This window comes from Halichoerus grypus, chromosome 2, assembly GCF_964656455.1.
Source record: "Halichoerus grypus chromosome 2, mHalGry1.hap1.1, whole genome shotgun sequence".
Lineage (NCBI taxonomy): Eukaryota > Metazoa > Chordata > Mammalia > Carnivora > Phocidae > Halichoerus > Halichoerus grypus.
The window spans coordinates 497,477-607,300 of NC_135713.1; the positions used below are offsets into that span (position 1 = coordinate 497,477).

General features: G+C 55.4%; 3 protein-coding genes across 9 annotated transcripts; 1 reads left to right on the forward strand and 2 right to left on the reverse strand.

The window, feature by feature from the left end:
- Positions 1–7,890: 7,890 nt before the first annotated feature.
- LOC118526916 (uncharacterized) lies at positions 7,891–51,614 on the reverse strand. The gene is made up of 14 exons (XM_078066531.1): positions 51,394–51,614; positions 49,477–51,284; positions 44,697–44,872; positions 44,207–44,308; positions 40,077–40,201; positions 37,588–37,743; positions 34,878–34,987; positions 33,205–33,239; positions 30,047–30,137; positions 26,299–26,333; positions 23,968–24,052; positions 20,507–20,541; positions 18,488–18,578; positions 7,891–8,703 (listed from the first exon to the last, which is right to left on the reverse strand). Exons 2-14 carry the CDS (start codon positions 49,825–49,827, stop codon positions 8,002–8,004), a joined length of 2,094 nt encoding a protein of 697 aa, XP_077922657.1. The 5' UTR covers positions 49,828–51,284; positions 51,394–51,614; the 3' UTR covers positions 7,891–8,001.
- A 5,318-nt stretch (positions 51,615–56,932) lies between these two features.
- On the reverse strand, positions 56,933–81,687 carry BRD9 (bromodomain containing 9). Of its 7 annotated transcripts, XM_078066529.1 has the most exons (18): positions 81,495–81,687; positions 80,602–80,816; positions 80,158–80,290; positions 78,648–78,708; positions 78,089–78,233; positions 76,238–76,348; positions 75,381–75,556; positions 74,117–74,249; positions 72,270–72,345; positions 71,186–71,281; positions 70,180–70,312; positions 67,768–67,879; positions 64,359–64,397; positions 61,005–61,104; positions 58,497–58,670; positions 58,148–58,224; positions 58,031–58,052; positions 56,933–57,655 (listed from the first exon to the last, which is right to left on the reverse strand). In XM_078066529.1, the coding sequence occupies exons 1-16, from the start codon at positions 81,544–81,546 to the stop codon at positions 58,151–58,153; spliced, it is 1,830 nt and encodes a 609-aa protein (XP_077922655.1). In that variant the 5' UTR covers positions 81,547–81,687; the 3' UTR covers positions 56,933–57,655; positions 58,031–58,052; positions 58,148–58,150. The 7 variants fall into 7 exon arrangements, with proteins under 7 accessions (XP_077922655.1, XP_035934356.1, XP_035934359.1 ...); XM_036078463.2 differs by lacking the exon at positions 58,031–58,052; XM_036078466.2 differs by lacking the exons at positions 58,031–58,052; positions 58,148–58,224 and having other exon boundaries at positions 75,381–75,493.
- Positions 81,688–81,757: 70 nt separating this feature from the next.
- Positions 81,758–100,192, forward strand: TRIP13 (thyroid hormone receptor interactor 13). The gene is made up of 13 exons (XM_036078468.2): positions 81,758–81,985; positions 83,951–84,116; positions 85,579–85,708; positions 86,472–86,527; positions 87,258–87,348; positions 88,792–88,864; positions 91,442–91,505; positions 92,331–92,417; positions 92,659–92,765; positions 94,725–94,878; positions 97,641–97,753; positions 98,804–98,873; positions 99,261–100,192. Exons 1-13 carry the CDS (start codon positions 81,894–81,896, stop codon positions 99,354–99,356), a joined length of 1,299 nt encoding a protein of 432 aa, XP_035934361.1. The 5' UTR covers positions 81,758–81,893; the 3' UTR covers positions 99,357–100,192.
- The last annotated feature ends 9,632 nt before the right edge of the window (positions 100,193–109,824 follow it).

Genomic DNA, 109,824 nt, shown 5'->3' on the forward strand with positions numbered 1-109,824 from the left:
GGGCTGCAGAGAAGGGGTGCCGGGGCTGCACCAGGAGAGGGTACTGGGGCTGCAGAGAGGGGGTGCCGGGGCTGCACCAGGAGAGGGTACTGGGGCTGCAGAGAGGGGGTGCCGGGGCTGCACCAGGAGAGGGTACTGGGGCTGCAGAGAAGGGGTGCCGGGGCTGCAGAGAGGGGGTGCCGGGGCTGGCTCTCCAGCAGACCACTAGCCCGTGTGGGGGTGGGGGGGAACTTTGGGAGCCGGGGACAGGCAGCCCTTGGTGGCTCAGCCCCAGCCCATCCCCACAAAGGTCCTGGGTCCCACATGCCTCCTCTCAGCCCCTCTGGTTTCAACTGCTCCAAACTGGTGGAAGATGGGCATCTGTCCAGAGGTCTGCTTGCCGAGACTCAGGGCTGTCTGTTCAGGTTGGAGCTGGCTGCGCCTCGGCTTCCCCCCCGGCCCTCAGCGCCACCTCCTCCTGGCTGTTAGTACTCACCGTGCAAGTGAAGTAGCGAAAACCACCACAGTCCCGTGATCATCATGTTAGCTAACGGTGCCCGCTCAGTCCCTTTTGCAAACTCGGCCCCTGCGCACACAGTGCAATTGGCCAAAGGAGGTGAGCATCAGGCTTCAGGAGCAAAAATGTTGAAGGATCATGTTCTTTGGGAGGGAGAGGCGAGGGGTGGGGTGATGGGCAGGGTGCCGGGGAACCCCCAGGACTGGCCGGGCAGAGCCACAGCCTATGGGGGCCCTGCCCCCACATTACAGGCTGGCCTGGCGCCCTGCTTCTGGACCAGTCAGTGGCCGGGGCTGGGCTTGGGGTCTGTCCCGTTCACAGACTATTACTGGCCGTCCACAGATGAAATTGCTTTGAGTTCATAGGTGTGCTGCTTGACTGAATCAGTGCGGTCCGCGCTTACAAAGTCACCTGAAGGAGCGGCAGAGGGTCTTAGCATCATAAGGATCGCACCCTGGTCCGGGGGTCACGGGGCCCCTCCCCCAGCTGTGGCAGCTGGGCTAGTGCGCCCTTCGTGGGGATGCTCCTGCGCCCCGGGTTCTGGCCCACCAATGACCTGGACGGCCTCCGACTGCCCTCCAGCTACTAAATGCAACTCACACTTGGCGGGAACGCACTCACGCATCCACAGGGACCGACACAGGTGTAGCGCGGAGGCCGGACTGGTCTGCATTTGTGGGACTCTGTGCTTGTCTCCAGGGGCTGCTGGAACCAAGGGCCACACACTGGCAGCCTAAAGCCTCTCCATCTGGGCCAGGGGTCCCAGTCACGGTGTGGGCAGAGCCGTACCTCCTGCCAAAGGTCTGCGGGCAAGACTGTCCTGCTTCCTGCGGCTTCTGGGGCTCCCGGCCTCCCATCTCTGCCCCCCCATCTCTGCCCCATCTCTGCCTCCCCATCTCTGACCCCCATCTCTGCCCCATCTCTGCCCCATCTGCCCCATCTCTGCCCCATCTCTGCCCCGTCTCTGCCTCCCCATCTCTGCCCCGTCTCTGCCCCATCTCTGCCCCATCTCTGCCCGATCTCTGCCCCATCTCTGCCCCATCTCTGCCTGATCTCTGCCCCATCTCTGCCCCATCTCTGCCCCATCTCTGCCCCATCTGCCCCATCTCTGCCCCATCTCTGCCCGATCTCTGCCCCATCTCTGCCCGATCTCTGCCCCATCTCTGCCCCGTCTCTGCCCCATCTGCCCCATCTCTGCCCCATCTCTGCCCGATCTCTGCCCCATCTCTGCCCCGTCTCTGCCCCATCTGCCCCATCTCTGCCCCATCTCTGCCCCATCTCTGCCTCCCCATCTCTGCCCCGTCTCTGCCCCATCTCTGCCCCATCTCTGCCCCCGTCTCTGCCCCCGTCTCTGCCTCCCCATCTCTGCCCCATCTCTGCCTCCCCATCTCTGCCCCATCTCTGCCCCCGTCTCTGCCCCATCTCTGCCCCGTCTCTGCCTCCCCATCTCTGCCCCATCTCTGCCCCCGTCTCTGCCCCATCTCTGCCCCATCTCTGCCCCATCTCTGCCTCCATCTTCATGTGGCCTCCTCCCTCGTGTCTCTTGTAAGGACACTTTTTGGACTAGGACCCACCCAGATAGTCCAGGATGGTCTCATGTCCAGGTCCCTAATTATAGCTGCAGAGGCCCTTCTTTTCTCCGAATGAAATCACATTCTAATTTCCAAGGGGACGTGATTTGCGGGGCGCCATCACCCCAGTGCAGAGGCTTTTCCTGGCCCTCCCAGGAGTGGTCCAGCAGCCACAGCGGTTTAGGAGACTGGCTGCCCCATCCTGGCTTCCTGGGCAGGTTTCATGTCGTGCAGTTGGGAGCATGAAGGACGGGACAGCTGCCCCACGTGGGCTGGCCAGGCTGGCATGGACCCTGCTGGGCCTGCCCGGCTGTCTCAGGCTCTGGATCCTGGGTCTCTGGCCTGAGGCCTCCCTGAAGGAGGCAGAGGGCCGCTGTGTGCAGGGAGAGGGTCTTGACCTGCACCTGACTCCACTGCACATCAAACTGTTCCTTATTTCCGAAACCCAAGCACACCCTCTCGGTTAAAATGCATCCTCGACCACACACTTTCCGAGTCCTGTCCCAGTGGTTTCCCTGTTGTGGGAAGTTTGTGCGTCATGTGCAGCACTCAGGTAGCAAAGGGGGAAACTCATGGACACAAAACCGCGGCTCCAAGGCCGTGCGGCCCCACCGTCCCGCAGGCCGCCTAGAGCTGTGGGGACTCACTCTCGGTGCCGGCTTCCCCCCGTCCCTGCTTGGAGGGCGTGCATTCTTGCCGTAGGGAGGCCTTACCTGGGCTTCTTGCTCATGCCCCTCAACAATGGGGAGATTGCCCTTCATCGAAATGAGATCCAAATGGAGCTGAAACGACCCGGCGTGGCCCATGTGGAGGAGGGGGGGACGGCCTCTCGGGCCGCCCTGTCCTTGCTGCCCAGTGGGCCCTGCTCGGGCGTGAGTGGTGCTTTCCATGGGTGGACAAGCCCTCTGGCTTTGGCTGGAGACCGGCGTCCCGATCGGGGCTGGCTGGCTATACATACAGGACCCAGTCACAATTAAAACGTAGGCCCCTGGTACAGAAATTAGTAAGGCTCTCCAGAGGGCAACAGTGGAGTGTTGAATAGGGCTCGGGGTCCTCTGGGGTCCTGCGCGCACACCCTGATGGCCGTCATGCTGTCAGGCGACTCTCGGGACTCGGAGAGGCTGAGTGCTTCACCCAAGGATGCACAGTGACGTAGGGGCAGGGCTGGTGCCCCAGCCATGTGGGAGGCTTACCTCAGAAACTTGCTTTTTTGGCTTATGAATTTATCCTCGAGATCATAAAACTGGGCATAAAGTCTTACTTATTCCCTAATTTTTTTCAAATAAGATGATTTTATTCAAATATGATTTTCAGGACCTGAGGTCTGTTACTGATTTTGCTTATAAGAAAACTCCGGAGGCACCAGCCCACCAAGCAGGGGTGAGGGCACGCCACGTCCCCTTGGGCTGGGGATCCTCGTGTCTGCATGTCCCTCCCACCTCTGGACCAACCTACGGCACTAACCCCAGCGACTGGGCCACAGGGGCGGTGACGGACGCTGGGGTCCCAGGCGGCCGCGAGCTGTCCTCTGTGCGTCCTCCCAAGGCCGCCTTCTCCTTTCTCTGGTCCTGCGCGGTGCTGAGGACGTGCTTGCAGTGCTGAGTGCTCCGGGCTCAAGGGCAGGGAGACCGCTGTAGGACAATCCTGCACACCCAAGTCACGACGAGGCATGGCTGCAAAGTGTGCACGCGAGGTGGGTGTGTGAACGAGGCGGCTTTCTGTCCGGCCCCTCTGGGAGGAGGTGGGGGTGCACGAGCACAGGAAGAAAACAGACCCTTCGCCACCACTGAGGTCAGAGCCTTTGAGGAGCTCCTTGCATGCGCGTGTGCAAACCTGTCAGAACACACTGGTGGCAGCAGGTGCTCACTTACACGGATTCCAGGACCGAGCGTTGCCGCAGCCTCCCAGGAAGCTGGCGTCGGGGGGCAGCTCCCATGTGGTAATAGGATCTGTCCCTTAGTACAGTCCCGATCTTTCCCAAGCTACTCGACGCGAGTGTTCTGTGCACACAGGCGCATGGCTCCCAGTCCACGTGACAGTGGTTACTGTGCCCTCGGCTCTGAACACAGCCCCCCCTTGAGAACTGTCATCGTCTTCCCGCCACTTGCGGGGTGGGGTCATTACGGTGCTTTTCCACCTGAGCCGCTGAAGGTCCAGGCGCCTCGGCTCCCATGATGGCGTTTTCTGACTTTGCAGATGAAAATGGGCCTTTGTGCAGTGGTGTCTAAGTGGTCAGATTGTCACAGATCAGATTTTTGTGTCAGGCTTAGATGTGCCCTCTCACACGGAGCAAGGTTTGCAGCAAAGCACAGGACCTTGAGGGGCAGGATCCCCACTAATCGCCCAGGTAGCGTCCGAGCGCCGCGCAGGGAGGGGACCCAGGCAGAGCCTGACAGTCACCCTGGGTGAGTGAACAAAGTTGAGAGACTGGGGGCCCAGGGGAGACAGAACTTACGAAACAGAGTCCAAAAGAAGACAGAACCCAGAGATCTGCAGAAGCCCCGCAAGTATGCAGCAGAGTCCGGGCAGCGTGTGCGGGCGAGGCGAGCAGTGAGCCTGGACGGGGGCCACGCCCCTGCCCCAGGAGCAGCACCGGATGCTCCCCTGGTCACACAGCGTGCCGGTGGCAGCCGAGGAGAAGGCTCAGCATCCGGGGGGCACTGGGTGAGGTCACAGGGGAGGCAGGTGGGCTCAGGGTGGGTCATTAGGCCCAGCCAAGGCACAAAGGTCAAACTTCTAAAATATTGCATCTCTGAATATATTTCAAGAATATTGGTAAGAATATAGAAATATCCAGCATCCCAAAAGCTAAATGTAATGATTCCTGGCATCCACTTAGAACTCTCAGGGTGCCAGGAAGCAGGAAAATAAGACGCATGTGACAAGCAATCAGTCATCTGGGACTGACCCAGGTCTGACTCGAGGGCTTCAGCACAGCATCATAACTGCATCCCACGGGCTCTGAAAGTTAGGTCGAGCCATGAGAGTCACAGTAGTACCCCAGACTGAATTTGCAGGGTTGTAAACCAGTGTGTGAGATGGAAAATACGCTGAATGGGTCAACAGCAGATTAGATATGGAACAGGGAGAGCAACAGGAACCGTCCAAAGCGAAACAGGGAACAGAGAATGATCCAGATCATCAGTGTCTTTGGGACAGCTTCAAGCAGCCTAATATATGTTTAATTGGAGCCCCCCAAAAGAGGACAAAATATTGGGGGCAGGGGTTCAGAAAAAGTGTTAGAAAAATAATGGCTAAAATATTTCCAAATTTGATGTAAACTCTAACCCACAGATGCAAGAGGCTCGATGAGCCCAAAGCACAAGGACCACGTGGAAAACAGCATGGGCAATGAGCGGGAAGTGACAGAAGCAGCTGGGGGATGGGCACAGCGTGGAGGGGCAGGGAACAGGGGGGCGCGCGGCAGGATCCCGCTGGGCTTCGGGAAGTGGTCTGTGTGCCCGAGGAGACCATGCACTTCCAGTGAGCCCAGGGCCCCACAGACGTCCCGTGAATCAGGCTCATTACTTGTGTCTGAATCTACGTTTTCACTGTTTAACCTGGTGGCTTCCCAGGAAGGATGGGCAGGTGAGGGTGCATTTCACACTTGCTCCCCGGGGCTTCTGTCCAAACGCTTCACACACACTTCCCTTCTTTCTCTTCCAAAGTCACATTACTGTAGGGCTGGTGGTGTAAGCCCAGCTTTTGTCACCTAAAAATGCGGGTTTTGCTCTTTTTCCTACGTATAGCATTGCTGGGTATGTGAGTCTAGGTTGACAACTGTCTATTTTGCCCCCTCTGTCCTTACCGCTGGGAAGTCTGCTGTCCGTCTGCTATTCCTGTCCATGGTCTTTCCTTCTGACTGTGTTTAAGGGCAGATTGTATTGGGTGCTCCGTCTTTTCCCTTCAGGATGTGCAGGTGCCGGTTTCTTTCCCTGAGCAGCTCATCGTAAATGAAGCTTCTGGTCCCTCTGCGTTCATGCCTTTTGTGAGCTCTGGGCAGTCATGGTACTAGAGCACGTTCCTTCTCATGTTCTTTGTCCCCCTGACTCCAGCTGGACACGTCTGAGGCCCGTCTGTCCTCCCTCCATCGCGGCCAGCTCGCCCTCCACAACACCCTTGCGGCTGCATCAGCATTCGGATAATTTCCTCAAATTACTTTCCGGTTTGGGAATTCTCTCTTCAGCTAGGTTTAATCTGGTGTTTAATTTATCCAAGTTTTTAACAAGTGTATTTTTTACTTCTAGAAATTCTATTCAGGCCTTTTACATATCTTCCTGGTCATTTAGAAAATCCTCTCCTTATTCTTGTCACTCTGTCTCACATTTAAATATTTTGTGCATCCTACTTAATATCCTGAATTCCTAATTCCTGAGGTTTCTGGGGGGTCTGAGTCCTCTCTTTACTGTTTGTTGACACTCACACATGATGGTCTGTGGTCTTTGGTTGTGAGTTTATCTTGACTGATCGTAAACTCTGAAAAGCCTAGCTTCCTAACTTGGGCTAGTTTAGCTCAGCTGATTTCTGCCAGACACTGGATTCGTCTTGGATCCTTGCCCCCAGCTCTGCCCTTTGCTTCTGGCTCAAGGCCTGGTTTCAAAGAAGCCCCAACCTTTGACCACTTACCTCTCAGTTCACTTTTTTTCTCAAAAGTTTCTTGGGGATTTTCTCACCTTGTATAAATCCAGGATGCAATGAAATTACATTTTTAGGAAAGCAGTAATTGTTTTGTGGTGAAAACTTCACCATAAAGCCAGAACCCTCTCCTTTGCATCATACCCCTGGGACTGACTCCACGGTCGGGACTCAGGTGGCCCCCAGGCTGTGTCCACAGCACTCAGCTCCCGGGCGTCCTCGTCAAAACCTTGCAGGTGGTTAGCTTCTGAACCTGCTCTCTGTTGGAGAGTCTTCTGGTTTATGAGTTTGGGTGGGAGGCAGAGACAACCTCCCCTGCAGAAGCTAGAGGATCATCTTCTCTGAAGGTTGAGGTTGGGTCGCGCAAGTGCTGGGTTCCACGGTCCCATGAGCTTGTGTGGACTTGGAGGCTCTCAGGACACAAGGTCAGGGCAACTGCCCTGTGGGGGCCACGACCGTTTCAAGTAATCAGGGGGAGCAGGTTTCCGGAGGCTTGGAGGCAGGGCAGGGGATAAAGAAGCAGGGAAGGGGGTTCCTTCAGGAGGGGCTGGCCCACCTGGAGGGGGTCTCCCGGGGGTCCTCCAAGGGCAAACATGGCCTATCAGGAGGGAAGGTGGAAATGATGACTGCAGGATGGGGTGGGAGGTCAGCAGGTGAGGGCGTGCGTGATGGGGGGGCGCAGGCGGGGGGCTTCCTGCGTGTCAGCTGACACAGCATGTGGCCGCCCGAGGTGAGACCGCACAGGTGGGCAGGCTGACTTATCACAGGGTGCCTGTCGGGGGAACCGAGGCACGGAAGGTAAAGGAGCCTGGGCCAGAGCACACCTCCTCCAGGAAGCCTGCCCGCGGCGGTGCGGCGTGGGGCCCACGGGTTCAGACTGGAGCCACAGCAAAGCGCTCAGAGAAACAGGTGGCCACCACTGGGCCCACGGAGGGTCACCGCCCACGGCAGGCCTAACTCAGGCTAGCGCCCCACAAGCCTGGGAGCTGGGGGTGGCGGGGGGTGGGCTGGGGCTTCTCCCACCTGCGGGCAGGCTTGGGAGCCGGTTCTGCAGGCCCAGACCCGGGCCTCATTCACACTGGCCTTGAGGGCCCAGCGCCAGATGGCTCAGGTTGGGGGGGTGGAGGGGCTCGGCCACGAATCCTCACCAGCCCCCCAAAAGACCACCTGAAGCCCAAAAATATAAAATTTACCAAGACTGATTTAAAGTTTATTGCCAATAAAATTAATTTCTATTATTTCCTGTAATACAACTTCCTAAGAAATTCTGAAGAATTTCCTTAAAAGCTGCTTAAGTCCCTAATAGTTACCATTGCTCATCGACACAAGTGAAAACAGCACCCCGGGCCCTGAGTCCTGGCACAATGTGTGGGCGTGTTCGGGAAACTCCGAGCCGTGACAACACGGCTTCCACGCTGAGCGAGATGCAGGTTTCAGGGAAGGCTTCCGCGTGGCCGGGATCCGAGGAGGCGCTCGGTTCCCTTCCTTGGCCCGACCTTCCGCAGCCAGAGCCCGGGCTGCCCTCCGCAGGAACAGGCCGCCGGGCACCCCTGGTCTGTGCAGGAGGAGGGACAGCCCGGGACCTTCGAGGACGCGCTGCCCTCTGAGCACAGCGGTGAGCCCCTCCAGGCCATCAGGCGTCGGGCTCACGGGCTTCCCCGGGGGGACACAGGCAGACCCCGGTCTCTCCCCGCGCCGCAGGCGGGCCCTCAGCCTGGCCGAACGGAGCGACGCTGGCCTGAGCCACCTCCGGTGTCGCCCCTGGAGGCTGGCCGTCCTGGAGACGGCACGGGCCCTGGACGGCCTGCTCCCCTCGTGGCTCGCTGCCGGAGGAGGCGGGCGCCCCAGCCGGGCTCTGCCGGCCCCCGGAGCGGGCGCCCTCCCCGGACTGTACATTCTGGTGGCTGCACGGCAGCCGGTAGGGGGGCATGAGGTTCTCCAGGTCCGACTCCCAAGACGGGATCCTGAAGGAGGGCGGCTCCGGCGTGGGCGCCTTGGCTCCTGCAGAGCAGAGGATAAGCCACCATGAACGCCGCGGCAGGCGAGCAGAGGGCCCGCCCGGCCCTAGGTGCAGGGGTGCAGGGTCGGCCCCTCGCCAGGAAGGCCAAGGCGGGGTTCCTGGAGCCGTGAGTCCTGACCTTTGGCCGGGAGGGCGGCTGGCCCTGCACAGGACACCCGCACACAGAGCCCTGCAGAGCGGGGCGGCGAGAACCCTCCTCCCCAGCGAGGCTCCCTCCCGCTCACCCCTGCCCCGCGGTGAGCGGCTGCCAGAGCTGAGAAAGGGATGCGAATGCCCACACAGGGTCTTTTCCATGAGCGATATCCCACCTGCAGGAGGGTGGGGAGCACACGGATGTACGTTCACAAGAATGATGAGATGAGGACCCCCAGGGCCAGGGGTTCCTGTGTGTCCCGGGACCCTCAGTTCCCACAGGTGCTGGGTGCTCCCCTGACACATGCCTGCATTCGTCCCATTGCTGCCTCGTGGGGGCGTCCCCGGGGCGGGGGGCCTCCCGTGCTGGGCATCTCAGCGGCCCAGCAATGCTTGGGACTCCCAGTGCCGCGGGCAGGCCTTTTTCCAGATCTGCGCCCAGAACGGGGCTGTGGGGGCTCCCACAGCTGCACTCTGCAGGGCACCATGCTGGGCCAGCCCACCCGCCGCGTGCACGTCCAGGCCCACCCTCGCCAGTCCCTGCTCCCGTGACGGAACATCTCGCCACCTCGTGTGGCTTTCAGTCGCATTTCCCTGATGACCGGGACAGTTGAGCACTTTTCCTGTTTGCTGGCTTCTGGGTCCCCTCTTCTGTGAAGTGCCCATTCATCGCTGGTCATTTGTTTTCTTACGGGGTCATAGTTCTTTATATATTCTGGATACTAGTCCTTTGTCAGTTTTGGACATAACTTACAAACACGTTTCCAGTTTTGGGTGTGACTCTTCCCTTTCTGATGGCACCCTCTCTGATGTATCCAGAAGTCCTTCATTTCGGTGTGGTCTAATTTACGTCTACCTTCCTATGTGGCTAGTGCCTTTAAGAAAATCCTACTGACCAAATCCTCAGATACCAGGAGGACATAAAGATATTACCCAGTAGTACCTTCCAGTTTTTACAGCTTCACACATACGTCTTTAGTCCACGTGAGATTAATTTGTGCGAATAGTATGAGGTAGGGCTCTAATTTCATTAGTGTTTTTCCCGCGTGGCACCGAACTTCCCAGCAGCATTTATCAAAACCTACGCACCCCCGCTCATCAGCCAGCTTCTGCCAGAAGCTTAGTGTTCATGTGCGCGTGGACGTGCTCGCGGCATCAGAAGCCTCCACGGCGGCTCCGCGGTGATCTCCGCACAGGTGCCATGCTGTCTTTAACCAGCAAGCTTTAGAGAAGCCGCATGGCTAGCCATCCTGAACTGCCCTTCTTCTTCGGGTTCTTGGCTATTCTTGACGCTTTGCAATCCCATACACATTTCAGAAGCAGTGTCTGCCGCTGGAGTCCGGCACTGGCCTACCTGGGAGCCTGGCGTCTCGGCACCACAGTGCCCACTCTGCAAGTGGGGTCTGTCTGCATTCCTTAGGGTTCCTCAAAGTGTTCCAAGTTTTATCCTTTTCTCTGCAAGTCTTGCATGTCTTTTGTTCGATTTATTCCTAGGGACCTCACTTTTATTTTTTTTTTTTTTAATTTTTTTTTTTTTTTTAAGATTTTATTTATTTGCGAGGGAGAGAATGAGAGACAGAGAGCATGAGAGGGAGGAGGGTCAGAGGGAGAAGCAGACTCCCTGCTGAGCAGGGAGCCCGATGTGGGACTCGATCCCGGGACTCCAGGATCATGACCTGAGCTGAAGGCAGTCGCTTAACCAACTGAGCCACCCAGGCGCCCGGGACCTCACTTTTAAAAACGCTCTTGAAAATGGCCCATTTTCATTCCCCAGGATTCCTTACTGATGTAGAAATGCCTGCTTCGCCTTCAGCCTAAGATGTACATCAGCCAAGAAGAGAGCCCTGGGCTGGGTGCCCCACCATCCTGAAGGCTTCCATTGGGATGAGTGAAGGTAATCAATATTCCCTGGAAGGGACTCTGTCTTGTATCACCAGATATTTAAAAATACGCATTTTCTTTGTCTCTCTCTGGTGGTTGCTGGTTGACTTACGACGTATCTAGAATCTTATTTGCCATTCCTGGACTCATCAGACTCCGAGAATCTGTAGGGTTCTCAGCCTCATCTCTGCAAACACCTCCCCCTCCTCTCCCCGGGACCCCAGCCCCACCTTGCTCACGGTCCTCCACATTCTGCAGCTGCCTTCGTGTGCCAGGTGACTCCCCAGCTCTGATTTCAAGCTCACAGGTTCCAGCTGACCGATGACATGCTGCTAAACCCATCAGTGGACTGTTGAGCCTCCGTGACGTTTTCTGCAGCCCTAAGTTTTATTTGGTTCTTTTTCAGATACGCTCATAAATTAAACAACAGTTTTCTGTTCTCTTCAGATGTTTTTCACTTTGCCTTTTGTTTCCCAAAACAATAAGCCCAGTTACTTTGCGTTTGGCCTGCGAGCCGGATGCCCTCGTGTGTCTGTCTCTGCCGTGGCCTTGGCTTTCCTGAGGGCGCAGCCGTGTGGGATGAGAATGGCTCAGTTCTTCCTCGCTCCTCCTGGCACCTGTGATGACCAGTCCAGAATCGCTCCAAGTTAATCCTCAGCCTGAGGAGTTTGGGGATAGTCTGTCCTTCCAAGCTGTTGGCAGAGATTTTCTCGGCCCTTTCACCATGAACACCCGAGGCAGGCGAGCAGAGCCCCTTGGTGCAGAGTGGGCCCTTCGCCAGGTTTGAGATGGGGCTGATTTTTCTTGCGTCCCGTGGGAGTGGAGAACGGGGTTCCTTCTGGTTTGCCACCACAATGCGGGTATAGCCATCTGGGGTCCCAGTTTTATGGGACAAGTTCTTGGCCTCCCATTCTGGCTGTGCTCTGAGCTTGGTCCTCTCTCTCCCTCCTGGAAAGCTGTGAAAATCGAGTTCACCAGGGGAAGCCATGCCCATGGGGTTTTCTTTGGGTTTGTCTTTGCCTCTGTCCCTGGCCTGAGGATCCCCAGCTTCTCAGCAATCCATGAGCACCCACGGCATGCACACACACACCCCCATGGTGTCAGCCCACCTGGGAGCCAAGCTGCCATGTGACTGGACCTGAGGCTCAGACCCCCCGTCACTTACAACAGTTGTTTTTAGTTTATGATCCTTAAAATCCAACTTGAGTCCTCTCTGGAATCACATAGAAATCAAACTCACCCTTCTCAGCCTCCTTTTCTAGAAATAGGAGCCGCTGATTCCTCACCAAGGGCGTGTTGAAAAGGTGAACGTACTCAGGCGCTGCGTGCTCTGACGGGAGGCATTACTGTGGTGAAAGTCTTCTTAGATGAGAGGACACCACGTCGGAAGCAGCCCGCAAGGATCCCGCGTGCGAACAACGCCATCACTGGGCAGACAGCGCACGGGCGGCCGAGCCCGAGCTCCCACAGAGCACGTCAGGCTCTGGTCGTTACTCAGACTCACTGTGGCCCTTGCTCTGCGCCCCCGTTAGTAGGTCGGCCACCACCGCTCTTCGGGGCCACGGCTCGGACTGGTGGCCACACAGGAGGATGCCAGCTCTGCAGATGCTCTGCCAGCTGACGCATCCGCCAGGTGTCCGGCCCCCCCTCGCGGACCTGCTGCCTGTGGCACACACAGCAGGGGCGGGCAAGCATGGGGACGCCAGGCGCCGTCTGCAGACGCTCTGCGTGAGCTCAAGCTTGTCCTCTGTGCCACTGAGAACACAGTGTCCCAGCCCTTGACCCTCCACTGGTGATTTCTCCCTCTTTTTTTTTTCCATAGAAAATATTTAACTCTAGAGCATCAAGCTTGAGTAGATCTCAACACCCAGACTGTGAGATACTGTACCGTCCCCTCTCGGAGGTTGCCTTGCTTCTTGCTGTTGATCCTTTGAAACCTGCAGAGAGAAGTAGCAGGGAATATGGATGCAAGAGTTGTTGCCCTGCCAAAGGGGGCACACAAACCCGGCTCTGCCCCCACGAGCTGGACGCAGGCAATCACCCACCGCCTGAGTTCAGAGCACTCACTTCTGTGTGGGGCTGCTGACAGGAGTGCACTGGGGGGGGGTCGGCTTCTCCCTCTGCATGCGCATCACGATGGAGACAAGTAGTGCTTTGCCTAATGAGTGGGAGCGTCTCACAGGGGCCGAGGGGCCCATTTGGACCCCCAGCATGAGGAAGGGGCAACAAGGACACAGCATAGGCCACCCCTGCTGGGCGCCTTCACCGCACACCTCTGCTTGCTGGTGGTAAGTCCTGGCTACCCAGGAGCCCCGAGTGTCTTCACTCCACCTCCTGAAAGCAGGAGGCTTATTCCTTGCCCTGGTGCTGCCAGGCCAGCCAACAGGTGACTTATTATCCCATCCACGTGGGCTGGCAGGTAGGAGGGGGGAGCACGGTGCTTGCCAAAGGGCCAGGGACGACGCTCATTCTAACTCAGGGCTGCGTGCAGCAGGGACCAGACACTGTGGCTGTGCACAATTTTCCCTTGAAGGTTTTGAAAGACCTCCAAGTACAAGTGCTTCTGGGAGACTTCTAAATCTGGAGTGTGCCTCCCCGAGCCAGCCCTTGAGAAGTACAGTCAAGATACAAACTGATGCATGAATGAGTAAAGATATAACTTTATAAGAAACAAAAGGCAAGTCCTTGTTGATGAGGGACGACCATCCCCTGAAGAAGAGGAAGCGAATGGCAACAGGCTACAGAAAGCCGAGGTTTGAGGAGCATGCTGTCGGGATGGGGAGGCCCCCAGGGGATCCATCAGAGAGGGCTCTGGGCTCTGGTGGGTACCTGGGGGCGCCGCAGCCAGACGGGCGACCGCTGCCGTCAAACTTCCCAGCCCAAGGGTGACAGCAGGGCGTCCACCAAAGGTGGCCGCAGAGTGGGCAGCAATCCCAGTAGAGCAGGGGATGGGGCTCAGGAAGCAAAGGAGATCAAGGTATTACTGAAAATACAGGGAGGCACACTACTGGTTTAGAATGAAAGCAAAAACAACACAGAGCTTGGCAGTGGAGTGGTGGAGGGCTGTGGGGTAGAGATTTGTGGGGAGGGTGGTGACAATTGTGCCGGTGTGTGCATCAGCATCCTTCACCTGAGAACAAAGTGCTGGAGCAGGAAGCATGAGAGATCAGTCCTCCTCGGAAGGAGCCACTATGCTGAGGAGAGCCACCGGGATCGACTGTTACAGATTCTGGAACTGGACCAGACACAGTGACAATGTGCAGCACCAGGGAAGGGATGCTACCTGTCCCTCCTGAGCGAGCCATGCGTGCAAGCCAGTGACCACCCACCCTCAGTCCTGTGGCTGCTGGAGAACAGCCCTCATTCCTGGAGCAGCTAACGCTTGGGCAGGCAGCGGGAACTCCGTACTCCAAAACGTGGGCGTTGTGCCTTTTGGTTGGGTCTGGTCATGCACTGAGGGGCCGGCACAGGTGCTCTCTTGTCCTGGCCACCATGGCAGCAGTAGCTCCTTCAGGGCCATCGATTGGAACATTTATTCCTCTTATTTGCAGCCAGACATTTAAGGAAATCACTGGCTGACCACACAGATAGTCAGAGAAACTTCACAACAGGAAATACATACTTTGCAAAAGCAGTTTGGAAGAGTCACAATCTGATAGTTCAAAAACCTACAATCCCTGAGCAGTGGGAGAATCTGATGTCCAGACTTACCACATTATAATACTCAGAATACCCAGTTCTCAACAAAAAATTATAAAACATACAAAGAAATAAGACAATGTGGCCCATTCAAAGGAGAAAAAGAATTTGACAGAATTTCCCAGAAGCCCAGACATTTAAGACATTAAATCAGTTGTCTTAAATATGCTCAATGAGCCAAGGTGAAGAACTAAAGGAAATCAGGAAAATACTGAATAAACATAAAGAATATCAATAAAGAGATAGGAATTACAAAAAGGAACCACACAGAAATTCTACCACTGAAAACTGTGAAATTAAACATTCACTAGTAGAGCTCACCACATTTGAGCAGGAGAAGGAAGGATCAGTGAGCTCGAAGACAACTGAAATTTTCCAGTCTGGGGACCAGGGAGAAAATGGAATGAAGGAACATGAACAGCACCTGGTGGACCTGAGGCCCAGAAGGAGAAGAGAGGGGCAGAGAGAAAAATAACTGAAGAAACACTGGCTACATGCTTCCCAAATGTGATGGAGGTATGGATCTACGCATCCAAGATGCTCAACTGACTCCAAGCAAGATAAACGCAGATGTCCACACCGAGCAGCCACAGCACTGCTAGATTTTTCAGAACCCCAGAAAGGATTCTGAAAGCAGCGAAAGAGAAGTGGTTAATCCTATAGAAGGAGCCTCGGTAAGATCAACAGCTGATTTCTCATCAGAAATCATGGAAGCCTGAGGGCACATTTAACGTCCTGTAAGGAAAATAAAATCTGCCAACCAAGAATTCTAAATCCAACAAAACCGTCTTTTGAGGATACAGGAGAAATTAAGACATTCTTAGGTAAACAAAAGCTGAGAGAATTCATGACCAACAGACCTTCCCTATAAGAAATACTAAACGGAGCTTTTGGGGCTAAAATGGAGGCTTTACACAGTAGAAGAAATAAAGAACTGGTAAAGATAACCGCACGGGTTAATATATAAGCCAGGGTTGTTATACTTGGGGTTTGTAGGTCCTCTTCTTCTCCATGCAATTTAAAAGACTTATTCATAAGACAATAATTATAAATCTTTCCTAATAGGCACACAATGTGTAAAGATGTAATCTGTGACATTAAGAGTATAAAAGAAGAGGGATGGAGATGTATAGGAGCAGAGTATTTGTAGGGTATTGAAATTAAGTTGGTATTATTCAACATAGACTCTTATAAGTTAAAGATGTTAATTATAATCCCCAAGGTAACCAGTAAGAAGATAACTAAAAAATATAAGAAGGAAAGAAGAAGGGAATAAAAACAGCACAGTATGCAAATTCAGCTAAATACAAAAAAAGCAGTAGTGAAAGTATTGTGGAATTAAAAACATATGAGGCATACAGAAAACAGATCAGTGGGGAAAAGAGGGGCCATTCGGTGTTTTGTGACTGCAGCTGGGACAACAGAAACCCCCAGGGGAGGGGTGACGCTGGATCGGTCCCTCACACCAAACCCGCCAGTGAACCACACAGAGCTCAACTCTCAAAATTCAATGTTGAAAACTTGTAGTAGAAAGTACAGATGACTCTCTTTTAGATGCTTGGGTTAAAGATGAATCGAGACCAAGAAGCATTATCGTAAAATATGTATAAGTGTGAGTATATTGAAAGGTACGGCTCAGGCTCATCAAACGTCAGGTTAAACGAAGCACGGAGTCAAGTTGCTCTGTGACAGCCTACCCGTAATTCACCCAACTAACGAGTGGTTTGCATCAAGAATATATAAAGAATTCAAATAAATCTGTAAGAAAAGCAGAAAGAGGGACGCCTGGGTGGCTCAGCTGGTTAAGCGACTGCCTTTGGCTCAGGTCATGATCCTGGAGTCCCGGGATCGAGTCCCGCATCGGGCTCCCTGCTCAGCGGGGGGTCTGCTTCTCCCTCTGACCCTCCCCCCTCTCATGTGCTCTCTCTCTCACTCATTCTCTCTCTCAAATAAATAAAATCTTAAAAAAAAAAAAAAAAGAAAAGCAGAAAGAGAGAAAGAGCATGACAGGAAAATGGACCAAGGACAAGAGCAAGCACTTCCCATAGGAGGAAACTTACATGGTTAGTGCACGTCCAGCATCGTCAGTCACGGGGGTAATTCTGGGAGGGACAGGAAGCCACCAGCCCACACCACTGGGTTTGTGGCCCCAGGTGTGGGGGAGGATATGGACCAACAGGGTTTCATATACACTTCTGTGGGAGTGCAGACTGCGCACCCCCTTTAGAAAGGAGTCTGGCCTTATCTTGCGGAGCTGCTGCTCGTTACAGAGACCTGCACAGGGGCGTCCACCCTGCGCGCCCACAGCAGAGGGGACGAGTGAGTGTGGGGCGGGAAGAAAGAGTCACAGAAGGAAGGCAAAGGGACTCAGCAGCACGAGACAGGGCACAGCCAACTTGACCATTACGTAGTAAGTGAAAAGGTGATTCCCCCAAATTCCAAACATCACATATACACTGTGTCCTTTCTGTGAAATAAAGAGTAACCAATGAATTGCATGTATGTATTTTTTAGGAATAGGTATGATCTGAAACTCGGAAGTAAAAGGAAAACACAAGAACAAAGAGAGTGACTAGGGCCGCATATGCAGATGTAGACCTCATCAGGACCCTGACTTTTCTTGGGTTGTTGGTGCTTCCTCTGACACCAAAAATAAAATAAATATGGAGTAAATTTAGAAAGCAGGGTTTGCATAGATCAATGATGAGTCTGTGTCCCAGACAAGGATTATGATTAATGTGCACCAAGGCCTAAAACAAGGTGTTGGGGCGGGGGGCTAGCATTTACTGAGCACCAGTCTGAGCCTGATGCTGGGCAGAAGTGCTCACAACCCCTCACTGAGTCCTCGCACATCCTGCTCTGGGAAGTGACAGCCCTACGCCCTAACCTCCTCTGAAACACCACCCCTGGGAGTCTACCGCAGCGAGTGTCCTTGTGGAGACCCAGGGACTCAGTGGGGTTTAAGAAACTTCCTCTGGGGTGTGGGACCAGTAACATCTCCACACCAGAATGGACCCAAAGTCCAAGTGCCCCTTATGGGGCCCATTCTTTTCTAACCACTTGGCTGAGAGCTACAGGCGTTGGGGTCACCCACAGAGAGGTGGGCCTGGCGGGAAGCCGGGTGCACAGGGAATCAGGATCAGATGCGGGTTCTGGACAGAGCCTACAGTGGGGAGGAGGCCCCAGGCTGGTCTGGGGTGTGGGCTCAGTGACCGTGCATGGCCATCTGAGGGCCGGGGTCTGAGTCTCCTTAGTTGGGAGGGAGGGGGCTCTCCAAGCTCAAAGCCAAGGGCTCAAGAGCATTGTCCTGAGCCTTGGGCCCCACTGGCTGGGGGTGGTGGGCAGTCCCATGGGTCACTCTGGAAGGGAGCACCTGGGGAGCCGTGTTCCCAGCAGCCCTGCCCTGCCAGGGTCTGTACTCACCTGCTGGCAGGGCCAGCACCACACGGCGCCTCCCTGACCTGCTGCTGCCCCACGCAGGCCGCCCACACCCAGTCCTGGGGCCGCCAGCCCTTCTTAGCAGGCTTCCTCGCTCCGGCCCACATGTGGCTCCCACACATGCTCACACGCTCTGGTGACCATCAGTTACACACACCCCATCTTCACTCCCCTTCTGCTTCCTGCGGAGCTATTCCCCAGCATGGGCTACGACAAGCTCAAACACACAGAAAGTTGAAAGGATCACACAAAGAACACCTCTGAAACACCACCCCTGGGAGTCCACCGCAGCGAGCGTCCGGCCCTATATCCTCTATCGTACCAGCATGCGTCCCTCGAGCGCGCATACGAGGCTTGGCTTAGGGACACCGCGTGGGGACTCCATCTGCCTCCATCCCGCACGCACGGGCCCCACGTCAGGAGTGTGATCTGCCCTTCACGTTTCCTCCTACTCCACACACACCTTTGCTGCCCTTTGAGCAGCACCCCTGGCGCCCAAGAAGCGCTGAGCGCGAGTGCAACAAGCATCCAGAATACAATGGCAACCCCAGCTTTGGGGGGACCCAGGCTCTCACCCCTGCATCTGGGCTCGGTCGTCAGCAATCCTGGGCTCACCTGCAGCGACAGGGTGCTCTCTGGGCTGGCGGAGGCGGTGGACCTCACGCTTGAGGACTCAGACCGCGACAGGCGCACCTTCCTCCTGGGTCTGCTAGAGCGGGATGGGAAGGAGAAAGACGTTACCAAGGAGGCCCTCACTGTGTCAGTGAGTGCACGGGGACCCTGCAGGACGTCTCCCTGCTGGGGCCCCTCTTGTCTGCGGCAGCGGAACAGGCAGCGGCTGGGAGCTGTTTGAGTGCCCGGGGCAAGTCCTGCGGAAGAGGCAAGCAGGGGCCCCTGTGGGAAGGACCCTGCGCCTCCACCACAGCAGAACATTAAAGCAAACCACCTGCTGGACTTTGGCCGCGTGAGACGCCTTTAAAGCCAGACAGAAGTAGCTTCATCTGTGGGATAGATCCTCCTTATTCATATATTCATTCTGTCTGGCTGATTTCTATACAGTCAGCGAACTGAACATCCCCAGCAGATGAACAGACCAGTAAGTCTGTCTGACCATCAGGAAGAGACGCCCCATGAAGTTCTACCGAGTTCCCCACTAACACGTGCCCGTGATGAGCACCCACCGAGGCCCTGGGTGGGTGTGTTCTCCCCTGGCCCGGCTCCAGGCCTGAGACTCCACCTGCTCCTGCAGGTGAGGCCCAGGGAGCAGGGGGTGGGGGGTGTCTAAAGTGCCAACTGGTCACCTGGATCCAAACTGTTAGGTTACCACAGAAATATTTTCTGCAACAAAAAAGGACTAATAGTGTTTTAGTTGCCCCGTGACCCAGGGCTGCTGGGTTGGAACGAAGGAAGCCAGCTCGGTGCAGGATGACGCCAGGCGTCCTTACCAGTCTGGAGGTCTCAGGGACACCCAGCGGAACCTGGACCAGTTCACACAAGCACCATGTGTGGGTGTCTCTCCGGAGCAAGAGAACAGCCTCCTTCCCATCCCCTCCAATATCCTGTCCGCATCCCTGTCCGCATCCCCAGCATGGCCATCTGACTCCGCCATCAGCACCATCACCTTCATGGTCCCAGCAGAGGCCCCCCCAGGAGCCTGGGCCAGGGCCGTGGCCGCCAAGGGCTGTGGAAGAGCAGAGAGGAAGGGACAGGGTGCTTCCCTGGGGGGCCGGAGCAGCCTCTCCCACACCCTGCTCAGCAGGTGGGGGCCAGGCAGGGAGGGGGCAGGGGCCGGAGAGGGGCCTATGTGTCTGTGTGTTTGGTGGGTGAGATTCAAGTAAATGCCCTGTCCTTTTTAATTTTATTTTTAAATTACATTCAATGGCACTGGAAGAAGGACACAATATCTACAAACCACCTACGAAAATGTTTCACAGAATTGTCCTCTTAAGGACAAAGGGAGCCCGTGCTCAGTGTGTGCTTGGGGGAATGGTGCCGAAGAGACCCAGAGCTTGTTAACGCTGGCGCCGTGAATCTCTCCTGCTACTCAGTATTCCAGGAGAAGGTGGCCTGTCGAGGCTGTGCAGGTTTGTCATGGGGACAGAAGTCCGTACGTTCCCCCGCACCTGATCTTACTCTTTAAAACGTGTGCTTGAAACCGGGCCACGGTCTGTCCGGGGCCACTTTCTGGCCCCACGGCAGGGAGGGTGGAAAGGCCGTGTGTTCCTGGGGGGGCCTGTGTGCGCGGCTGCGGGCAGAGCGGGCACCATGGGGGCGCCGACTGCAGCCCCAGGACGACTGAGGGCAAAAGGGTGAGCCCGACTCAGCCCAACGCTGCTGCACTCACGAGCGCTCGCGGGAGGAGGATGAATGAGCACCACTCACACTTGGCATGAGCTCACATCCCTGGGGACGACGCCCAGAAGCGTTACTCTGACTTCCCAAGGAACGCCAGTGTGATGAGCCACTGCAGAGGCCACCCTGTCTGTGATGTCAGGGAAACCGTTCCGCCTTCTGACCCACGGCCACAGCACTGTGAGATACTCCATCCCACTCCTTCCCTTGGGAATGGCGGTCGGACGAGTCCACGGCTATTTTTCAGACGGAGGAAACAGTCCGGGACACTCGCAAACTTACCCCAGTGCAGATGACGTCAGTGTGCTGCCTGTGTCCTGCGAGGGTGTAAGTGATAATTCATAGCATGAGAACCGAAGGGGTGGTTGACGTGGAGCTTATGCTTAAAATCCAAGTCCATTATTAGCTCACGTTGGGTCCAGGGCAGGGGTCTGTGCCGGAGAGCACCTCCCTCCCTGCCCTGCGCCCCTGCCTCTCTCTGTGCCCTCCTGCTTCACGGCTGGCGCCCCGACCCCCGGGGCACCCCGAGTGTGCCTGCATCGGCCATGAGGGCCATACAGAGGGCGCATGTCAAGTGAGGTCACCAGGTGGCCCTGACCTTGGTGGCGGGTCTGTGTGCGGGGCGGCGGCGGGGACGGAGGTGCACAGAGGAAGGGCCATGCAAGGACGAGGGGGCCTGAGGAGAGAGGCCTCAGAAGAATCCAACCTTGACAACACCTGGATCTCAGGCTTCCAGCCTCCAGATCGGGAGATCCTGGGTTTGTCACTTAAGCCACAGTCTGTGCCCGCGGCGACGGACGCGACTCTGTTGACGAGTACTGACCAGCCCTGACAGCACCTCCATTGGGTCGCCCCATTCTAGTGGACGGCAGGACCCTCGTCTTGTGGTGCAACTTGCTTTCCCACATCTTGGACGATGCTGAGCATCGTTTCACATAAGTTTGTTCAAATCTAACCCTAAATTTTGATGAAGTCCAATGCACCATTTTTTCTTTTCCTTCTTTTTAAATATTAAAATAATTTAAAATATTATTTCATATATTTTTACTCTAAGAATCATGTGAATATGCTTAACACTTTGGAAAATAGAGAAAAGAAAACTAAAACTTACCCAGAGTTCCTTCATCCTAATGCATTTCCCATCAATCTTTATTTCCCCATTTATAGGATTTGTTTTTATTTTATACAATTGCTAATTTGCCATAAATGTAATTTTATATTGCTTTTCCCCACTCATTATATCGTAAGCATTTAAAAAAATGTTATTATAGGGTGCCTGGGTGGCTCAGTTGGTTAAGCGACTGCCTTCAGCTCGGGTCAGGATCCTGGGGTCCCGGGATTCATTCCCACATCGGGCTCCCTGCTTGGTGGGGAGTCTGCTTCTCCCTCTGACCCTCCCCCCTCTCATGCTCTCTGTCTCTCATTCTCTCTCTCTCAAATAAATAAATAAAAAATCTTAAAAAAAATAATAAAAAATAAAATTCTTAAAAAAATAAATAACTGATGTGACATTTATTTAAGAAAAGCTTATTGGAGAGCTCTTTAGCTGCTTCTTGCAAAGTTTTTTGCTTTGTTTTGTTTTTTTGTTTTAGAACCATGTTGTCTGTGATCAATACAGTTTAACTTTCTATTCTTTATTCCTTTTTCTTGTTTTATTTCACTGGCTAGAACTTTAGTACAATGTTAAATAAAAGTAGTGAGTATGGACATCCTTACCTTGTTCCTAGTCATAAGAAGGATAGTATTCAGTCTTCCACCAGGAAGTCTGTTGTATTTCGTAGGTGCTCATTGTCAGAATGAAGATCTTTTCAATTCATTCCTAATTTGTTGAGAATATTATTTTTTTATCATAAATGAGAGTTTCTTACTGGCAACTCCTTTTTCTGAATTGATATCATTATATTATTACTGTCCTTCACTGTTAATATTTTGTATAAGGCCAATACATAGTCATGGTATTTAATCCTGTGTGTTGCTAGATTTGGTTTGTGAATGCTTAGTCAGTGGTTTCTGTCTGCACTTTCCTGAAGGCTCTTGCTTCGTGGTGTTCCTTTGTGATGACGTTGTCTGGCTTTCCCAGACAATTTCCCAAACTGGCTTCACAGAACAGGTTTCCTCTCCTCTGTTTTCTGAGAGCTTGTGGACAGCTGTTATTATTATTTTTTAATTCAGTAGAATTCAACAGTGTAGCCACCAGGGGGTTGGGGATTTTCTATTTTTTTTTATTTATTTAGGTCTGCTAATTTATATAATTTGACTGGAAAGGTAACTACCTTTCTTTTTTTTTTTTAAGATTTTATTTATTTATTTGACAGAGACAGACATAGCGAGAGAGAGGAAACACAAGCAGGGAGAGTGGGAGAGGGAGAAGCAGGCTTCCCGCTGAGCAGGGAGCCCGATGCGGGGCTCAATCCCAGGACCCTGGGATCATGACCTGGGCCGAAGGCAGACGCTTAACGACTGAGCCACCCAGGCACCCGGTAACTACCTTTCTTAAGTGAGAATGCATTTTTCAACATTGGACGATTTAGAATTAAGTATATAAATGTTTAAGAAACCCAAACCCATGCTATTTCTACTGTTGCATTAGAAAGCCCTATGTGCATATTTGGTATTTACCGTTTTGAATGCAGAAGAGAATGTGTCCTCCTGGGCGTGAGGTGGGGAGGGTTTGAGCCATTGAGATCTCAAAGCTCTGCCCACACTTAGGAGGTGAGCCCAGCCTTATCTAATCTTAGCCATCAAAGTGGGAATGATGATCTGTCTCAGATAATCCGCAGAGGGATTAAATGTGATGATGGATGACAAGTGTCCAGCAGAGTGGCACTGAATGGTCACAGCTGACTTGGATTCCTGAGACAGGATGGGAATGAGGTGGCCCTGAGACTGCTCGACCACACATTCTAGAGGTGAGCTCAAGAGCCACATTCACCAGAGAAGAGGGCTTGAGCACATTCCCCTGGACACACGCTACAGCCAGGTGGGACCCACGGTCAACACCTGTCCTGTCATCATGACTTTGCTGCTTGAGCGCTGTCCTTCCTGTCGCTCAGAAGAAGTTGTGTGGCACCCACCACCCAAGAAGGGATGGCAGGGGTGGGGTGCCAATGGGATGGAACGGAGCACCACCCCGGTCTCCATGTATGGCAGGAGGCTGGATGGGAGTGAGTGGCAGGGAGGGCTTGTGCCGTGTTGTGTTGGCCATGGTTTAAACTGTGACTTGGCCAGTCACAGCCAGTCCTCACTGAAGACCAGCCTCCAGCATCTCCGACATGGAACTCTGAGTCCAGGCTGCATAATGAACAGAGTGGGCTGGGATGTCCCTCCTCCCTGTTGATCTGGGAGATGAGCAGGAGAGCCCTTCCGCTGGGACAGTAAGTGGATTGCTGAGACCCTGGGGGACAGGCCAGGATCCTGCCAGGAGCTTCCTGGAGTGCTGGCTGCAGACATCCACACACATCCCCCAAGCACACATGTGATGCTTCCGTTCGTCACACCCATTTTTCTATCATGCTTCTCTGCTCACACACATGCCCCACAGTTTAGAATGTTTGTGTCACCCACCTTATTTCCCTCGTATTCCCCTCCCACCATTGTCCCTGTTTGAGCTGCATCCCTGGGAACATTATAAACGCTTTAAACCAGCTAAACCTGCCCTCCCCTGGGTTCTTGGGGGAGGCCTAGACCCTGCACTGGCTCTCACCCCTGTATCTGAGGCTCATGCACGGCAGCCCCTCACCTACCGTTAGCCACGAATTCTCTGGGTATATGGTAGCGGACAACTGAAAGGAGGGCGTATCCGGCAGCAGGAGCTCCTTGGACGTCACTCTGGAGGGATGGGGCAGGAGGAAGGGGAGACACACGTCAGCAAGAACGGGAATGCGGACAGCTGCTGAAAGCCGCAGGCCACAGCATCCCACGGGCTCCTTACCGTGGCCTTCCCTTCTTCTGCAGCCCCTCAGGTCGGCTGCACCCTGGGAGACCCCCGCGAGGGCAGGGGAGAAGCACCTGAGGGGAGGGGCTGCAGGAGCAGCAGGGACTTTTAAACAAGGAGGGGTGGTGGGTGGTGCTGTGTGCCCTGGACCTCAACTGCCACAGTGGGATGACACGGAATTACCCAGGAGGGCCCGCTGAGGGGCCTCAGAGACGTGAGGAAGAATGATGCGGAGAGATTCAGCCCTCCATTGCTGACTTGCCGGCTGGAGGTGACAGCGTGTGAGAAGACACAAATTCTGTCAGGTGCATTCTTCTCCAGCACCTCCCAAAATGAACGCGACCCCGGCCACACACTGACTGCTGTCCTGCGAGATGCAGGGGCCCCAGTTCACTGCGTGGAGCCCGTGGATGGGGAAGGCGTTTGGAGCCCCCGCTTGGGCTCACCTGCTGCGCGGCCACAGAGGACGGGCCGGCGAGGGCCGGCGGGGTGGAGCTCCCGCACAGCTCCTGAAGCTTCAGGCGTGCGGCCCCTTCCCCCTCTAGTCCACCCTATCTGGTAACTTCCGCAGAGCCGCCTGTGGGATGTTCTCCGACAGGCACGCAGTCGAAAAGGAATTGTGCCAAAGAGACGGTCTGATGGCTACCCCCAGACGGCGATGCTTTGGCAAGCCCGACTCCGAGTTTCCTCTAAAATAAGCCTGTGATTAGCATCATCTGACGCTGTAAACACCTACACCCTTTTACACACTGCTGTGTCAGAGGTGTAGACAAGCCCTGGTCTCCAGACGCCGAGCCTGGCTGCGAGGCGGGTGTGAGCTGAGAGCTGTGGGCACGTCCAGGCCCCCGTCAGCCCCGCTGGGCACAAACTCCTCGTCACCCCAGAAAGGCTTCCTGCCACAGAGAACGGCCGCCCGTCTGTTATCGGCTGCCACACCCAGAGGGTTTGCAAGCTGACACGTTCGCGCTCCCTTCCCACAAGTCCAGTTTCCCCGCTTTCTCGTCAGAAAGGCGAGACTGCGTCGAAAATGAGAAGATCCCCACAATGAGAAACAGGATATACCTTCAAAATGGGACAGTGAATTCATGCTTCCTTCTTTTAACAGAACAAACTCCACAATACATGGAGTTTTAAAAGCAGGCTCCCAAAAACGTGCACAATGAGGTCATAATTTCATAAAAGAAAATGTTATGTACATGATGCACATGGAAATATTACATGTGGGAGACTTGAAAGATACCAGTCAAAATGCCAGGAGTGGACACTGGCGGGTGGAGGGAAGGAAAGACTTTCACCTGTACACGGGGAATATTTGTAAGTTCCAAATTTTCTATAACGAATACTCATTGATGTGGCAATCTGAAAAAAAATTTGAGATGGAAATTTACGATCCTGGTGCATTGATTTTCAATTATTCTTGCCAGAAAGGGACAAAATAGGAAATGTGAGGAGGCATAAGGAGAAAACCTCCATCTACAAGCCAAGGAGAGAGGCTGACAAGGCCCCACGACCCTGCCGACACCTTGAGCTCAGGCTCCAGCCTCCAGAACAGTGAGGCCACACACTTCTGTTGTTTTTCGGCCCTTTGTGACGGCAGCCCTGGTGGACTAAGACACCTACCATAGTGTGAGCGTATTTCTTGTCCCTCGACGACTTTTCACAGCTGCAGTTTCAATGTGCGCGTTTTAAAGTGGGTGCCTAGCCTGGGTCGTGACCTTCACGACGGGCCACTTTCTGCCTCTGATTTCGTGGGGAAACTCGTGTGTGCCTGTGTGTGTGCGAGCCGCGCTCCGGGGCCCTCGGGAGCAACGCGAAACCAGATGTTATGAGACGTCCTAAGGAGGAGGTTCGGACTCAGCTCTCCACATGGTCTCTGATTGACACAATCAATGAGCACTGACCTTCGCGTATTGGTTCAGGTATCAGCAGTTACAGACGGAGTGGAGAACTATTGCAGTTTTCGCAAGTAAGGTAAGCCAAAAAGGTGGTGGATACGTGTTAATGTTAAGTGAAACGATGTTACACATTGTTTTAAAATATCCCATCAGAGATGGATTACTTTCCAAAGTAATTTGAGTTACAAAGAGCAGGCAGCCTACTTTCAGACAGATCCAACAACTCTAGCAAGCATACAACCTACCTCTGTGCAGATGAACTCTGGTCGCCATCTGCTTGCTGCGTAAATGAAAATGAAGAGAAAGGAGAAATTGTTGATACTCAGGTTATTCTTTCAGAAAACCCAGTCCATTATTAGTCAGCATCAAGCAAGCGTGTCTCAGACACGCCCCTGGAAGGGGTCTCGCGGAGGGACAGCTCCCCTCCTCCCACACCCGCCCTGCGAGCACAGGTGTCCTTGTCCCTCTTTAGGAAGAGCCCGGCAGTGGGATTGCTGCGTCAGATGGTAAGAATATATCCAAGTTTTTAAGAACCTGACAAACTGCTTTCCAAAGTGGCATCACTTTCAAATTCCCTTGTGACTTTGAACTGCGGGCACGCGGGGCTTCGGTGTCTCTGCATCGGCCCAGCCCTGGGCATTGCTCGCGTTTTCGAGCGAGCCATGCTAACTGGGTATGAAGTGCTATCTTCCTGTGGTTTTCATTTGCATTTCCCGAATGGTGAGTGGTGCTAAACACCTTTTCAGGTGTTTATTTGCCATCCATATATCCTGTTTGGTGAAGTTTATTAAAATCTCTTCCCCATTTTAAATTGGGGCTGTTTTTCCTTATTAAGTTTTGAGAGTTCTTTATATATTCTGGATATAAGTACATGGTTTGCAGATATTTATTCCAGCCTGTGACTTATAGTTTCTATTTTTGTAATGGTGACTTTTGAAGACCAAATGCTTTATTTGTTATGGAGTCCAATTTTTCATTTTTTTCCCTTAATAGTGTTTTGGTATCATGTTAAAGAAAACTTTGCCTAACTCAAGGTCACAAAGATCTTACTCTGTTTTCTTCCTAAAGTGTTATATTTTAACTCTTAAATTCAGGTCTATGATTGATTTTGAGTTATTTTTTTTGTGTATGGTGTGAAGTAGGGTATTAAGTTCTTTTTTTGCATATAGTTATCCAATTGTTTCAGCACCTTTATTAAAAATACTCTCATTTCTCTCCCCGTTGAATTGTCCTGTGCACCTCTGTTTAACATCCACTGCTCAGGTTTTATTTCTGGAGTTTCTACTCTGTTCCACTGATCTGTATGGTCTATCTTCTTCTAGTCCCACACTGCCCTGATTACTGTAGCTTGATCATAAATTTTTAAGGCAGGTTGTGTAAGTCCTCCAATTTGCTGCTTCTTTTTCTAAATTATTTTGGTCACTCTAGGTCCTCTGAATTTCTATATATATTTTAGGATTGGCTTGTTATTTCCTTAAAAAAAAAAAACTTGCTGGAAATTCAGTACAGATCACGGTAAGTCTGTAGATCAATTTAGGGGAAATTTGCTATCATGACAATATTTTGTGCTCCAGTCCATGAGTATTCTAAATCTTTCCATTTATTTAGATTGCATTCAATCTCTCTCAATACTTCGTAGATTTAAGTATACACATTTGGCACTTGTTTTATTATTTTATTATTTTCAAAGCTATTGCAAATGGAATAGTTTTCTTAATATCATTTTCAGATTCTTCTTTGCCAGTATACAGAAATATAATTGAGGTTTTTATATTGATTTTGTATCCTACCACCTTATTGAGCTGTCTTATTATTTCTACCAGATTTTTTTTACAGATTTGTTAGAAGCATGTTTCCTGCAAATAAATACAGTTTCATTTTCAAATCTATATCTTTAATTTATATTTCTTGCTGTGTTGCACTGGCTGGAACTTGAGTGAAATGTCAAATAGAAGTTTGAAGTGGACATTCTTGCTTTTGTCCCAATCTTAGGGGAAAGTATTCAGAATGAATTAAGTGGTAAGTCTCATTAGGTGCTCCTTATCAGATTGAGGGTGTTCCCCATGCCCCAGGATGTGCAATTGTTTTTGTCATATATAGATGTGTTATCATGTCAAATGGTTTTTTCTGTTTGACTAATGTGTTCATATGTTTAATATTCTTTGTTTTATTAATTTGGTGATTACATTAATTTATTTCCAGATGTTAAACCAATCTTGCATTCCTGGAATAAACCTCACTCAATCATGGTGTAATAATACTGTTTCTCTGTAATTACATTTGGTCTGCTAATATTTTGTTAGTGATATTTGCCTCTGTATTCATGAATGATAGCAGCTCATGTATTCCTCTTCGGGATGGCCTTGTCTGGGTGGGTATCATGCAGTGACTCCACAGAGTGAGGTGGGAAATGCGACTTCCGTCTCTATTCCCGAAAGGATGTGCATGACTGCTGTTCTTTTCTTTAAAATATCAGGTAGAATTTATCAATGAAACCATCAATTCACAAAGATCACCTGGGATCTTTGTGAGAAATTTAATTAGTGGTTGTCTTTGTTTGTTATATGTCTATTCAAATTTTCTATTTCTTTTGTAATCAGTTTTGGTAATTCATGTCAGCTAAGTAGAATGATCACTCCCTTTCTTAAGAAAGCATGTTTCAACCCTGGAACGTTTTAAGTATAGAAAAATTTAAGAGACCCAAGCCTATAATGTTACCGTTTTTGCATTAAAAATCATTGTGCATATTTGGTATTCTATGTTCTTGAATACTGACAAGAATTTGTCCTGCTAGGTGTGGGACAGAACAAAGTATCTTCTCTCACAGTCTTAAATATCTATGTTCATTTAGGAGGTGAGCTTGGCCTGATTCCACCCTGGTGGACACCAAACAGAAACTATAAAGCTGTGTCTGGGAGCATCCTTAGCAGGATTTAACATAATGGTCAAAGACAAGTGTCTGACACAGTGGCAGGCACATGGTCAGGGCTGGTAGCAGGTGTCACATGGGACTGTCCCAGGCAAATTGGGACATAGGGTCACCCTGGTTTTAATGGCAGCAAAGAAAAGTCTGTGGCCATCTGCTCATGGCTTGGAGTGAGGGTCGCCTTTTAGTGGCTGAGTCTGGGGTAGGGAGAGGTTGGAGGCATGATGGTTTCCACTAAATGTGTCTCCAAACTTCCAAGTTGCAAGCAAGGAAAATGATTTTGCTGACAATATCACTGTTACTAAAGGTGGGTACCAACCACTTCCTACTTCTAAATTATTGCAAGGAGCCCTCCCTCTGACGCCCTGCAGGGACTTTGGTGAGATGGAACTCCTCCCACAGAGAATATAAAGTCACCTGTGATCTTCAAAAGTCAGCAGAGTCACAAGCCCTGCTTTAAAATAACCCACCAGAAACTCCCAGACAGCTGCAGAAAGTGGGTCCAAAAGGAGGCAGCCCTGAGGCTTACTCCATGTCTGTTTCTTACAGTGAGTCCCTAACACTTTTTTAATGAAGAATTTCAAACATCCAGAAAAGTTGAAAGGATTGTACAAGAAAGCCTAAACTCGACACCTAGATTCTATCATTGTTAAAGTTTTGCAGTATTTTTTTTTTACCATATGATTATCCACCTATCACTTTATTTTCTGGTGCACCTCAAAGCCCGTTGAGTGCAGACATAAGTATCTTTCATTAAAGCACACATATATCGCTCAGTTTTAGTAAGCCGATTTTTCTACTGCATCTCTCTCTCTCTCACACACACACACACACACACATACAAGCCCCACAGTTAAGAATATTTTCTGTCCCTCACTTTTTCTTCTACTCCCCTCCCCCCCCTTTGCTCCCATATGAGTAGCACCCCTGAGGACCAACTAAATGCTTCAGATCAGTCAAACAAGCCATTCCAAGCATTTTCTGTCCTCGTTCCTGGGGGCGCCTGAGAACCTCCCTTTGGCTCTCATCCTAGATTCAGCACACATGCCCTGTGGCTCTGAGCTCACCACTAGCATCAGGGAGCTCTCTGGGTGGACGGCAGTGGTGGAACAGAGACTTGGGCACTTCCGGAGTGGCTGGGGCTCCTTGTGCTTCTCTCTGCAGGGATGGGGCAAAAGGAAGGAAAGACTCCTATCAGCAAAGAAGGGCCCTGCATTGGGCAGTAAGCTCAGAGAGCCCTGCTGATGGCTGCCAAGCACCATTCACTCGCCATTACTGTGACGCCCTCGCCTGCAGAACCTCAGAGCCAACAGCTCCTGGGATGTGGTCTGTGTGCTCCTGGGTTGACTGCACAATGTGAGACACCCTGCAGGAGCTCCTCCGGGAAAGGTCTACACCCGCTTGCCAGTGGGAGGCCACAGAGGCGCTCCTCCTGCTGTGGCACCCCACCATGGACCCCCACCTTCACGAGCCTGTGGGGGCAGCAGGCTTGGTTACAAGTGGACAAAGTCATGGGCCTCGGAGCCCAAGGCATTCCGTGCTCATTTCTTGCAGCAGCTGTAGGAAATGAATGCACGATTGTCCTTGATTATCCAAGTAGGTCCAATGCAACCACACGAAGCTTTAAAATTTGAGAAATGAGGAAGAGGAGGAGGTCCAAGAGATCTGAAGTATGAGAAGACTAGACCCACAGTGACCGACTTAGAGACCGAGGGGCAATGTGGCAAGTGTGGGAAAGCAACAATTCTATCAGCATTCTGAATCAGCCTAGAAGCAGATTCTTCCCCATTACCTCCGGAAAGGAAAGCTGACCTGGTGAACCGTGACTGTGCCTTGAGAGGCACCGGGAAGGGACCCAGCTGCACTTGCCCAGGCACGTGACCCATGCACACTTTCAGATAATGAGTCTTGTTTCAAGCCACTAAATTTGTGGGAATTGCCCTGTAGCAACAGAAAATTGATACAAACCACTGGATGGACATTAACTGAGTGGAACACCTGTGAAATTAGGCAAGAGAAGTCTTTACACATACGATCCTACCTCCATAGCAGTTAAACAGTCCAGAAGAAATACTCCCAATAAACTAGTCTGATAACTACTGTTAGAGAGAAGCACTTGAGAAAGTCCTTCACAAAGTTCTCCCCTAAAATATACCGGTGATTAACATCATCTCACTCCAGGGGCACTTACTGAGTGAAGGTTTCCTCTTTGGATTGATATCCTGTCAAGTGATTTAAACATATTCCTTGATCTCTAGAAACTGAGACCCTGACATGCCACAGCAGGCTTGGCCTGAAACATAAGGCTGTGAGTGTCCAGGCAGGGGACTCTCCGGCTATCAGGTTCCTCTAGGGACACTTGTGCAATCAAGACAGGCCACTGTTCCCTACTGCCCAGCGCACCCAGAGGTTTGTACTACACTTCAACAACGGGCCTTTCAACAGTGCAAGTTAGCTCATTTTCCTGTTGGAGAAGACAACACTAAATTGAAAATAAATATTCCAGAAATGAGGAATATGGTTCCTCCCAAGGACAAAATAACTTCTATTCATAAAAATCATGTTTCTTTTTCTTTTAACAATGTGGAAGGTATATGGAATTTTTAAAAAGGGCTTTTAAAGAGTTGCACAATATGATAATTTCATAAAAAACAAAGCAGTGTGTGTATAACTCACAAAAGAATATTAAAAATGGAACTTGGAAGACACTACTCAGAGCGCCAGAAGTGGCTGCAGCGCGAGGTGCTGCGAGTGACTGCAGGTCCCCAGCCCTTGTCTGCCTTGCACACCTGCACTTCTTCAGGTCCCCCGCCCTGTGCTGCGTCGCACCGGGCTTCTGCGTCTCCTGCCCCTGGGACGCGTCCACCCCGGGACTTCCGCGGGTCCCCGGGCCCTGCGCGGCGCGCGCACCCCGACTTCTGCGTCTCCTGCCCCTGGGACGCGTCCACCCCGGGACTTCCGCGGGTCCCCGGGCCCTGCGCGGCGCGCGCACCCCGACTTCTGCGGGTCCCCGGGCCCTGCGCGGCGCGCGCACCCCGACTTCTGCGGGTCCCCGGGCCCCTGCGCGGCGCGCGCACCCCGACTTCTGCGGGTCCCCGGGCCCCTGCGCGGCGCGCGCACCCCGACTTCTGCGGGTCCCCGGGCCCCTGCGCGGCGCGCGCACCCCGACTTCTGCGGGTCCCCGGGCCCCTGCGCGGCGCGCGCACCCCGACTTCTGCGGGTCCCCGACCCCCTGCGCGGCGCGCGCACCCCGACTTCTGCGGGTCCCCGGGCCCCTGCGCGGCGCGCGCACCCCTTCTGCAGGTCCCCAGCCCGCGCGCTGCGTCTGCACCGACTGTCCGAAACCGGGTTTAGTCTCGGTTGTTCCTGGAGGCGGCTCGCACGCAGCTGGACAGGGCGAGGGAACGTGCTCAGATGGCACGTAAAGGACCACAGCGAGGCGACGCTGCCAGTGAAACTCTAAAGGACCCGGGGTTTCACAGCAGTATCGCTACCCGGTGTCCAGGGAAACAGACGCAGAAGGGAGAAGCGGGGTATTTGGAGCGAACGCCCCTTCCCCGCTAGACACCGGGTCGTGCGTGAGCGGGCGCGGCCCGTCCTCCCCGCCCCACTCCGCCCGAACGCGAAAGCCGCCCCGCGCAGCTTTCCGCGCAGGACCAACTTCCGCGTACACCTCGCGGCGTGCGGCGGCACTTCCGGCCCGCTCCCCCGGGGGAGACCGACTTCCGGGGCGGTTCGGGGCGTGGAGCTGTGACCCCGTGGCCTCGCTCCCTCCCATGGCAAGGGAGTGTTTAATGTAACTCCACTTTGAACTCTGCGTCTTGGAACTGCACAAAGGGATTTTAGAGCTTACATGGAAAGATAAAAACGTGAAAGAATTGTCAAGAGCAATGAAAAATTTAAAAATGCCAAGGGGGGGTGTTTCACCTGCCGGACGTTCAGGGCGGGCGCGCCCGGAAGAGGGTCTCCCAGGGGAGCAGGGCGCACCATGCCCTTGGCCCTGGCTAGGGTAATTAAGCCCTGTCTTCGTGAACACAAAAACAAATTCAGGATAGCTTGGAAACCAAAATACAAAGAGTGAATAAAAATGATGAAAATATTAGCAAGGAATATGGAGGATATCAGTATAACCTTGGAGTAAAGAAGACTTTTTAAAGCAAAACTCTTAAGAGCGTATAGTATTTTCCAAACAGATAAAACAACTCTAGTAAGCTTACAAACTTACCTGTGTACAGATGAACTCTGCTCATCACCTGCTTGCTGTGGGCGATAAAATTCATAAAGTGAAAAAAACTGTTGACAGTGAACTTATTATACAAAATTCAAGTCAGTTATTAGTTAATTTTGAGTAATGGTACCTCAGAGTCTCCTGGGTCCTGGGAAATGATCTCACTGGGGGATAGCACCCTTGTTACAGGAATACCCGTGTTTTCACTTCTATTAGGTAAGAAACTGGGAGTGGGATTGCCCACTTAAATGGTAAGTATAGATTTTACTTTTTAAAAAAGATTTTATTTATTTATTTGACAGAGAGAGAGCACAAGCAGGGTGAGTGACAGAGGGAGAGGGAGAGGCAGGCTCCCCTATGGGCAGGAAGCCCGATGAGGAGCTCCATCCCAGGACCCTGGGATTGTGACCTGAGCCGAAGGCCACTGCTTAACCGACTGAGCCACCCGGGCATCCCTAGATTTTACTTTTTAAGAAAATGCCAAACTTCTTATCAAAGTGATCTAATTGGATCTCCCCAATAGCAATGTATGAGACTTCTATCTCTACAGCTTCACCAACACTTGTTACTGTTCATCCTTCTGATTACAGGCATTCCAGTGGGTGTGTAATGGTATCTTACTGTCGTTTTGTGTTTTCTTAGTGGTAAATGATGTTGACCATCTTTTGTGTGCTTATTTGCCACCCATAGACCCTCCTTGGAGAATAGTTTGTTCAAATCTTTTGCCCATTTAAAAAATTAAAGCACTGGGTCATTTTCTTATAATTGAATTTTGAAAGTTCTTTTTATTTTCTGGACACAAGTGTATGATTTATAAGTATTTCATTTATGCCTGTGGCTTATATTTTCATTTTCTTAATGGTGACCTTCTGAAAAGCAAATGTTTTTAATTTTGATAAGAAGCAGCTGTGGAAATATGTGGGCCTAAAAGGAGTCAGCCCCGCTGGCTTGATTTTATAGATAGTGAATGTAGAAATGATATAACACACATGCACAGCGCACACCAAACACACACACATGCACTGCATTGTACGCACCATGCACATACACATACTGCATCACACACAACATATATACACATACTGTATCACACACACATGCACACACAGCCACACACATCATGCACACACAACCACACACACATGCGCTGAATCACACACATCATGCACACTCATACAGTCACACACACAAGCATGCACTGCATCACTCCAAACACACATACACACACAACCACACATGCACTGCATCTCACACCAAACACACATACACACACAACCACACATGCACTGCATCTCACACCATGCAGACTCACATATACACACAGACACAGACTCAGAGGACTGTGCCAACATAGAAACAAAGGATTGTGGGCGCCTGGGTGGCTCAGTCGGTTAAGCGACTGCCTTCGGCTCAGGTCATGATCCTGGAGCCCCGGGATCGAGTCCCGCATCGGGCTCCCTGCTTGGCAGGGAGTCTGCTTCTCCCTCTGACCCTTCTTCCTCTCATGCTCTCTGTCTCTCATTCTCTCTCTCTCTCAAATAAATAAATAAAATCTTTAAAAAAAAAAAGAAACAAAGGATTGTGGTTGAGAAGTCCCAGCTGCAAGGTGACCCTGGGCATTGTCCCAGGCCTAGATAATATGAATGGTGAAGCAGAGGGACACCTGGTACCTGTGGGAATCCTATTTGGAAGGACAGCTCTTCCTTTTCTGCTGAAGCTTTTGGAGTCTGTTGCTGGCGGCCCTGTGTCATGTAATCAAATGTGCTCAACTTCTTGGCCACTAGACAGGAGAGAGGAGGAAACAAGCAATTACACAAGCAGAGCGGCCTGCGTGCCACAACCCGGCCTTCCAGAGCTCCCCCCAGGGTGCTGGGAGCTGCTTCCTAACCTGGAGCACTGGGGCGCTGCTGATGGCCACACCAGAGCCCATCTGGCCTGTGGGTAGCAGACAGCAGCTCCTCACACCGCCAAGGCCTGCGGCCCCCCCACCCCAGGAACAGCTGCCCTGCCTGCCTCCCAGGCCTGCAGAGTCAACATGGACCTCCACTGAAGGCTGTGCCCAGCTCAGCTGGGCTGAGCCACTGGCTCCAGCCTCGTGGTAGCAGCACCCCAGGTCACTGAAAGAGCATCTGAGACCTCTCGGTGGACAGCACTCTTCATGAAATGGGTTCTGTGCCTGTTTCAGCCATGTGCTTCAGTGGAGGTGCCCAACTTCCCATTTCTCTTTTCCTAAAACCAACAAACATGAGGACAGATGGCTTCTAATTATTTCTGGAAAGTGAGAAGGCCACCCACAGAAGCCTATTTGCAGTTCGAGGAGCAGACGGAGGGGGGGCCGCTCCACACACCCCCTTGGAGCCCTCAGAGGCTTCTTCCCAGGTGGAGTGAGCTCCTGCAGAATGCAGCCCATCCCCTTCCCTGGGTGGTTTGTACAAGCGCTTTTGTTTTTGTTTGCTTTGGCTTCTCTTTCTCAATTAACTCCACCTGGTTCTTACTGCATTCTTCACACTCCCTCAGAATCTGTATCTGTTGGAGGGTATAAACTTGCACTTGGTTACATGCTAGTGAAAACACTCACTCTTTTGCATGGATTTGCACAGCTACCATCACCATCAGACAGTAAGCACAACTGTGTGTTTCCCAGAGCTCACACTCATCATCTGACAGTAACAAGAGGAGATCCAGTTGAGCCAGAGCACAGTGTGCACTGAGGGAGGGTCCACCGTGTTCCCTCCAGCCTTAGCAGCTCTAACACCAGAGCTCGGGGCCACTGCCCTTTGGGATGCTCTCTCTCCCGCTTGTGTGAAGGTGGCTTTCCCCACACCCCTGCTGCTGGCACTCCCACATCTGCATGTCTTCCCGGGAGATCTGGCCCTCACCAACGTTCCCACTCCTACTCATGTGCTGCAGACTCGTCTGGGTGTCCTTTTCCCAAGCTTCGGAATGAAGCATCCAGTGGCTGGCAGTTTCTGATGTGTCCCCCAGCAGTCCCCCCACTTCAGGGCATTCATGTAGTCCCATCCCCTAGAGAGCAGGCTGACCCCAGTGCCTTGCAGAAGAGGTGATGGGGCGTCACTTCCATGACTGGGTTAAAAGGCTGGCTCTGTCTTGCTCCCTCTCTTGCCTCTCTCTTGTCTGCCCAGCTGAAGCCAGCTGCACCATTGTAAGATGCTAAGATGCTCTGTGTTGGAGCATCCACATGACGAGGAGCGGCGGGAGGCACTGGCCACCAACTCACAAGGAACTGAGGTCAGGAACTGACCTGCCACTGCTCTGGTGATGAGCCTGGAAGTGGATCCTCCCCTATCGGATGAGACCGCGGCCCCTCCCGGCACCTGATGGAAGAGCAGGGCCGGGGGACCCACAGAAACTGCGAGGCACTAACTCTGTTGTTTCAAGCAGCTACATTTTAGGGGAATTTTACTCTAACTAACAAGAGCTAATATCCCAACTTTGTTCTAGAAGTCTGTTCTTTGATGTCCAAATCCCCTCTAAGCGACACCTTGAGCCCTAAGCTCATTGTGCTTCTCCCTTCCAGGGGTCTCCTGTGCATGCCCCCACAGTGACCATGGCACCACTACCCTCCCGGGTGCCTGAGTTGGGGCCCTTTGGTCCCTCTCCTCAGATCTCCAGGTAGCCGTGAGTCCCGTGGACTTGTTCTCCAGTCTTGCTTCCGTCCATCCTGAGTGGCTGCAGCAGGCTTCTGGACCTGCCCAACTTGCCACCTGCTGGCTATCATGAACGCTGTGACTGGGACACTGTCCCCAAATGTACCCCTGTCCCCCTCGGCCAGTGTGCAGAAGCTTTAGGAAGGGCCTGGGCCGATCTGGCCCTGGCTCCACAGAGGACATGAGGACACTGCCTGCACAGACCAGCCCAGCAGCCACATAGAGCCCGCTGGTGCTGCCCTCTCCCACACAGAGGCCACACGGAGTAAGGTACATTCAAGGAAGGGCTTCACGGGGTGCAGAAGTCCTGCCCTCACCCCCCGTGCCAGGAAGCAGTGGAGCCTGCAGCGCCAGTGCTGTGTGGACATCAGAAAACCAGGCTCCCTGCGGTGAGTGTGGTTAGCAGATACCCTGTCATTGGTTGACTGTTTCTCATTGTTAGGATTTGGTGCTTTTCTAAATCCCCTGTTCTTTTTTCAAGGTGCCCTGTTCCTGCCTCAGATTCTGCTCCTTTATCTCTGAACATTCTAACTTGCTCTGAAAACCCCTCTCATGGTCTCTGCAGGCCTCAGAACAGAACGAGCCCTGCTGTCCCTCGAGGGGTGTCTCTTCCCATCCTGTGATTTGTCTTTTGTGCTCATTTCTGGCAGGGGCCAGCTAAGCAGTCTTCTGCCTTGGGACACATGTGAACTCAAGGGGCTGGGACACATACTTAGGTAGAGGTGGAAGATAAGCAGGTGCCCAAGCAGCAGGAGGCTGACGACGTCCAACAGCAGCACGAACACCCCAATGCCCAGGACCACTGGAGTCTTTGTCTTTACAGGGAAAAGGGGGAGGAAGAGCATCCAAGTGTTCTTGTTGGAGACCTCTGTGGAAGCAAGGGAGACATGCACCATGTCCAGCACCCGGGGCATGGCTGCACCTCTCCTCGGGAGACAGAGCTCAGTGGTGGGAGAAGGAAACCAGCCCAAGGGAGCTCTTCTTCCTTGCCCAGGTGTGTGCCCTGCCCTACCTAAGTGCCCTTGCAGCCCCCTGACAATCCCACTTTATGGGGCTGGAGGAAGTTAACTAAGTGTCCAGGTCCCAGAGCCTGGACCCCTGCCTGGCCCCAACACCCACCCTGCCCATCAGCCAGGTCCTCGCTGGTCCTTGCTGGACCTTCCCCATTCTCAACCAGCCACTGTCACAGAGGACCAGAAGGCTGTAGCCAGCGCCTTGGGGCAATTCCAGAACATGGTCCTCTGTGCCCCAAACTTAAGTGTAAGAAAAGCACTGATGAATCTGCAGGCAGGCCCATGAGGTGGAATTCCGGCTGAAATGCCCTGACTCCAGTCCCTTATGTGACGCCCCAAACGGTGGCTGCCAGGCCCACTGTGTTGTGTGGCCGCGTGCGTGCGTGGGGCTGGCTGGACCGTGGGGTGGCGGACTGCACGCTTGTCCCTTTAGCTGGTGATGTTTCAATGAGTTCCCACCAATGACAGCAAAGTGTCCCAGGGAATTGTGGTTAAGCAGCCTCGTGGAATCTTCTGGAACAGCAAACCCAGGAGATTGCCTCAGTCTTCAGGCATTCACGTAGAGCTGGTCCCACTGTGGTTCCAGAGCCTGCAAGTCCCAGAGACAGGCCAGGGTCACCCTGCCCTATGTCCTCACAGTGCACAGCAGTGCCTGCCCAGCTAACGCCCATGTCGGGAGGCCATCAGGAAACGCGCAGAGGTGCTGCTCTGGGCACTGGGGTGTGCTGAGGTCGCTGCTCACCAGGTGCAGTGTGTAGGGGCATTGAGAAGCCACGTGGTGGGGCGGGCCCACACGTGGAAGCCCCAGTGCCCAGCCTTGACTGTTCTGGAGGCTGCCGGCTCCGGCTAGCCCTCTGGCTGAGGCTGCATGTGGAGACTGTCAGGAGGGGTGGCAGGCAGAGGCCTCCAGCTGGCTGTGTGCACATCCTCTGAGTGGGGCCTGGCCTCAACGAGACCCCTGCTGTTCCCTTTTACCGTAGAAATAACCCGGATGCATTTCGGAGCAGATGCAGGTCAGAAAGTCCATGCCACAACGTGCTGTGCGGGCCTCGGGGTGAAGGTGCACAGGGCACAGCCCCCCAGGAAGAGGCTGCACGGCAGCGGGACCCCTCCAATGGCGCAGGCTCTGGAGAAGGGAGGCGTGGGGGCTCGGTCCCACCAGCAGATCATCACTGGCTCTGCGGGCTGCTCACTTTTCTGGGAGGAGGGCACTGTCCACACCCGCTTTGGAGCCCGATGCTGGGCCTTACAGAGATGTTGGAGCCTGGGCCGAGTGCGGGTCCCTGGAACATTCTGAGCTGAGCGACAAGGTCCTCTGTTTTCCTGCTCTATGTGCTGGGCCATGATGCACTCTGGAGAGAGGCCTGGGCTGAGAAAGGCAGCCTTGCTCTGCACCCTAAGGGCTGAGGTCCCTGGGCACTCAGGACAGACAAAGGAGGCCGTCCCCGGGAGTCCTCCCTGCGTCAGTGTCTGGGGCTGCTGTGACCGATGGCCACAGACTGGGCAGTTTAAACAACAGAGATGGAGCCAGGAAGTCAGGGTGTAGCAGGGCCAGCTCCCTCCACGGCTGTAGGGGAGGATCTGTCCTCAATCTTCCAGCTCCTGGGCCTCCAGGCACCCCTGGGCTGTGGCCGTGTCCCTCCAGTCTCTTATACAGATATTCTCAATGGACCCAGCACCCCTCCACACACACTCCCGGGTAACCTACGATCATTTCAGGATCCTTAATCACATCTGTAAAGACCCTTTCCCCAAATAAGGTCACAGTCCCAGGTCCAGGGGTGAGATCACGGACATAACTTTGAGGCCCCATCCAATCCCACATCTGTTCCCAAGGCCAGGCTCCTGCACCACTTAGCAGAGACCTGCAGCCACACATCAGCCAGAACCCGTCCCCAGGCAGCCCTGTCCTCCCACCTGTCCCTGCTCCCCACCCAGACCAGCTGCAGGGTGATGGGGCAGAGGGCCCCCTCCAACGCCTGGCACTACCTGGGAGCACGGTCTCTGAGCAACCAGCACCCGCGGGCCCTGAACCTGCCGCTGCCCAGCCACGCCGCTCACCCAGCCGGGGGCAGGCCAGGCTGACGCCCCCCAGAAGGAAGGCTTGACCGCCGAGGCGGCTGGAGGGACAGGCTAACACTTGCGAGTGACCCAAGAGGAAACAAGGCCACAGAGGGGCCACATGTACTTTCGTAGTAGGGGTGCGTGCGGAGCTCCTCCTGGTCGATGAGGAACTGGATGAAGATGTAGAGCAGGATGATGATCAGGCAGAGCAGGCCGGCCGAGGCGGAGGCCACGGAGAAGAAGAAGTACCTGCGGGAGAGGCAGAGGTAAGCCGGGCTCAGGGCCGGCTGACCCACAGCCCCGGGAGTGCGGCAACCCGCGCGGGGTGTCCCCGGCCCCGAACCCAAGACCCAGCCTTCTTCCCGTCTCCTGTCCCTCGAGCCTCTTTGGAGCTCTCCAGGGGACGCTGCTTTTTGTGGCCGTCCCGACGGCACCTCCGTTTTCTGTGCCTCATGGCTTACAGACGCGCTCCCCTTCAACCCCCACAAGGGGTGAGGAGGGGCCACCCTGGCTCACAGGGAGGGACACAGAGGCTCTGGGCCACGTGGGGCGGGCGGGCACGGATCCCCCACATCCCGGCCGCTGCTCACCGGGGGCTCCCACCCGGTCACAGAATTGTGGACAATGAGCCCTTGTGGCTCTTAGCTTGGAGTTGGGGTCGTGACCGCTGCCACTGAACAGAATCGGATGGTTTTGGTTTTTTTAAATTAATTTCACTCTTTCTATTGTTCTGTTTGTATCCTAACTATGGCATAACGGATTTGCTACTTCAAAAGCTGGTAGAGCAAGTAACCCCAGTATTATCTGCAGATCGTTTGAGGTACTTTTTACACTTGAAAGCATTTTCTTGTATTCTACCGTTTGCTCTGAGTGGCCAAGGAAAACACATTTGTCTCCTCTTTCAGGAAAACTTCAGGGTGTGCGTGCAGCAGTGTAGGCAGGATGGAAAGCAGGCAAGACAGGTCCAGCTCAAAGCCTAGTCCCTCTGGAAGAGCACCTGGCGGTTCCTCCTCGTGGTGGGGGTCCTGGTGCTGTCCTTGCGTCAGGGGCACTGAAGCCAGGTTGGGTCGGGGAGGCCAGGGGGCACCAGGACAGGTGCCTGGCCGAGTACAGCTCACGGTGGGTCATCTCCACACACCCTCCCTGGGGCCAGGCACACTTTTGGGCACAATTGACATCTTGTGCTTTGGCATTAGACCAAAACCACTCCTGCCCCCTTGCCTGGCTCAGAAGACCCAGAGAATGATCCATCCATCCAGAAAATAAACTGTGGTCGGCAATTCTTGGAATATGCTCCCACGGCACGGTCTTCCTCCGGGCTTTCTGCTGTTGTGATGTTGAAGGAAGCCACTCCTTCAACATTTTCAATCTCAACGTGTTTTCTTCAGCTGGAATTCAGTTGATTCCATGATGCTTTTCCAGAACTTCTTGAGGGTTCTTTACACACATCTTTAGGTGGAGAGCTAAAACGTGAGCATTCCCAAAGGGTCGGGTGCATGTGGAGCATGGCCCTGGGGTCCTGGGGAGCTGCTGGCTCGAGGGCCGTCGCATCGTGGCCCCTCACTAAGCCCCCCGAGGTGCGTCTCCTGCGCAATCCTACACAGGCCCAGCTTCCTGTGTGTCCCCAAGCTGCAGGGGGCACAGGCCTGGCCCCACACCTGGCTCTGGTCCCCAGGGAGCCCCTCCAGGCTGGAAGCCCCTCGGCCATCCTGTCCTGCTGTCACCTGGCAAGAGGCAGCGTTCCCGATGGGGTGGGGGCCAAAGCCTGTCCAACCGATGTTCAGGACACGAAGCATCGCTTCCTTCCCTGATTCCTGCATCTGGGGCACCTCAGCACCTAATCCAGCCCTTTCTCTGTGAAGACCTGGTTCGCTGGCTTGTTAGGCTTTGCCCACTTTTTTGGACAAACCGTCATTTAAAGGCAGTCACTCCCTCTTGCTTTTTCTGCTGGATGGTCGAAGGAACAGGAGGGAATCTGGGGCAGATGCACACGGACGGCGGCCCTGTGCTCACCCTGACCCCTGCCTCACCTCTGCGTGCTCCTTCCGAGGAACACAGCCCCCACCTTGCTGTGTGCCAGGCACCTGCTCCCTCCTGCCGACCCTGCACAGTGGCTGCCAGGACGGCTGCTGGGGCTCACCCATGGTCGAGGGGCTTCTCGCCCTGCTGGGAACCCCCTCAGCCTGCTGTGCCTGGAGCCCCGTCAGGCCCTCTGAGCTCCACCCTGCGTGCCCCGTGGGGCCTGGCCCACTCAGTCCTGCAGGGCCTCCCCTGTCCCCCGACGGCTGACTGGGCCTCAAGGTCATCAGCTCGCGGCAGCAAGGCCTTGAGGAGGTGCGTCCAGAGGAGAAGAGAGCCCTGCTAGTGTGAGGAGGCGGCCCGCCCCACCCTCGCTAGCCCAGGGCTTCTCTTCTGTAGGGAGGAGGTGGGACGGGGGCTCCCAGGCACCCCCAGTCCCCCAGTGCTGATTGGGTTTTTCTAATTATGAGAGCTTTGTATTTCCTTCTGCTCAAAGCAGCGATCCTCTTCAGGCCTGAGCCAGCCGCGCATTTCTCACATGGTCTTCCAGCTCCAGGACTGGGTGCACGCGGCACGTCTGCCACGGGATGGTGGGGAAGCAGGGGAGCCCCTTGGCGGCCGCGTCACCAGCCAGCGCGGGCCAGTGCGAATGAGTGCAGGGAGCTCTGCTGCCCCTCCTGGCCACTCAGGGCCCAGGCCCCAGCCCGTGGGGTCCTGGCGATGCTCACGGGCCCTGCACCTGAGCCCGTCCAGGCCTGGACGCTCGCTCCCAGTGCAGCCTGGGCCCCCATCCTCTGTGCTCAGACAGCCTCACTGGGAGAATGTGGCCGGGCCAAGGCCAGCGGGTCAAGGACGAGGCAGCTCAGCCCGCGCCCCTTCCCATGGGTTGGACCTCACACATCCAGGGGTGACTCCAGACCACACGAGGAGGACAGAGGACAGCACGTGACCCCTCACTGCCATGGCCCTCACCCCCTCACCCATGAGGCCCCCAGCCTGCAGAAGCCCTCTCTTGGGGCCCTGGACTCCTCACCCTCCCCCACACCTGGCTCTCCCCTCCCCCTCAGCTCCCCCCTGCCCCCCCCACCAGTAATTCCTGCTCCCCACACCTGGCTCTCCCCTCCCCCACACCTGGCTCTCCCCTCCCCCCCAGCCCCCCCACCCCCCCTCACCAGTAATTCCTGCTCCCCACACCTGGCTCTCCCCTCCCCCACACCTGGGTCTCCCCTCCCCCCAGCTCCCCCCTGCCCCCCCCACCAGTAATTCCTGCTCCCCACACCTGGCTCTCCCCTCCCCCACACCTGGGTCTCCCCTCCCCCCCAGCTCCCCCCTGCCCCCTCACCAGTAATTCCTGCTCCCCACACCTGGCTCTCCCCTCCCCCACACCTGGCTCTCCCCTCCCCCCCGCCCCCCCGCCCCCCCTCACCAGTAATTCCTGCTCCCCACACCTGGCTCTCCCCTCCCCCACACCTGGGTCTCCCCTCCCCACCAGCTTCCCCCTCACCAGTAATTCCTGCTCCCCACACCTGGCTCTCCCCTTCCCCACACCTGGGTCTCCCCTCCCCCACACCTGGCTCTCCCCTCCCCACACCTGGCTCTCCCCTCCCCCACACCTCGCTCTCCCCTCCCCCCCAGCTCCCCCCGCCCCCCCACCAGTAATTCCTGCTCCCCATACCTGGCTCTCCCCTCCCCCCAGCCCCCCCTCCCCCCTCACCAGTAATTCCTGCTCCCCACACCTGGCTCTCCCCTCCCCCACACCTGGCTCTCCCCCCCGCAGCCCCCCCACCCCCCTCACCAGTAATTCCTGCTCCCCACACCTGGCTCTCCCCTCCCCCACACCTGGCTCTCCCCTCCCCCACACCTGGCTCTCCCCTCCCCACACCTGGCTCTCCCCTCCCCCACACCTGGCTCTCCCCTCCCCACACCTGGCTCTCCCCTCCCCCACACCTGGGTCTCCCCTCCCCCCCCAGCTCCCCCCGCCCCCCCCACCAGTAATTCCTGCTCCCCACACCTGGCTCTCCCCCCCCAGCTCCCCCCCCGCCCCCCTCACCAGTAATTCCTGCTCCCCACACCTGGCTCTCCCCTCCCCCACACCTGGCTCTCCCCCCCCAGCCCCCCCGCCCCCTCACCAGTAATTCCTGCTCCCCACACCTGGCTCTCCCCTCCCCCACACCTGGCTCTCCCCTCCCCCACACCTGGCTCTCCCCCCCCAGCTCCCCCCCCCGCCCCCCTCACCAGTAATTCCTGCTCCCCACGCAGTTGTTGAGCCATTTGCAGTGGTGGTCAAAGCCAGAGACACACTTGTTGCATGCACTACAGTGTTTGGCCTTCGCACTCCTGGAAGGGAAGGGAGAACTGAGGACCACCGGCCTGCTGGCAGCGTGTGCAGGACGACGACAGGGTCAAGCCCCCGCCCGCCTGTGGGGGGGAGGCGGGCAGCTGGGAGGACCAGGCCCCAGGTGGGGTGGCCTCCCCTGGCCACGCCTGCCACCTGGTGCCAGGGATCGAGCTGGGAAGCTGGGCTCAGATCCCACCCTGAGCCACGGGCCTCCCTCCCAGGCCGCCCACGGAAGCTGCGACCAGCCCGGGCGGAGGTCTGATGGGGCGTCTGGATCGGTGGGGGGGCCCGTGCGTCTGAGGGCCACGGCTCCTTGTTCAAGGAGAGCAGTGCCAGCTAGCCGATGGGAAGCCGAGGTACCGCCTGCCCGCACACCCGGGCACTCACACGGTGACCTCACACAGGTGGCAGTACTGGTTCTGGATCACGTGTGCATGTTTGGACCGGTCGAAGGTCGGCATGGGCTTGGAGTAGTTCTTGAACCTCACGCTGGCTTCAGCCGGGTCAATGGAAACTGCAATCAAGTGGACTAAGAAGTGGAGAAAGAAGAGCCCGCCGTTCACCTGGGGAAGGGGTGTCAAGGAACATGCAGCCGGGCACGGACAACACAGCGAGGGTGCCCACTCAGGGTGGCTGCCATCAGCGCCACGGGAGCGGTGCGCCTGGCCAAGGGCCGAGTCCCAGGACGGTCCGCTCACACCCCTGCGGCCGACAGAGCGTGCCCCCCATTCCTTCCTCCACGAGAGACGATGCTCGCTCGCACTAGAGATAGGCTTTCCCGCTGGAAGCAGGGCCCTGGAGGCGCCTGCCGGGGGCCTGAGGGTCAGCAGGGGGTGGGCGCCATGCTGGGTGCCGAAGGAGGTGTGGGGGTTCTTCGGGCAGCTCCAAGAGCAGATGTGGGGTTAGGAGGCAGGCGTGTCACCAAGAAACGAAGGTGGGGAGGAAGGGCTCCCACACCCAGTCTCTACGGGGCGCCTCCGTCTCTTCTTGTCGTCCCCGCCCCCGACCCCTCCGGCCCTCCAGCACCCACGCCCTCCATGGCATCCAGGGTAAAACCAGGCCCTGGGATCTCACCCTCTCCTCCTCCTCCACCTCGGGACCAACACACCGTCCCCATGGAAACCAAACAGAAGAGGTGGAGGCCGCCTCCCTGTCAGCCCTGCCCTGCTTCCCCAGACTGGCTCCGAGCAAGAGGGCTCAGGGTTAGAGGCCGGGCTCCAGGGTGTGGTGGGGGAAATGACCGGCCATGTGCACAACGCTCTGCCGTGATTTTAGGGGGTTGCAGGCTCTGAGCAGGGGCTGGGGTCATAGCTCCATTCTGCGGGCAGCCCCCGTGGGGTCCTTCTCATGCTCCACCACTGTTGTGGTCCGGGGTCTGCCGCCCACCAGGCAACAGCGCTCAGCCTCCGCATGGGCCTGCCTCCGTGAAGGCCACTGCACAACAAGCCTGAGTGCTTCTGGCCAGACCTGCTCATGGCCCCTCGTTCTCTAGCCTCCAGGCACCAGTGTAGACCCAGGGCTCTGGGAGCCAGACGTGGGCACAGAGGCGACGGGGAGCCAGCTCTGCTGGGGGAGCGTGGCTGTCAGGAGGGTGGACGAGAATGAGCTGAGGGCCAAGATAGACCGGGAGGCTGGTGCCCAGGCCAGGGGCAGGTGGAGGGGCAGCTGAGAACCAGCCAGGCCCTGGGAGACCTGCAGGAGGAAGGGACTGACCAGATCCCTCAGGGCCATGGAAGGGGTGCAGAGACACCAAGGCCCTGCGTGTGGCCACCAGACCCTGCAGGGCTGGCTAGGGCGTGAGCCTTCCCTACTCCACTGCTGAGCCGACCATGGCCCTGTTCCATGCATGGTGTGGGCAGCCGGCGGGTGGTCAGGGGCTGGGCCGGGCTTCATGGTCACAGCTGGAGACACCAGCATGGTGCTGGCTTGCCCGTCCCTCTGCACCTGCTCCCTAGAGCCGTGTTTGTGTGGTTACCGGGGCAACAGGAGCCCGTCCTGAGCTGCAGGACAATACGATGCAGCAGGAAGTCTGCTGTGGCCCAGGTGTGGCCCCTTCCTCCGCCTGCCTCAGAAACGGGCGGGCAAGGTGCCCAGGAGGGAGCACAGGACGGCAGCAGGTAAGGCCCGGGCTGGGATGTGTGCTCAAAGCCCTTTGCCCCCATGGCTACACTCGGCTCGCACGAGACCACCGCCCGGGACACAGTGTGGGGACAGCTCGGCCCACACTCTGACCCTCAAAGTGCAGGCGCCCGAGGCACCTGACCTGAGCCGCTGGGCCAGCCACATGGAGCTGCCTGCCGCCTATTCCCCTGGATGTCTGAGCCCTGCAGGTGCCCTTGCCAGGCCGCCCCCAGAACCTGTCCCCCAGAAACAAAGGGGTGTGGCTTCCAGCCCCCCCCATGCTGTAGGTCAAGTCCCCCGACAGCCTCCTGGAGCATGAAGCTGTCCAAGCAAGAACACAGCCCACCAGCTTGTCTGACCTAACGCCGCCCAGCACTCAAGAAGGTGACCCCAGGTCACCCACAGGAAGGATATGGACCAGCAAAAGGCGCCCCATTCTGCCTGGCCATTACTGGGCCAGTCACAAGTTCTAGATGTCAGTGAGCATGGGCTGAGCCCCAAAAGTGTCACAGGGTGGGTGGGTTCCCGCTCTCACTCTCAAGTGCCATCTTCTCATAAGAGTGTCTCAGTTTCCCATGAATAACAAAAAGCAAAAGGAACGGGGTAGGAGGTCTCCCTCAGTAAGCAGGAACCCTGCCCCAGAGGCCTCGGTCCCCTAGCAACAATCTGTGTTTGGTAAACAGGCGCGGGCGCAGCCCAGGACACAGGCCCTCCCGTCCTTCCGGTTCTGCAGCAGGAAGAGGTGAGGTGCCCCCAGAGCCCCCACTGCCCCAGGCACGTCTGCCTCACGCCAGAGCTGGGGTCAGAGCCGGAGGTCAGCGGCAGGGTCCCGGCAGCTCCCCGGGGGCTTCTCGGCCCGGCCACACCACCGGCCCTCAGACTAAGTCACGTCCCATCAGACGCCAGCCCCTCTGCACCGTGGACCCTACGAACAGGGACCGAGCTGCTTCCCTTTGCAGGATGGAGGGGGAAGCTCAGACCCAGAGGGTCAGCCAAGAACCCGCGGGTCCGCCTCTCGTGCTGAGGCTTCCGGAGGCTGCAACCCGGCCCAGCCCACCTCCTTGGGGCCGCAGCCCACCCCTGCAGGCACCGAAGGGCACCGGCGCCCCCCAGCGGCCAGAGCACAGCGCCCAGCCAGCTGCAGGGGCCTGAGGGACGTCGCCTGCCCCATGGGGTGCTGGGCGGAGAGAGACCCTGTCCCAGGGCAGCCTGAGTCCTGGACGCCTGTCAAGCAGGCCAGAATCCCTCACTGGGGGCTGGCGCCGGGGGCAGCGAGACTGGGCCCCAAGCCCAAGCCCCCTCTGGGCCCGAAAACAGGTGAGTCCCCCGGGGGCCCCCTGGACAAAGAACACGGGCAGCTCAAAAAGGCCCCAAACAGGCTGAGCTATGGTCAAGGGACAATGAAGATGAGGATTTTAACCCAGCAGGTGAGCAAACCCACAGTCAGGATCAGGATACAGATGAGGAGGGGCAGCGGGAGGCAGGAGAGCCCGCCCACACCTGCGGGCGTCCGGGGCTCCGTTCCCTCCGCCGCTAGCTTGCGGGCGGTGGGTCTCCTGCACGAGAGCGTGAGCTGAGCTCGCGGTCGGAGTGACACTGTTTCACAAGCCCCAGCGAGAGGGTGACTCCGACGGGGAGGGCCAGGCCCAGCTGCAGGCTGCCCCAGCCGTGGGGAGGGCGCCCACCGCGGGGCAGGGCGCCGGTGGACGCTGCGCGGGGCCCGAGACAGGAGACCCATCACCGCATGCCCAGTGTGAACTGTGACTGGATTCTGGGTTAAAAACCCCTGACAAAGCATGTTTTGAGGACCCCTGGAGAAATTTTAAGATGGGCTGGCTGTGAGATGGTACGGTCTCTGCCCATCTTGCTGGTTGTGAAAGACACAAGTACCTGGGCCCCGCCTCACGCCCCCCTCCCCCACCAGAGGCCTGGAGGTGGGGTGGCCATGCCCAGGGCACACGGGACCCATGTTCCCCGGCGCCGCTCCTGTGGACCAGACACTCTGCGGGCCCTGCAGGGGCAGGCCGGCCAGGTCGGGGGCCGCGTGGTGCTGGGGAGGCGGCGGGCTTGCACGTCAGGCCACGGTGGATGCCGAGGCTCACTGGTGGAGTCCACCAGCGTGGCCCCTAGACAAGGGTGCACCGGTGGAACTGGATCCGCCACCCACAGGGTAAGGCGTGAGGAAGGACCAAGGCGGGCGATGCCCGTGTGGCTGGGGGCGGGGCCCAGCACCGTGGAGCCTGCGTGACAGCCCCGTGGGCATCCACGTCCCCAGCGTCTGCCCACCTGGAGCTACTCTGCAGGGGTCCTAGCGGCTGGCAAGCTCGCACTCTCTGCCAGGTCCGGCCACCACCCACCCTATGTCGCAAGAGGGACCAAACAAGAAAGCACGGCGACAAGCGGCTGAAGACGGGCCACTGTTATAATTAGTGTCTCCCTCTAAATACACCCCCTTGATCCTGGCGTGGCTCCCCCACCCCAGCCAGCTGGATCCAGCCCACTGTGGACCTGCGGACAGACCCTGAGATGAAACACCATGCACGGCCCTGGGACACACCCTTCAGCCTCTGAGCCAGACGGGCTGCTCGAATGCGAGGAAGAAACCCTTCTTCCCAAGCATCTGCGTGTGAGACCACACGTGTGGCCGTTGCGGGGCTGTGTCCGTTTCTCTGCATGTCCGCCCTGGCCGTGTGACTCCTTCCTGTCCTCAGGGCTCTCCGCCCCACCCCAGGGTCCCTCTGCTCCTCACCACCAGGAGCATTCTCCCGGAACTGATGGCGAGCAAGCCCGTGCTTTTAGCTAGGACCCCGAGCCAGTGAGCCACACAGGAACACATGTAGGATATCGATGGGGTGCTGTGGCCACGGTGGGTGTTTAGGGTGAAGAGGGGGAGCAGGGTCAGAGGGCAAGGGGCTGCACCTGTGGGTGACTTGGTGCAGAGGACGGAGCGGCAAGGGGGACGGGCCAGCTCTGGGGGCCGGCCCTCTCGGGGCCTCCCTCAGGGCCTCCCTCGGACAGCAGGCCCTGCTCCCACAGTAAAGGATACACTGTAGGCAATGTACTTCCAGTTACGCGGCAGGAAGGGAATGAAGATGCCGAAGCTGGCAATGGCCATGATGAGGAGCGTGACCCAGGCCACCGCCTGGAAGGAGTGCAGGGGCCTCGACCAGCCATTCACTCGGGACAGGCGGGGGGGCGAGGCCCACTTGCCCCCAGCTTCTGGGACGACCCGTCTCCAGCTTCTGCTGCACAAATCCATCTGCAAGATGGGAGGGGGACAGCCAGGCCGTGTGTGGACCCCTCCTGCAGCCTGCGTGGCCAGGGGACCCCAGGGCTGCCCAGCTCTGGAGGCGGATGGCGGGTGGGGGGCCCTCCAGGGTCCGGGGGAGTCCTGCATCTGCCCGGGCCACAGCAGCGATGCAACACTCTTGGAGGGTGTGAGGCCCACAGGGCCGAGGACCCAGGAGAGGCACTACCAGGACCCCAGCGCGGGCATGGCTGTGACCACCTCAGTTGAGTGCGGGCTTCGTTTACAAATGGGCACTGACTCATCAGAAAACCTGTCACATGCAGGAAGAAGACGCCCATCAGGATGAGGCCCTCATCCCTGGGGAAACAGAGGGAAAGTTGGCAGGAAAAGCAGACCCTCGCTGTGTGACCATGCCACGCTCTTATGTGCCTGAAATCCTCAGAGAATCTTCCCACAATTTTCCCTTAAGGACAGAACTAGATGCCACATTCCCAGAGAGTTGTGCTGTTCTTGCTGTGGGATGAAGACCTGCGGGCTGTGGGGCTTCTGGGGTCACCGGTGTTGAAGCGAGGGACTGGGAGGGAGCCATGGCCACTTCTGGCCAGGTGGCGGGCTGAGGGAATGGGTGAGCGACACATCACAGCCACGGTGGGTGGAGGCCTGAGGGTCCTGGGGACTTTGCCACGAGGGCAGATTTCGGCTGCTCTCTGCGGGCTGGCCGCTCCGTTCTCGGGATGTGGGGCCAGGCAGGGCTTCCCTGGTCAGTGAGACTCCTGGGGCCCGCAGAGAGCATCCCCCATGGACAGCAAGGCCAGCGCAGCGGGGACTGGGACAGGGAAAGCACCCTGCGTTACAACGTGATTCCCGAGCAAAAGCAACATTCAGATGGAAGTGTGAACCGACAGAAAGGACACTGCGAAGAATCAAACCCCCAGGAAGGTCGGATCGGGGCACGTGCGGACCTCAGGGCGGGGAGGCAAAGCAGTGACTCTGAGGAAGAAATCCTAAGTGACGGGACAACAGAGGGAGAGACCACTTATCTTGTGGAGGAGCAAGACGCGAGGACGTGGGTCAGCCCCAGGGCCGCCCGCGCCGGCAAGGATAGGGGCGCAGCACCCCATCCTGCAGGGGTTCCCAGGACGGAGAGGTCACCGTGATCATGTGTGGAAACCCCAAAGTTCAACTGGCATCGGAGTTTGTAAAATTTGAAGGAGTGATTCTTCAGGTTCTGAGAGTAGTTGGAAGCTAAACAGCCCCGGTGTCACGAGAGCACGGGGGCTAAGCGTGAGGCCTGCGGGGACACCGAGTCCCTGCTCCTCTGGGGGGCTCCGGGAAGCTCCCCCGCGTCGCACCTGCAAGTGGCCCTGAGAAGTCGGGAGGCACCAAGGGCAGAACTCCATGGTGGGCAAGCGCATCCTACTTACCGCAGGGGCCACGTCTGCTCAGGCATGAGGACGGCACGTGGGTCACCCCCCAGGCCCGTGGTCCGAGCGGCAGCGGGAGGCGCACACTTACCCACAGTCACGGGGAGCAGCGGGGCGGGCGCGGTGGAAGTCTGTCCCTGCGGGCTCCGCGGCTGCGCGGGCCCTGGCAGATGAGGGGTCCTGGAGAGAGCACACGCGGGTGGCAGCGGGGCAGCCTCGTCTGGGCCGCCCCCCACGGCAGGCGCTTGGCTCCCACACCTCCATTCACCAAAACCACGTGTTCCCTCACCTGGTCTGAAGTACGGCCGAAGGGCAAGCGCGTATCTTCTGGCTCGATCCTTAGCTCTTGGGGGCTCCCATCGGTTCAAAACCCACACCCAAACACTAGGCTCCCAACAAACATGGCGCTTCCTGTCTCCTTCTGGGGCGAAATGGGCACAGTTAATGCGGGCTCTGTGTGTGGACGAGACACCGTGGAGACACCACCTTCCCCAGACACGCACACCCCACACGCACACACCCCACACAGGCACACACACCCCACACGCAACACACCCCACACATGTAACACACATGTATCACACCACACACATGTAACACACCACGCAAACATGTACACCACACACCCCACACACAACACACGTGTAACACACCACACACATGTAACACACCACACACACAAACATGTACACCACACAACATGCACACCAGACACACCCCACACGCAACACACCACACACATGTAATAGACCACACGCATGTAACACACCACGCACATGTAACACACCACACATGTAACACACCACGCACACAAACATGTACACCACACACACCCCACACACGCAACACACCACACACATGTAACACACCACACATGTAACACACCATGCACATGTAACACACCACACACGCAACACACCACACACGTAATAGACCACACGCATGTAACACACCATGCACATGTAACACACCACACACGCAACACACCACACACATGTAACACACCACACACATGTAACACACCATGCACACAAACATGTACACTGCACAACATGCACACCACACGCACCCCACGATGCACATCCCAGGCACACAGGGTTTCTGGACTCATTTCTCATTCTCGATCTTTCTTGGGCTATTTCCTTGGCCTGGAAACGCGTCCCCCCACCCCCGCTAACAGCCATCTTGCCCCTCGAGCCTGTCCTGGTGTCACTCTCTCTGGATGACCTCCCTGACACCCCTGTCCAGTCTGAGCTGGGCCCTCATTTACTCCTTCTGTAACTGCTGAAACCGGTCCTCTGGACTGTCTGCGGGACGGGAGCTTCGTCATCCCCTACTGGGCAGACGAGGCAGTGGGTTCGGGAAATCAGCCCTGGTGGGGCCCGGGGCCCCTTTGAGCCCAAGTTTGGTCCCTGACGTTTGTGTTCTGTCATCCCTAAGGGTTCTAGCCCCCGTTTCGGTGCAAGGTGTGCTGGTGTGCGATGCTGCCGCGAGCCCGTTGTCACCTCCGCGTCCCCAACACAAGCATGGCCGACTGGCAGGAGCTTCGTGCAGCGGCCGCTATCGGGCCCCACGCGGCTGTAGACGGTCCCTCCTCCTCCTGCCTGTCCCACCGTGCTCCCGAGAACCCGGAGTCCTGGGCACCCCCACCTGCATATCTAGGACACAACTGTGCACACATGACCAGAACCCTGTTGCCCGACACAGGTCCTCACAGCTTCTGAATCACCGTTTTGCTCTCTGTCCCACTTGGGATGCGCAGAGGTTACGCCTGCGAGTTCCCTGGTCGCAGCAGAAGCAGAAGGCACCCACCTCCCCGGGAGCCAGAGCCTGCTCCGTCTGCCCCACCTGATCACCGGTCCAGGCTGGACAGAAAGGCATGGGCCTCTCTCTGGACCCAGACCAAGTGAGGACCCCTGGTTGCCACGGCAGTGACGGAACCCAACGACGTGCCTCATAAAGCCAGGGCTGGCCCCCCTGAGCCCCCACTGCCTGCTGGGGGGGGGGCGGTGCAGAGAAGGCACAGGGGTCCCAGACAGGCCGGGCTGGTGGGCAGCACCCCCAGGCCGGAGTCCATCTACACAGTCCCGAGTTCCTACTACACCCCCTCCCACGGCAGCCCCTCGGCGAACCAGCGGAAGGCTCCTGGCCCCCAACCTCTGCTTCAGTGACTGGGGCATCGATCTCAAGGTTCCTCGTGACACTTGACCTGTTGGCCAAGTCTGCTCCAGGGACCCAGGCTCGCATGCTCTGTCCAGGTTGGGTGGGACAGCAGTGTCCCGAGTCTGCCCTTCAGGAGCCGCAGAAGGGCCAGGGCAGGAGAAGAGGTGGGGGTGAAGCGCATGTGGACAGTGTGCCGGGAAGGGGTCTCTCCCGAGGATGGCTCAGCAGCCGCTTTCGCTGCCTCTCCCCTCCCCTCAGGGTCTCAACTGTCAAGTGCAGGACATTTCCGGTGCCCATGTGGGCCCAAGGACCCCCACATGGCCTTCTCAGATCCCGACCCCCTCCTTGGTGGGGGGACACACGCCTCCCTGGGGAAGCCACCCAAGCCAGGTGGGCTGTGTGTGGCCCCTGCGGTGGCCAGGGGGTCTGCCTCCGACCAGGCAGCTGGGCCAGGCCCAAGATGAAGAGAAACCAGTGGGCAGGGGCCGGGGGTCAGTTTGGAGCAGCCAAGAGAGCCCTCCTGGGGAGCCTGGGGACCTCTCTGCTGGGCGGGGAGCTGGGCCATGTGGCTGGTGCCGAGGCCGTCTTCATGTCTGGGTCAGTCCTGCTCCACCCAGCCTGTTGTCCCTCCAGCCCAACATGTCCCAGGAGATCTCAAGGAGCAAAGCACCCATGGGGATGACGGGGACGCTGATCCTGGCAGCCTGGTCTGACCACAGGTAGGCAGGAGGAGACAGGGCCCCAGATAAGGGGCCCCAAGGAGTGAGGGGGCTGGAGGCCGGGGAGCCGGCAGTGGGGGGAGTGGCCACCTCCTGTGGACCTCCTGTGGACCTCCTGTGGACCCCGCACACCAGCACCTGCTCGTGGGAGGACCACACGGTGCTGACCTTCACCCGGAACCATGTCCCCGGGAGGCAGGAGCCGCAGACTGCAGCTGGGCCGCCGGCCACCACTGTCCACTGTCCGCCAGGCCAACGCGCCACCAGAGAGACCCAGGGCAGACAACCAGGCTGCCTGACCACGTCTCAGGGCCCCGAGAACCCAGCCACCAGTACAGCAGAGGCTGTGGACGGCGGGGACTGAACACAAAGGCAGGGGCGCGCTCACCTTCGAAAGACCTTGTCTCGGACAACATGTGCGAGCGTTGGCAACAAGGCCATGGTCCCTGTTCGCAGCGATGCCTCGCTCGAGACGCTGGAAGGTGTCTTACAGACCTTCAAAGTGATGAGCAACGTCTCCGCCTCCTGCACGGAACATGCTTGTCCAGATACACCCGCGCAGGCTGCCGCATGGGGGGGGCCTGTGAGCTCAACACCCTGTGCCCCGCAGCTCAGCAGACCCTGGAGGAGGCCGCCGAGGAGTGGGGCCGGCAAGGCACTACCCCAGGGCACCCCGAGCCTGCAGACGGCAGACCCAGAGCCACGACCACCTGAGCCACTCACGCCTTTGAGAAATGACCTTCCCTCAGAGACACCTCCGCTCCACGAAAATAACTTTAGAAGCGACAAACATCAGTGCCTATTAAGAAACAGACATAAAACCAGAGCATGCAGAGCCATAAGCCCCCTGCCCGGGGCGACCAGGACCTTCCCCACGCACAACTGTGTGCCCAGAAAGTCAAACAGGACAAACGTGCAATCGGCCCCCACGTCGCAACCCACTCTTGTTCCCTCAGCAGCCGCGCCGACAGTTTTTATGGAGCGCGGAGCACCCCCCAGGACGATTATCACCCTGCCTGACAGCGAGGTCAGTCTCGAACTTCATCATGGGCGGTGCTTCTCTGAGCCCGCCCCCAATCCCCCGTGCACACAGGTGAGCTGCCCCGCCCCCGCAAGGTCAACACCGCGGGGCAGGCGGGGAACGAGGCGGAGTGCAGGACAGGCAGGGCGCAGGCCCTCACACGCACACACCTACACACAGGTACTGACACGAACGTGCACGCACACGTGTGCACCAAAATTACACACACGTGCCCGGATATAAACGTGCATGCTCGCGCTCACAGGTGCGCGTGCGTGAACACAAACGCACACAGGAGTCCACACGTGCACACACTGACATGTGTGCAAACTCTCCCCAGCGCTGGTCTTGCTCCGAGTGTAGCTTCCAGCAGAAAGAGCAGGAAGATGAATCCCCCTCGTCCAGCACTGCCGGCCCAGACAGCCCCTCTCCCTGGCATGTCAACAGTGTGGCCGAGGCACCATGGTCCTGCTGCGCGCTCTGTGGCCAATGCCTGGCTCGCGTGGTTCTGAGGGACACCCCCTACCTTGGGCACCTGCTCAGTTACTCCTACCACCGAGAGCATCTGTGGGTTCTGACCGGGATCCTGCCGGCCTGCTCGAGCAGAGGGCCCGGTGAGGTAACCCAAGCCCCAGGACCCGCTTCATGGCTGTGACATACCCAGGAGCAGCCTGAGCCCTGACGGGGTCTGTGGCAAGGGGCGGGGCTCCCCGGGCCCAACCGACACACAAACACTGTGCGGAGGGAAGGGAGCCAAACACAAACGGCCTCCACTGAAACAAGATGCTCAGAACAGGAAGATCCATGGATGCCAAAAGCAGAGTGGTCACCAGGAGCTCCAGCAGGGGCTGAGGGGCGCTGCTAATGGGGACAGGGTTTCCTTTCGGGGTGATGGAAATAGTCCGGAGTTCAACAGAAGTGTTGGTTGCACAAAACTGTGAATGCACCAAATGCCACTCAGTTGCACACTTTAAAGCAGTCAGTGGCTAATTTCAGATCCTGTGACCTTCACTGAAATAAAAAGACTGGTCGGAGGGCCCTGCTGTCCTCAGACGCCCGCTGGTCTTCCCTCCCGCCGGGCGTGCGGCCTTCTGAGTAGCAGCCCCTGGCTCCGCAGGGGCCGTGCCCAGAGCAGGCTCTCCAAGCCGCCCCGCCCGATCTGCCCGTCTGCAGCACAGGCTCGTGAGGAGCTGCGCCTCCAGCTGCCGGCACATCTGTGGGCCTCAGCTGGAGACCACTCCCTTCGGGTGGGTCTGGGGCTCCGCGGCTCATACGGTCTCCGCAGGTCCTGCAAACATGCGCCACATCCCTGTCACAGAGGCATGGTTGTGAACTCCGGCTGAGGGCCAGGGAGAAACGGGGGCTCAGCAAGGCCACCCCAGCACCAGAACCCAGGGCCACACCCTGCCCAGAACCTCACCTTCGGAGCCCTGGGTGGGGCAGAGCGCACCCCCACGCCACGGTGGGAAAGAGAGACCTGGGGCGCTGGGGGCAGGCCTGCAGCCTGGCCGTGGGCTCCACCCTCCCAGGGGGCTCGCTCCTCTGCCGGCACTCTGCCTTCGCGGCCTTGCTTGTGCAATGTTGGGCGACCTCTTACTGATGTCCGCGAGGGGCCCTGGTCACCCGGCAGGCAGTGGCCTCGTGGGCTGGGGCACGTCGTGCTGCCCACTGCCTCACGTCCACACTCTCTCCCAGGACTGACTCCACCCCAGGACGTAACAGCCCTTAATTTTGTTTTCTAAAAAAGGCACACAAGCAGAACTTGTGCAGGGTGAGTCAAGTCGGATGTCACTGCAGGGGGAGACCTGGGCCAGACGCAGAGGAGAGGGGAGACGGCGAGCATCACGAACGGACGCTGTCGACCTCTCCTGACAAAGGTTTTCACTGAAAGGTCACTAAGTGGATACTTACAGTGCTACTAACAATTACACGCAATCACTCTGCGTTTTTATTGAGATCTCTGTTTCGCAAATGTAAACAGGCATCCAGTAAACACATCGGGACAGAAAGGTCTCCAGACACAGCACGTGGCCGTGGCCGGGAGGCAGTGTGGTCTTCCAGCAGAAGGCAGGCCTTGACCAGCACAGGAACCAGGAGCACGGAGCGTGTCCCGGGCCAGGAGAGGGCAGCCCCCCATGACCTCCCTCAGAGACGCAGGGGCGTGGGGGGCAGGCAGGGCCGAGAACAGGCAGGATCCCTGCCGTGGGTACGTCTGCTTCCCAAGGGGCTCGCAGGACGGGCGCCGGGGCAGGAAGGTGTGCGCAGGCCGGCCACGCGGATGGGCTTTACACACAGCGCAAAGCTCACACACACACCGGCTCGACCGCATCGGCCACACACCGTTCTGTGTGATCTCCTATTCAGGATTCACAGGGCTGTGCACAGAAACGCTGGATCTGAGCACGGCCGACATGATATCAGACACAACTCACCACCTCCCCGGGGCTGCTTCCCGCTCGCCAAAGGGGACAAAAGGAAAGTCTTTGTCTCAAGACAAAAACTCTGTACATGCAGATAAAAAAATTAAAAAAATAATGGAAGACTACAAGGCTAGCTCTTCGTAGAAGCTGCAGGCTCTGGAGACTGAAGGAATTCGTAGGGGTCATGGGTCACCTCCGGCTGCTCCCCAACACTGAGGCGAGGACTTCCTGCAAGTGCGGGAAAGACGGGGTGTTCACACGACGGGTCTGCACACACGCTGTGCTTCAGCCCCGGCTGGAAACACGTCCTTGTGACTCGTTCTCCCGGGGCCCAGGCCACCCCCTCACCTCCCCGGGCTGGGACTCAAACCTCTATAGCTGATAAGCGCCCCCCAACTGCCCAAGGTCAGGAGGTGCCCTGCAGAGTCACTGCCGGGATCAGGGACTGGAAGAGCGGCATGGGGAGCTCACTGAGCAGATTCCAGAGGCCAGGGAGCAGTATCTGGTTCCCCTCCTGGACGGGCCGAAATCCCGGGGGGGTCCACGCACCTACCCACCCTGTCACTCATTAAAGAGAGAAGGCCCCAGGCCAAGGAAGGTCACCTGCTCTCCCCAAATCAGGGTCCTGGAAGAGCAAAGCACTTCTCAAAACCCTGTTTCAGGACTAAAAACGGGAACAGCAGGAAGAAACAAACATCCCCAAAGGTGAATTCAACATGCCTGTCAGCATCTGGGGCCTCGTTCTGCCCAGTCCAAGGGCCTTGGGATGCGGCTCCTGACACGGGGAAGGCCAGCACCTTACAGACAAGACCCACAATGCCTAACACTGAGTAAATTCCACTCAGACACTTCACCCCCATGCAGCGGCCTGACGAGGGAGAGGTTACTCGGAACCCCAGGGGGCAGGGGGCGTCCTGGAGAGGGAGCAGGGCCCTCGGAGTCCTGGAGCCTGGACACGCAGCCCGCATCGGCTCCGACGTGCCAGGACTGCCGGCGCTCCTGCCCTTTACCCAGATGCCACCCAGCACCCGCACAGTAAGACAGATGCTGGGGACCGGGGCCACCTTACCCAGGTGGTGCTGGTCCCTGTCGGAGGGGGAGGTGTTGGACAGAGAGCTGAGGTTAGAGGACGGCCGGGAGCCCCCGCGCTCTGCCTGTGCCTCGTGCAGATCCTGCAGGAGCTTCGCTGTCTCATCCAAGTTCAAGTGGCTGTCGTCAGCATCCAGCTCCTTCTTCACTTTCCCTGTGCAAACAGGGCGAACGGACATCAGGCACCCGGCTGCCTGGGCCAGCGCAGCGTGCCGCACGGTCTCTCCCTCACTTCTGTGCACGCTCAGGATGGCAGGCAACGTGCGCGAAGCTGGGGGGGGCGGGGCGGGGCCGCCGGAGTGGACAAGAACCCAGGTGCCACGTCAAATCTGAGCCTTTTCACACACAGAGGTGCTGTCCCCCACCCCCACCGGCATAAACAAGTAAGAAGCAGGACAGCGTGTGCTACGGAGGCCTGCAGACACCGGGACAGGGCACAGGCCAGAGCCCGGGGGTGCCCTGGGCAGTGGGCAGGCTGAGGGCTGGGGAAGATGGGCTGCCTGGAGAGCTCCCACGTCTGCGCCGAGAGGGACCTGTGTGTGCACGAGAGGACACAACCCCACCAGGGAGTTCACACATGTCTGCAATCATCTGTGGCCCAAGTCTGCAGAAGTGTGTGGCCCCATGGTGGGACTATGTCCCGCCTACACGAAATGTGGCTTGGGGCCACCCTAAGAACATCTCAAAGCAAAACGTGGACAGGGTCCGATGGCTACAAGTCGCTGATGGCCTGTCAGACAAGACCCAACACAGCACCCCCGTGGAGCCGCAGTCTGCCTGTGATGAACCGCTACCGGAGGGCGGAGGGCAGGGCAACGGCCCCACCGAACACGGGAGGAAGGGCATGAACAAGACGGGCGTGACATCAGGGACCGGGCACTGGCTCCTCAAAAGGCAGAGGAAAACAACGGCAAGGGCAGAAGGGGAGACGCTGGAAAAACCGATGGAGCCCCTGGACAGGGAGAGAAGGGTGTCCTTAGCGACACACACCCCACCCTGGGACGGGCCACGGCAAGCCAGCCACAGCAGAAGGGACGGCCACACACGAAGCAGAGGAGACTTCGCGACAAACGGCAGAACCGGGGCCCAGGTGACTGCTGCAATTATGGCCCAACTTCCCAGAGTTGATGAACTCTACAAACCCCCGGGGCCAACAAGCTGAACCGAACCTGGGAAGATCAATCTCAACAAAAGCACATCAAAGCAAGTCATAACCAAACTACTAAAACCCAGTAAAAAGGAGAGTCTTAAACACAAAGAGTAGCTGGCAGAGTGTTAATTCTGCAGTCTCAGACCACCAGCCCACAAGGCAGAGCTGGCCTCTGGCTGGTGAACTTGGATCTCAAAGGGTCCCTACCACTGCAGTGACAGAGGAGCTCCCTGCACCTCAACTGTCCATGCAATCGATGTGGTTTCCACCGAACACCTGCTTTGCTTCCAGGAGCCTGGGATCTGCAGACGTGCCAAGCAGAGAGGGCTCTGGAAGTGCCACCTGGTCCCCCCCCCAGAATCATCCCGTGCACCCTGTCCCTCTGTGGATCCTGGTTTGTCCCTCTGCTCTAACAAACCAGAGCCGCAATTCCCAGGAGTCCTAGGGAACCAGCAAACCTGGCAGTAGGCGGGGGACCCTCAAACAATTGGGAAAATCACCAGTAGCAAGATGTTAGACCTGAACTGGATAGGGTTACTGCACTAAATACAGTCTGAAAACACTCTACCCAAAGGCACAGCCTGCTGAGCTGGGTAACAAAGCAAGACCTGCCCCCACACACTCTGCAGGTCTGACGACACCCACTTCTGACGCAGGCAGGTTTCTCATCCTCGGCAGCAGTGACCCCTGGGGCTGGGTCGTTCCTGGGGGGCTGCTCCCTGTGCTTCAGAATGTTTAGCAGCATATCTGGCCCCCACCCCTCAATGTCAGAAGCGCTACACCCCAAGTGTGACAGCCAAAGATGTCTCCAGACAGTGCCACACGCAATGGGGGGGGGACTGCTCTCAGGTGAGAAGCCCCACAGTAAAGCTCAGGTGTGTCCAAAGTAAAGGAAAGGAGGAGGAGCACCACGAGAACCACTGGTCATCAGGGAGGTGGGTGGCCAGGGACACTCCGAAAGCCCGAGTGCCGTGCAGAGCACAGAGGATGTCTCGCGCGGTGGCGGCCGCAGGGACGCACGTGCACACACCAACCCACGAACAGCAAGTCGAAGCAGGCAGCCCATCCCTGCATGAACCACCAGGCTGAGGGACCCCGGCAATCCTTCACATGGAGCCTGACATCCGAAAGGCCACTGGGGCAACCCCGCTTTGGGACCATCTGGGAGGGAGTCCCGAGGACAGCGGCCAGACTCCTAGAAGCAAGGACAGGCCTCAGTGCACCAGCCCCGTGCCCCCAGGGACCGCCCAGCAGACTAATGCAGCACCAGAGACAAGAGCACAGGGTCCACTTCTTCCAGCGGAGCCTGATGATGTGAGCGTGCCCAGCACAACCTACCCAGAGAGCCGAGCATGGAGATGTCCAAAGAGGCGTCAGAGTAGGACTTCATCGACATGAAGTCCAGGACGGAGCTGCCGTCGCCCAGCGAGTCCCCAGCCTGCGGGAGACAGGTAGAGACCAGGCAGAAAAGGAGAGATGTCACTGGGTGGGCAGTTAACACCAGCTACTGAACTCAAGGGAGCGACAGGGGCATCAGTGCCCTGCGGCCACAGGTGGGACAGGCCCGCTCTCCCCGGGAAGCAGGCGAGACCACACTGTGTCCAGTCCACACTGCAACCCACAACCACTGGGGTGAGCTCAGGAGTGGGTGCCGCTGAGGGCATGTGGGACAGGTCCCTGCAGCAGGCAGACACACGGGATCTGAAGTGCTCACGGCTACTTCTCAGGGACCACACTTAACAGCATGGCAGACTCCAAGCCAGCATGTTCTCTTTCCTTCTGCGGCTGCCCCAGGACCCCCTGCACCTCTCCTATGTCAAGCCCCTGCTCTGTATCGTTACAGAAACAATGCCGTGCTGCCTGAGACCCATGTCCCGCCACGCACGAACTGTCCATGCCCGTTTGTTGCTCAAAGATACTAAGACATAATAGCTAATGTATGGCTATTTTTTTTTTATTAAAGATTTTTATTTATTTATTGAGAGAAATACTGACAGAGAGAGAGCATGAGAGGGGGAGAGTCAGAGGGAGAAGCAGGCTTCCCGCGGAGCAGGGAGCCCGATGTGGGACTCGATCCCGGGACTCCAGGATCATGACCTGAGCCGAAGGCAGTCGCTTAAACAACTGAGCCACCCAGGCGCCCAATGTATGGCTATTTTTAAAATAAACACAGAGGAGCCATCTCTGGTATTTTAAGGGAGATCTACCACCTAAGACCCCAAGGCCCTCAAATTCTGCCAAGTCACACTCTCACCTTGGTGCTGGATCCTAAGTCACTGAGGGGAAGTTACTGTCCAGTAACAGTGCCCTCCTGACACATGCCCTGGAGGGACAGTTTCTTCACCAAATAGTTAAACAAGAGTCCATATCACGGCAGATGCAGAGTCTGTGCGCCTGGCTTGCGCAGCGGCATTTCAGATGCCCCCACTCCACCCTCTGCCCTCCCCGGAGCATGAGTTCATGCAGGGTCCCCACCAGCCTGGACAGCACGGACAGGTGTCCACCTCCACCCAGCAACTCACAGCGACCTGGAAGAGGAAGCTGAAGCTCCTGCTACTGAGCAAGGGGGCACCAGGCCTGTGAGCCCTCTCCCGTCAGTCTTCTCTGGGTGTGAGCCCTCTCCCGTCAGGCTGCCTTCTCTGCCTTCTCTGCGTGTGAGCCCTCTCCCATCAGCTGTCTTCTCTGGGTGTGAGCCCTCTCCTGTCAGACAGTCTTCTCTGGGTGTGAGCCCTCTCCCGTCAGCAGTCTTCTCTGGGTGTGAGCCCTCTCCCGTCAGACTATCTGGGCCTGGGTGTGAGCCTTCTCCCACTGGGCTGTCTCATCTGGGTGTGAACCCCATTCTGTTGGACTGTCTTGTTGGGGTGATCCGAGAATTTGCTTGTTTTGACTTTCATAAAAGTCACTTCTGTCTACGCTCTGATAAATAACTTCTCTCAAGAGAATTTGTTACAGTGATGACTTTGGGCCATCAACACGCCAGGCAGAGCTCACATTTACAGAGTACGGCAGGAGCCATACGCCAGCAGTGAGCGCTGCCGTAGTCTTACAGCCACCCCCGCATTACCACCCTGCTCTGCAACCAGAGACTGAGGCTTGGCACTGTTATCCTGCCCAGGGGCCCACACAAGGCCCTTATTCCTTACATGCCTGGGACAATCATCCCACAGCTATGGCCTTCAAGGTTTCATAAGTTTACCTGATGACCCTAAAACACGAGGCAACGTGGAGCCTGTAAAAACAATTTGAAAAAAGCTGGCTTGCTCACAATTTCTTTCCCTAGAAACCACACAGAGCCACAGTGCCCCCACACACCCCAAGAAGCATCCCGGGGGCGAGAGTGCCCTGTGGCTCCCCTACAGGAAACTATGCTGGTGCCCACCTTCCCATCAGCCGGTTCTGCGTACTTGTTAAGTACGGAGATCTACGCCCCAAGGTAGCGTTGGAAAGGACGTTGTCTAATATGACAGTCTGTGCCTTCAGGTGTGCTAAAACTTAAGTCTAAAGAAAAACACGACTGCTATATTTGCAGCGATGTCCGGGAGCCCCAAGTGGTGCCGGCAGCACGTGCCACAGATGCCGTGAGGGGTGCGAGCACCAACGGAATGAAGGGAGATGAGGAGAGGCCGCGCCTCCTCGACAATGCCAGGCCACACACCGCCTGCCCACGGGAAAGACACACGGCAGCTGCCTGCCGCCACAGGCTCGAGGAGGACGGTGGGGAAGCGGGGCTCGGTGCTCCTGGCACCGCAGGGGGCGCATCGGAAAGCTCCCCGGGCTGCCCTGGGCTGTCTGCGTGCACACGCTGGTGGCAGGACCGAGGGAGTGCTGGGCTCCCAGCTCGAGACAGCCCACAGCACAGACACCCCGTGGGACCTGTGCTCCATGCCACGGCACATCTGCGTAACCAAGAGACCCCGAGCAGAGCCCTGCCTGCATCTCAAGTCTGGCCACACCAAGGCACACCCCTCAGGGGAGACGTCCATGCCACCCTCCCCATTCTGTCACTCGATGAGCCCCACCTGATGGGCACCTGACGTGCCTCCGGAGCGGGCCCTCCGTCCACCGAGGCCAGGTAACACCTGTGACCCAGGCCCCCACGGCCTGCCCAGAGGCCTGGTGCCTCTGCTCCAACACAGGGGCTGTGGTCAGAGCTTGTCATTAACATGCACGCTCCAAGTTACGCCCAAGGGACGAGAAAAATGGGGAAACCGAGGCCAGACCACGATGAAGTTTCCTCATATGCAGACAGTCTACTTTGGGTGCTGGGAATGCCCTGAGGACACGGCTCTGTCAAGCTGGCCTCACTCACAAGGGTGCAGTGCATATGCCCCTGGCTGGCGGCACACACTACCTCCTGGGAGGGCCAGAAGAACCCACCGCACCAGAAACCAAGCCCGCTCCTCGCTCCACAGGCCCCAGCAGGCCCACCCCCCCCGGCCCCTGTGAAGACAGAGCCCCCGGCGTGGCCACTGCTCCACAGCTTCTGCGTGTGGGCTGGAGGGGAAGTACCGTGGCTTTCCATCCCTCGCTCCAGTCATTAAAAATCACGGCAGAGGAGACGACCACTTCATCAGTTTCTCAATAAAACACCACACGCACCTCTCCTCAGCCACCCCATATCAGAGGCTGAACATGACCGTTCCCCACAGGAACGCTAATAATTGGGTTTTTACTTACATGACTACAACTCACCTTCACTTCGTCTGGAGGCTTCACTGGAACATTTCTCCTCTGCAAATCAAAACAGGTTTGAGAAGCCAGTTTTTCCAAAACAGTTTTATATAGAACATTTCACTCACGTCATGTACACAAGTGTGAATTAAAAACAGTTTATTCACTATTGCTGGGGTTGTCCCCATGATGTTCATACCATATTGTAAGTCAGAGCTGGGCCTTGCCTGCTTCCATGGAGATGGCAGAGATTGAGCGAGACAGCCAACTAGACCCACGGAGGGCCCAACTCACGTAGCCCCAGCCAAGATCCCCGGTGGGCCGAGCGCCCTGGGAGCACCCTGGACAGGATGAAGAGGAAGTGGGAGAGCACCCAACCTGTTCTTGCAGCACTGTACAGCTTAAAACACAAAGTAAAAGTCCGACACTGTACCCTGTGTCTCAGGGAAAAACACCAGGCCTGGCGGTTTCACCTGCTGGATGAAGAGGCACTAGGGCCCTCAGGTGGCCTGGGCTACGGGGCCACGTACCCTTCTCCTCCGGCTGCACAAAGCCTACAAGAGGCTCACACTTAACCACTACTGTGCGACCACAACCTGAGTGGGACCCAAAGTCACCCGGGACCACTACCACGTGACCACATTCCGTAGGGACCCCAGCCACATGTGGCCACGTGTGCAGATCAGAAGCCTAAACCTAACTGCCTTACAATTTGGCAGGAGCATCACCTTCAAAATACCCTAGTTGTGTGCATGTACCTAAAAACAATCATTGAGATTGCAAACTTCTGCACCTAAGATCTTTTGTTTGTGATAATGTTTTGGAAATTCCCTTGTGCTGCAATTTTTATAAACTTGAGTAGAAAAATAAATATCACCACTATTTTAATGTCCTGCTATAAGCACCACACAGCATAAAGACACAGCTCAGACACTGTGCCCAGGGGCAGCCCCAGGAGTAAACTTCCAGACCACAGAACAGAAAACAGCACCTGGAGCACTGTGGCCAAGCAGGCGGAGAAGTGAGAGTTCACTGGCTGGCGGCTGGTGGGCAAAGTCTGAGGAGGAAGACACGGCTCCCAGCAGGAGCTCCACAAATCCGGGAGGAACCCGCCCAGCTCACACTAACTGTGCACGGGGCCAGGCGCACATGGGGACACACACCCGCACTCCACCTGGCCAGAGCTAATCCTCACTGAAACCTGGCGACCACAGGAGACCCCAGAAGGGCCACTCCTTAGTATCAGGGCCAAACTCACCCAACATAAAGGCCACCTAAACCCGCCCTAAGAAAGCTTAAAAACAAACCCCAAGAAATCAGGTGACTCACAAGGACTCTGCCGAAAAGAACATCAATGTTCTTTAAAGGAACACAGGAAGCCAGAACAGCCTTGCCCAGCAGTAATATATAACGTGGGCATGCACCGAACTTTAATTTTCTAGTAGCCAACGAAAATTAATGTTACCGTTCAACTACAGTAACATATTTTACTTAATCTAACGTACTGAAAACATTCTTTAACGTATAATCCAAATAAACCAATGAAATATTTTTACATTTCATTTTTTGTACTGGTCTCTGAAATTCTGGTTTGTAGTTCACATTTTCATCGTATCTAAATGGAGACAAGCTACAGTAACACTTCCACCAGCCACTAGTGGCCGCGGGCTCTGTATCAGCTCGGTCTAGACAAGGAAGACGCAACACTGTGACACCCAGGATCCGATCAAACAAAGCAGCAGCAAATCGTGGCCTATAAACAGAAGAAAATCTGCCAAGAGGCAAATCCAGAAGTGACAGAGATGACAGAATTAGTGGATAAGGACTTTAAAAGCAACCGTACTAAATATTACAAATAGGTCCAAATTTAAAGGAAAGCATGAACATAACGTGAAAGAAAGGCAGATGAACACAGCAGCTGAAGTGAAGTTCAGTGGCTGGGACTGACAGCAGATGTCGACGCGGCACTAAACCAGATCACTCCACTGGAGCCGCGGCAACAGAAACCAAACGCGAAGACGGAAAAAAGACTAAAAAGGAACAGAGCATTAACAGCATGCAGAACAGTTCAAGATCTCTAACACCTGTGTCAAAGTCCTAGAAAAATGATAGAAGTGGGGTGTGGGCAGAAATGGTATTTGAAGAAATAATGGACGAAAATCTTCCAAATTTGAAGAAAACTATAAACTGATAGGTCCAAGAAGCTCGACAACTGGTAAGTGGAATAAACATGAAGAACACTACGACACAGCAATGAGCCACTGAAAACCAGTTACAAGGGTTCAAATTTAAAAGCATCTAGAGCAGGGCCGCCTGGGTGGCTCAGTTGTTAAGCGTCTGCCTTCGGCTCAGGTCATGGTCCCAGGGTCCTGGGATCGAGCCCCGCATCGGGCTCCCTGCTCCGCGGGAAGCCTGCTTCTCCCTCTCCCACTCCCCCTGCTTGTGTTCCCTCTCTCGCTGTGTCTCTGTCAAATAAATAAATAAAATCTTAAAAAAATAAAATAAAAATTAAAAAATAAAAACATCTAGAGCAGCAATCAGTAACCTTTCTCCAAAGGACCGAAGAGCAAATCCTTGAGGCTTTGTGGGCCACACAGGGTCTGTAGCACACTTTTTTTTTTTTTTCAGCCTTTAAGAAAGGTAAGAGAACACTCGTAGCTCCTGGGCCCACATTTGCCAGTCCTTGATGCAACCAGACGACAGGTGACAGGAGGAAAACACAGATGAAAATGACCACAAACACTCTGGAAACAATGCAGTCAGACATCTTTTAAAGTAGACAGGAAAACAACAGCCTGTAATTCCAGACCCAGGGAAGATGAATTTCAAAAATAAAGGTAAAATAAAAACGTTTTTCAGACAAAAAAAAAAAAAGGCTGAGTAAATTCACTGTCAGCAAGTCTATACCACAAGAAATATTAAAGAAGGTTCTTCAGGACGAAGGAAAATGACAGTAGATGAAAGAAATTCGGGTATATAAAAAGTTACAAAGAGGTGCGCCTGGGTCGCTCAGTCAGTTAAGCGTCTGCCTTCGGCTCAGGTCATGATCCCAGGGTCCTGGGATTGAGCCCCGCATCGGGCTCCCTGCTCAGCGGGGAGCCTGCTTCTCCCTCTCCCTCTGCCTGCCGCTCTGCCTACTTGTGCTCTCTATCTCTCTGTCAAATAAATAAAATCTTTTAAAAAAAAAAAAAAGTTATAAAGAGTGCCAGAAATGGTGAATATGTGGTCAACAGAGACAACTATTTTTAAGTTCCTCTGAAAGAAAATTAACCGTTTATAGGAAAAAAAAAAAGGAAAATAAAAAAAAAATAAGGGAAGAAGAGCTAGCCAGAACCACGTCAGTCTGGATGGGCTCTCCAACAGCAGTGGCCCAATGGCAGGAGCCCAGGGCCGTGGGCGCCCAGCAAGGGGGCCAGCACGGCACACCCACCTGCCTCAGCTGGAAGAGCATTCGTGAGTGGTCCCCACCGGTGATCTGGTCCAGGAGGTCATCCACCATTTTCTTGCTGTAGCTCCCAGCATCCTTCACAAACTCCTGCAGGCTGGAAGGGCCATGAGAGAACATGATCAGATAGGCAGCACACACTCTAGTCGTCCAGATTCTTCCACCAGTGCCGGTGGTCCTGATCTCAGGAGCCCGCCCTGTCAGCCCACCTCCTCAGATGTTCCTCCACAAGAGAGGGTCTTACTGGGCACACCAAACCTCCCAGATATAGTTTTGCGGGGGGAATCAGGAGTCTTCATCAGCTCTTCAAAGTGGTCCGCGACCCAAAAAGGTTAAAAACATCTCAAGAGAAAATTATTTTTAAAAAAAGTGAACAACAGTCTATATGTATTCAGTTGACCCTTGAGCAACGCGGGATTAGGGGCACTGAACCCCGCAGCTGAAAATCTGCACATTAACTTCTGACTCTCCCAAAACTTAACCAACAGTCTATTGTTGACCAGAAGCCTTTCTGATGACAGAAAACACTGATTAATACAGATTTTATAAATTATACGTATTATGCACCATATTCTCACAATAAAGCAAGCTAAAGAAAAACACGTTACAAGGAAAATGATCAGAGAGAAAATATGTTTACAATACTGTACTATGTTTAATGAAAAAAAGCCGCATGTAAATGGACTTGCACAACTGAAAGCCGCATTGCTCAGGGGTCAGCCAGGTATCTTACACTAACTTCTGTAAAAGAAGGATCATTTTATCTTTTTTTTTTACTGGATTTAAAAACATAAGTAGATTGAAGAGGATGTTCCGCAATGGGGAGGGGACGGATCAATACAGAAGCATGTCTCTCTGCATACGCCCTAGAGGGTGATTTTGATTTTTGGATCATAGGAATGCTAAAAAATAAATAAATAAATAAAACCAAAATATTTCAAAAGGAAGCAGAGACCAAAAGCCCAAGTCCTAGCATCAAAGGCTGGGCAGAGGCTGAGAAGGGCTGGTGTGGAAGCGAAACCGTGACAACACACAAGTCTGCCCCAGGAGCATTTCAGGAGAAACCACCACACGGAGGTGCGAAGGGGCAGGGAGCAGTCGGAACACTCAGGGTGTGGTCTGGAAGTGCCTCGGAACAGAGCACGTGGGGAGGTGACGTGGGGATGCCAGGGAGGAGCGCTGTCTGCCCGCCTCCGTGTGCTGCCCACGCGCCTGGGATTCTCGCTATCTGGCACCCAGAGTCCGTCTGTGCTTCGGGAGCGGGCACTGGACAAGGCCACCCGAACCGAAGGCGGCTGCTGACCCTGGAGGGTTGTGACAGGACAGTGGGGTAAAGGAGAGGGTCACCACTTGTGACACTGTCCTCGCCCACAACAAATTCCCTCCTTGGTTTTCCACTTCTACTTCTTTGGTCTCACAAAAACCTGGATACGTACTCACTTCCTGTAATAAGGACTAACTGATTTCTTACTGCTCATTTTTAAAATATACCCTGTATTCGGTTTCAAGTTAAACAAAGATCTAATGTGGAAAAAACCCATTTCTTAGAGGTTGACAAAATTTTACTTTCCTCCTGGAAAATTACTAAACTTCCGTAAGAGTGACCCACTTCTACTTGGCACACAAAGCAAAAAAATACAAAAACAGTTCTACAAAAACACAGTACTGCATCTATGACTTTAAGACCACATCTTAATCACTGTCAGGGACTCGACTGTGGCCCATAATTCTTACGTTGAGCTCTAACCCCAGGACCTCAGAACGTGGACTGTATTTGGAGACAGGGCCTTTAAGAGGTAATTAAGTTAGGATGAGGTCTTCAAGGTGGGCCCTAATCCATTATGATTGGTGTCTTTAAAGGAAGCAGAGGTCAGGACGGAGATGCACACAGGACGCCCACGTGAGGACACAGTAAGACCACAGCGTCTATAAGCCAAGGAGAGGCCTCAGGAGAAACCAGCCCTGCCTACACCTGGATCTCAGACCAACAGCCTCCAGGACCACCAGAAGATAAATGCCTACCATTGAAGCCATCCGGCCTGCGGTGCTCTGTTTTGGTGGCCCAAGCAGTCTAAGCCACAAAGCCACATTTCAATAAAGTCACGAAACAAACTCAACATGCACAGCACAGGTTACGCACACACACATCCCTTTCCCAACTACAACCTGGATCATCACCTGCTCACGCTACCAGCTGAGTTACCTGAGCTTCGACGTCAACCTTGGGCACACCAGCGGTCGATGGGAAGTAACGTGGAAACTTCTGCTGCGCGGACCCGCTGCCGTCGGCCGCCGCCCCCACACACGCACAGGCGGGGCGCCCACCGCGGGCCGGGGACACGTTCCCGCCGCAGAGCGGGCAAGAAGCCGGTCCGCGTTTCCGCCAACCCTGCTCACCTCAGCGCGCACTGCACACCCGTCTCGTCTCCGTAGGCAGAATACAGCAGCTCCGTTTCGTCCGATTTCAAGTCGCCAAATACGGAATTGTTGTGCATTGACAGCGCGGTGGTGGCGCTGGAGAGAAACGTCACTAAGAGCACGAGAGGGGAGCACGAGGGCATGAGACGCGCGCCGGCATTCCGCAGGCCAGGCACCCCCACCGGGCCCCCCACCAGCCCCCACCGTCACACGCTCTCTCCTGCATGCAAATGCCGCCCCTCAGCACACCCCAAGAGTAGCAGCGTTCGGGGCCTAGCCAGCAGAACTGCCTCAACACCTCGTTTTACGTCCGAGCCATGACCACAGAGAAGCGAGTGCGTTCTGCAGGGGCCTGAGCGCCAGCGTCCCCAGAGCGCAGTCCCCAGACAGCGCTGCGGACTGAGCCTGCGGGGAGGGCAGGTCAAGGGACTCAGAGGCTCCGTGCCCTGAAGGAGGCATCGCTGCTCCTCCACACAAAGTCAGGGCTCGAGAGGAATGGTGTGGAGGAGCACTCCAGGCCTCTCCCCACTTGACGCCAGTAGGACCACGGTGTGACCAGAAAATGTCCCCTGGGAACAAAACTGCTGCTCGCCCGGACACACCCCAAAACCAGCAAGCCGGCCACGAACGTCTGCCTGCACGAGCACAGGCACAGCCAACACACCGGTCAGTCCCCTCCCTCCCTCCCTCCCCCACCGTGCCCACCGTGGCCACCCTTGCCCACCATCATCCTCTAGACACCTTCGTGCACCCCTACCCAGCGTCAGCACGGAGCTCAGACCCACCCACTGGCAAGAGCAGACAGCAGGAGCCTGCCCACTCATTTTTATTCCCCTCACTTCAAATGACCGGAATTTCACTGCTATTTCAGAGCCAGCGTGGGGATACGGTACTAAAAACAAGCAAGCCAGGAAGATCTTGGGGGAGGACTCAGGGTCCACACCTCTGCTGTGACCCCCTGCCCCTACCTGCCCGCCTCACTCACCTTTGCCCCTTCTCTCGTCTTTGAAGCCCAGCGTGGTGAAGCCCGGGAGCAGCTTGCTGGAGAGCGAGCTCAGATCCACGGGGTGGGTCTCCTCCTCTGTAAGGGGACCAGGCTGTGAGCAGGTGGCTCGGGGAGCTCCCAGCCCCCACACTGCCTCACCTGGGCACATAGGGAGGCTCAGGGGCTCTCTACAAAGACCAGCTAAGATCAACTTTACAGAAGCCACTACAATTCTCTTTCTAAGCTAGGAGTTATCAGCTCTTGTGTTCTCTTACAAAGAACGTTACCACTCCTTTCAGCCAGAGTAGTCAGCCAGGGTCCACGCGGGGTACATGTCAGAGAACACTAAGCCCCTATCTAGGGCCACATTAAAGAACACTGCCAAGAGCCCCAGGCGGCGGGAGTGGCCCCACACCCATGCGGGCGAGAACAATGGAGAATATTTTATTTTCCTTTGCGTGTGAGAGAATGTATTACAAGTGCAAGTGAGCTTTGCTTTTCCTCAAAGGCAAGCCTTCGAGGCACTTTTCAGAGATGAAGAAGTACATAAACGCTTCTTAGAACCCACAGAAAAGACTGCGTGTCTCCACCGAGCTCCTCCTCAACACGATGATCAAACAGGGTATCTCTTCTAAAGCTCACGTCTGGGCCTCTTTCGAGCTTGCGAGTGGGACACTGAGCACTCTGGTTTCTCACAGGGAGCCCTTACTGAGCAAACCCTTTGTGATGGGACCAGGAAGTCAGGCCATGAGGGCTTCTAGAACCACAGCTCTGTGGGAGTGCAGCTCCAGTCCTTCTGCCTGTGCTGGGGACTGTCGGGCACAAGAGGCCTGACCAGGACCTCCGCCCCTGCAGGACGACTGCCCTCTGTCCATTCATCACACACGGGTCACGTCCAGGGGGACGTACAGGAGCATGAAACCAGACGGGGACTCTCCTCTACGCTTTACCACCGGTGCCACGCTCTGCAGGGGAAATGCTGATCTCAAACAGGTTACGAAGTTTTAAGATCCTTGGCGGTGCAGAAACTAACAAAGCAGTATGTGGGGCTCGGAGAAGCCCAGCCCTGCAAGGGGCCACGCACCGTCGGCGTCCGGCTCAGCCGTGTTGACCACGCTGTAGAGCAGGCTGCCGTCCCCGTTCTTCTTCAGATAGCCCATCTGCAAGAAAGCACACCTGAACGCCCGTCCCCTGACCAGAATCCTGCGGTTGCAGTTTCTACTGACACGCCAACAAAATAGAGGCCTCCCAGTATGAGCTAACTGGGATGAACCCCAGAAGGCCAAGAGGTTCTTGGTTTCCCTGTGGAAAAGGCTACAGAGGCCCCTCTCATACCTTCCCGAATTTAATTTCAGACCTATGTGCACTGGAAGAACTCAGGTTCCTTGTGACCCTTCTAAAAGAGCTTTTGAAACAGGAAGCTTTACCCAGAAACAACCATTTCACAGGATGTCAGAACCTGAACCAGATGAGCTAGAACAAGACTGGTCACCAAGGGCCATGTCTGTGGATGGCCTAGAGGCTCCATCTCTAAACCACAAGGGACTCACTTCCACTTAAAGACCAACCACCAAACAAAACCACTCCTCTTCTGAAGGCCACCAGGAAGGTCCAGGAAGAGGGACACCTGCATGTCAGTGTGGGGAACGGGAGGAGGGTGGCCTTCGGGCCTGCACCCTGGAGCCTGTGGAGCCTGAGTGAAGGGCTGGGTGGGGAGGGGAAGCGAGGACAGGGGATCCATCGCCACTGACCAAGTAACTGCAGTCAGGTTTCTCGCTGTGGAATTCCAACACCTGAAAGGGAGACGAGTGAAGCAAGCGCGGTGCCGGGAGCAATGGGGGTTTGGGTGCGGACACACGCTTCGAGTACACACAGGTCAGCACTGGGTCTTTCTGAGCCCCACCCAAGGCGGGCCCCACCCAGAGCCTGGGCTCCCTGGAGACCCCAGGGCCGGAGCACTACAGGGGTGCAGACCAGCGGGTCCAGCAGCACACCACCACGAGCCACACAGGGAACTTCAAACTTTCCACCAGGAAGGTTTAAAGACGTACAAAGACACTGACCTCAATATTTCACATAACCCAGCACATCTAAAACATCATCATTCAAAATTTTTTACGTACCACTCAACATGCATCTTAAAGCCTTCGTGTGGGAAAAAGGATGTGCAGTTCTAATGGTTTTTTATACAGAGCACATGCTAACGTAAGACCGGATATACCAGGGCAAGTAAAAGGCACCAGGATTACTTTCATCTCTGTTCTCGTTACCAGACTTAAAACTGTACACAGGACCCTCACGGTCTCTACTGGACATGCTGGTTTATTCTTTTTTTTTTTTTTTTTTTAAAGATTTTTTATTTATTTATTTGACAGAGCGAGAGAGCACAAGCAGGGGGAACAGTAGAGGGAGAGGGAGAAGCAGGCTCCCCGCCAAGCAGGGAGCCCGATGTGGGGCTCGATCCCAGGACCCTGAGATCATGACCTGAGCCGAAGGCAGACGCCTAACCATCTGAGCCACCCAGGCGCCTCCCATGCTGGTTTATTCTTATGGCGAGGTGCTCAAAGGATGGTGGGGCCTTTTCCTGAGGACGAGCAGCTGCTGGGGCAGCTCCCACGGGCCATGCCTGGGTCACATGGAACCCCCGGGCACTGCAGAGGGGTACAGAGACGCAAGCACACCGGGACAAGGTTCCAGCTGCAGAAGCCTGGTGGGCCCAGCCTCCAGCAACAGTCACCAACATCCCACCAAAGGGTGAGCCTGTCCACAGGCGTCCACACACTACACACAGCTTCTGTGAGGGTCTTGCCTTCAAGGTGCCCCTGGAGGCCCCCTCCCACCCGAGATGAGGCCGGTGACAGGTGCCAACACGACCCTGCAGTGACCAATGCATCAACCAGGCGCAGCCCTGCCCAGCCCTCCTGCCGCTACCTTGCCCCCTGGGAGGAGCCGGCTGATCCTGTCCCGAGCCTCGTCGGCTGCGTGCTCCACCAAGGCCAGGACATGCTCCTCCGCCGTGCTGTCCGTCAGGCTGCAAGCATTTCCTTCTGGCTCAAACATGCAGCTACGAAGCGGGAACAGCACACGAGTCACCAGGAGGCCGGGGAACATGCCCCTCCCACCTCCCCCGGGGCCAGCCCCTAACACTCCTGGAGGTCACCAGCGGCTGGTAGCAGGAAGCACACCTTAATCCTGTCCTTTTAGCTGTAACCACAGCAACACAAAACACGTCCACCAAGAGTAAGGGTAACCCAAATGGCCACGAGACGTTCCTCACGTGTCAGTCATCTAAGAGCTGCCCGAAGGGAACATTGCCACCTGCTGGGAGGCTCACAAACCTAGTGTCATTCAAGGTGCCATTAGAAAAAGGGGCAGAACTCCGTGGAGGGCTGAAGCACCCGCAACAAATGTGAGCTAGGAACACAAGGCCGTGAGTCCCCAGGGGCATCCCAAGCCTCCAGCAGGTGGCCACAAGCCCCATGTGAAGGAGTTCCTTCCTTAAACAGTCAAGAGTCGCTGGGTGCAGCACCCAAGGGAGGTGGCCTCTCCTGTGGAAGGGTCTAGAAACAAATGGGTAGATCCCTTCTAAGGAGCTGTGGGAGCAAACCCTGCCTGCGGACCCCAAGCCTACAAAAAGGCCCTTGCTCTGGCTCAGGGTGTACGGCTGCAGGAGCTGCGGGCTCAGGGGGTACGATGAGAAAGAAGCCCCCACTCCTAAGCATGCAGCCTGCCCAACGCAGCACAGTTATGTCCCCTCAGCCGGGGACAGCCAAGCCAGGCCACTAGCATGTGTTCCGCATGGGAGGGAACCTCTTGGGAATGAAGGGCCAACAATTATTCACAAACAACACGCATGTGGGAACAGCGGTGGCCAGATGGGCTCCGGTGACACACCCAGGACGGAGCCCGTGTGTGGCGGCAGGGGCTGTCCCGCCTTCGGCACCTTATGTCCATCAGCGTGACAGTGGCTCTCCTGCAGGACAAGTCCTAGCTGGTCCAGGTTGCTTGCCGGCTGCCTGGGAACACCTAAGGCTAGAGCGTGGACCCAGGCCCCTGGGGACTGTGCTCCCCCCACCTTGCACAAGCAGCCCGTCTGTGAGCTCCTCCAAGGCCGTGGGCACCAGCACAGGCTGCCCCCTCACCCGCCTTCCCGAGGTGCGTGTCCCACGCAACAGGCAAACGCACTTCTCTTTACCTGATGACTTCTCTACTCGGCCTTTTGGATTTCTTGGCAGTTTCTACTTGTACAGGTACCACTTCAGGAACAGGTTCCTCGACGGCTGTATCTTCATTGCCCAGAAGAGCTGCCTGCTGAGAAAAATCCATGTCCTGCATAAACGACATGCTGCGCTTCAAAGCTAACAGCCGCTCCTAGAATCAAAAAGGACAGAGCAGCAGGGCTTTACCTCTGCCTCACAGCCAGGGTGCCATGACGATGCGTGGGATGGGGATGGCCACAGCCTCACCTGGCCTGACAGCTGACCTCCACGGCGCTACCGTGGGAGGTGGTGGTGGCAGTCAGCACCAAAGGTGCGGCCAACTGGCGGGAGCACCCGGGGCTGGCCGAGGGGACAGGCCAAGGGCACAGGAGCCGCACCTCACCTACAGGCTGATCGGGCACAAGGCACTGGTCTTGGATGCATGGCACATGCAACCTGGCTCATGGGACAGATCTGGGAAGCCACGCCGGACAGCCAAGATGTCCCATCTGGATTCAGTGGGCAGCCACGTAAAACAAATCACAGGCTGGCTGCAATCCAGTGAGACAAGACACCCAGGCTCAGATCAACAGATCCAGAACTTTCCACCAACCCTAAGGAGACGTTACAGCTGGATCATGAGCAGGAACACAGAGAGAGAGAGAGAGAGAGAGAGCGAGCCTGGAGGGGAGGGTGGCCTGGGATGTCTACCCTAGAGCAGAGGGATCCACACCGCGGCCAGTGACGGATGGATGGAAGCATGTCATTCACTGGGGTGAGGTTCTGTTTAGGCATAAAAACACAGAGGAGAATTCTCGTTTCTGTGGCTCCTCGCTGCCAAAAGGCTTCTTACTTTGCTCATCATCTTAAAGCCCGCGTGAAGGATCTTCTTGGCTAGCTTGTAGTACACAGTGTCCGGCCTGTTGTAGGTCATGGCATTATCGCACATCAGCTTAAAATCTGCCTGAAAAGGGAAAAAAAAAAAGTATCCATCCCATTTGAAACGCCACCAAGACAACAGCATAAACTGGATTCCTGTCAAGAGGCTCAAAGTGAGTGGGAAACAACTAGATTAGGCTCTTCACTTTAACATACGGTTTTCAGACCTTCAGAAAAATGTTCCTAATTGTTCACTGGTCTTTCCCTGCACACGGTGAGAAGCCTGCCAAGCCCCGAACTTCCTCCTGAGTGTGACACACGCATGTGGTAAGAACACGGCAGCCCTCTCTTCTGTCTCTAGCTCTCCCGCTTTGGGAGGAACTCAGACATAAACAGGAACAAGAACGACAGCCAGGTTTTTTTCATTAGAGCCAAGGGATGAGCGGAAACCCGGGCACATTAGTGTTCTCTATCTCTGGGACTTTTCCCACAGAATTCAGAATTTTGTCTACGGGTAATTACAGGTATCAGAGCAAACCCTTCCGCTAACACAAGCAGACTCTTACTGAACAACTTATATTAAAAATAAACTATTGGAAACCTCAGTATTTTGTCACCCTAACCAAATCACATGCGGCACACCCGTGACAGGTGAGTCAGCCGTCAGGATGCACACGGACAGCTAGAGCCAGCCAGGCAACACAGTGCAAACTACCCCGGCCCTTCCCGAGCCCCAGCGCGGCCCCACGCCAAGGTCCCCAGGGCTGGGCCTGAGGCTGTGAAGCCCCCGTCCTAAGCTGGCCCCAAGGTACCAGTCTTGAGAACGTAGGGGAACGGGGACGCTGCTCACATCCAGGACGGTCACTGGGCAGCAGACTAAACTGGGACCCGTTAGGAAGGTGAAGGACTTGCAGGCTGCCACTAGCCATCTGCCCCTGGGGCAGTGCCCGACCCTCCAGAGGAAATGCCCACTCTATGCAATACCCTTTCGCGTGGCACTGCTTCCACAGCTCGGCAAACCCTGTCACATCACCAGGAAATGAAAGTAAAGAAGCCAAGCCTTCCAAATTTAACCAAAACTAAGAAAGAAAACTGATGCCCTTTCATAAATGACATGATTGCCAAAGCTGTGAAGCACTCATTTTGATCCCCCCTGGGTTTCAAAGCCGAGATGCAATTTCTACCTCATAGGTGGTAGAAAGAAACAGATTTAAAAGCTATGTACTCAGGTGTTATTGAGAATTTATTATTCAAATCGGAGGGGGAGACGAACCATGAGAGACTATAGACTCTGAGAAACAAACAGGGTTCTAGAGGGGAGGGGGGTGGGGTGATGGGTTAGCCTGGTGATGGGTATTAAAGAGGGCACGTTCTGCATGGAGCACTGGGTGTTATACGCAGACAATGAATCATGAACACTACATCAAAAACTAAAGATGTAATGTAGAGTGATTAACGTAAAAATAAAAAAAAAAAGAATTTATTATTCAAAAAAAATTAAATTCCCAGTTACTATAAAACTAAAAATTAGGAAAACTGCATTTCTAGACACACCCACTCTGGAGCCAGACCAAATCGACACACTCCTGCGCGACCCGATGTGTTCCTACGGCTTGCAACATATGGTCGGGCTTCCACACAAAAATACAGAGGACATTTCAGCCAACCCATTACCCCCGATGCTGTGTTTGGGTGACCTCAACCCAAACACTCAAATGCCCATGGAAATTTGCAACTGGGAACAAGCTAAGGTGGACAGAGCGTTCACTGGACATAAACACACAGAGCCTCATAGCAGTGATTTCAGGAACTGAAACCAGGTTACCTTAAATTCTGTGACAGACTTGTATTCATTGGCTACAATCTTGTCTTTCATTGTGCCAAAATCCATGGGATGTTTTATTATCATTGAGTATCCAGGAGCAATTGCATCCGTGACAGGAAAAGCAAAAAATCCATGAGGATCTTTTCTGAAAACAAAAACATCTTTATTTAAACTGGGAAAACCATAAATCTAGGTTTTCAAGTGATACAAAACCCCTCATAATAAATATGTAATACAACTCACCAAGTTTTAAGTTACTATTACTAACTTAAAAATAAAACCCATGCTCTTTAAAATTGCGGTAGATACTTTGATGACTAAAAGTTCCCAAACTGCCGTCCCGGCTCCAGCCATGACATCTGCATCACGGCGGCCCTGACCGGCCTGCAAGCACTCGGCAGACGAGCTCTCCCTGCACACTGCTCCCACACACGCCTGACCACCCCCCACCAGACGAGGCAAGGGTCTGCTCCACAGGTGGTAGAGCTGGGGGAAGAACACCTCACGAGGGAAGACACCCCGAATGTTTCCAAGCTCAAGCTCTTGAGAATCTGTTTACCTCTGGAGCTGGCGGAGAAAGTGCTCTAACAGTTGCTGAATAGGCGTGCTCTCGTTCTCAGCTGATGAGTCAAAAAATAAAAAAATAAAGATGAGTCGAGAGATTTTGGTATTTGGAGAGCTCCAACTCCACAGTGTGTACTTAGCCATTTCATGTTTCACAGTGTTTTAGGTTCCAACCGGAACTGCGTACCAGGATAAACCAGACCAGGCCTGGCCCCCAAGAAGCTCAGCTGGGTGGGAAAGGACTTCCATCACAGCATCAGTCCCAAAAACCCCTCAGAGTGCCAACACCCTTAGCACAACAACAGGGACCTGTCACTCATCAGTCTATGACCATCCAGGTCACTACCGGGCCCGGTACATTCCAGACACAGTACAAAGAAGAGGACAGAGGCTTTGGACACAGAGGTGGAGCTTCACCAATTATCGTTTTGGGAGTCCTAAACCTCTGGTCATGCCCCTGTTCCTCACCTGTGAAAAAGGCACAAACACACACTGCACCAGGGTTCTTGTGAGAGCTGCCGTTAACTGCGTCTCTGGGCCCACTGTGTGAAAACGTGGATTTTGGTGAATGTGAACACAGATGCCAGCGTAGCTTTTGTTCTCTCAGCTGTGAGTACGCGTGTGATCTATCCTCGTGCCACCGAGGGCCGCACCTAACACCCAGACCTCGGTTTCTGAATGCCATGCTGCGCAAAGGAACCAGGGCTCCTTGGGGAGATGGTTGGTTCCAGAGTTGAAGCACAACAGGAGTGCAGACCTCAAGTGGGTCCTCAATAGAGACAGTGACCAGGGCAGGTGTGAAGAGCAGCTCTTCAGGCACACGGGAGGGAAGCACTGCACATGTGACCTCAAGCGAGCAGCTATTCAGACTAAGCTCACAGTGACCAGAGACTGTCCAAACTCCGCAGACTTCACACCTGACCTTCTCTGTGCCCCACCGTGCCTAGCAGCCCCAAGTCCACCATGGCACTAACCTGCACAGGGGACGGGGACTGCGGGAACGCAGCACCCCCACAATGCCTGCAATACAACACCCCCTCCTCCCTCCCAAATCGTAGGTAGTCAAACCCAAAGTCCAGAAAGAAACGCCTGAGACAAGACCGCATCCCTCAATGCCTCCTGACTACGTGAAAGCCTGTGGGAAGTGACCGCACACAGATCACAGACTCTCAAGCATTTTGGAGCCTCTCCTTTGGTGAGGCGGGCACAGCCCCCATGGTTTCTGACAGCCTCAGTGACTGACCCGAGTACTAGTTTCCTCCCATCCACGATGAGCTCAGGAGTTTAATGAGGAGTGGGACTCAGGAGCAGTCGCTGGCCAAGCCCTGCTCTAGAAGCTCAGAGGGGACAGTAAGACCTCACGCCCAGCTATGCTTCATGTTGGGAAAACAGCATTCCCTCCTTCCCGTGCTCCTCCCAAGGGGCTGACGGGCACGCCAGCGCCAGCCATGAGGTCAGAGATGAGCCGTGAAGCTCCAAGAAAGCCCCTACAGCGCTCCACTCGCCTGGCTGCGTCCGGCACGCGCGCACGGGCCTATCAGGGGGCGGCTCCACATCCACCTTCTTCCCAGGATCAAAGTCGTCGGCCTCTCCCTCCGTGTCGCCATGCTCCTTTTCCCGTTTCCGCTTCTTCTCTTCCTGTGAGGCAGAGTCAGGGCAGCGAGAGCAAGGCAAGCAGTTTTAAACAGATCTCCTGTAACTGAGGGGAAACACGAAGCTGAGAAAACCCCCCTCCAGAGGCACTTCTCGCTTCAGATTCCCACCCTAGACGACCACCCCCGCGGCTTGGCTCAGAAACGATGCACAAAGAGCCAGAAACAAAGCGAAGGACCTTCCTGATTTGTGTTTTGCTACAAACAGAACGACCCTTTCCTGAGGCCCCGCAGCACTTACAGCCTGCCCTCCGCAGGGCTTGGGGCCACCACATGCTAACTGCGACTGTGTTTTACCTTCCTTTTCCTTCTTTCTTCATCATCGAGGTGCTTCTCCTTCTCCGATTTCTTTTTCTTCTTCTTCTTTTTTTCTTTGTGTCGCTCGCGCTCGTGGTCTGACCTGTCATCGTAGTAACTGGAGTCGTGCCCAGACCCTGAGAGCTCAGTCACTTCACTTCCTCCAACCTTGAGGACCAGCTTCAGGGGCTTCTCCAGGGGCTTGTCTGTGTAATCTGTAAACAGAGACAGCAGGCTTCACTGGGTGCCTGCGACGTGTACAGGCACGAGCTACCAGCCAGCTTCGTGGCAGGGCTGGCCCAACGCGCAGGTGTGACCAGGAGGGGGGGACTGGCCATGCTAAGGCAGCAGGCAGGGGGACTGCAGAACCATCAGGGGAAGTCAGTGAGGCAAACCCCAGCGCAGCTGGGTGTTCTCTCCCCTTCCTGCTGCGTTATCCTCAGGGAGGCCTCAGGAAAGCAGTTTGCCTCACTGTCGGGGGGAAGGAACAAAGCAGGAATGGGACCCAGGAGCCTGATGCCCCATCGCTAAGCTCCTGGCTGGTGTTCACCCCTCTGTCCTGCAGCAGCCACCGGTGTGGGCTCACAGCTCCCGCAGGAACCCCCAGGCAGGAGGCGGCACGAGAGTCACCAAGTTCTCCACGACCGCAAGAGCCAACGAGGTGCTTGGCTCCTTCCTTTCGGATACAGGAGACGAACCAGGTACCTGGGAGCCCCGGACTCCCGACTCGGACCCCGACTCGTGATCCCAGAACCCTGGCGCCTGAGCCCCCGCCCGCGAGCCCGGGACCCTCCCCGGGGACCCCCGCCCGCGAGCCCGGGACCCTCCCCGGGGCCCCCGCCCGCCGCGAACGCCCGCCCGCCCGGCGTCACAAAGCGCGCCCGCCGCCTCACCCTCGTAGGACGAGCGCCACTCGGTCTTGTGCTTCTTGTGCTTCTTGCCCATGGCGGCGCGGGGCCGGGGCGCGGGGCCGAGGGCAGCAGCGGGCCGGGCCGGAGCGTGGCCGCCGCCCCCGCGGCCCTGGCTCGCCGCCCGCCTCGCCCCGCGGAGGTCGCCGGGCCGCGCCGAAAGCAGGCGCCGCGGCCGGAAGTCGGCCCGCCCCGCCCCGCCGGCGCCCAGCACTTCCGGGTCAGGGGGCGGCGCGCGGCGCGCGGCACTTTCGAGCGCGGGCGGGCGAGCGGGAGCCGGGAGCGGCCCGGGCGGTGGTGGCGGCGGCGGCGGCGCGGGGCGCGAGGCGGCGGCGGCCACGCTCCGGCCGGGTCCCCGCTGCTCCCGGCGGCGGCGGCGGCGCCATGGACGAGGCCGTGGGCGACCTGAAGCAGGCGCTGCCCTGCGTGGCCGAGGCGCCGACCGTGCACGTGGAGGTGCACCAGCGCAGCGGCAGGTGAGCCCGGGGGCGCTCGCGCGGGCCGGACCGAAGGGGCGCCGGCTGCTGGCGGGAGCGCGGAGACGCCGTCCGCGGACGTGTGCTGGCGTCTGGTCGCCGCCGCCTGACGCGTGGGCCTCGCGGGCCGCCCCCGGGGTGGGCCGTGGAGATGGGTGTGCTGGGCGCGGCCTGGGCGCGGCGGGGGGAGGCCGCCCAGAGCTGCCTGCCCCCGAGGGACGGTCCCGGGGCTCCGAGGGCCCAGAGCCAGCCGGGGTCCTGGGGGGGTTCTGGAAGCCGCCCGTGCCGCACCGAAAGCCTCGCGTTTGTCTCAGGTGGATCACAGGCCTGGGGCTTCGGCTACCACGCACCCCGGGCGCTGGGAGCTTTGTTGTTTCGCTCTTAGAGCCGGCGGTTTCCTCAGCGCCGGTTCTGCGGGTCTGGTTCCGAGCACCCTGGGTGTGCTGACCCGCCTTCCCCAGTCTGTCCCTGGCACCCTGGGTGTGCTGACCCACCCTCCCAGCCTGGTCCCGGGCACCGTGGGTGTGCTGACCCACCTTCCCAGTCTGTCCCTGGCACCCTGGGTGTGCTGACCCACCTTCCCGGCCTGGTCCCGGGCACCCTGGGTGTGCTGACCCGCCTTCCCCAGTCTGTCCCTGGCACCCTGGGTGTGCTGACCCACCCTCCCAGCCTGGTCCCGGGCACCGTGGGTGTGCTGACCCACCTTCCCCAGTCTGTCCCTGGCACCCTGGGTGTGCTGACCCACCTTCCCGGCCTGGTCCCGGGCACCCTGGGTGTGCTGACCCGCCTTTCCCAGTCTGTCCCTGGCACCCTGGGTGTGCTGACCCACCCTCCCAGCCTGGTCCCGGGCACCGTGGGTGTGCTGACCCACCTTCCCCAGTCTGTCCCTGGCACCCTGGGTGTGCTGACCCACCCTCCCAGCCTGGTCCCGGGCACCCTGGGTGTGCTGACCCATCATCCCAGCCTGGTCCTGGGCACCGTGGGTGTGCTGACCCACCTTCCCAGTCTGTCCCTGGCACCCTGGGTTTGCTGACCCACCCTCCCAGCCTGGTCCCGGGCACCCTGGGTGTGCTGACCCACCTTCCCGGCCTGGTCCCGGGCACCGTGGGTGTGCTGACCCACCTTCCCGGCCTGTCCCTGGCACCCTGGGTTTGCTGACCCACCTTCCCGGCCTGTCCCTGGCACCCTGGGTGTGCTGACCCGCCTTCCCCAGTCTGTCCCTGGCACCCTGGGTGTGCTGACCCACCCTCCCAGCCTGGTCCCGGGCACCCTGGGTGTGCTGACCCATCATCCCGGCCTGGTCCTGGGCACCGTGGGTGTGCTGACCCACCTTCCCAGTCTGTCCCTGGCACCCTGGGTTTGCTGACCCACCCTCCCAGCCTGGTCCCGGGCACCCTGGGTGTGCTGACCCACCTTCCCGGCCTGGTCCCGGGCACCGTGGGTGTGCTGACCCACCTTCCCGGCCTGTCCCTGGCACCCTGGGTTTGCTGACCCACCTTCCCGGCCTGTCCCTGGCACCCTGGGTGTGCTGACCCACCTTCCCCAGTCTGGTCCCAGGCACCCTGGGTGTGCTGACCCACCATCCCGGCCTGGTCCCGGGCACCGTGGGTGTGCTGACCCACCTTCCCGGCCTGTCCCTGGCACCCTGGGTTTGCTGACCCACCTTCCCGGCCTGTCCCTGGCACCCTGGGTTTGCTGACCCACCTTCCCGGTCTGGTCCCGGGCACCCTGGGTGTGCTGACCCAACTTCCCAGCCTGGTCCCGGGCACCGAGGGTGTGCTGACCCACCTCTGGTCGGCTGGTATAGCAGGAACCATTATTGCTGCCCCTTTCTCTGAGGGAGAAGCAGGGCGACCCCGGGCAAGCCCACTGGGGCTCCTTCCTGGCGCGTCTGATTTGGACGCGGATTGTTACAGGGTTGCTCTAAGCTGAGCTCTCCTCTTCCTGTCTCCTTTGTTTCCCCAGCACTGCAAAAAAAGAAGACATAAAGCAGAGTGTTAGAAAGCTACTCAACAGACATAATATTGTGTTTGGGGACTACACGTGGACTGAATTCGATGAGCCTTTTCTGACCAGAAACGTGCAATCCGTGTCTATTGTTGACACAGAGTTAAAGGTGAAAGACCCACAGGTACCTAATTCACTGTGAGGAGGAATCATTAATTCTTAGCTGAATACAGAGTCCATGTCATGAGGGTGCCTGGCTGGCTCAGTCTGTGGAGTGTGCGATCTTGATCTTGGGTTCATGAGTTCAAGCCCCACATTGGGGGTAGAGTTTACTTTTAAAAAAGGAAAAAAAGAAGTATCATGAATACGTGCTTGCTGCTTTGCTGGTCTGTTGTCAGAAACTGCCTGATTTACCTTTTGGTTTGTTCGATGGGCACCAGCTCTGTGAAGAGCCAGGTGCTGGGAGTAGATGTGACCCTGCTGTCCGGATGCTCACAGCACAGTAGGGGACAGATGGGAAACCAGAGGCAGGATGCAGCGCAGTGGGGTGGTGGGCTACGCTGACGAGACCCCCCTGCCCGTTCCGTGTTCTTGAGGCCAGTGTAGGACCATAGGAGACATGGGGGCTACAGCTGCAGAGAGGAGATGGGCTTTCCTTCTAGACGGTCTTCATTTAGTCCATCGTGTGGACTGTCTCACCCACCACCTTTGTGTGAAAGGGTGGATGTGTTGGGGCATTTCTGTCGGTATAAAAACAGCCCAAAGTGTCTGCCTCAGGAAGACGTATCACCTGTATCTGTGTGGTTCGCGTCTCATAAAGAATCAGTTTGGAAGAACTGGCTTGGCAATTTTGCTTGCAAGGTGGACCTCTCCATTCGTGTGCTGGGACTAACCCTTGTGGCTTTGTCAGTTTTATCCATCCTACTTGATTTTGGCCAGCCTGAAGGAAACAGAAGAGCTTTCCACACTACTGAGGAAGGACAGATTAAAGGACGGATTTTAACGTTCTCATCTTTGAGTTGGCACGTTCACCTAGAGAAATTTGTCCTAACGATTATGTGATTTTATAAAGATACGTGAACTATATATGTTTTGTTAATGATGGCTAATGATTTGAAATATCTTAATTATCTATTAGTCAGAGGTTGGCTAAGGAAATGATACATCCACACCCAATGTGGTATAGTTGTGAAAAAGCACACGCTGATTCTTATCTACTGACAGAAAATGTTCCCAAGCTCTACTGAGAGGGAAAGGCGCAGTTAGAAAACTATGCAGCTGAATCCATGTTCGGTCAAGTATGTGTGGTGCGTCATAGACCAAAACATGGGTGAGGTTGGATGTGGGGGGCTTTGGCATTCTTTCTTCTGTGTTTTTTTGTATTTTTTCAACAAGCATGTAACTTTTATGATTACAAAGAACAGTAAAGTCCTTTCTTGAATAAAGGCAGGGGGAAGTATTTAAAAAAGAGCTAATACTAAACCTGAACATGGTAGCTTTTCTACCTAATCTAAGAACTGGTTTCTGACATTCTGCATGTTTGATCTTTGTTTTTGGATGTTAGCATCTAACTTCGATGACTAGAATTAGGAAGTGAGTTATTTTTCAGTTTTTGTGGATTTATTTGGTTTCCCTTCTCACCACAGCCCATTGATCTGGGTGCCTGCACAATTGCACTTCACGTCTTCCAGCTGAACGAGGGCGGCCCCAGCAGTGAGACTCTGGAAGAGGAGACTGAGAACATCACTGCAGCAAGTCACTGGGTCCTGCCTGCAGGTGCGTGACAGTGACAGCAGGCGGGCCACACTCGAGACACAAGGTCAGACGTCGGCACGTGGCCTGGGCTCTCCAAGTCAGTTAGCTGAGGAGTTTGCATTCATCCATTTGTTTTGTACGCTTTCAGCATGTCTTATTTCTTGTGAAATGGACAGCATATCATAAAAGAGGAAAGTAGAGACCTTCACTGTAAGACTGTGTTCCTTCAGGCAGGTCCCTCTAAGATGGTGCTAATTGAGAATCTGAAGGTGTTCTTCTTTTCCTGCCCAATTGCTCACCTGCTGCATGACTCCTTCCTCCTGCCTTCTCTTTGCTTCTCTGAGGACTTTGCCATGGTTCTAGCAGGTGGAGTCGGAGGGTAGCTCAGTCCTCGGGGCTTATGTCTGAGGTCCTGAGAGCTGAACTAGACCTGCCGCTGCCTTGCCCAAGTGCTGGCTGGCGGGGAGAGTGGTGGGTCAGGGACGTGTTCATGGCAGAGTGCAGGTCCACAAAAGACAATTGTGTGGGGTAACATGATGAGAAAGTGACTCTGTACTCCATTTAATTATCTGTCAAAAGTTATGTGACTGGCAGTTACTTAGCATCTTTAATTTTAAGAATTCAAATATTAAGAAAAAGTTCAAAAAGTTAACTTCCCTATAATGAGAATCTTAGCCAGCCACGCATGGGGCAGTGGAGAGCATCAGCGGCTCAGAGCAAACGTCAGTGGTCAGTGTAATAGCCTGCTTTCCTAAAATTAGGTTTTTGTTTTATTCTCTCCCAGCTGAATTCCATGGGCTTTGGGACAGCCTGGTATATGATGTGGAAGTCAAATCTCATGTAAGTTTTTTGTGCTATTTTCCAAGAAGGCCGGTTATTTGAAGTGGGATCAGTACTGTGTTGTTCTCCAGCATCTTGGAGCCCTTTGACTCAAATAGGCTTTGGGAACTCAGGCCCACCAGCAGCCCGTGTCCTGCATTATCTGTCCTCTGGGGTTGCCCCCGAGCAGAGTGGTCTCTGGGGAGAGAAAGGGGAGGGTGCCCAATGTGAAGACAACTTTGATTGGATTGTGCTCTTAAGAACCCATTGGGACTGAGGAGGCAGGGCTGAAGGTCAGACAGAGCAGGTGGGCAGGCCTGAGCAAGCACCAGCTCGTCTGAACCCTTCAAGGGGAAGGGCCCTTCTGCATGCTGTGGGGGACTCTGGAGGTTCACCCCCACGTCCTCCCAGGCTGCAAGAACACAGTCCTGGCTGCTGTCTCGGGCATATGTGCTGCCGCTTGCCCACTGCCCCGTTGTCCCCGAGGTCGGAGACGCTTGTCACGTGACCAGTCTCGTCCCTTTGTGCGATCTTGGCATCTTTAGTGAAAGTGACCCTCGCGTTTGTCCTTTACACTTACACTGTAACAGCCAGCCTGTCCTCGTGTGGCATCTCAGGTGGCGCGGTGGCAGCTTCCAAGGGGCAGCCCAGGGCCTGTCCCCACTCCCCGGGCGTAAGCTCCAGCAGCACATCTGGTGGGAACCTCTACTGCAACGGCACCTTTGACTGCATTTTACCTTTCTTCACTCAGCTCCTTGACTACGTGATGACGACTTTGCTGTTCTCAGACAAGAACGTCGACAGCAATCTCATCGCCTGGAACCGGGTGGTGCTGTTGCATGGTAAAGCATGTGGGCTTTTACTTATTTAACAAGATAAACTGTGTGAAATCGGGCTTCTTTACTCATCCTGTTGACCTTTGAGGAGTTCCCACTCTGTTTTCTGATGCAGCCAGAGTTGCCTTAGAATGTCCCTTCCCTGACAAGCCGATCTAGCTCATGTTACTCTGGGCATCTGCTACTTGACCTGCCACTTGGCAGCCACCTGATCACTGCCTTGTGACTTTTCTACATTATTATCAAACTTTTCAAATAACTGTCTAATCCCCCAAGTGATCATATGATTCTTAGGGCAGAAATTGCCTCACGTTTCTTTGTAGTGTCCTTAGAGCTTCACTTTATGACTGTAAAGCATGACAGCCATACTCTCCTGAAATTCTGTCTGAATCTTCTCCGAGGAAAACATTGGGTTTTTCGGGGCGCCTGGGTGGCTCAGTCGTTGGGCATCTGCCTTTGGCTCAGGTCATGATCCCAGGGTCCTGGGATCGGGTCCCACGTCGGGCTCCCTGCTCAGCAGGGAACCTGCTTCTCCCTCTCCCTCTGCTTGTATGCTCTTTCTCTCTCTCTCTTTGTCTGTCAAGTAAAAAAATAAAATCCTTAAAAAAAGCATTGGGTTTTTCTTGATGTCCCTGGTTAGAAAGGAATCGAGGGAACACCCAAGTGAAATGGGGGTGCAAAGTCATTAGCTTCTTACATCAGTTAAGGTTATAGGTTGCTATGCAGTCCTAAAAAGTGTCTATTAAGCAGCAAATATGCTCAGCACATTGTCCTAATACTAGGTTTTGAGTAGGCGATCAATAGGTATTTTAATTAGTGAAATAGCTAATTTTCTCTTTAGAATTGGTATTTTTTTTTAATTGTTGAGAATGTGTGCAGAAAATCAGAGTTGAAGGTGCCTGTCCTCTGACAGATGCATTTGTCCTTCACATTGGTCTCAGAGCTGCTACAGGGCTCTGCGCTAAGTGGCCCATGGGGAAGAAGCTGTACGAGTGGGGGCCCTCACCTGGCTGCCATTCTGGTTTAGTGTGGGCCCCGGTGAAATGAGTGTCATGAGAGGTGTTTGACCTTTCGCCAGGTGTCTTTGTGGATTGTATAGAAGACACGTGGGGACAAGGAGGGTGTCAGTGAAGATGTCAACCAGGAAATGTAGCCCTCTTGGGATGCTGAGGGGAGTTGCGTGCCAGGAGGCAGTGCTCTGTTGGGGGCGTGGGAGCTAAGACCAGAAACACGAGCTGAGTTCAAACTAGGAGGAAAAGGGAAAGACTCGTGAAGCGTGTTGGTGATATTTTACAGCACTCACGCTGCTGGCGGACTTCTTTGTGAGTTAGCAAGCAGTGCTTGGGGGAATAACATTCATAGCATTGAGTTCTCCCTATTTTGTATGCTGTGCATAATGCACCCACTTGTTAAAACGCTGGCTTAACATTTGCTTGGGTTTTGTTGCAGGTCCTCCGGGAACTGGAAAAACATCCCTGTGTAAAGCGTTAGCCCAGAAACTGACCATTAGACTTTCAAGCAGGTAACTTCTGGTAATTTGAGAAAGGAGAGCAGCAGGACGGGATTGCTTGCTTCTCGTTTGTGGCACAGAGGTGTTTTTATTTTTTAATCATTTCCCTTGACTCTGTATGTAGTCCCTCTCTTTCAAGGCAGGTTAACTAATTCCTCAGTACTCAGCGGTGCCAAGTTAGGGTCTCAGTCTTTTTAAATTGATGGCACTTGCTTTACAGTCAGCACGTGGTCTTTCTGGTGACTTCCTGTACGCATCAGAACATGTTTCTGCTTTCGGGGGTGGGATGCTTGGGTGGCAGCTCAGGATGCTTGCTGCGCTTGCTGATGGTCACTGTTCCGTCACCTGGGAGAGGAGTGGCCAAGTCTCTCAGGCTGGGTCTGTTTCTTCTTGAGCTCTGGCAGCTTCATCACGTTTAGACTCTACGTGGCCATTGTTTCAGGTACCCCCGCCCCCTTTTTCTGTTGATTCGCAGGTTCAATGACCTGATATTGTCCCACGGGCCACTGATATCCTTTTTGGTCTTTTCAGGTTTTTAGAATTTTCTGTGTTCCATTTTGGGCCATTTTTCAAAATATCTAATATGCTTTTAATTCCATTCGGCGACATCTTCATTTCTGATAGTGTATATTTCTTTTCGGGAGGTTCCGCTTGTTTCCTCTCATACTTTTCAGCTCTCTGATGCTGTGCTCTGGCTGAAATGCTCGAGTAAGTGTACCGTCACAGTTTCACTTTCTTCTCTGCTAATTCCATCGCACTTGTCAGTTCTGAGTCTCACTGTTGCTGGGTGGTTCTCCTGCTTCGGGGTCAGTTTCTGCTTGTCCTGCCAGCCAAGCTTTGATCGAATGCAGACCTTGTTTTTGTTGGATTTTGTTCTGGTGGGCATTTCCGTTACTTGTGATTTAGCGTGACCCTCTTGAGGTTTGTTCTTAAGCTTTGTTGGAGTGGGGTCTAGACTGAATGCTGAAGTGAGGCCCTTCGAGGGTCTCAGGGGAGCCCCCTGTCATAGTGGGTACTGTCCACTTGGGCCATTGGGAACGTGAACGTCCCAGCTGTGAACACCAGGAACCGTACAGCTCAGGGCTCTCCAGCCTCATGGGATTTCCCTTTTCTCACATCCCTGAGTGTTCAGCAAAGACCCAGAGGGACCCTGTGATGATTCCTGGAGCTTTATTCCTACGTATCTGCGTCCCCTCTGGAACTCTGCTCGGTTGCCTCCAGCTGCCTCAGGTTCCTAGAACTCAGGCCTCTGTGTCCAGGTCGGCCCGGTGGCTGCACACTTCTTGGGTCCCCTCCAGGGCTGTGGCTGGAAGGTGCTGCAGGCAGAGAGCCAGAGCACTTTAGGGCCCCCTCAGGTCCCGTGTGGGGTGACAGTCCTAGTCCTCCATGCCTGCCACCCAGTCCCGTCACAGCTGCCGTTGTGATTTTGTCTCATTTTCTGGTTGATTAATTCGGAGGGTTAATCTGATACTCATTACTCAGTATGACTTTAGATGAGGGAATCCTATGAGGTATACTTTGATCTATTCTTCTTTTCAAAAATGTCCTGTAGGTATTTTTATGTTGGGAAACTGCTTTATATCTACCCTCTATTCTATGCTTGGCGACTTGGGTTTTTGTCTTGACGTACTGAAACACATCTGTGTTTTAAAGATCTCTTGGGGCGATTTCCTAAAACACGGGAGACTGAAGATGTTACTATAAGAAATACAACTCTCTGAAGTACAATCATCTGGAAATATGCATTTATTTTTTGGCTTTGAAGTTGTAAAAAGAAACTTTAGTGAGCCTTTGTTGCTCATCTTATCAAAACGCTTAGAATTAAATAGTAGTATTCAACCCAATCTTTATTTCGTTAGGTTGTCTCTCCCCTTCCCTCTTTTGTGAACAGAATTAGTAAATGGAAAGCCAATTATAATTTTTTGAAAGTGACTGTTTTTCTTGTGTGGACTTTCCAGGTGCAGAGGACCTGGCTCGGCTTCCCTTCTGCCTCAGTCTCACTCCCTGTCTGCTTTTAGTTAGAAATAAGCGTGTTCAGGTCTCAGCCGCCTCCTGTGCGTGCAGAGGGTCAGTGGTAGATTTCAGTCAGTATGTACTGAGGTTCACTTTGGGGCATCTGGGCAGCCCTGGGCTCGGGAAGTAATTTTGTGCTGCGAAACAGGTTGTCACACTCATTTCAGTTTTAGGGAAGGAAGAAAGCATGTTCAGCTCCAGCCAGAAAGCTCCTGACGATTATGTTTTGTTTTGCCTGCCAGGTTACTACTGGTAATACTTCTTACAGCGCTGGAGATGTGAATTATGAGTAGATTAGAAGTGAGGGAGATTTTACTCTTGCTTTGATTCAAATGAAGATATTATTCAATTCAAAACACTTTGTTTGCTTTAACCAGAACCACTGACTGCATGTCATTAGGTTTTCATAATTATTTGAGCCCTTGTTGGTATTACCTTGTAATTCGTGATTGCCTCGAGCCCTGGTTAGTAACTGGTGATTTAACCAGTTAGTGGGCAGTGCTAAAGAAGGAGTGGTTGCCACTGGGGGTACCTGATTTGTAAACCAGTCATCTTAACTCTGTTTTATCCTCCCAGGTACCGGTATGGCCAATTAATTGAAATAAACAGCCACAGTCTCTTTTCTAAGTGGTTTTCGGAAGTAAGTATTAGCATCACTTCTACTTCTCAGGATTGCCAACCTTGTAGTTGAAAAGGTGTCCCGTGTAGTAGGCAAACCTTCTCCTCCAAGAACATGAGAAATAGGCAACACGTGACTGTGTGGCTGACTTCAGGGTCAGAGGGAAGTTCCAGAGCTAAGCAGTAACTTGGAAGTAGTGTGAGGCCTGAGAGGACCCTCTGCTCGTCACATCCATACCTTTGAGTGGGACAGACACTCAACTTTCTCTTAGGGAGAGAACCCTCATTCTAGCGAGGGCAGCATCCTCAGCTGAGCACGCCCCCAGGGCCCTGAGCCTCGTTCCTCTATCTGAATCGCAGGGCTCAGCCAAGGTGACGTTGTAAGTGCCCCTCAGCACAGGAGAATGCCGCCCAGGCACCTGTGTCAGTAGATCCCTCTGGTGGGTGGTGAGCCAGGACAGGGAGCACTTGTAAGGCATGCACCTACCAGCTTGCATGTTTGCATCCGTGACCCATCTTGTTCCTGGTCATGGGGACGGCAGGGAAAGGGAAGGAGGAAGTGCACAGAGTGTGAGGCGCCCATGCCAAGCAGCCCGGAGCTGAGCCGGTGTGGGTTCAGGCTCGCTGTCCTGGCGCATGGAATAGGGCAAGGCAGCGTGTGGTCCGCCTCCTTCCATGTGGCCCTGGCTTCTTGGATTTAGGGATTTCTCCAAGGGGCCGTCAGGAGACAGTGGGCTTATCGGGCCCCTTGGGCTCAGACCGAGGCTGGGAGGGGACCATGGGTACATGTCTACACCAGGCAGCGTGAAGAGTGCAAGTCGACACTAAAGGAGTATTTTGGTTCCAGAGTGGCAAGCTGGTAACTAAGATGTTCCAGAAGATTCAGGACTTGATTGATGACAAAGATGCTCTGGTGTTTGTGCTGATTGATGAGGTATGCACATCTGGACGTCACACCTGTGACTGAAGCAAATCCAACCCCTGGCTGAGCCCGGCCTCCGTCCAGCCCTCCGGTCACGCAGCCCACTCCTCCTCGGCATCCCGCACGTCCAGCTCCTGGCAGAGTGGGCTCAGCACACCCCTTCACTCGTTCCCCGCGTGCTCTGTTGATGCCTCCCGTGGCCGCCTGTGGGGCCGGGCGCTATCCTTTTCCACCTTTTGTCCCATCCCCACAGGTGGAGAGCCTCACGGCCGCCCGTAATGCTTGCAGGGCAGGCGCCGAGCCTTCGGATGCCATACGCGTGGTCAATGCCGTCTTGACCCAGATCGATCAGATTAAGAGGTAATGCTGACGTGGTGGCGCCACGTGAGAAGCCACGGGCAGGGTGTGAGGTGCCTGCACACCCCTAGACCTTACTTCCAGCTCCTCTGACTGGAAACAGCGGCTGCTGCTAAGTATCAGCTCTGTCTTTGCCCATCTGAGGCGGTATATATGCTAAATGCAATAATTAAGAATTAAGTACTTGTACTAAACTACTGAAAATGTAACACAAAACTTGAGTGTGGTGAAAACTCACATGATGCAGAGAAGCACATGACAAGGAGTGAAACACGCCACGTTCAAGCACTGGTGCCAACACCGCCCAGTGTTTGTTAGCCTTGAAGGGCTGGCGATGGGCAGGTGAATATCACCTGCATGCCCTTCATGGCGCCAGATTTCGTCTCTCCGCAGTCCAGCCTTGCAGGTCCAGAGCCTGTGGTCAGTGTGCCCTAAGCTGATCCAGCTTTAGGGAGTGACTCCTACTAAACTGACTCACAAGGAAGTGATGTCCAAACCAGAGCCCCTGTGTGTTCCCCACAGTGTTTCACCGCCCCCTCTGCTGATCACAGCTCTCACAGTGAGTCCTGGGAGTGCCGTCCTCCCCTGAGGGTGCCAGACTCCAGAGCACCGCCTGGAAGCTAGCTTACTGCATGTGGACTCACAGGGAACTGAATTGTGCTAAGGGCTGTTTCCTCCAGGCCTTCAGGGTAGTTGTACCACAGAGGCTCTGATTGCCTGAGATGCGGCTCTTGGGGTAGACTGCAGGGGCCGCTTGCTTCCACCCTGCCACAGGCCAGCCACGTGCGAGGTGCAGCCCCTCCTCATCTCTGCTTCCTTCCCTGCCCCTGTTCCTCAGTCTGCTTTCTACCCCTGTGCCTCCTTCACCTGAGGGCCTTTGCTCTCCCTGGAGTTTTCTACAGCATCTGACTCCTGGCAACCCCTCCCCAGCCTCCGCTCTCCAGACCACCTCAGTTTCTGCCACTGGCCTCTCATCTCTTCGGGCAGCCTAGGCAGCCCATGCCTGGCCTTCTCCCCTCTTAGAGGCCTGCGGGACCACCTGGACCAGGTATCAGGCACACTCCCAGGGCAGTCATTCAGCTCTGAAACCCCATTTCCAGGGTTCCCACTGAGCCCCAGTGCCCCTCCTGTCGCCAGCAGGTGTGGGCTCAGGAGGGAATAGAGACACGTGGGCCTCTGGTTTCCCTCGTACCTTCTTGTCCCCTTTTACTTCATGCTCCCTGTTCAGGCCCCTCAAGGTGACCCTTCCAGACCTTCCTTTGTGTGTATCTGACTCTGTGGGCTCCTAGGACCCCTGCACTCCCTGCCCCTACCCTCACTGGCTCACCCCTGCTCACCCTGTGCTATGCACCTGTTGTTAGATACTAGGTAAAGCTGGCCATTCAGCTTCCTGCAGCCTGTATGCCAACCACGGGCCCCAGGGGAGCATGCTCCCCAGGGTGCCTTGGGCCTTCTCTGTGCTGGCCCACGTCAGTGAACAGACTAGGCAACAGTGCTCTCTTTGCAGAGCTTAGAAGCTAAAGGGGGAAAGCAGCTGGTAAACAGGATAAATAGTTCAGCTTTGCAACGTGTGGGGGTCATGAGAACCATGTGGAGAGCAGTCACCCGGGCATGCCCAGCAGGTTGATGGGGCAGTCAGGACTGCACACAAGTGAGAGCTTCACCATGCCACGGTTGAGGGAAGAGAGGAAATAGTGAAGTGGGAGTCTAGGAGAACTTTCCAGAAGGCAGAGGAGCAGAGGGTGTGTTTGGTGCACTGTGTTGCGGCCAGGAGAGCCTAGTGGGGAGTTGCGAGTCCCACAGGCACTCCGGCGTGAGCCTTGGAAGACTTTGTGTAGGCCAGTGTTGGGACTTGGAGCACAGTGGCTAGGATGCTGGCTGAACACCGGAACTTTCATGGGCGGAGGGTGTGAGGGAGTCACTGAGGCATCTGGTGACTGGCGCGTACTCCTCTACCTTCAGGCACTGCAACGTGGTGATTCTGACCACTTCCAACATCACAGAGAGGATCGACGTGGCCTTCGTGGACAGGGCTGACATCAGGCAGTACATTGGACCGCCGTCTGCAGCAGCCATCTTCAAAATCTACCTCTCGTGTTTGGAAGAACTGATGAAGGTGCTGGGTGTCTTTTCACTCTTCTAGCAGCGGACTTCTCATGTTTTTCCATTCCCTGACATAGCTCAAAATAGCGAATTCCAGTATGGAGTGAGTTATCTGAATGCGGCATCAACGGTCTTAAAAAGTTGAAGACTGCAGTTGTGTCTGGCAGGTTGAGCTGTTAGTTGAAATTGTGGCCACTGACTCAATATTTTTGTTCTTTTGGCACAAAATGATGATCATGACTATTTGATCTACTGATCTGCAGGGGATGAGTGAGTGGGAGGGAAATGGTTGTGGTAGCCTACCAGCACATCCTGGTCCACAGAGAGACCTCCTGGCTAGAGGTCATAACTCACAGGGAGACCTCCTGACGTCATAGCTCACAGAGAGGTCATCCTGGCTGGAGGTCATAGCTCACAGGGAGGTCATTCTGACTGGAGATCATAGTTCACAGGGAGACCTCCTGACTGGAGGTCATAGTTCATAAGGAGACCTCCTGACCGGTGGTCATAGCTCACAGGAAGGTCATCCTGACTGGAGGTCATAGCTCACAGGAAAGTCATCTAGACTGGAGGTCAGAGCTCACAGGGAGGTTAATCGGACCAGAGGTCATAGCTCACAGGGAGATCAATATGATCGGAGATCATAGTTCATAGGGAGGTTAATCTGACCAGAGATAATAGTTCACAAGGAGATGTCCTGACCAGAGGTCATAGTTCATAAGGAGGTCATCCTGACTGGAGGTCATAGCTCACAGGGAAACCTGACTGGTGGTGATAGCTCACAGGAAAGTCATCTAGACTGGAGGTCAGAGCTCACAGGGAGGTCATCCTGACTGGAGGTCAGAGCTCACAGGGAGGTCATCGTGACTGGAGGTCAGAGCCCACAGGGAGGTCATCGTGACTGGAGGTCAGAGCCCACAGGGAGGTCATCGTGACTGGAGGTCAGAGCTCACAGGGAGGTCATCGTGACTGGAGGTTATAGCCCACAGGGAGGTCATCGTGACTGGAGGTCAGAGCCCACAGGGAGGTCATCGTGACTGGAGGTCAGAGCTCACAGGGAGGTCAATCTGACTGGAGGTTATAGCCCACAGGGATGTCATCCTGCGACTGGAGGTCAGAGCTCACAAGGAGGTCATCCTGACTGGAGGTCATAGTTCACAGGCAGGTCATCCTGACTGGAGATAGTCATTCACAGGGAGACTTCCTGACTGGAGATTGTCATTCACAGGGACGCCATCCTGACGAGATCATAGTTCACAGGGAGGTCATCCTGACTAGAGGTCCTAGTTCACAGGGAGACCTCCTGACTGGAGCTCATAGTGCCGGGAAGGTCATCCTAAAGAAGTTGTCATTTACAGGCTGTCATTGGCTGCGGTGTTAATGTCCCTTTGGTCCTGTTTTCTAACAGCAGCCATGAGCAAGACAATGCTCATAGTCGATCTCGTGTGAATTACTTTAACAGGGACCTGTCTTGCACCTGGGTGCTAGGAGTTCTGGCACTGGGCACAGCAGGCCCGAGGCACGCAGTACCTGCTCCAACAGCAGCGTTCCTCGAACCTTTGCATCTGGGAAATGTGCAGTAAGCAAGTCAGGCAAAAGACAGGGAGTTACATGGTATCACTATAACCAGGTGGTGGGGGTGGGATTGACCGTGATGCCCTCAGCAAGGATGACACAGCCTATGACGGGGATGGGAGAGCTGGTGGTCGTGGCATGTGCATCCCATCCTGCTTCTCGGTGGCATGGAGAAAGGGAGGGGCCTCGTGGAGCTTTGACTTGAGGTCCCAGGTGAACTCCAGAAAGTGTTGCTGCTGAGAAGTCAGCGTGATGGGACCCTGCTCGCAGTCACACTCGCACTTGGGCCATGCATCCAGGAGATGTTCTAAGGTTTAGTCAGATGGTTTACAGGAAATTAGGATGTTCCGATGATGTAGTGGAGATCTGGCCAGTCCTGAAGGCCGTTGCATGTGACTGGCCCACTCTGTCAGGAGCCAGCAGTTCTCACGTGCACCTGGATGGCCCGTGTTGCTGGGAGGGGCCGCGGGGGGCAGTCCCGGGGAGGCTGCAGGTCTGAGGGAGTGTCACTTAGAAAGCTGAGAACACTCCCACACAAACCCCGTCTTTTAAATTTACCCACAGCCTTCACCATATCTCCAAAATGTACGGAGAAAGCCATTTGTTCTTTGTTTTCTCTCCTGGTTTCTTAGTCAAAAGAGTTCATGTTAGAAGTCATTCGGTAGTGGTCGCTGAGCGCCCTGACCCGGCAAAGAGTGTCCCACGGGCAGACACCTGGCCTATGAGGGAACTCTGGGGCCCAGATCCAGGGTCAGGCTGTGCCTTTGCACCACACAACAGTCTGATCTTAAAAACAACAAGTGGAGACTGTCCTCGAAAGGCAGGCCAAATCCTGGTTCCTGGACCCAGCTCTGCTCCGCTGGGTCGTGGTATACCATTGAACCCATTACCAGGCTGGCCTCAGCCCCTCCAGGTCCCTCCCTGCCCTGACATGTGGTCAAGACACATCTTGACTAAAAGCACAGAAGAGCCTGGGTTGCTGCCGGTCTCTTGAGACGTGTTTTGTCGTTTGTATTTTCACGTGTGTTTGAAGGAGCAGGGGTGTGTGTGTGCGAGCGGGAGCCGCCTGAGTGCTGGTGTGTCTGCTTGCGTTTCTGTGAGAGGGGCCGTGGTTGCCTGCCCTCTGGGGGCTGTCCCCGTGGCTGACGGCCTGCACTCCGCCCTGCGGACCCTGCCCTAACGCCCCGTCTCTGTCTCCAGTGTCAGATCATATACCCTCGCCAGCAGCTGCTGACCCTCCGGGAGCTGGAGATGATTGGCTTCATTGAAAACAACGTGTCAAAGTTGAGCCTCCTTTTGAGTGAAATTTCAAGGTGTGAATTGACTTCATTTTTGTAGCCAAGAGAAGTGCGTCAGTTGTGGTAATGGGGGGTTGTAGCTGACTGGAGCAGCCGGGGCTGGTGGTGTGGGGTCAGAGGACAGGCAGTAGGATCCTGAGACATTTGTCGCTGTGTGCCGGGGGAGCTTCGAGAGCCCTCAACCACCCTGGCCCCGGGTTCCTGGGCCAGAGGGTAGAGGTCAGCTGCCCTCCCACAGGCGGCTTTAGAAAACAGAAAACAGTGCTGTGCTTCTTTCTGAAAAGATAGATGTTCACATTTAGGCTCTCTTCACACACTGATGATTTCTAAAACGCTATTTGTTCAATTTGTACAAACTGACAAGAAGAAAAAAATGGAAGCTTCTGTTTGAGCGAGCAGAGCGAACACCTGCAGAGTACTGCGCTCGGTGCTTTGGGAAGGAAAGGGAAGTGCACGGCCCGGCCGCCCTGGGTGCCAGGAAGGCGGCACTCCGGACCCGAGCACTGACGGGGCAGCTGCACGTGTGCTGGGGGCCCCAGCCGACAGCGCTGTCACCTCTCAGAGGGCTTTGGTGATCAGGGGCGTGAGGAGGGAGGGTGGGGAGATGGAGCAGAGCCCTGAAGGACAGAGTTTGGGTAAGTTGGAGAGAAGCGGGATCTCCGCAGGTGCCGTGTGTGCGGGGGACCTCAGGGGGGTCTTACTGCAGAGACGCCTTCTGAGCAGCGAGTTGGAGCTTCGTTCTGAAGCCGTGACGCTTGTGGAAGGTTCTGAACAAAGGGATAGCCTGAAGAACAGATGATTTTTTGGATACTCTGTTGAAGAGATTTAAACCGGTTGAGATGGGGCAGGGAGGGCAGTTCAGACACTTCACAGAAATCGGCGTGGACCAGCCTGGTTTCTGAGGAGCTGCGCCCCACGCGCCCACTGTGTCGTGCACACGCTCCGAGGCAGGTGGCGCCTTAGGGCAGCAGCTGAGGACTGGGGGAGACCAGCCGTAGGGGAGGGGACTTTCAGAGATGACGGAAACAGGCCTGAGCCTGTCCCCAAACGCGGTTCTGTTCACAGGAAGAGCGAGGGTCTCAGCGGCCGCGTCCTAAGGAAGCTCCCTTTTCTGGCCCACGCCCTGTACATCCAGGTGAGTGACCCGCAGCCTTCCCCGCCTCCGGCACTCTGCTCTCCCCGCCACCGCTCCGTGTGGCAGGGCGTGGCCTCGCCGGGAGTTGCACGGGACCCTCATTTATCTCCGTGTCTAAGTGCTGGGCTCCTGGGTAGGGGGACGAGTGCGCCTCGCTGCCCCTGTGGTGAGGAGGTGGCCTGCTGGCGCCTCACACAGCGCTGTGGCTCGCGGACAGCCCACGCCGGGCCCTCCCTGGCCCCCAGAGGGGTGCTCGCGCGGAACAGCACCTGGGTTCCCCCCGCTTGCCCTGTGCTGTGGCTGCACCCCTGCTGCTGTCAGTTGGGGGGGGCTGCCAGTGGCCCCAGCGCGGGCGGGAGCAGCCCCCGTGCCTGTGTCTCCTTGCAGGCCCCCACCGTCACCATCGAGGGCTTCCTGCAGGCCCTGTCTCTGGCAGTGGACAAGCAGTTTGAGGAAAGGAAGAAGCTCTCGTCTTGCATTTGATCTGAGCTCCCTGCCTGTGGGTTTTGCAAGTGACATCACTGCTCACGGCCGCAGCTGCCCAGAAGTCTCCGAACACTCGGCGCACGTCTCTAGGCAGAAGCTCACGAGGCTAAGCAGTGTTCAAAGAAGTGTGTTGTATTTACATGGTTTTAAGACAAACAGCCTGTCAGTTTCACTGTTTTGAAAGCTATTAATTCACGTTCTGCTGTCCTGTAAAGAACTGTCTAGATGTGCTCGTTCCATCCTGCGTCTGGTGGATCGGACGGACACAAAATGCTGACAAATGTTGTTTGAAAAAGGCAATCGCCATAGGTTTCAAGAAACAAAAGAGAAACTATATCACCTTAAATAATAAAGTAATCACAACATTAAAAACGTTGCCCTCACTGAAGATAGAAGGCAGCTTTCTGACCTGAGCTCATTATTGAGTGCACACATTTCAGAGACTTAATAAAGAAAGCCTATTCCTGTGTTCTAGAAATGGAGGAGAAAACTCCATAGAGCAGTCTTCAGGATAACCAGTCACGGTGCTGTTTGTGGGCACGTGCGGCCTCGGCGTTCGGGTTGGCTCGGGCCGCTCAGCCTGCCGCCCGCCACGGGCAGTGTCACGTGGTACTTCGGCCTGTCATTGTGTTCCTTCGGCCACGTTCCTGCGGCTCAAGTGCAGATTCACATCAACAGTGTAAAGTAAACTGGCGAATCGGCGTGTCTCACGGAATGTTGTGTTGTGCTCTTACCTGTTGCTAAAATTTCATGTTTGTGTTTTATATACATTATTGAGGAACATGTTACTTCTTGTTACAGAACTTTTTAAGTATTAAAACTTTTCCCCAGAATTTTCTCATTTTGATCCTCTTATCACTCCCCAGTGCTCTGAGTTTTTTTGAAACATTATTCCCATGATTGTTTAGCTTTTAGCCAGTTTTATGCTTTGAGGTGTAAGAAGGGACTGTGCCTGTTATGGGAATGGTACCAAGAGCCAGATTCAGAACCTGGACCCACTCCTGCTTAGGGACCAGAGCCTGGTTCTGTGGTTTCCTTGAAACCCTGAATTGGGGGTGAAAGTACGGTCCTTGGGGACTAAGGTCAGGAGAAGAGGGGTACGCCATGCTCCAGGATTGGGGGACCCTGAGACAACTTCGTCTCGCGAGTTCGCTACTGAAATGCCTGATACCCAGGTGCGCAGATGGAAGGAAGGGGCCAGGTACCAGCCTGGTGCAGACAGGTGGAAAAACGGCGAGGGAGACAGGCAGGGGGAAGAGCAGCCCAGAGGGACAGATGAGGTGGGGCTGGGGCCCTAGAGCCAGAGGCTGCGGGCAGAGGAAGAGAGATCTCAGGGTGGGTGAGTCCACCAGACCAAGACCCATTTCCCAGAAAGTGGGCTCCAGAGGTTCTGGGGGTGCCTCTGATGGGTCTGCCTGTGGGCCACTAGAGGGGGCACTGCCCTGTACAGTGGGGCAGGAGGGGGTTCCAGAGCTCAGCGGGGGCCCCAGGGCGGACAGAGCGCTTAGCAGAGGCCGCCAACCCTGCCAGGCTCTGCCCCCCCACCCATGGGCATGTCTGTGCCTCGGGCTGTGCATGCGAATGGACTTCTGTGCAGGGGAGGGGGCGGCAGGGGCCAGGGGAGCACAGGGCCTCCTCAGGACCTAGTTCACCAGGCACGTGTAAGGAGAAGGCATGTGGGCCATCCCACCCGCTTGGCCATCCTGAGAGGCCTGTTGCAGATGGGTGGGCCAAAGTGTGAGGAGGGGGTCACACCTGGGCCCCCAGACAGAGGACCCAGGTCCTGGCTCCTCCCTGGCACGGGCTGTCGTGGGCACTTTGTGGGGGGTGGCCCAACCCCCCCAGATGCTCATCGCTGAGCACGGCTAGGTGCTCCCGTGGGCTTGGCGCCAGGCTGGGGAAGGGGCTGTCCTGGCCATGAGGGGCAGGTGGAGCTACGTGCCTCTGGTGGACAGCCCACTCCTCACTGGTGAAACAGGCCAGGGTGCTGTCTCCGGAAGCCCACAGGGGCCATGAGATTGGACCGTGGGAGAGAGCACCACACAGGCGGGGCAGTGCATGTGTGACCACCTTTCTGGGCCCCTTCTGAGTCCTCCAAATCGGGGGCCTGAGCCATGGACTTCTGTGCGGGGGAGGGGGCGGCAGGGGCCATGGGAACCCCGTGGACCACTGTAGCCACGAGGCCATGCCTGGCACAGAAGTGTGGGGACCAGGGCCAGGGGGGGCCACCACTTAGCCAAGCCTGAGGGAGTCTACGGTCATCACAGGGTTCTGGCCTCAAAAGGACCAGGCAGCGAGTGAACAGATGGGATGGGCGCACCCCTCCCCCTTCCCTACCACGTGCTGTTGGTTTTGGTAAACTTGTCGTAGGGGTTCAGTTCCATTTTCCCCGGCTCTCCTCACCAAGCAGGGACCCAATGTTGAGCATGTTGTTTCATTCCCAACAACACGCACAGCTGGAAGATGCAGCTCCTGTGAGCCTTCCCCCATCGGCTGCCCGGCCCCTCCTCGCACAGGCCTGGGGCCCACCCTCCCCTTCCTTGGCTGCCATGGCTCCACGTGACCACGTTCGGCTCCTCCAGGCCTCTAAGGGCTCCTGCACGGTGGGTTTGCTCATCCCTTGGGTCTTCACTGGGGGATCCAAGCCCGTGTCCTGAGAAAACACCTGAAGTCCTGAATTCTCACAGGCCTGTCTTTCCCTCCAGCTCCCTCAGTGACACCCCGAGTCTGGCCCAGGTGCTCCTCGGCAGTGCGATGTCTTCCCTCCGCTGGGGGTCGGGCAGGTCCCCAGCTGGGTTGTGCTACTTAGCCCTCGTTCTGGGGCCACTAATGCAGGCTCAGAAGGTCTGACGAGTCTGGGAGTTAGATTCGGGCCCATTCACGCAGGTGCCCCATCCCTGGGTCATGGTCTGGGATTCCCCAGGGCCCCTAAACGTTGGTGTCTCAACGGAGCACTCGATCGTCTTGAGTCCAGCTCCTTGACCCCAGAATTCTCCGCTTTTCTGCCACATGAGCTGTGCTTCTCTGAGTGTCTGGAGACTCCCTGGCCCTCACGCTCCTTCACAGTGGTTGTCTGATGCTCTCAGCTTGTCCTTTCCTGCATGCAGGACGCCCTCACACCTCAGTAGCGACCACCCAGTGCCACTGTCCTTGCACTTGTCATTGCTCCAAGCGCTTCACATACCCCTCTGGCCGGTGCATCCCCATGGCTCGAGTGCAGGTGACACTTAGCCTCCTCTGTCCCTGCTGGCTGAGCACCTTCCCCACCAGGCAGTGGGCACCCCAACCAGGCAGGAAGCGGGATTGCGCGTGGGAGGCTTCAGACTGCCAAGCAGACCCAGTGGTTTGGACTTTGTTAGCCTGTTGGTGGAGTTCCCTGTCAGGAGAAAGGCCTGCTCCCTTGAACCACTCGGGGGGTCAGTCAAGAGCAAGGACGTTTCATGGATGCTGGCGGGAAACTTCAGCCTCCCGGGTGGGAGAGGGGGTCTTCATCTCTCACGGCACAGCAAGCAGTCTGAGTGCCGTGCTCCCTTGTCCCTCTTGTCCCTGCACCCGACAGGGCCAAGCCCTAGAACGACTTGTCACAGAAGTAACCTCCATCCTGTGAGTCCTCACTGAGGACCAGAAACCCTTCCCTATCAGAGGAGTTGTAATCAGAAACCTGTTTTCTCTGTCATATGAGTCACCACTGTTCGGCCAGGATTCTTCCGCCTCTCCCACGAGCCGTCAGTAAGTGGACAGCTTTCCCGCCTGTCACCCGTGACAGTAGACCTCCTGCTCCTGGCTCCTAAGTTCATTGGTGCCCAGACTTTCCCGCCGCGACGGGAAACCATGGCCAGTCACGTGAGCTGTCAGTCAGTTCCCAAGGCAGCCCTTCTTCACTTCCTCTGAGCTCCCATTTATGACTGGAGAACTCTCCGTGACCTTAGTTGTCATTTTCCCGTGGAATTCTATCTCCTGATTATCGTTTATGACCAAACTCCCTTGCCGTTTATGATTGGATCCTTCTCTATCTCCTAAGTTGTAGTTTCTGACTGAAACCCACCCTTCTCTCCCATCCCCATTTATAACTGCAACATTTACTTCCCTATCAACTTACTGAATATTTATTTCTGGAAACTTTTTTTTCTCTTTTTCCAAGTTGTCATTTTTGGCTGAATATGTTCCCTCGGGGTTACCGGAGTTATAATCCAATGACTGGCTACTTTCTGTCTTTACCACCTGACTTATCCTTCATGGTCTGCCTTCCTTCCTCTGTGATTTCTCATTTATGCCTGGAAATCATCCTTCTCTGTCACCTGCACGCTGTTGAGTATCTGCCAAGCCTACGGCTAAGGCTGACAACCCCCTTCTTGTCCACACGAGTTATCACTTCCAATGAGGTCTGCTTTCCTCCATCACCCAACTTGTGAATGGTCACTGGAAACCTTTCGGCGTCACCCGAGCTGTCACGGGCACCTGGGGCCCTTCCTCCCGTGTCACGGGAGTTTCATCTACAACTGGGAGCCTTGCGTGCCCCATCATCTGCGTTACCATTTGTACTAGCAGTCTCTTTCCTCACAGGAGTCAGACTTGATGATCAGAGGCCATCTTTGTACCCACAGTTATTATTTCATACGAGAAGCCGTCCTGCTCCGGCATGAGTTATCCGTTATGACGGGAGACTTTCTCAGCAGCTCACACTTACTGCTAGAAACCTCCCCTGTCGTGTGGATCACAGCGTATGACGGGACCTTCTGTGCCGTCCCCTGTGTTCTCATCTTTGTGGCTCGATCACCTTTCCTCATTTATCCACCTTGGTCATGTACCCCTGGAAATACGCTTCCGTAAGCATCTGGGTATAACTTGGGGCTGGAAACCTCTGTCTGCATCACCAGAGTTAGTAGGACTGAAATCATTCTTTCTCTGTCAAAACTGAATTCTCCTTTTGGACCAGAACCTTCTCTCCCTGTTGGCTGAGTCACCACTGATGATCGCAATAGTGTTTTTCTATCTAGTGCTATTACCTATGAGTGGAGACTGTTTCTACCCCAAGCTATCGTTAATGACTAGAGGTCTTTCTGTATCCACTGACTCACCACGTGCCACAGGAGCCGTTCTCTCTCTGCCCCCTGGGTCACCATTTATGACCAAGGAGTCCTTCGTGGCCATCTGAGTAATTTGCAACCGGAAATGTTCCTTCCTTGTCTGCCCAGTTGCCATTTGCAACCAGCAACCTTGTGTTTCGTCTCCTAATTTTTCAGGCACGTCAGGAACTATTCTTCCCCATCTCCTGACTGGCATACGTGGAAGAAAATCCTCCTTCTGCATCCCCTGACTTGTCCCTGATGGTTGGAGCCCTTTGCCTCCCCTCGAGCTCTCCTCTGTGGATGCCTGTGTTCCCAGGGCCTCTGCATCGCACACTTGTTAGCCTCTTAGTGCTTTTCTTGTCTTCACCCAGTGGTGTTTTCCTGGAGAAAGAAAACACATTGAGTGGCAGCTGTGGATCTGTGTGTCCTGACTACTCTGTTGTTAGTTTGGGGCATAGACTTGTCTTTCCCGCTTTGTTTTTCCTTGCAGTCACCTGGGAAGGAGCCCCCTGGGAGCATTTCTTCCCTGATGGGCCGGCCGAGCTCTCTACAAGGCCAGGTCGCTCCGTTGTGCTGTGGAGTCTGCTCGTCCCGGGGCGTTTGCTCGGCTTCCTGAGACCGTAAAGAAAAGGAGGCCCTCCCCCAACCACTTGGGTCGGCGTTAGCAATTGCCCTAACATAGGTTTGTGTTTTGTCTTCTTGAGTTTTTCAGAAAATAAGGGCTGTTTGCTGCGCTTGTCAGTTTGCCGAGTCACGGTGCTGACAGCTGGCTCCCGCCGCCCCAGCTGGCCTGGGTCCTGGGCACGTGGGACCCCCGTGCTCTCCGGGTGCCGGGGGTGGCGGGGACGGGAGCCCAGCATCACGCGGGCCCTGCGGCCGTGCTGCCAGCTCCCGGAGAGGCTGCGTCAGCCCGCAGCTCCTCCTAAAGGCAGACGTGCCATCCTAACTCCATCGACCCCTGGGGGCTGACCTGTTTGCTCCCAGTTGCCCGGAGCTGCTAAGCAGTGAATAGCAAGACCAGTCTGCTGGCCCCTTAATGCTGGATTCAGTTCCCTAAGACTGCCGTGGGCTTTGCCCTTCGCCTGGCTGCAGGGTCGCCCATGTGCACAACGGCCGAGGGCCAGGGAGGGCACGCACCTGTGCCCGCGCGCTGCCCCCCGTCTCTGACCTTCACTGCTGCATGGGACACCATGATGAGGAGTGACGAGGGTGAAGGACGTCTGGAGGGGATGCCAACCACTGATCCCGCAGCCATCGGCTCCCTCCCCTGCCCTCCCCCCTGGTGCCCACAGAGCCCAGGGAACCTGGGACAGCAGAGCATAGAGCCACCCTCACTGGTGTGCACGTGGTGCTGCCGGCGTCTGTCCCTCCCCCACTTCTGTCCCCGCCGTGTCCCCTACCCCGGGTTCCTCTCCCAGGGAGCTGGAAGGGGTTCACTTCTCTTGGGGCCGGGCTGGTTTAGCCAACTTTGGTGAGTCTTTCTAACAGAATGTTATTTTACATTGATTTGTGAGACTTAAAGACCCGTGCTTAAGACAGGCACCTGCTGTGGACTATCTTAATTTCTCCTTTTGCTTAACAGCCACCTAGACCCATATAATTTATAACCCAAGTAAATAGAACCAGCTGTGTTTGGGACCAAAGAGAGGGGACTGGCTAATGTCAGTGGTGTCCTGGGTCAGCTGTCTGTATGGTGTTTGAGGTGGTGTTTGTTCTGTCCACAGATGTTCACCTTTATTAAGGCTGTCCCTACTTAGTATATGTATGTCATACTTCCTGCAGGTGCCCAGGGAGCTGAACACCATGAACCTTTCCCCTGTGAGCACCTTCCCCTGTGAGCACAGTGAACATAGAAATATATTCACCTGCGAGCATGTTCACCTGTGAGCACATTCACCTGTGAGCACGTTTACCTAGAACTATATTTACCTGTGAGCATGTTTACCTGTGAGCACATTCACCTAGAACTATATTCACCTGTGAGCACGTTCACCTGTGAGCACATTTACCTAGAACTATATTTACCTGTGAGCATGTTCACCTGTGAGCATGTTCACCTGTGAGCACATTGAACCTAGAACTATATTCACCTGTGAGCATGTTTACCTGTGAGCACGTTCAACCTGTAAGCGCCTTCACCTGTGAGCACCTTCACCCGTGAGCATGTTCACCTGTGAGCATGTTCACCTGTGAGCATGTTTACCTGTGAGCATATTCACCTGTGAGCATGTTCACCTGTGAGCACCTTCACCTGTGAGCACATTCACCTCTGAGCACATTCACCTATGAGCACCTTCATCTGTGAGCATGTTTAACTGTGAGCATGGTCACATAGAACTATATTCACCTATAAGCACCTTCACCTGTGAGCACGTTCACCTGTAAGCACATTCACCTAGAACTATATTCACCTGTGAGCATGTTTACCTGTGAGCACGTTCAACCTGTAAGCACCTTCACCTGTGAGCACCTTCACCCAGGAGCATGTTCACCTGTGAACATGTTCACCTGTGAGCGTGTTTACCTGTGAGCGTGTTTACCTGTGAGCAGTCACCTAGAACTATATTCACCTGTGAGCATGTTTGCCTATGAGCATGATCACCTGTGAGCATGTTCACCTGTGAGCATATTCACCTGTGAGCACCTTCACCTGTGAGCACATTCACCTCTGAGCACATTCACCTATGAGCACCTTCATCTGTGAGCATGTTTACCTGTGAGCATGGTCACATAGAACTATATTCACCTATAAGCACCTTCTCCTGTGAGCACGTTCACCTGTAAGCACATTCACCTAGAACTATATTCACCTGTGAGCATGTTTACCTGTGAGCACGTTCAACCTGTAAGCGCCTTCACCTGTGAGCATGTTCACCTGTGAGCAGAGTCACCTAGAACTATATTCACCTGTGAGCATGTTTACCTATGAGCATGTTCACCTCTGAGCACAATCACTCTGAGCACATTCACCTGTGAGCACCTTCCCCTGCGAGCACGTTCACCTGTGAGCATGTTCACCTAGAACTGTATTCACCTGTGGGCACCTTCCTCCTGTGAGCATGTTCACCGGTAAGCACATTCACCTAGAACTATATTCACCTATGAGCATGTTTACCTATGAGCATGTTCACCTCTGAGCACAATCACCTATGAGCACATTCACCTATGAGCACGTTCACCTATGAACACGTTCACCTGTGAGCATGTTTACCCGTGAGCACGTTCACCTGTGAGCACCTTCCCCCTGTGAGCACGTTCACCTGTGAGCACATTCACCGAGAACCGTATTCACCTGTGAGCACGTTCACCTGTGACGGGGGAAGGAACACAGTTTTAAGTTGTTAAAGCAAAGTGAGCTGAAGCAGAGCACCTGGCAGGCTTAGTTTATTTTACTCTGTGCTTTGGGGACTCGCTGTTAACACTTGGGTAAACCAGGGAATGGGTGGTGATCTAGCAGGACGGCCCCCCTTCCTGGCTGTGCTGGGCAGAGCTGACTGCTGATGGGAGGGCCGCGAAGACCAAGTGCCCTCCGGGTCAGGAAAGCAGGAGCCACTCAGGGGTGGGGTCTGGCCACCCACTGTCTATAGCAGGGTTATTGTATTTTCTGCTGACACACAGCTTCTTTTATTTCCCTTTTGGAAAACAATTAGCAAGTGATCTGGCTACTTCTTATTCAGCTTAGCTTTTGGAACAAAAGGGAAGGACGACCTGTTGCTGAAGTTGGATGCACAGATGGGGAGACTCTGTCCGCATCCTGATGGAAAAGACAGACTTTTAGCAGGAACAGTGATGCAGGACAACGGGTCTGCCCCTCTCCTTGTTCTGAAATCAACCTGGAGTTAGTGAATGTTCCGGTTTCCTCCTCTGGGGCACCAATGGCTGCATGTTTACTTAGTGAAGTATGGTAACTGGCACTTCAACTTCCAGCCAGCAGGTGACAAGCTGTCGGTTTAAAATGGTCAAAGGCTTTGATCTCAGGATGGGTGTAGGTAACCACCAAGGAGACCCTGGTCTCGTCTCCATGAGAAATTGGAGTTGACACCTCGTTTGTTCAGCACAAGCCCGTTAGTCGTCAAGACCCTTAAGCAGCCGGGGCTCCCAGACCCTCAAAGACAGACGAGGGGTCCTGGGATCGGCATACATCCCAACAGGTGACCCCCGTCTGACCCCGTCTGACCCCCCTCTGACCTCTGTCTGGCCCCCGTCTCCCTGGTGCGGCAAGTCTGTTCCTTTGGCTCCACCCAGGCGCCTCATCCAAACGAGGGGACAGTGGCCTCGAGGGCTGTCACAACGGGATATTTCAGAAAGCACGCCCTCCTATGCCTGAGCCCCTTGCCCATCGCGTCTTATCTTTGTGCCTGCTTATTCCCCGTATAAACCCCCGGCACACCTCTGTGCTATCACCTGCATCCCATTAGTGAGTGACAGACCCGGAGCCACCCAACCAGGGTCGCAGGCCAGCATGGGGGCCCAGGGCCCCACAGGGAGCAGCGTACGGAGTGGGCATCCGCGGCCCCAGCCAGCCGCCCTCCGGTCCGGCCTGCGAGACCTCCCGTTCCTAGCCAGCCTTGCGAGTGTTCCTTGTCTTGAGGGGTTTTGAGCAACGGTGGAATGACTTTGGGGCAGAAGTGGCTAAAACCACCCCCCGTGGCAGTTTGCTACCACGTGCCGTGTCCTCCAACTCTGTGTCTCCTCTGCCTTCCACTTCCACACGTGCACCTGTCTCCCTCCCGTTGTCTTAGCGCCGTCCCCTGCCGAGACCGGGTATCCTTGGCTGTTGGAAAGTTCCGGGTCTGTCCTTTGTTGCCCTGACTATTCCCGCCGACTCCCTGAACTCGTCGCGGCCCGTGCCCCCTCCCACCACAAGCTTCTCAGACAGGTCTCTGTGGCCCCAAACACGGGACTCTGACGATGCTCGCTGGCGGGCCCCCTTCTGATCACCTGGACTTCCTCCCTGGTTCATGCCCTCTGGTTTTAGGCCGCAGGCTGGGATCGTTTGCTGTCCATCTCTCTGGGCCAGTCTTGTTTTTCTTTAATTCTGGGAACCTGGACACTCGCTGTTACGTTTCCGTCTGTGTGGTCTGTTCTCTCCTGTGGCCCCAGGTGCGGCACCGACGTCCGCCCCTCCTGGCTGTGAGGGCTCCGCGCAGGCCCGGTCCCTCCAGGGGCCACTGCTAGGGCCTCCGGAAGCTCCTCGCCTGCTTCGAGCTCTGTATTTCAGGCACTGAGCGTTTCTTTTTATCCCCGATGTGTCCCGCTCACCCTTGTAGCTGCTCACCCTCATCTCGGGAGCGTGGTTTTGGTCCTTGCCACGCACGTCATCGTTAACCTGGAAGTGGCCCTCAGACAGCTCTTCCAGGGGTTGCTGGGGGGAGTCGCCTCCCGGGGTCCCAACA

Excerpts from the sequence above, each read along its gene's own strand:
- LOC118526916 (XM_078066531.1), bottom strand. The coding sequence starts at position 49,827 with ATGCAGGACTCCCCCGGACCCTGGAGGGCCCCCCACCCGCCATCCGCC. Across the intron at positions 34,988-37,587 it reads TATCTTCCACCTCTACCTAA|TGGCCAAGAAGTTGAGCACA; the intron begins GTATGTGTCCCA and ends TCTCCTGTCTAG. Across the intron at positions 8,704-18,487 it reads AGAGCACCCTGTCGCTGCAG|GAGCCAAGGCGCCCACGCCG; the intron begins GTGAGCCCAGGA and ends TCTGCTCTGCAG.
- BRD9 (XM_036078462.2), bottom strand. The coding sequence starts at position 81,546 with ATGGGCAAGAAGCACAAGAAGCACAAGACCGAGTGGCGCTCGTCCTAC. Across the intron at positions 80,291-80,601 it reads AAGAAAGAAGGAAAAGGAAG|GAAGAGAAGAAGCGGAAACG; the intron begins GTAAAACACAGT and ends TCTGCCTCACAG. Across the intron at positions 76,349-78,088 it reads AGTCTGTCACAGAATTTAAG|GCAGATTTTAAGCTGATGTG; the intron begins GTAACCTGGTTT and ends TTCCCTTTTCAG.
- TRIP13 (XM_036078468.2), top strand. The coding sequence starts at position 81,894 with ATGGACGAGGCCGTGGGCGACCTGAAGCAGGCGCTGCCCTGCGTGGCC. Across the intron at positions 86,528-87,257 it reads ATGTGGAAGTCAAATCTCAT|CTCCTTGACTACGTGATGAC; the intron begins GTAAGTTTTTTG and ends TTCTTCACTCAG. Across the intron at positions 97,754-98,803 it reads CTTTTGAGTGAAATTTCAAG|GAAGAGCGAGGGTCTCAGCG; the intron begins GTGTGAATTGAC and ends TTCTGTTCACAG.